The sequence below is a fragment of the Apteryx mantelli genome, chromosome 5, assembly GCF_036417845.1.
Source record: "Apteryx mantelli isolate bAptMan1 chromosome 5, bAptMan1.hap1, whole genome shotgun sequence".
In the NCBI taxonomy this organism is placed as follows: domain Eukaryota; kingdom Metazoa; phylum Chordata; class Aves; order Apterygiformes; family Apterygidae; genus Apteryx; species Apteryx mantelli.
The window spans coordinates 16,919,393-17,050,870 of NC_089982.1; the positions used below are offsets into that span (position 1 = coordinate 16,919,393).

The 131,478-nt window shown below is 42.0% G+C and overlaps 5 protein-coding genes across 7 annotated transcripts in view; 2 read left to right on the forward strand and 3 right to left on the reverse strand.

Annotated features, from left to right (window-relative positions):
* The window catches only part of LOC106491944 (alcohol dehydrogenase 1), a 27,120-nt gene extending 17,919 nt beyond the window's left edge, over positions 1–9,201 (reverse strand). The window contains exons 1-2 of the mRNA XM_013951622.2: positions 9,155–9,201; positions 7,251–7,426 (exon numbers count right to left, since the gene is read on the reverse strand). The gene's annotated coding sequence lies outside the window, so the exon portion shown is untranslated. The remainder of the gene's footprint in view (positions 1–7,250; positions 7,427–9,154) is intronic.
* Positions 9,202–13,686: 4,485 nt separating this feature from the next.
* Positions 13,687–24,267, forward strand: C5H4orf17 (chromosome 5 C4orf17 homolog). Its single transcript, XM_013951514.2, has 8 exons — positions 13,687–13,837; positions 17,609–17,821; positions 18,407–18,474; positions 21,342–21,506; positions 22,057–22,138; positions 22,569–22,740; positions 23,072–23,115; positions 24,044–24,267. The coding sequence occupies exons 1-8, from the start codon at positions 13,687–13,689 to the stop codon at positions 24,265–24,267; spliced, it is 1,119 nt and encodes a 372-aa protein (XP_013806968.2).
* A 4,869-nt stretch (positions 24,268–29,136) lies between these two features.
* On the reverse strand, positions 29,137–43,053 carry TRMT10A (tRNA methyltransferase 10A). 3 transcript variants are annotated; one of them, XM_067297550.1, is made up of 8 exons: positions 42,999–43,053; positions 40,943–41,245; positions 39,765–39,927; positions 37,764–37,835; positions 37,189–37,263; positions 36,022–36,171; positions 34,769–34,874; positions 29,137–30,993 (listed from the first exon to the last, which is right to left on the reverse strand). In XM_067297550.1, exons 2-8 carry the CDS (start codon positions 41,161–41,163, stop codon positions 30,827–30,829), a joined length of 954 nt encoding a protein of 317 aa, XP_067153651.1. In that variant the 5' UTR covers positions 41,164–41,245; positions 42,999–43,053; the 3' UTR covers positions 29,137–30,826. The 3 variants fall into 3 exon arrangements, with proteins under 3 accessions (XP_067153651.1, XP_067153652.1, XP_067153653.1); XM_067297551.1 differs by lacking the exon at positions 42,999–43,053 and adding an exon at positions 42,730–42,750; XM_067297552.1 differs by lacking the exon at positions 36,022–36,171.
* Positions 43,054–48,696: 5,643 nt separating this feature from the next.
* On the forward strand, positions 48,697–78,923 carry MTTP (microsomal triglyceride transfer protein). The gene is made up of 18 exons (XM_013951913.2): positions 48,697–48,837; positions 53,734–53,921; positions 54,513–54,656; positions 56,782–56,889; positions 57,889–58,005; positions 59,207–59,346; positions 60,175–60,325; positions 64,594–64,751; positions 65,630–65,798; positions 66,349–66,456; positions 67,429–67,638; positions 68,698–68,909; positions 69,608–69,705; positions 69,803–69,924; positions 70,654–70,881; positions 75,785–75,909; positions 76,231–76,401; positions 77,338–78,923. The coding sequence occupies exons 1-18, from the start codon at positions 48,777–48,779 to the stop codon at positions 77,504–77,506; spliced, it is 2,679 nt and encodes an 892-aa protein (XP_013807367.2). The 5' UTR covers positions 48,697–48,776; the 3' UTR covers positions 77,507–78,923.
* Positions 78,924–84,320: 5,397 nt separating this feature from the next.
* On the reverse strand, positions 84,321–95,211 carry C5H4orf54 (chromosome 5 C4orf54 homolog). Its single transcript, XM_067297018.1, has 3 exons — positions 91,068–95,211; positions 88,504–88,620; positions 84,321–86,497 (listed from the first exon to the last, which is right to left on the reverse strand). The coding sequence occupies exon 1, from the start codon at positions 95,209–95,211 to the stop codon at positions 91,078–91,080; it is 4,134 nt and encodes a 1,377-aa protein (XP_067153119.1). The 3' UTR covers positions 84,321–86,497; positions 88,504–88,620; positions 91,068–91,077.
* Between the last annotated feature and the right edge of the window lie 36,267 nt (positions 95,212–131,478).

Genomic DNA, 131,478 nt, shown 5'->3' on the forward strand with positions numbered 1-131,478 from the left:
GATGTATCAGTTCTGAAAGTCTGTGGGTTTAGAGCAAGTATTAAAACAATTTGAAGAATTATAGACTAGAAAAACAAACCACAGGAGGAAAATAGTATCTGAGAAGAAGACCAAATCAAGTATGAACCCCTCCCTTTTTTAAGTCCTGTTTTTCATTTTCCTGTTAGGTTTCCTAAAAAACACCCTAGTGACTAAACAAACACAAACAACAAAGCGCAGCTTACATTATTTGAAGTAAGAATGGAGCAAAAGGGAATGAGTATGAATCAACAATTTTATTATTTACTGGCTTCAGGAGTGCTCACAAAACATGAGGTACTGTCATTCCAGAATTCTGCCTTTCCTATTAGCCAGGTTCTTGGAAGGGAGACGGCTGAGCTATACACTTCAAAGACAGTCTCAAGTTTAGTCACCCTTAAATTTGGAAGTCATACTGAAGTTTATCTCTATTTTGCAGAATAACTTAGCTCGAAAACTGCAACTAATTTAAAACTCCCCCGAAGAATAAATGGGTACTTGCCAATAATACAAACCAGTATCAGTAACAGTGCAGTCAAACTATGATCTTCAGTGTGACCATCTAATGAGTTGCATGTTGGATCTACAACATATCCCTAGCAATAACAAGCTCTGTTTACTGGAACTGCCATCTGAAAGAACTCACTTCAGCCAAAAATGAATCAAAGCAGCACTGGAATTCTTTAAACATCTCCCAGCCTATCTCCAAGAACTACGGATTTTAGAAATGCCAACTTCCGGATCTATTTTACAAATATATCAATATGTAAATGTGTTGTTAATTCACGCCAGCCACCGAAGCCTGACCAACATGCAGTAGAATTTTCTCTAGAAGTCCTGAGATGGCACTCGCACTGATGTACCATGCTACTGAATCAAAACAAATTAACCTTCAAGTATGCCATTATCGTTATCAGCATCTCTGTAAGAAAGTGCACCAAAAAACCCGACAGCACCTACGAAACAATACATGTTTACATCATCATCCATCTATTGATTTTCAGCTGACCACACATTTAAATACTTGCTATCTGATTTTTCTCAAAACTGTTGGACAATTAGGGTCGTTAAGCCGCATCAGAAAAATGACTGATGTCAAGTAGGTACAAGTATTTCACAGGTAAGCCAAAGACTGCACCTTAGGGTATTTTCGTTTTCAGTTCCTTGGTACTGGGGCATACAGAGCAAACACAGCCAGTCTCCCAGCCGAAGCTGGCAGCCTACCTGCCCTAGGACTGCCCCAAGCCATCCTCACACGAGCCAGAGGTGCTCTCAGTTGCCTACACCCCCACACAGCGCACCGGTTTGCACAGCAAAAAACACCAATGGGGCCAACTTTTCGTTGAAAGTCCCCAAGACCGGGGTAAATTCAGAGAGGGCCTGGCTTTAGTAGTCAAAAGCCAAAAGATCTCATTTTCTATTTGCCTTTTTTGACATGGAGTTACACAGCAACAATTTCAAACGCAGAATGTTTCTGCGTCTTACGCAGAACCTGGATATTTGAAATGCAACATGCCACAAGCTCTTTCCTTCACTGTAGCTTGTTCCCATTTCCCCAAAGGCAACAACCTTCCTGTTGGGCCTACTTTTAGCCTTACATTATACACTTTTCCACTCAAATCATTTAGCTGCTCTTATGCAGAGTCAAATTTAAAATCAAACACAATTGCTCCATCAGCAAACATAGGGTCAGTGAGCTCATGAGACATGGGACAGGAACCTATTTGGAAACCAAATGAAAGATCAGGGTTAGTACACTAACCTGCAGTACTACAGTGCTTGGGAAATCACCCCAACACAGATGCAGATGAACGCCGCTCAGGCCCCAGACTTCAGAAATTTGGTAATTTGTGGTGTTCCACCATGAATTAGGGAGGCTGCTTCTTGTCGGGAAGGGAAGGAGAAGTCAGGCTTCCTCACAGCACCTTGCTACAACCTCCTGTGGCAGCCGGGCACAGCAGCCTGGCATCCTTCCTGCAGCACTGGCACAACATCAGCGGGTGCAACTGCCTCCTTCCGGGCCGCTGACAGAAAGTTTGCCCAATTCAGCCCCAAGGCTCTAGCAGTCAGCCTTGAGCCAATGCTAAGGGGAAACTGCCCTGAGGGCAAATATCGGCTGATTGACTGAAGCAAGAGGACACTTACCCATAGCAATCTGGGCATCTGTGGGGTTCAGCATCTTGAGCAGACCAGCTGCCTCTTACAAGTTTGCTCCGGTTTGATACTGGGCCACCATCCTCTAGTTCATTCAGTACCATCTGATTGCATTCAACCAGAGTCAGCTTTGACATTTTGGAAACTCTTCACATTTCCTGCTTCTGAAACTTTCTTTTCAGGTTCACCAAACTGTAACTTCATTGTCTTTCTAAGCTTTCAATAGACAGGTATAAAGGTCTCTGAATGTTTTCTGCTTTTCAACAGCTGCGTAGGATTGCTGGAGTTATAGTTCTGGCAGTACCTGAAACTTTACAAGCCTCAGTGATAAAATCACAGCTTCCATAAGCACAGCAATGATGTTTATGGTCAAACACTGTGATCATATTCTTGTAGAGCTTTTGTACAGCTTCTCCATTTAATATTCTGTTCTCCATGTTTGTGGTGGACAGTAAAAGAATTGACTTGAACTGAAACAAGAAAGATTCAACTTATACTTCAGAAAAAGCTACAAGGATAGCAAAAACCTGGACTAGATTGCCTCCATCCTGGAGGTCTGTAAGAACTGGTTCATCAAGCATGCCAGCAACACCTAGGCAGGCAGGATCTTCCCTGGGAACAGCGGGGTGAAGTAGAGAACTTCCCAGCCTGTTTTTCTACAGCTTTGTTAACTTTGCACAGTCAAAGCTGGGATTCAGAGGAGAACCTTTCTTTAAGAAATGCCTGAGAGCACTGCATGTAAATATTTATTACTGTTATCTGAAAGTACTTCCTTGGCTTTTTCCAAAAATGTACAGCAATTCATCTCTGCTTCCGATGCAGGGCTTCAGTGGTCCGCACCTGAAATATGAAAGCATGTCCAAGGAAAATCTTAAGAATAATACAGCCAGTCCTGCAGATTGCTAACAGGGAATAAAAGTGCTTTCTTAAACATGCCACAAGCTGGAACACTAGAGTGCCAACCAATGCTACAACCTGCATACAGCATGTAAATCCAAAGTACAAAACAAAACAACAAAAAAGGCACATTTAGCAACCCCCAAAGCCATGCTGTCCGTAGAGCTCTCTTGGCTTTCCTTTTCATTCCCACCTTGTCTTCTGTGTGTGCAGCACCACACAAGGGGAAGTGGAGGAAGCTCTCTGCCTACCGCTACTATATCTTTGGATCAAAACATCAGGGCAGTGGCAGCGCTGGAGGGGCAGAGATGGGCAAAATTTCTCATGCCTATGAGAAGAGCTAGTGTTACAAGAGGCAAAAGCACATAGGCCTATAAAAGCCTGACTCTGAACAGGGCTCTGCACTGCGCGCAGCCTCATGCAGGTCACTGCTGAGGCAGCTACAGCATTGTGCACCCCTGAGCAAATTTGCTGCTGCTGAGACCTGTCCTCAGCGTTGCTACAGCAAGTGCTCCCTGAGTGCCTTCATGCACCTTTGTCTTCTGCAAAACTACAACTGTAGCTACACCGTGAGACCCTCTTCCTGGGATCAGCCGGCAAAGGAAAACATGCAGAAAATCCAAATGACAGGTTCAGGAAAACAGGGTAGTCCTCATGGCAGGATTATACCTATGAGTCCTGTAACTTCCCACAGTGACACTGCAAATTGTCTTGCAGAAAGAGCATTTGGATACCTACATATCCAGAATCTGAATGCAGTTTGTCAGCTTGGATTATATTCCCTTTACAAAATGAGTAAAAGGACTTTCAATAATAGCAATAAGTTCATATAAGCAAGAAATGCACCCAAGTTTCCTTGCAATACAGACATGCTACTACCACAACATTTATAAACACCATAGATTTATGCTGATGCCTATTCTGTGGCCTGTACTGAGTTGTTTTGATCTAAATCCTCACAATTAGGACAGTTTGAGAAAAGCCCAACTTACAAACACAATTACAACTAATTAGATTTAGCAGCAAAAGTCAAGTGATGTGAACTGGTTTAGAGAATGAACCTTCTTTTAATGCCAAAAGATTGTTCTTCAACATACAAATGAAAAAAAACCCATAATTTGTCACTTAATTCTTTCATAACTGAGTGGTCAAACAGTATGTTCAGTTTCCAGACTTTCAGTTCAGCTTTATTCAGTTACCAAAGAAGAAACCCAGTTACAAAATTACATGGACAAAAATAATGATTAATCTCTTTGCCGTGTTCATTTCATGTGAACATGGAAGGCTGCCAGTAACCTTGTCTTTAAATCCTTTGTGGAAATTTCGTAACAATTTACTTCTCTGAACATCTTGATTAAGGTGAGAGAACATTACAAAACAAAAATGCTGTTTTAATACAAATATTTTTTGCCATCCAGCTTGCTATTTCATTAAAAGTGCATAAAATGGGGTGCCTTCATGCACTTCAGAACACTGCTATTCCTTGAAAACAGGCAGCTGCCTACTCCCAGCGAGAAATGAAATGACAGGAGGCGTGGAGCCATGCCACCGCCTGAGCTGCTGCAATGAGCACTGGCCACTTCAAACAAGAAAGACACCATCCCTGCCTTTCTTAAAATGCAAATGTTGTTGTTAGGTATCAATAAGATAAATAGGTGGAAACAAAAAGAATTTGAAGAAGCAAAGCAACTTACTGATTTTAGCAAGAAATCAGGACTGAGAGAAGCAGCACTTAACCATAAATGAATGTTCCTACTTGTAAATAATCGTATCTGACATTCCTGACCATACTAAATTCACCCCTAAAGAGAGTCCTCCCCATGATAAATTCATGAAATTCAGCCATGAGGAAGAAGGCTCCCAATCCACAGTAAGAACTGATAGTATCTGCCTTGCAGTGTCTTCATCCGGCAGTTCATGAAGGGATCCAGATCTTAGGTTTTACAGCAGCCCTTCCCCTCATTCCCCAAAGATATCTGAACACAGAAAGATCACAGACTTTTCTCAAATTGGCTTTTATCCATCATTCCCATTTGTTTTGTCACTATTTACATACAGTTGCTATTTGTTGATCCAGGCTGTTCCGCCCTGTGCTTGTAATTTGATTTTAGTTAGCAAAAACCATGAATGTGATCTAAGACCGAGATGGTATTTCCTTTGCCTGAAGAACATTTGACCCTAAGTTATCTTTTTATTTCTAGAAATAAACATGATCCTGAATGCAAAAGAACAGCACCAATCTGCCTGCTTGTGAGGGAAGGTTGTCAAGAAGTGCCCAGGAGCTCCACTCGTCATGCTTCTTCCTGTAGCAGTATACAGTTGGAACTGGGAATTATAGGAATGAGGACAACAGAGCAGATAGATCACGGTTTTACTTTACTGCAGATAGAGGTCATAATCCTCAGAACTGCACAGAAAATTTTCACCAGACTGCTACAGGACTGAAGATAAAGCTTCTCACTTAATAGCCTGTTTTGGGGTTTTTTTTGGGTTTTTTTGGTAATCATGTCATTGTTTCCAATCAAAAGTTTGTTGCCACTTTGGAACATATCTTGTCTGCCATCAACTTTGACCAGAGGTCTCTCAAAAACATCCCCCAAAACCAGTCACCCCTCCTCCCTGAGAACCATTTTTAAAAGAAACATTAATATTTTGAAACCAAAGCTAATTTTTGGAATCACCCACCAACCCAGACCTCTTTCAATTATCTTTCACCAAGATACTTATCAAAAAGTGCCAAAGTATTTCCAATTGGCCTTTAAGGTCAAGATTTCATCTGCTGTTTGATCCCAAGTTGAAACAAATTCATAACGCTCTGCTATATCTGCCCCTATCTTTCTCAAGAACAAATGTGCCTTTAAAATGTATTTATCTAGCTCACTTACACAGTTTTACACAAAAGAATTAGCTGTTTTCTTATACAGAAGAGCTTTGCACGAATCCTTGGATTTGATATTCTGCACATGTAAATCCCCAAATTATTTCTGAATTTTCCCTAGGTATTCACCTAGCTTACATGTCAAATTGTGTTTGCTTTCCATGAGACTTGGGCCTTTGAAAAAGGGACTTCAGGTTTAACTCAGACTGGAAAGTGGTCCAAGGTAAAGGCAGCATAAGTAACTGATACTTAAAGGTAAGTAAAAATGATTTTCAAGAGCAACTTAAAATCCTCAGTTATGTCTGAACTGGTTGACCCAGGTGCAAACTGACCTCCTGTCTCTGGCCAGGCACACTACCTACCTCCCAAGCCAACAACAACGCAAGACTGGCACACTTCAGTGCATACACCAGGCACCCCAATTTCTCAGGTTTTGCAAGCAGGAAAGTTGTTGGGAGCAATAGCAAGCTCCATGCAAGTCCTCAAGTGGAGAATGGATGGAGCATGCAGTAAAGCATATCTGAGATTTGCTTTAGACACAACCACTGGGAAGCAAGATAGTCATTTTCAATTTTCAGTTGTGGAGGGCAACCGCAAAGCCCATAGACCTTGGCTCACCACTTCTAAAAATAAGCATTCTACTGGATGAAATACAGATCAGTTCTGGGGAAAGCAAATCTCACAGGATACATAATTTTGGCAGCTAGGACTACTGCCCTTCACCTGCCTCTATCAGTTCTTTCTCTTCTTTGAGACACATCATCTCTTTAACATTTAACACATGAATTGTTGTTCTGCAGCATCAGCAGTAGCCATCTTAGTCGTGCTTAGATGCAATTTCCTAGCTATGAATGCACTCCTTTGCTTCGTAAAAAAGAAAAAAAGAAAAAAGTTACCCCAGATGGCCCCCTTCATCAAGTGATCCCTTTTACCAAGCTTAAAACAGGTTAGGCTCCTTGAACTGTATCTCAGTAGAATGTTGTTCCAGAACCTCACTTTTGTTTGCTGTATTTGGACAAAGAAGATACTGCACTACCTGAGATTTTAATGGCAATTCCCTTTCAACAAGTTCAGCTGGCTATTTGCTTAAGTTGCTTTTATAGCAACTACTCGTAAATCCCAAGCAATCACATAAAAAGGTGCAGTACTTTTATGTTCACTACATAAGGTTTACAGTTACACCCTATTCTGTAGGCAGAAAGCCATAGCCCACAGGAAACCATTTTGTTGTCAGGGTTTACTTGACTATCATGTAGGGAGTTGATGGAAAATTAACTGAACAGCAATTATGAAAGATGTCTACCTTGCAGTCCATTCCACATCATTTGAAATTCTTGAATTGTTCCTTCCAACAAAGTCACATGCAGCAACGATGCAGGTATCTTCAGTTAACTGACTCTCTTGTGCTCTCCCCCCATCCACAGACAGGATTCATGAGGCAGCAGATCCACAGTTTCATGCTAGCCTTGTTGGCTTTATCTAAACAGAATCAATAGAAGTGCTTTCAACAACATGTCCCTGGGTACTGGCACTTTGCCTCTGTGCATGTGACAACTCAGAATCAGCCCATGCTTCATGCTCCCTCTGTGCCTTCATGGCAACAGCCTCTCCTGTACACAGGCCTTACAGTGAAGCAGGTGATATCAGGCAATTTTGGGCTGCAGGAGAAAAAGCCACCAGGCTTCAGAGAATGCTGCTGGGGGCAGCCCCTTTCTCAGAGGTTCTGCTATCAATCTCCTTCTCTTCTTGCAAAGCTTCAGTAGCATCTTAGCCTGTTATCCTACAAGTTCTCCAAACACTTATCAAAATGATTAATACAAGAGTCATTCCAGGAACTCTTTTTCCCCTCCAAATGTAAAGAAAACCCAGTTTTCTTTTATTTTTTGCTTTTCTCCCATTTCTTGTGAACAACGCCACACATACCCACTCCTGATGAGCTGCAAAAAGAGCGAGAGTGTGTGCGCCCCCTTTTCTGGCTAAAGACCTTAAAATCATGATGAGAAACCTAAATCTAATTTGTTGTTGACCTCAGAGCCAAAGCTCTGGCCAGTATTTTCTTATCCTCCTCTCTGTCCCCAAGATGGCTTGCAAAGTCAACAAAACAAAACAAAAAAACTAAATGTGTAGCAGTCACTTGTGGGTACAATATCCTGAAATGGCTGTGCCTGGAGACCACCAGCCTATGGAGTACTGTGGCCAGTGATGGGACCAAAACCACTGATGCTGGTCCACCCTCATAGGGAGGGAAAAGTAATTTCTGACAGCTGCACTTTCTGCAATATAAGCAGTGGTAAGAAATTAAAAGCCTCAGGACCCAAGACACACTCACAAAATATCCTGTGACTTGGTGTCTAAGTCTATGCAGCATCATTTGTAATTCTGGAGGATTTCTAAGGAGACCTGAAAAGTGTACTGGAGTTGCAAATTAAATGTAGCAGGAATCTTATTTTTGTCAGCAAAGTACCATTGGAGACATTTCCGGTAATAACCAGTGGCCGCTTAGCAATGTATCAATCCCTTTCCTAGATTTTCTTTCTGTTACTAGATTTCAAATGCTAATCCCATGACTGTATTTAACTGCCTAACTGGTCAATGCCTGAAAATTCATTTTTATACTTACTCATCTAATCCCATTAATCCAGATGACAACAATTTCACTTCCTGAAAATGAACAGGGCAACTATGTAGTACTTGTACTCTGGAAAAAATTATTACGAAAATATTGGCCAAGAGTGTAAATTTTCTTGAACACACAAACCCAAGTCAGGTGATTTTAAAGTCCTCTGTACAGTCATTTTTTGTATCCTCATACAAATGTTAATTCTCTGCATAAGTTCATTATTTCTGATCATTAATACTCTTCTCATATTAAAGAGACAAAATGCTAAGAATGTAAAATATGAACTGGATGCAAGCACTCAAATTTTTCCCTCTGCTAATGACAGGCAAAGTGTATTGGCGTGTTGCTATGCTTACAGCTGCGTACAGCTAAAAGATGTCATAAAAGATGCAAAGAACACAGGAGATTCTGGAATTTCCATATTTCCCTCCACCCACAAGACATCTGTCTGCGTGTTATAAAGTTGTTCAGCGCTGCGAACAACCAGGGCCACTGTTTGCTCAGTCAAACCCTTACCCTAGAAAAGACGGGAATGCTTAGCACAGAGGGAAGTTCACCTGCTGTAGTTGGAAAAAGACGCCACTGACCTGGCATTCTGCTAAAAAGGACGTCCTTTGCAGCACTGCTTGTCAGGTAGTTCAACGTTTCTTTTTGTTACTCCAAATTTTAAAAGTTTTCCAGGTATAGATTGGTAACTGGTAAAAATGCAACCAACGACATAAGTTGTAGAGACATGGATATCAACCATTTTTTCTTAAGAGTCCATTAATACAATCAGATATAAGAGTATTCTAAATAACTACTATACACTTCTTTCTTAAGGAAATGGGAAGTCTTCAAGTGTCATTTTGTGTGTGATCAACATTCTGGGTGTGATTTTATCTACAAAATAAAAGTAACAGCATGGGCTGGTACTACAGTTTTATAGGCATCCAATTCTTTGTGATAACACTGCATTTAATTTTAGTAATTTAAATATTAACACAGTGTCATGAATACTAATTTGGCAGGGTAACACCCCTGGATCCCAAGAACATATTGTGTCAGCAACACTGATACTGTGAGGTTTCTAAATAACTGATGAGATTTCAGACTTAGGTTTGACAAGACAATTAAGAGTGCCACAGAAATTCTACTAAGCAATTTAGTAAAGAAGAAAACCCTCCCACATTTTTAAACACCTGTAAACAGACATAGTTAGTCCTTTAAAAGCAACATACATAGAAACATAAGTAGAATTACGTTGAAAATCAGAAGCTCCAGAAAAATACGGTATCTTCTGTTTCTACAAGTTATTTACACACTATTTTTAGCAAGCATTTAATCTTAAGGACAATACATTTTATGGCAAGTATTACACATTTAAAAAAAGAAACTACAGGGCTTTTGGAAAAGCTCGTCTCCCAGTTAAAATACTTTTTGGAATCAAAGTTCAATCTAAGCACTATAGCCAATACCAAGAGAGATGTATTTTTATTTTTTGTTTCAGGAGATACAGGTATTTTAAATTCTTATTACATACTGGTAGGCAAAACTAGGCATCCCACCATTATAAAGAATTTCTAAAAAATGGAAGATCTATTTCTAATCAGTTATGATGTTTTATTTTTTTACTTCTAATCAACTTTTCTGCTGATATATTTTGGTATTTGATTGTGTTTAGAGTGGTTGAAAGCCAGGATAAAATACTGTGATAGTACAGGCATAAGAGTTTAATGGCACAAAAGCATTCTTGTTCCAGACTTTAAAGCAGCCTTTGGATAGACGGATGTCTGATGGACAACAATCCCAACAAAATGTTTTGATGAACATGCAATTAACATAGAAATTGGTCCAAAAGGAAAGCATGTTCTTTACTGAAATCACAACAAGACAGTAGCTACAGATGAAGGCCTTACCTAACATTTGTAGTGAATAAGACAGGTTAGCTCATGTTAAACTAGGACTGACTCACTGGTGCTGCATGTTGTTTGTAATTCACATCCTTGAAAACAAAGAAAAAGGAAGAATTTCCTTTCTTACAAGATGGAATCAGAAATCATTTAATCCTTTATCATTCTGTGTGAACCAGTTAAGCATTACTAAATATGGTGAAAAATAAACAAAAAACTAAAGCTCAGTGCAATGACATAGGTGCATTGTAGGATTCAGGATCAAAACGCTTCTTAATACACAAATCATTAAATTCGTTTGCTACTTAAAATTCTCTATGCTGATTAATGCATCGTACTACAGCTTTTCTGCAATTCTATCATTTCTATCCTTTAAAACTTCTTTCATACATTAATAGAGAAAAACACAAACCTATAAAATAACGTATACATCACAACTGAAGACAGTGTTAATTGCCAAGGGCAACTACTTCACACCTGACTTCACGGTATATATAGTAACTCTAGGGAAAGTCTTTCTTTTAAATTAGTGTTCAGGTTTATTATTTTCCCCAAAACAAAACTCTGACCTCAAATTTCACATTATAAAAATCAGGAGCAAGTCAGTAGAGTTCTAGCACTATAAAACTAGGTAGAGAGGTGAAAATTGACTTTATGAATGAGTTTATGAACATTCAAGTGTCAGAGAAAAATTAGAGAAGTGTTAGAGAAAATAACTGGATGCACTCTTGATTAGTATGGAAGAGTACAGGAAGAAATAACTACATCTGTTTTGGCCACACTGAAATCAGGTTATCTGGCAAAATGCCTGGTCTTTTTGATTCACTTCAAGAATAATTTGTATAAGGCAACAGTTTGCAAGACTAACACCAAGGCACTCGCAATTTGCCAGTATTGCTGCATGTGATCAAAATGCCAATTAGAAGGTAATGCAGATCATAGTTAGGAAAGAATATTTGCTTAAGTCACCTGCCTTTCCTTCTCTTTCTTTTTTATTTTCATCCTTTATTCATTAGTCATGCACAAAATGTGACAATTCACAAGGGACAAACACTGACCTTGCCTTGGCTGGTTTTTCATGGCATACGATGAACTTAACGCCAGACCTTCAACTCTGGAATTTACGTTGTTTTCAGATGAGCAAGCCTCATATTTGTTGACCTTCTGTACACATTGCAAAATCTGTCAGTTCATTCGAGTTTTCCCCTGAGACAGAAAAAGTTATGGAATAAAAATGTAACTTTGCAAGTAATTAAGAGCTGCTTGAAAAATTGTCCTGTCTTTTTTCCCAACCCTGTCTTCTCTGCATATACCTTAAAACATACCAAAAGCCACACATTGCCTACTGACCCCAACAGATAGCTGTTGAATTTCTCCATTCTCAGCCTACCTAGCCTCCCCAGTCAGGAGCTCTTACAGGTGACTTTCTTATGGGGAAAGAGTTCTCCACAACTGCTTGTGAGGTAATATCTGAAACACAGTTTGATCCTCATCTCTTTCAGGGAAGAGGAGAGAGGGAGAGAATGGAAGAAAGCAATTTTGAGTTAGCTCTGCTAACTCAAAGAAAAGCCTGAAGGGTCTGTGCCATGAGGAGACATATTAGCCTAAGTGTAATTATGCTACCCCTTGTTATGCTGGTATAGCTTCTTATGCAGACGCATTTCTTCCAGAATAGAAGTGTCAGTGCTGGGAGCTGTACAATTAAAACTGCAGTTTTTAACTGTGCTGTTATTTTTCAGGAACAAGGCCTATCTGAGATTATAGAACAACTGAATATGGCATAAAAAGCACAGCTTAAGGTGTCATGGTAACTGCTGAGCAGTGGATATTGGAGGCTGCTTTACACTTTATTTATTTATATGTTATACACTGAGCCATGAGAATACCAAGCTCAGGTATGTCAGAAGGAAAACAAGATTTTCCTGTTCTGATTAAATAGACTTTGGTGTGATTTAACAATAAAAGTAGCCTCTTTGTAATGTATTTCCACGCGCTCTGGCTCAACTTGAACTGAAGTCAACAAGCTGTGGCTAAGACCCAAATATAAAATGGCAACAGCAACAATCTCCTTTGTCTACAGTGTTCATTGTAATTATTTAAAACAAAAGCAAAAATACATTTAATGTTGCATGGTCCACAATTTTTTTTTTAGTGGATTGTCAGGAAAGACATAAATGACAGAAAGCTATTTAATCTAGGTTTGTGTCTATCCCCTATAATGCTTTTATGAGATAAGACTTGATGTTCTGACTATTTATCATTTTAATCTAGGAAACATGGTTAAAAACTGTCCTTTGGGAGGCACATACACGAAGCCAGCAATGGCCAGGGCAGAACTCTGAGGGACATATCACATTACCTGTAATTCATTAGTGTCACTGACCACCAGGGCATGGTAGAGAAATGAACTCAAAGGAACTTGATTCTAGACCACTGTGAGGTAGATTAGATAAACCTTCTGCATGACATTTGCAAGGTGTCTTCAATAACCTACCACTGTCGGGATGTTCCCAACCTTAGAGGTTATTGTTCTGAGTAGCCTAACCAAGGTGTCAGAGACAAGGAACACTGTGAACACTAGTGACTTCTACTGCACTGAAGGAAAAAAAGTCAAGTTAATGGTAATAATAGCTAGTAGTCTATCATTCAACCTCTAAAAGCAAAATCTAGAACAGATTCCAAGTATTAAGAGACATAGGACTGCCTTGCTGCATACACAGGCCTTAGTAAAGACAGAAATCAAAAAGGCCTGGACATTTCCTTTGCTTTCATTACTAGTCCCTTCACTTCTCTTCACAAGTCAGAAAGCAATCTATCCCTGTATTTTAATATGCTCTATTAGTACACAAAGGTGTCTCATTTATGCATGGCAATGAGCAGTTGAGCTCCTGAACAAAACTACATGGAAGTAAGAGCAGCTGGAGGACTGACAGCTGAAAAGTGACCACAGGCAGTATTAGATGACTGAGGTAACTACTTAGGAGTGAAGCAGTAGGTAGCTTGCTTCCACCCTCCTATGCTTAGAGCTTCTCCAAAATGTGTTTGGAAGAGGTAAAAACATATAAAGCACTAACAAGAAAAACAGTAGTTGAAATTTCTGCTACCTTTCTGTCTGTGTCAATTCATGGTCTTTATTTCAATTCCAGGATTTGGCCTCACTTGATGAGCTGGAGGGCCAACCTGTTCTCCCAAACGACACTCTGCAAGAGAATAAAAAAGGTTACACAATGAATATCAATTTCAAGTCACGGCCTGAACCTCAGTTCAACCACAACATGCTGCAGAACAATCTGCGTTACCCTCCTTCTAGAAGCTCAGATGGGACATACTTCTTGTCTAGGCATGTTCCCCATCCTAGGATGGTCTGTCACATACGAGGTAAGAGTTGGTCATGGACCACATAGCTAGCCTGGAAAACTGCCCTGGCAAGCATGAAGAAAAACGTGATTGTAATGTGATTTTGTTCTAAAAATCACCCACCCTTCCTGCTTCCACTATCTTGCTAAGAGAAGCATTTCACCAGCGTGCACAAACTCAGTAGGAAATCCCACATTTGGAACTATGACTAGTCACGACTGAAATACTGAGACCCTTCAGGGACAATAAGGATATGCAGCGTTCCTGGTGTGGTCATTTGCATGCTAGTGAAGTATTCATTGCACAGACAGGAGCGAAGGACATCTTACTCAGAATAAAACATTGAAAAAGTTCTATTAAAACACACTTCACTACAAATTTGTTGCTCACATCTTAGAACATACAATCCAGTATGCACGCACAAAGTCATTACCTTCATTTCAAGCCACTAAGCATCTTTACTTGTCCTCAATAATGAAAAATCTCAGACTGACACTGTAAAGGTCAGCAGCACTAAATTCTTTACAAGGTACAACTGAAACCATTTCACAAAAAGAACTGTCTGGAAATTCTTTTAAGCTAAATTAATTTATTTCTCTTTCCTTTTGTACTCACAAGTGTACCAAGAGTGCCAGAAATTTTACCTAGAGAGACAGTCTTTCACTTTTTTTTTTTTTTTACCTATATAATCCTCATACCTTTCAAGGAGCAACCTAGTACACAATGCAGCATGTAGTAATGCTAACCTGCTGTTCTACAAACACTGTGCTGCTCTGCTGCATGATAGATCTGGCTGTGATTACAATTCTTACACCTGAAAGAAATACAGAGAAAAGCAGTGTACCAAGTGCATGAGCAAGAGAAGAAACAGCACTTTTAAAGATTGGCTTTTGTTTCAGAAGCAACTTTGTAGACTCTACTAACTCACTAACTCATTAATCTCACTAAAGTAATGTTCAGCTGTAATTACTTTCTGCTTAGTATGTATCTTACATCAGATACTTGTTAGAACTAAGGTTCTGAAAAAAATCATCTATTACTTAATAAAACTGCTTCCTATTTTAAAATCAGTTTGACTGACTTTAATGATAAAAATAAAGTGTTCTGTTTCAATTCCTATTACTGTATCTGAGCAAGGAGGATTCCAGTACTTCTAATGCATCTACAGACTCACTCAATTTCAGTTTTTGGGTTCAACTTTCTCCTCCTAGTTCATTACACTGGAATGAACCGCGTACCTACAATCTCTCTGAACATGAAGGGTATAAACTGGCCTACCAGTGGGTAGGGTTTAAGAAGGAAAAAGTCAACACTGATTTTTCAATACAAAGCTGTGGTGATGTTGCAGGAACCATCTTTTTAATGGTGAGGCTCATAAATCTGAGCTTAGTTTGTGAGATACAATAAACATGAAAGCCAGGAAAACTCTAAATCTGCAAGTCTCCAGTCCAACATGTACTTCTACTTTTTGCAGATGCACAGTCAGTGTCTTCAGGAGGCAGTTTTTCAACTTAATTGATGTGTGTTGGACTGCAATAAACTGATGCTAGGAACTACGAGGACACACATGTAAGGAGGGCCAACTAAGGAGTTATTTTTAGATATATTAGGAAGGAAAGACATTCTGCCAATTGCATAGGCCCACTAATAAAATACAGCATGAAATTGCTAAGACTGGTGCAGGAAAAAGGTGTAGATATATATTTGGAAGAGAAGAAGATATATATTTGGAAAGAGAAAAAATTGTCTCACAGTAAATTATTTTCCAGTTTCTCAGTAGATTTGTTAGTCCCAAAGACATCTTGCCAGAGCTTAATGTTGTAAAAATGAACAAACCTGGTAATTTGCATGCAGGAATGTTAAAGAATTAGTTGAAGCCAGTAATGTTATTTGTAAAAGTTCCTAGCACAACTTTTTAAGTCCTTGAAGAGCAGAGAAGTCTGAGGAAATTGAAAAAGTTCTGGCAGAGCCAAGAGTCATGAAGAACAGGCAGGATTCACTAAGGCAGCTAAAGGTTGTTAGCCTGCCAGCAGCCCAGAGACAAATTGGTGGAACTGTTGATAAGGATTCAGCTGATAAAGTGTGAAAAGATCAGAGTATAAGCAAGTTAGTGTGTCTGGATTCTTGGAAAACAGGTCCTGTAAAAATAGAACATAAAAGTTTGGTTTAACTCTTTGAAAATATAAATTTAATGAAAAGGTAACAGCATACTTGTAGGATGCTTAAACCTCTGTAATATGTTTAATGGAGTTGTATTCAAACTTCTTATTTTAAAAAATGGTATTATAAAGTGTTAGACAACATTTAAATGCAATGTTATACATCTAGTAACAAAAGAACGCAAGCCACAATAAGGGAGAACAGAAATACTTTCAAAAGCACTTGTCCGAAAAGGACTAGAGGTTCTTAATGGAAAAGCAGCATGAATTCTTTGTGCAACAGACCACCATAAGGTAATGTAAACCCAGGATGGTGAGTGGGGTAATGAGATGAGAAAGGAAATTAATTTTATTTCTGCATATAGCATTGTAAAATTTGATACACGAATACTAGGTACAACTCTATCATCTTCCCTTTTAAAGAATGCTCTAAAATTGGAGATGATACAAAAGAAACAATCCAGGACCTGGACAAGATAGATACCTTGGAATGAATGAGCTCAACCTGTTGGGAGAGGAGGGGAGAGAGCTCACAGTGTGGAGAGAGGCATACAAATACTTTCCGAGTAGCCTGAACAGACTGTTTACTGGTCTTTCTTGCCCTAAAACACAATGAATTTGCACAAAAACCACACAGTTCACACAGGTGAACAAAACAAATTCTCTAATGGCATCTGAAAAACAATCCATTAACTTCTGCTGCTCTCATCTAAGATAACAGGCTTTTTAAGACAGGCACAAGAATGACACTTAACTTCTAATTATCACTGCTAAATAAGGGTGCTTCACCATACCTGGCCATTCTCCAGGTTTTATCTGGAACATCATCACTGTTCAAGTAAGAGGTTGATTACTGTCCACTATAACAGAACGATGACTGCTTATGCCCCTCTGCTATCTATTAAAATATGCTTTCTTTATTCACTGTTTAAATACCTCCCTCTGCTTGTTGTGCTATCAGACTGGCTTTGGTTAAATAATCAGAGAAATGGGTGTTCAAAAGGTGTTATGCGGTAACAGTTCAGAGCCTTCTAACAGATTATTCCAGTACACCCAGTTTGGCCACTGTGCGCCATGCATTTGGGATTTTGGTCTCAGTATGACTCAGGAACCTGCGGATGCAGAACAAGCCTCACTAGATGGTCAAAAGGAAAAAGCACAGGGTAGTTTTTTCAAATACTTGAGAAAAATAAAAATTCCAGCTGACTACACATGTGAAGTGGTGGATACAGAACTCATCTATGTCTCTCTCTCTAATTCTGGCTCCAAAGGGGAATTCTCAAAAGACAGAAGGTAACCTCTTCTCATATACGCTACCAGTTCTGCTCCCATCATGCTTCTGGTATGAGCAGCACAGATTGTGATTGATCAACCATGGACCTAATGCAATGACTAAATCATACTGGATTTGCAAATTTTATCACAATTGGGTAGTACTTTTCCTGCTAGGATTCTCAGATTCTTGAAATTCCCTTTGACTCATTCCATAAGCTCTTTATTTTTATACACAAATTTATGTTTTATGTTTGTTTTCCATTCATCCACCACAGACTCCCTTTTGAGGGAGTACAAAGTTACTATGCATGCTAGCTTATCGTAGTAAAGACTTGTTTCCATTTGTTTTTTTGCACAGGGATAAACAATGCTCCTATCTGTGTTGTAAGAGACACAGGCAGATTTTTAAGAGAACACATATCTGCTGGCAAAACAGAAGTCCTGGAGCACAAAGCTGATCAACAACATGTGCTAACTGGGAACACCACAAGCAATGCATCTGCCAACAACTACCTTCCAAGGCTCGAGGCTTGCATGAGAAAGGGGTTAGGCTCTTCACGGTCCAGGACACGTGAGTAGGGGGGCACCGAACTGCTGCTTTATGCAGCAGCAGAAAAGGAACCTCAGCTGCTGAAGGTGGAACCAGATCTCAGTCAGGGCACTGTCTCACCACAGCTCAGGTCCACATGAAGTGAACCTAGGGCAATGAATCTATGTTAAAAAGGCAAGCATTTCTTCTCTTCTGTGTTAGCCACCACATTTAATAGATTTCTTTTCTCCTTGCTGATTACACTTGTAACTTTATATGTTTTAAAGATCACATACTCACTAGACATCTAATATTTTGTCACAATTATCAGCAATTATTGCACCTGTGAGCAGCATTCTGCAGTAGTAGTTACATAGTGCTGTAAATGTACATTCATGAGACACATTTTTCAGGATTTTCTTAACTTTGTTAGGCATCCCAGCTTAGAATTGCATTAATTTGCTGTGCAAAGTAATAAAAGCAAATAAAAAGGGAAGGAAATACACCCTCTTACAGATTTCTAAAACATGGCTAATGTATTTTAATTAAAAATGGCACCCTGGACATAATGTATCTTATGGCCTTTATTTTTCAACTTGTGAAAACAATTTGCCTGTTGACTTCCAGAACACGGGGAAGGAGGACTTGGAGACATCCCTAAAGGGATTCCAAATACCCCTACTTCACTTAAAAAGGTAAGTAAAAAAAACTGGCATACAATTTTTTATTTTAGCACTCTCTTTCACACTTCTGAAAACTGTAATCTGAATCGACTGGTTCAGGCTGATAAGGAGGACAATACAGACCCAAAAAGAGGGATGTGAGGATCCAAAATGTATTGGTATCCAAATGGATACCTCCATTTTGGAGATATCCAAAATGTAAGAACACTAGAGCTGGGGATGGCTATGGTATTAAGTAGGGTGATAACCAAGTTATAAATGTGTTGCTTTCAGCTGAGTCTGTATCTTTACATCAACAGTTGTGACTAAGAGTCTGAGCACATGCTGTACTAACAGCAGAAGACACTGCTCAAATGTTCTGTGTTAAACTGAAAAGGAGGGATCCTTGAACATGAACCTTCTTTGTTCCCAGATGCAAAATACTGGGTAGTCATAAGACTATCCTGCACCCAGCTTTCTTTTAAACCTATGAAATAAACTTCTTAAGAATGACATTAATCCTCCTACTTACCTGCACAGCACAACAGCCATGAAGATGCCTCTGTTAACCCTGTATTTGCACCACACCTGCAGAGCCTGGGTGAATTTCCTGCTTCTTTTACAGTGAATTGCAAGGTTTGAGGAGGATGTATGTGAAATGTGCGACAGCGAGCTTCAAGGAAAGAAAACACACTTGTATAGAAGATGAAAAATATGTCCCCTTTCTGACTGCAATATGATATTAAAGATGTTGTTTTGCCTGAAGAAAATATGATAGCTTAAGCTTATAGAGTGGATATAAATCAGGGTAGTCAGCAGTTACAAGTTAGCTTGCTAGTTACATTACAGTTTGCAAGCACAGCAGATGAAATAGTTAAAGCCAGCTCATCAAAAAAACCCCAATTACTACCTACTTGCCAGAACAGTCTTAGGCACTGCTGTTACATGTTGTCCCTTTATTTGGTTTAGTTTGGGAAAGTTTTCTACTGACATCATACACCAATATATTCATGTACAATCTGACTGTTGCCTTGCTGTCTCTGATAGATTACTTCAGTAAAAGGCCAAAAAGAATATTTGCATCAGAAGGTACACATGCTGCTGTTACCTTTTTTTTCGTCTTCTTTTTTCAACAAAGCAGCAAGCTACTATCTGACAAAAGATCAGAATTTATCTCTTTAGAATTTTAACTTTTCTTGGTGGGATAAGTATCTGTGTAAAAACTAATTGTCAGTACACTACCCTCAAGCCAATGGAGAAAACAAACACCCCAATACAACTCTGGGAGAGAGTTTAGAAAAGGCAAGCTGAGAAGGAGAAACTTGGAAACGCTTCTTTCTAGGTTTCACAGGGAGCCATATGCTCTTCCATGCAAAAGTCACTGCTTAATTACTGCTGGGGAAGTGCAGGGGGAAGAGGGAAACATTCAAAGCTTCTTGATGCTGAATAACATAATCTAAACTTGGAACAGCATGGCAATTGGTTATGAAACTACCAGTGAAAAATAAACAGCAGAAATACAAAGCATACACAGATCACTGATATCATGCCAGGGAATTGCAATTTCACTGTGCTTTGCTAGTAAGAAAAATCATTAAACTCGATGAAGATGAGAATAAAATTCACTTAGTCTCAAACTGGTGAGGAAAAACCTATCACACTATATACAAAAAACAAGTACAGGAAAAACCTGTACTCTCCCCTTTCAACACAGAGATTCTTTAGATTATTTGCCAATAACAGTTTTACTTTTGCTGACAGTGTCTTGTAGAAGAAGCAAGTAGGGATTCAGATCCAACTTTGCAGCTGTGTTTATAAATTCCAGTAAAAGATTCTCTTTGTCATAACTCCCTAGTCTCAAGATGCAGCTTATCTAATTACTCATTTCCTCTACAGTGACAATGCAATAGCTGAGCAATAAGTTACTATTCCATTACAAATACAGTATCGTAACGAGGACTGCACATGCTTTCAAAAAAGTCCATTTAAGCGTTGCTGTATTGCTACTGGACATGAGAGGGCACTGCTAAGATGTTTTGCTGTAGAGGCCCTGAAAGTAAGGATTAACTTTCCTTGGAACTTTCCTCTTTTTAACTGCTTTCTTCTCTCTCACTGTTGTTCATAGGTTCCTGAGCTGGGTATAGTAAAGGCCATGCTTTATCTTTACTATTCAGTTATATATACAGAATACAGCTCTTCAAACTCTGTCTATTGTATTGTATTGTATTTTGGCTGCAAAATAACCATATGTAATGGCCAGATACTGTTTTATAGCCACACTCAGTAAACTACCGTTGTTAATAACTCCACTAGTTGCCTTTCACTTTTCCTCTAGGTTTCCCCACCGCATTTACAAACAAAACCCGCTGAGCACTTTATGATTCCAGTGCTTTTCACAGACTTGTAAGCCTGCTCACAGAGAAGTGAAGAGTCACTCAGCAGCACACTACAAATTCATGACTAAAAAGCAAACAGAATCTAGAGGCCCACATTCAATCCCTTCCTCAGCCAGTTTCCATTAGTTGTTACACTGCGTCACTTTCTTTCTTATACCAAAATGCAAATCTCTCCAAAACACAGAGCTGTTCCAAAAAGACATTTCAAAGCAAAACATGGTGGACTGTTCCACATATTTTCTTTGCCAATAAAGGGAAAAATCCAACATTATGGATTATGAATATCTGGTATTGTTCTTGGTGACTACGTATTAGAGGCCGTAACAACCTGCGCATTTCCTATTTGTAGCTGTATTCAATAGAACCTCTAACAGTTTTAGACGTGTTTTCTGCTTCACAGCCTTGCTGGGGACCAGTGTTAGTCATCTATTTCACATTGCCTTTAACTGCTGTTTAAATGGAGTCAAGCTATTTCTTTATACATTGTTTTCTGCTTTGGAAAAGCTTTTGAAAAAACGATTCCAAACCTCTACACCACCTGCAACTAGCCAGGAAATCCACGCTGCTTCTCTCACCCAGCCTTCCTCTCCATTCATCAACTTGCATCACGATCCTCACATCCAAGAGGACACGAATTATGTCCCAAGCTACCTGGATCAGGGAATAAAGGTAAAACATGAGTGCTGTAGTATATGATTTCCTGTGTTGTTGCGCATTTTTATTTCTCTTGAGGAGGATGTTGAATCACTGGAGGTTATTTGTCAGATTTTTATCCCCAGTGTGAATTCTATCAACTTAAATTTTTATTCAGCATTTACTTTGAGTTGCTCTCACATAACTGGAACTTGCTATTAGAAATCATTGACAGAGCAGTGCAAATAGCACATGGGCTGAAATGTGTCCTCTAGAAAACAGCCTGCATATATTATGTATCTTATCAAGAGGCTTTATATATACTAACCACTGCTTACGGTTTCCTTCCGATGTCTCTTAAGTGCTCTCTGTACATGGTACTCTCCCAGCATCACCTTTTGCTGACTGGTGTCCTTAGCTCACAGAGCTGCATACCACAGCTAAACTGATGGTACACTCTCTAGACAATTTGCACAGCTGTAAAACTGCACGCTCACAAAGCTAGAGCTAAACTGAAAAACACAAAATAACCATGTTGCCAATCAGCATCTCTTCCCTCATTGTAACTATCCTGTACATCTTCTAGGTGCTGGAGAAACTCTGCAAAATTTTACGGACAGATTCTCTTGCAGAGATCCAAGGATGGCTCTCAAGGGCAAGTATAAAAGGTAATGCATGCAAACGCACACAAGTTTTGAAAGAACTACCCTCTCATATATTTGTGTAAAACCGTGAAATTCTCACAGACGTGAATTGAATGGGATTGCTGAGATGGAAAGAACAGGATCCAATGAAGTGCACTTGGCCCGAGTGTGGTTGTGCTGAACAGGAAGGTGACAGTGTATAGAAAATAGTCATTCAGACTTCAGCTCGCTCAGATTTGGTGCTGGGTGGAAAAGTATGCACTCCCAGCAGAGCTCCAGGCTGTCATGGGCTGGGGGAAGGCAGAAAGCAAATGGAACACATCTCTCTTACCTCCTTAAGGCCTTTGAAAACCCCAGGCTGAGGCTCAGATAAGGAAACTCCAGAATTTGCTCCTAAACATCCAGATTGGCAAGTGGGAACTTTTATAAAATGTCTGCTGCCTTCAAATTTCAGAGAAAAACTTCGTGTCCAATCTGATTCACTCAGAACTGACTGGCAAAGACTTGCTGAATTATCAGCCACGTGCAATGAATGAAAATACAGCAGAGAACATGAATATCCAGAGTCCGAAAAAGCCTCATCCTCCTCTTTGGGGAGATGCTGAAGAAGAAATGAATCAGTCCAGGTAAAGCCTGCAGTGAGGTTGCTAGGATTAGGGATGAGATAAAGCTCATAACCAGAAATACATTTTCACATTTATTTGAAAAAGAAAAAAAATTTTTTTTGAATTTCTGTTTTCTTCTCCTGTGAACCTCACGAAAAACGCAACTTTGTGACGGAAATTTGTCATGCACAGCTTGAATCAAAAGTGCCCCTAACTACAGATGATCCCACACTCTTTTAGCATTAGGGGCACTTGAAAACCCTTTAAAAAGTAACTCCTGTATATTGCAATGTACATGTAATACACAGTTTACACTATTTATAAAGTTAGACTTTCTCCCTTTTTTATTCAGGCCTTCAACTACAGAATCAGAAGCAAGTCAAAGCAAGAAACGGGGTAAGTGATGGAAATTATGAATGTTAAGACACCTTGTGTCTAGGATGCCACTCACTGAACTGTGTAGGGACTATGAATGTCTAGCAGCTCTAACTTTTATCTTCGCAGCAGGCCCAGAATTCAGTGACAACATGAAAAATGAAATGAAATTAAAAATGGAGGTCAAGTTCTCTAAGAGCTAGATATCCAAAACTTTCCATTATTGTGGACACTGAATTGGTTTCTCTTGATAAAAAATTCACATAAATCTTCTTTTAACTGGTGTAACTCAGAAATAAAGCAAGGTGAGGAACATGGACAGCTGCTTCTGCCTCTTGCTAGAACAAACCATAGCAGCAAGAAGTACTGATTATCACCTCTTCCTCCACTAAGACCTCCTGCTATAAATCGTACACAGGCTGAAACTCCTTCTGCCAATGCTTTGCAATTTGCCATCATCTAAACATATCTCCTCAGACTAAGCCAGGCTTTCTCACTCAGACTTTTTCAGCTACCAAAGCCCACCTTTGCATCCTTTACCCAGCCAATGCAAGCCAACAATACCAGCACTCCCAAGAAACACTCCTATCACCTCTTTGTATCCCTTCTGAAACACATCGGGATAACACAAGTCAGTCACAGAGTATGTCATAACTTTAACAAAGCCATTCATGCTGGTTTAAAAGCTACCAGTATTAATATTATTTGTAACCATACTGGAAGAGCAGGGAAGAGTAAGCTTATGTAAGAACAAGAAGATAAATCAAAAGAAGAAAACTCTAAAGCAGCAATCCTTCCTTTTCCAAGTGGCATCCAGAGGGACTTACTTGCTAAGGAGTACAAGTGCTTCTACATTCCCAGTTGTGTATGGAACAAAATCAAATCAGTCTAACAAAATCTTAAGCCTAGACTGATAATATAGAGTTTTCTTTTCCAAAATCTTTTCCAGAAAGGGAGAAAGAATGTCTTTTGTTCTCAAGGCTGAGAAACAGAAGTTCAGCACATGCAGATCCACTGTCCCCAGGGAGGCCCTGCAGTCAACAAAGCACTACAGAAACAAGAACTGCTCCTGCCTTCACACTTCATCAGAAGTCTCGTCTGCGCAGCAGCAAGCCACCCCCAACACGCATGCATCCCCTTTCTAGGGAAGGCCCCTCTGTTCACAGCCACTGAAGCAGCTCCAATGCCACCTTCACATAAAGAAAAGTATACTCTTTAGCACTTGTAATATATTTACAAATACTTGGTCAGGCTCTCTTTCAAAATAAAATAATCTTATGCTTACTATATTTAGTCTTCCAGTGATTCAACCAAACCATGCTGCATAGGTACCTGTGAAGAGAGCTGAATGAAAAGAGGGACAGAGACAACACTTTGGCATCAGATTCACATTTCTGCATAACTCAGATAGCTCGTGTGCAGACTTGACTCTACAGTCACAGACATACCAGGGTAAGAGGAGGGGCATACACATCATTTGCAGAGAGGCATGTCAAGCCCTAGGCATCAGAAAAAAGAAAAAGAGAGAGAGACTGACTTTTCAAAACCTGGTCTGCACAGTGACTGTCGATGTCCGCCTCACAGCAAGCTATTATTTGCTTCCATATTTCTTGTTATTAGTGGAGAAGCATTACAAGGTTTAGCATCCATGGGGGAAGAAAAAACAAACAAACACTAAAACCACCATACAAACCACAAGCCACTAAAATACAGACCAGCAACAACAGAAATTTATCTGGACCTTATCCAGGTCTTGCAAATAAACCGTGAAAGCAGAAGAAACAGTTTTATCTGTTTAAAACGCACCTCTGTCAATTTATTCTCACAAAACCAAAGATGTGATAAATTGACCACCTTTTCATTTATTTCCCAGAGCAAGATTATTCAATGAAGATAGGCTCATTCAAAACATCTGTCCATTTGGGGGAGAAGGAGAGAAATTCTGTTAGTACTGTATTAAGGAAGGAGAAGCTTAGCTCAGAGCACACTGCAGCGTACTCTTCCAAGGGTCCCTACCTTCACTCCAAAATCATTTCCACTTATTACAACTACCACAACCATTCTCACTTCCCTCTGCAGGGCAGGAGTGACAATTTAAGACCTGGGTGACAGTCTCAGGTTTCTCTTGGTGCTGACATAGCACTGCATGCGCCCAACCTTGTTAGAGGCTGGTGGGCACAAACTAACCTGTAGCAACAGATTAGTGAAAAGAGTATTTGTGGCTGGCCAACAGAAAGCTGGTCACGCAGAACCAGCCATTCCTCATGTATACTTGCCAACTCATGTATATAAAATAATGCAAGTGAGTATCAATTTCCCATATAGGTAATTTGTATAGCTGTGCAAGAGTACTAGCCTGCAGGCTGTTGCAAATGGGACTGGAGAATCAAAGTGAGGGGAGCTGACAAACATTGCACTGCTACAAGATGCACCCCCTTCGTTTTAACAATATTTTGAAATTTCCCTTGTGTCTTAAGAGTAAACACTACCAAGTGAGCTGGAAAGCACACAGTAGCAAAATCAAACAATAGGGTGGAGCGACCATGGATTAACCAAGCTGTGGTAATGACTGTGTGTGTGTTTTGGGGCCATATTCAGATTGCCTTAATCCCACATAAATATCTGTTGTGAGCGTTTCTTATCAGTTGTTTCTCAGCATTGTGCTGTGTTAGCTAAGCCTGAAAAACTTAATAATGTCTCTGAGGCCTTAGAGACTCATTACTGAACAGAACCAAAAGGAGAGTAAGTGTTAAAACAGCCTTTCAACAGCATGGTTACATTTCCTCCATGAAGGTGACAGGCTACTGAGCAAACACGTTAGAGCCAGAAGTGGGAGAGTTTGCAAGGAGAGTTACAGTCAATTGCATCTCAGTCATTTCCTTTCCCCAAGCATCTGTTACTGCATTTGCTGCAAGTCCCAAAACAAGGCTCCCCGAAGAGCACTTCCCCCTTCAAGCTGAAGAAGCAAGAGAAGCTGAAGCAGATCCTTACAAACATGTCAGGGTAAAGCAGCGATGGAGATTCTCATAAGACTATTCTGGTGAGGCAGCTGCATTTCTTTGTCCTGTAATAAAATTAGATGGCCCATCTTCTGAACTATCACTTGTCCCTACCACCAACAGCTGGGAGTCTGCAGTCTTTAGGATGTCTGCTGTTATTGAGAAGGTTCAGATAGTCAACTAATTTAAACAGTCATGCACCCATGTCAAGTATTTCTAAATGCTTCATGAAGTGCTCAGGTTGCAATCCACCATTCCCCTGCAAGAATTTATATTCTATCCCTCTTCAGAGAGGTTACCCTGTTACTGGAGGTCTGGCCTATTCAATAAATACGTAAAATCTCTGCAATGTGCAGTAAACACAAATGACTAAGAGTTAGACATATTACCATAATTACTAAATATGGGCAAGTTTTCAGAGCTTTCAGGGAAAAAGAGGAGCCAAGCTCAGCTAGCTGTGTAGCAATTTAAAACAATTTCAGTAAGTAGTTAAGAAAAAGGATAAAAACTGTAGGAATAACAGAGTATTGACAACTCTGCTATAACTTATTCACTATAGGTAAGTAAAATACTATTTTCATTCTATCTGATGACAAAAGGAAGCCAGAAGAAACACTAATACTTAAAGTATCCTCAAAAGAAAACAAATCATGTCACGCACCTACAATGCACAATTCAGTCAGGGTTGAATCATCTTCCCCAACCCCTGTCACCAGTTTTATGTTAAACTACAGACAAAGAAATATAATAGAAGCATTTCCTGCATCAAAATAAGAATAAATTAAAAATACTGAAAGGAGAATACAAAATGTACAGTAAAACAACAGGAGATGATTCACGTCATACATGGACTCTGCTTTACAGCAACTGCAATGTGACCTAAATCGCAAACTTAAACTAATGCAAAGTTTTAATTATTTCATATCCTTAGCTACAGAAAATGTTATCCTACACAACCATATTTAATTTCTGCTCCATTAAGCAGTCAGTTACTTAACAACCAGTTCACTGCATTCAAACTAGACCTAGTACTTGCCTCTTACTGTGGATTTACTTCCCTCTGACCCAGGACACTAGTAGTACCCAGGACTTCTCACAGATTCCACAATACATTCAGATTTTTGGTTACTCAGCTATTTTCAAACAGTTGGCCACTGCTGCAGAGATAGGAGCTACCAGCTGTGAAGTCTGTGCCCTTCTTCAGAGGCAGCCAGGGGCATTCAGGGGAAAAAAAGGAGCACAGTGTGCACACCAGAGTGAAATACAGCACAACGCCAATACCACTTGGGATGCTTTTCCCAGGATTGTCAGCAAACGGCCATCCTACCACCCTCAGGAACATACCTCCACTTTTATGCTGCAGTAAGACACTGGAAACACATGAAGAGTACCTTCCTGGTCTGTCATGATGGACTGTGAAGTTCTGGCAGGGTCTGGTGGTCTTCCTGCTTTAGTGCTGTAATCAAATGTTAGTTGATAATTTTGTCCTAGATATGGAAAAAAATCCTGTTCAGTCTATCATGTCACAAGCAGTACAAGCCCTCTTGCTTTTACAAGCTATCCTCCTGGACTCTTTCGCAAACTGGTTTCAGTTTCTTGCACTTGATCTAATGCTGGGGTCATTTTCATGTGCCCCAGCTTATCCAACTATTTTCATCAATAACTTTACATTATCAGAACGGCTCTTGGGTTTTTTTGAACTGTCACTTCTCCTTGAGGACTTCTGCATAGCTCCAGCCTGATACCTGAAAGCAAATTACAACTCTACTGTAGCATAATAACGTTTAGTGCTGGTGATTCCACCCATGAACAGCCAAGTATTTAAACCTTGAAAAAATGGTTAGAAATTTGATCAGTACGAGTCCAGGTCAACCAAGAACAGGTCTTTCCTGTAAGAGACTGCAGGACCGACAATTGCATCACATTGAAACATCAGTCTACACTAACTTAATGCTCCATCCATTTCACTAGCTAACACATCCTGAGAACAGGATCCTGTAGAGAGTTCATGACAACATACATGAACTTCAGCCTACCATGACCTGATTAGGTTAGCATGAACAGAGAAAAGGTAAGCAGCAGCAGCAACATAAATTACTGACTAAAGGCTCCAATGAGGGAAACACTAACACCAGATGATTTAGACATGTGATGTGTATGAACAAGCAACTGTGAGTGATGAAGTACTGTGACCTCCCAGAGTTACACTAGGAGCCTTCCAAGAGCAGCATACCAGTCTGTTTTTTTCCTTCTCTTGAATTTTTTCTTGATTTGAGGTTAAATGTGTCAGAAGACAGTAAGTGGGAGCCAAGAGATGCTCCCGATCAGTAGTTATCTTGCCTTGCAGAAGTCACTTGAGTCCTGCTGACTTCAGAACTCAGTGGGAACTGCTGCTTCTTGCACAGGTCTCTCACAGTGCCACAGCTCCCACCTGCTTTGTGCCATTAACAATTTGCCTGCATGCTGTCTTTGCTCATAGGTACCACAGGCTACTGGCTCCTAGATTAACTATGATACAGGACCTCTGCTAACACACAGCTATTCGAGCTGCAGGTACTTGTTCACTTAAAATCATTGGTATATATCTAGTTTAACCAGTCATGATACTGAAGCTGGCTAGCAGTAACTCAGGTAGCAATCACTCAACCACTTGCAGTCATTCATACATACTGTAAACTAAAGCAAAAACAGGAATCCATTTCAAATTTATCCAAAGAAAGTTAAACCTGAAACTGGTAGCCCATCAGAGCTTGATTTAAAAATGTGTGTGTGCATGTGCATGTGTGTGTGGGGGGGTTAATCTATCTCATTTCACCAGTGACTATGCAAGAAAGGTTGTGTTTTAAGCTATAACACACTTTCTTCACATGACAAGAATGTTCTGTCAACAAAACAGTTCCATAAGACTCCTTTGGACTCTATCTAAATGTCTCCAAAAGTCCCCAATTTGTTTATGTGACCTTCTGTTACACTCTCAAGCCTGTGGAAATGAGGTGCATGTAAGAAATACTCAGAAAAAACAAACAAACAAAAAAACTTATAGTGGTTGAAGATTCGTAGATCAGGTTTAATAGGTGCTATGTGCATGAACGGCATGTAATACCTCAGCTGTAAAGGTGTAACTCTTTGCAATTTAACTGCTTTACACATTTATTATCAGAGAATCAGTATAATAAATGGTTGGTATACTTGCACTAGTTTTTTTTGTTGTTGTTAAAGAAATAAAAACAGCTGCACTTTTGTGCCAAAGGTGACCTAGTTTCTGCAACAAAAGCAATCACACTCTTGCATAGCCTAACGAAAAACTCATCCGCATTCCATGCTTTTAACAGATGAAACTTTTTAACAGTTGTTTAAAAAGCATAGGAGGCAGCACGCACTGAGTATATAAAGTCACAACTAGTTTGTTGCCAACCCTTTACAGACCATGCAAATACCCATAGGAATCCCACTTCTGTTTTCAGTTTGAAAGCAGCAATAACAGAGGGAGGATTAGAAATGGATACAAGCCATATATGGATACATATTTATAGCACCCTCTTGATTCCAGCGAAGAAGAGATGAACAGTTATCATGATTTGGTTTTATACTCTTCAGCCAACCTGTGTGAAAGCTGCTTCATTCAACTTAGATTCAGTGCATGCTTGTTCACAATCCAAAACATTTACTGCAGCTGCCTGGTTGGTCCCTACAGAAGAAAGGCATGGGACAGGCTCACAGGTGTGAAATAAAGTCACACCTCCCAAGATGCCCATTTCATTACTTTGCAAAAGCACTGAAGTCCGTTAAAAAATAAGTTGGATCAGAGCTTCCAGTCAAGACTGAAAAAGAGATTAGTTTTTTGGGTTTTTTTTTTTAAGGAAAAAATATTTGACCGACAATGCAATTAATATAACATTGTGGTATACAGGTATACTACAACTGAAGAATAAGTGACTTGCAAGTCACTGGTATTCTTGAGCTGTCTTCTGGTATTGTTTTGAGATTGCAGGATAAGTTTTGCTAAGAGTGTAATAGATAATCAAAAGTAATTGAGCCACCTCAACATAACAAGCACTGTGTGCCAACCAAGCCACAAAATTTGCACATGCGCAGATACTCATCGCAATTGAAGTATAGAGAATTTCATTCATATTTCATCTAGTGACCCCAACCAGCTGAACACAGAAGTATAAATCAGTCAGTATGGCTCAGCTGATAAAGGCAGCGCAGTTGCTTGTGATTGTCTTTTGAGACCCTCAGGAAAAGTAGAAAATTTGGGGTTTTTTTCCCTTTGAGTGATCATACACATTTTGCAACAGGCACTACTGGTACAGGATTTGAGGTCACATGAACTCTTACTGTACACTGCTTTTAAGAAACATTAGAGTGGAAATGGGCAAGAATGCACGCATAAAACAATAATTACTAATGCTTTCAGGTAATACACTCAACTTCACATGTATAACAAAACTTAAAACAAAAATAAATAAAATGGCTTCCTTGGGAAACAAAATCATTTCTGCCATTAATTTATTTTTTAAGAAGCTACTAATATGGAAGTTTCAGGGTAAAAATAGCATTTATCTTTACCCTTTCTGTCCAGCAACAGTTCTGGGTCAGCTATGTAGCTACTGAGCATTGAGACAATTCAGTATCACAAGGGCAGCAGATGGTCTTCAGGGTTTAGCTACTTTGTGTTCCAATTTTATCCCGTGAACGGCATGTTCATTTTTCCCATCTCATCCTGAAGCCTAGTTGCTGTCCAAGTCATTGTCTCCATCTTCTTTTTCAGACAGAACATGTCTGGATGCATCATTGGTTTCTCCCAAAGGAACAGCCCCTTTCCGCTGTGGCAAGACACTGAAAAAAGCCTCCTTCCAGTCTCTCTTCTCCAGGTATGCAAGGATGATCTCAAACACTGCAACATCAAGAAAGATCATCAGCTCTTCTACCAGGAGACAACTGAACTGGTGATAGGCACACACACCCAAATCCATCTTTACAGGGGTTTATACGCATTTGGTTTTGGCATCTTCAGAGTAAAACCTACAGGCGGAAGACGACAAAGCAATTCTGCTACCACCGCAGTCTAAAGCCAAGCGCTTTGAGTCTTCAATTGTAAAACAGGCTCTCTATTCTCCTGATTACTCCAGTATCCTTTTCTGCCGCTGCTCCAGTTTGAATTCACTCCTCTTTCGTACAAGTTGGCACTTGTGAGACCTGGAGTACTAGGAGGGACTTTTATACTGGCACTAATGCTTTCCTATGTTTGACAGGAATACCACTCTGGATGCGCTTTAACAATGACTTTGTTAATGACAATGACTCTGTCATATGGAGAACATATGGACAGCCCAAAGCCTTCCTAAAGTTTACTGTATCCTCGTTGTCATCTTTCTCTTTCATTTCCATCTGATGAAATCTGAGCTTATGGCAAAAATTCTTGTTATTAGTCTCCCAATTTTGAGATGCTTTCCCTCAGCACTACCGAATTTCTTGTTGTTTCCATTATACTAATTATCAGGTCACCCTTACTCCTGTTTCATCTCAAAATTTTCTCTGACTGACAATACCTCCAAACTGCATTACATACAAATTTCAACAGCATATTCCTATTTAGAAAAATCTCAGTTGTCCAATATTTTAGAAGTCATAGTGATGTTGAGGAGTACCAAAATTCTCAACATGACTGTGCCCCAGCAGGAGTGGTAAAGGCAGGAGGAGGCCCTGTGGCTGGTGAGTAAACCAGACTAGCATGAAAAATTTGGGACACAGAGGAGGTTCCTCAAGCTTGAGACTACAAGAATAGTGCTAACAGGGCTGGAGAACGCCGACTTCAAAGAATGCACCCACTGCAAGCGTTCTTAATGCCAAGCAAGAGCATATGAGAGAGGATCAAAGGAGCTGTGGTGGAAAAAACCCTTACAGAAAGCCAGGCAAGCATTCAGAAAGGGAGGAGGTGCATGGATCTCTTACTCACTGAGAGTCAAATTACAGAAAAAAGTGTCACATTTACTAGAGGTTTCCTGGACCCAGGTTTACTGGACAGCCAGCTGCTATCCATGACAATGATTTAGAATAGCTGTCCATTTTACTATGTTATTCGTCTGAGAAGTACAGTGAAGTTATGATCTCCCCAGAGACTATATTAATACCATTGGAAGTTACTGCAGAAAGCGTATGTGGCAAAAATAGTGGTTTAAGAAAAAGAAGAGTACAGTGAGTATGCATCTTCTCCTTTGTTTTGGAACTTTCTTTATCTGCATAGTGAAAAACAGAACTGATAGAAACAGAACAGCTTGGACATGACAAGACAGACATCTACAATGCACTACAACAGCAACAAAAATATTAAGCAAGGATAGAAAAAGGCAATGGAAACAGTTACTAGACTTCACTGCATACTGGAGTAGAACAATATGGTCTAATAACATACATTACAAAGTATTACCCTTAGGTTACAAATCTGAACAGAAGGAATCAAACTCCCTCAGCTACACTTGCAATTGTGTTTTGCATACAGTGTTTAATATAGACCTTAAATCTTGAAGTTTTAAAATTTCAGATCAAGTCAAAAAAAAAAAAAACAAAAAAACCACACTTATTACAAAGCCTGCCAGTTCTCTAACATCAAATATAACACACATACGTGTGTTCCTCATGACATTTCAACACGGCAATTTCAGAGTTCAGGCACTGAACTAACTGCCTGAGGAAATTTATGAAGACTTGTTCCCAAAGGGGTGGTGGTGGAGACTATTTCACGTTTAACGACGCTGTCTATCTCCCACCACCAGAGGGCACCACTTAAAGTGAGTCAAAGACTGACAAGGCAGTTAAGAAAGAATTTCTTCTATGGGACTTTCCAAATTCACACCTCTCAAAAATAGTCCCAAAGGAACCCAGTAGATCTCTCAGTCTTGTCTGCTGAGCCACATATTGTACTTTGCAAGCTTTAAGTTCTGGACTGAGCGTGGGAGCCCAAAAACCAGAATAACCAAATTACAGCAGAAGAGGTGAGCAATTATACAGTGTTACACAAAGTAGCAAGGTGGATGCATTCACAGCAAACTTCAAAAATCTTAGTAGAAATATCCTTCACTCCTACACAAGAATTTATAATATGAAGTTTGAGTGACAGCTTGATTCTATCTACCTTACTCATGTCAAGTAGTATCTTCCCTGAAAACAGTCCTTTTTGATTTAGGTTGTATGTTACTAGGGTTACAAGGTATGTCAGAGCCTTAATTGTAGGTGCTACAGTTACCTTAATTGAGCTGCTACCTCAACTTTTTGCAATTTTTTAAATTTTCCTGCCTGAAATCCTTAAGCAAAACATTGCTAAAGTACAAAATTTACCTTAAAAAAAAAAAAAAAACAACACAAAACCCCACACAGTTTGTGTTAAGAACCTTTCAGCTGCAGTTTGAAAATGTTTTAGAAAGGTGGTGGTGGGGGGGGGGGGAAATCAATCTCTCACAGAATAAAATCGCAGCAACTAAATTGCAGTGATATTAGGTGCCTAAATATCTCTAAAAATCTGGCACAAGAAACATGGACAAGATCATAAAGCAAACAAATGAAAGTCTCAATGTAAGTGATCCAATCTATATCCAGAGCGTAGACTTCTAGATAACAGCCTCCAAAATGTTGCCACTAGAGGTCAGTATAAGATTATTGCAGAAAAGCACTAACAGAAAGCTACAGCTTTTATAACTTTTGATGAATAATACATAAAATATATATAAAGCAACATTTAAAGATCACATTCCAGAAAGTTGAAAAACGCTACAAATACAAGGGCTGTGGTAATTTTTAATTCTAATGACATACTAACAGAAAAAACTCCAAGGTATATTCTCTGCTATGCTTAAGTACTCTTTATTATCTTACAAATGCACACCTCTTCCACCAACGGAATCTTAAGAACATAAAGTTATTGTCAAGAGATGTGTTCAATCATAAAACAAACCTGAAACATAAAGCAGGATAAGAGAAAAGAACCTGAAGAAGTGCAAAATAAAGACTAGCACACTATCAAAGAAATTCCTATAAAGGTCTGAGCAGCACTGACCTTGCATGTACTTTTGTTTAATGACACTGAAAGATACCAAATAGTAAAAGTGAACAATTAAAAGCATGCGTACGTGTTGAGAATTCAAGAATAGGTTAAGCATAACTGTATACTTTAATCAGAACCACGAAACCAGGTAAAAATGCAGTAATAAAAGCTCAGCAAATGGAGTGTTGCTGATACCAAATGAAGTTAAATCTAGAGTTACCCAAGAAGTTACTGCCTAACAAGTCTATCAGAAGAGGTGAAAACATGTATTCATCCACATATATTTATCCTCCAATGGGACAAAATACATGAGATCGTTTCCAGATTTTATTTACTTACCCATTAAGCCTGGAAACAAGGCCAGGATGGCAAGAAAGCCAAAAATTACTCACGGGAGAAGTCAACAGAATAGGGTTTGCACTTCTAAGTGACTAAGATGCTTCCTCAGCTACCTTAATATTTATTCATATACAAAATATTTAAAGGTCAGGGTAAATACTTTATTCCAGAAGCAACTGAATTCAAAAAACACTAAAATATTAAAATAAGGTATCTGCACTGTAACGCACATTTTGAGGGTTTAATGTTTAATACTGCAAGTAATAATGTCATTCTGTGATTTAAGACTTACCATGATTGACTGCTAACACTTTCCGACTGTTCATTTTCACAAAGTTTCCAAGAGGGAGTTGTGCATGACCAATTCCTAGCTCTACTGCTTTTTTGTAAGTAATTCCCTGTAGGAAAGACACAAAAACAACTCGACTGAGAATCACCATTTCGAACCAGCCTATACAGATTACCAGAAGTATTGTTTTCTGGCCAGAGTCTGGCCAGCATTGCCATGCTCTTGCTTTAAAAAAAAAAAAAAAAAAAAAAAAAAAAGTTATATTTACTAGATAAGATAGTACATGCTTCAAGGGTTACCTTAGGAAAACTTACTGCCTTAAATACATGTCACGCTGTGATGTATGGTCAAAATTATCATAACTGCAAAACCTGCTTATGCAACTGCAACTCTCGAATGTGTCAGCCATAGCCCATTTTAAAGATGACTTTGTGCTTAAATACAAGATTACTCAGATTGTAGTAACTAGGTATTTTTTGAGAGGAAGAATAAAGTTTTGGTTTTAATCTAGCAACTCCTGTGCCAAGATGGGATAAAGTGTTTTAGGAAGCGAGTAAACACTTCATACTATGACGACTATCTAAAAGACCTGCTTTAGCTCCCTCCCAGTCTTCAATTGTGGACTAACTGCTGCAGCATCATTTGGTAAGGCTTAAGATTCATCCCTTTTTTTAGCATCACACCAAAATATTAAATAGGTCACTAGAAATTATGCAGGAGTGTCTTTAAAAACAAGCAGTAACAGTATTCCCTATGCCACTCCAAGCCCACACAGCATGATCCCATGTCCAGGTATGGAACCAGACCCCTGAAGCACGTGTGTTACTTAGCCAAGTCCTCCTGACAGGCAAACTTGTTAAAAAAGGACATTCAAGATTCAAGTACTGTTCTTCATCTATATTTGGGCATGTGCACATACAAGCATACACACAACTGCATGCGCAGAAACCAAAGCCTTCTGTCTGAAAATATGGCCCTTGGTAAGCTGAGCAGTGCTACTAATTCCATTCCTATATTTAAAATGAAAAGATAAAATGCTAAAAAGCCTCAGCATGTCTGCACTCTGGAACACAAGCCATAGCTACCACCACACACTTTTTGGTTTCTTCAAAACTTTTTTGAATTAAGTCTTCTTTTTTGAAAGTTTTATTATTTTTGTTAGTTTACACATGTACAACATTAATGTCAAACAAGATGCTCACCCTCCCCCCCCCCAAAAAAAAAAAAAGCTGCAAAGAACTGCGGCCACCGTTTACCTTGTGGTGATTGTGATCCACCAGACCTCCAATCACGTAGGCTTTCTTCTCATCAAGCTCACCGAGAACATCCGGGGAATCTGAGGTGAGATATACTAGGTCTTCTTTCTTTATTAGCTCACTATAGTGCTCTGTTTTAATTTGGATATCCTCCAAAACACAAGGTAGTTAAAAGAAGTTACGTTCAACTAATGAATTGTTGGGCAAGCCATATGTTTCACAGACCCGAGATGGAACCAGCAAATATAAAGCTAGCAGTAGGCAGTTCATTCTATGCCCCTCATTCTTTTTTTTTTTTTCCTCCCCCCCTCCACAGTGCAGACTGCCTTCTGCATAAACAATCCACAGTCCCTACCACAGATCTCCAAAGCACTGACTTGCAAAAATTATCAGGAAACTTTCTGAAAGCCCAGAAGAGCTTCAGAAAACCTTAAGTTCTTGTGATTCTTTTTAGAAATTACCACATGTTCTCTAGGGATCCCAGTCATTTTCAAGTCCTCCTTTCTAAAAAGGAAACCACAAGTATATGCTTAGTTAACATTATTTGTTTGATGAGAGGTTTGTGCTATACTTCTGAAAAGCAGTCATCACACAAGGCCTGCTGACAGTAAAGCTAATCTTTAAATGAAGAGCACTTTACGTAGATAAAATTGTTGGAACATTGGTTTGTTTGAACAAAGAGTCACAAGAAAAAAAACATGAATTTGACAAAGACAAGCTCATTTGCTACAGAACACTTCTGTGTTGAGAGGCAACACAATGGAAAGAAAAAGCACACAAGTGAATTGCACCAGGACTTCAAAGTAGTACTTTTTCCAAGAAAAAAGAGCACCGTCAAGACAGGCAACTGCTGAAACTACCTGATGAATCGTCTTGCCTAGGCTATCAGAGAATGGTATCTATTCAATAAAAACAGGTGTGTAGAGAGAGTTCCAAAACCAAAAATCAAACATAGACTCAAGCCAAGCAGTCCTTAGCTTAGTCAAATTAAATTATTTAAGAGCATAAAGAGTCACACTTCTTTCTAATACGCTATTGTTCTGATGTCTTGGGGGGGGGGAGGGGAAAAAATCAAAAAAAGCACAGGTCCTTCACAACAAACAACCTAGTTAACAATGATAATCTTTTTTCCTCCCTCTTTTTACAGAAATAGGGTCAATTATTCACCTTCCAGTTCACCCATCCTTTGTCATTTTCATTCATGTTGTTCTTCAACTGTCCCCCATGGCTGGTCAAGTAAAACTTAGAAAAGAACAAATAGAAGGTACATAATATTGAAATGTTAATATGCCAGTCTGCTTCCTTTCTGTACAAGTCTATTTTCTACCCTTAGCTATTAGCTAAAACTCTTAAATTATTATTTAGCTTAAGAAAATCGTACTAAGACCATACTCATATAGCTAGTGACACATTTAAAAGACAAGTATGCACATATGCAGTTCCTCTTTTGTTACTCTGTCATAGATAAAACTTAGTATCAACAAAGTGTTTTAGTGGCATGCCTGTATATGGTGCTCTTTATCTGCATGCACACACTTTCTCACATGTATGTTGATTTGTATGATACATGGGTTAAAAATTAATCTATTAGTATAGAAGCACTATTTATTTTATTAAAGTGTGTTTAAATAAATTGTTTTGTGTGCCTACTACAGTGGTCACCAGTTTGGGTCACTGCTACCCTTCTCATATGCTTTGTACATGAGACACAGTTTGTTTGACATGAGTTTGTTCAAGCATACCTGCACAGGATGAAATGCTTTGCGGTTTTCTGCATAACATCTCTGAATTTGCTTGTGAAGCTTCTTAACATCCTGTATACAACACAATTTGTTTTTACATATTCCTTCAGACAGACCACCACAAAATGCTTTACCATGAGCCAGTCAGAAGCTAAAGAGAAAAAAAGGAAGCTTTTAACTGGCAAAAATGACTACTGAGAGAGAGAAAGAGCACGCACATCAGTCCCAAAGAAAAAAGAGCCACTGTGAAGGGATTATGCTGACACAGATACATACAAATCTTCCACAAAACATGTATTTAGACCCTTTTATGCATGTACTTGATTTGCATTATTCTAGAAAACAAACAAAAAAAAATCATTGAGATTTAATTATACATAATGATATACTCAAAATTCATCTGAGGAATCAAGCAGATTTTTCACTCTGCAACTACACTCAGTCTTTCACCCACAATAAAGCCTTGGGACTGTACAGTATGTAGTTAAGAAAATTAAATATGCATAACTAACCTGAAGAACCCCAAAACAATGTAAATAATTTAGTGGCTGGTTCCAGCATTTTGACCTGAAAATTTGGACAACAGGTAACTAGCACCATGTAAAATGCAACAGACAACTGTTAGTCAGTTATCCTTTATGTAAGGTACCTTAAACACCTTTAGCCTCAGTGTTCCACAAGGAAGGTCTTCTTATAACTGACTCCCATTTAAAAAAATGAAACATCATTTTGTTGCTTTTATTCATGTAGTAATTTTCAAATGTTTGGATATCTCCAAGTTTTAAAGGATTTCAAGTGAAGAACAAAACTTTATCACTACAATATTTCAACCCAAGTTTTTAGAGAAGCTAGAAAAAGTGTCTAATTAACCATCCCTAGTGGCCACAAACATCTGCACTTATGACATTTCAGCCTTGCTCAATACCTGCAGCAAAGGCACCAGGTTTTATACCAGGCCAAATGGCGGCTCTGGCTGACCAGGGAAGGAAACATGTTTTACAAAGGATGAAGCTTAGCAGGAAATGTCCAGGCAGCATCTCTGAAACGTACCAAGGGGCTGCTCTGATCTCTTCTGTGGCAGTGCTGAGGAGCCCTCAGGGAACCAGGTTCCAACCTAGCAACTGAAGCCTCCCCAAAATCTCGTGGTCAGTGGCACTCAGCTGCATTAGTGCTATACATGCTTTGCATTACACTCAACAAGCAGCTAGATGGGCTTTGCAAAAGCTTGAATTCGAGCAGTCTTCCAGGGCAGATGAAAGCCCTGGCAGCAGTAGAACATCTCAGGGTAACAGGGAGGGGAAAGGTCTGCCTCAAACACTGAAGGCTGCAGTCTTACAGGAGGTTGCAGATTAACATCCTTTTGTTTTAGTGTTAAAAGTTGTTTTGATCTCAAAATGCCACAATAAGAACCTTCACCAGTCATCAGGTATCACACTGATCCTTCTCATATTTACTTATCCTTTCAACATCACATCAGTTCTTTCAACCATTCTAAAATTTGAGAGGCTGAATTGCTCGTCTTCCTGTCCCAACTACCTCTGGTGTGACGGAGACAAAGCTCAGTATCCTCACAGTGCTAAAAATTTTAATTTCCACAGATCATCACTAACACTGCTGGGAGCCTCAGGTCCACTTCAAATGAGAAAGTAACTAAATGTGGCATTTGCAGCCCCTCTAGCAAAATCATTTTGAGGCAGAACTGTGTGCAACTTCAAGGTGAGCATGAGGCACAAACTATTTCTCTATTTCCGTCTCTGGAATTAAACCAACTTACCACAGATCCATGAAGGCAAACAAGATCTTTGGCAAGCTTATACAAAGGTATATTCCAAACCCTGGAAAATTCAGCAGTTAATTTAAGGTCTAGGAGTCACCACATTTTGAAACATGCTAACTATCCACCGACGGCTGCTCTAAAATATTTCTGCTCTCATATCACACCAACATTGACATTAGATGTCAATTCAACATCTGTATCAGATGGAAAAAAAATTCTTTTACCTTTAGCACCATCAAGTCATCAAAGCTGCAGTCCACAATGAGACGAAGTGTACTAGGAACCACTTCCTTTCGCATACGCTTTCTGTCATTCCCTTCATTATTGGAGTCCAATTTTGACTGACGCTCTAATTTTCTCTTCTGGCGTTTTTCTTTTCGTTTCTGCCTAATAAAAAATATAAATATGTATATATATGCTGAGTAAACAGATGAAAATATACTTTTATGATTAAGATGGCTGTCTCAAGACCATGGTAGTTTATACTTGTCTCTGTTGCTTGAAGTTGTGCTAGGCTAACACCAGCACAAAACAGGTACCTCATCTTTATTTGCAAAGTACTGGACATACCTACAGAGACAGATACCTGACATAAATCCAAGTGAAGTCAATGGAGTAAGTTTCATGGATTTAGGAGTGCTCTGTCAGGTCATATATCAGGAATAACCAAAAATACTACCAAAATTGCAGTAACGGAACAGCTTCTGTTCCAATGAACGGACCATTTCAAGAGATTTCTGAAGCAACTGTTTATTTCTTCTTCCCCTCTACCTCCCAATGGCAGCAGACAGTCCAGGAACAAGTTCCAGAGATAGCTTAAGAAGCTCTCTATTAACAGCCACTGTCTTGGGAGGGAACATTTTGTGTTCAGCAAGATTAGGATAAATCAAGATCAGCCCATTTGCAGTTACGCTTTCTCTCAACAAGACAATACGGAAATCCGCCACCTTCCACAAAACAACATTTCAGTAGATCACAAGTCAATGTGATCATTTATGGCACAATATTCTACATGTCAGAAGGAAACTTTTATTCAGTGTTTGTATGATTCACCAAATCTGACAGCCAATAGGGGAACAGCCAGTTCAGAAAGGAATAAGGCCACGTTATTTCTCCCTCTGGACAAACATGTCAAAAATACTTGAGCAAGTTAGACTCCTTCCTGGTATCCTCTTCAAGAGAGGGAACATGTCTGGTATGAAGAGAGGATGCTTACCTTTGTAGTTTCTTGATGCTCAGATGGAGCAGCCTGTGACTATTGCTTTAAACCTGGTGTGGGAGAAAACTAGTTCAACTGCCTTGGTTTGCTAAAGCAATCTACATGCAAATTCTGCTCACATATTATTATTATTAGCATTAAATACTACACATGATCCTAGAAAAGCCATATTTCAAACCATACCTGCGTAGATCTTTCTGTTCTTCCCACTGTTTCTGCTTCAACAGTTTCTTCCTTTGCCTCTTGGACATGGGTTCAAGACATTGTGCCTTGCCTGAGCCTGCCTCCTGTCTCTCTACTTGACCATCATTTGATTTCACCTTTCCTTCCACATCAGGAACCTCTGCAGGCACGGTATTTTCTGTTGGCACCTCTGGGCTTTCTGTTGGCATTTCTGAAGACATTCACTTTTGGTTGGCTTTACTGACTTGTTTCTCAATGCGTGGTAAATATTTCATAAAAAGCAAGCTTCTTCTCCCACCAATTCTGTAAGAAACAAAACAGTAGTTATTAGAAGGTATTACAAGAAGTTCAGTTGGAATAAGTATCACTCTACACCTACCACAAACCTGAACAAAGCAAAAGTTATAAACAAGAGACAGGTTTTTCGCTTAAAGTTTGGTTAGTGTCCCTGAAAACAGTAACTCGCACAGCACATGAAAAAAGATAGCTTGTATTTAGAACATGTCTAAAATTCAGCCTGCTATTCAGCTCTAACTATTCAACAGTTTTTAATTAAAAACTTTGTGAAAACACAAGATATTCCAAGCTGAAATATAATGAAACCCTGCTGGATTTTTTGCAACCCTTAGGGGCAGCTCAAAATGATCCCAAAATGGTGCATGCATGTGAAGAGGATGCAGCAAAAGGGAATTTTGAAGTTGCATCTGAGATACTGACTTTTAAATAATAAGCCTTATCATTGTGAACCTAAGCTATTTACTGCAGACTTTCCAAAGCTGGCATTTTCAAAAGGACATGAACTTTATCATATTAAAGAATAGCAAGTAAGAGTTCATTCCTCGAGCTTTCCAATACTGTAACTTTGTTATTTAAAAGCATCATCTTTGTTTTCCTCCTACCTCGCACATCACTACATAATAAGCACACACAAGTAAGGAAGCATAACAGATTAAATATAAGAGAAAACACAGCAGTACTCTGCATATGCGAGATATAAGTACACAAAGAAAGAGGAAAAAAAAATTAAAAGGTAACTTGTGAGGTAATTATGACAGTGTGTTAGAGAACTATAATTTTAAACAGACTAAAGCCATTTCAGCAGAAGACAATGTGCGAGCAAGCTGTGCCCCTTCAAAATTTATTTTTATTTCTTATCCTTGAAATAACCAAAGGTGCATTGTCAGTAGACAGTTGTTCAGTAGACAAAAAGCCTGCACTGAACAAAAACACAGCAAGCTGGGGGAAGAACAGACTGAACTGTTACTCAGCAAAAATGTTCCATGTCCAAATTACAATTGCTCCCTCTCCTTTTCAAAGACAACTATTATTATTTCATATTCATAACTCCCTTGTCCTCAACAAAGTTTTATAATTTTCTAAAGATACCTATCTACCTGGAGAACACTGCATCTACAAAGCTAATACACACACACACACACAAAACCCTCTTGCTTTTTTAGCAACACAACAGCCAAACATATACTTAAACCAGAAAACCAAGAGACTTTCAGAGAATTAACACCAATTTTCCTGTTTCTGCGCCTCAACACACAAGGCCTCAGAAATCAACATACACGTGCCAAAAGGCACAGCCCCGCGTGGCACGGGCACATCTACAACCACCGCAACGCACACACCCCGCAGATACTGCTTGCTGCTGACTTCTACACGTGTCTGTACATACATACACACACGCATATTTTATATATATATATATATATAAATACAAACACGCACACACATGTAAATGCGCACGCACACATTTTTGGCCCGTGCCCCCAAACTACCTCGGAACCCGACGGGAGCGGCCACCGCCGCCCAGCCGCGGCCCGGGAGAGCCGCGACATCCCCAGGCGGCAGTCCCAGCCGCACGAGCACCACAAAGGAGGGAAGCACTCCCCAAGTCGCTCGGAGGCAGCCATGTTCCCCTCCCTCCGAGGGAAACCCAATCCCGAGACCACGCACCGACCTCTCCTCCTCCCCCCCCCCCCCTACCCCGCCGCTCCCCAGCTGCGGCGGCGCGGCGCCAACGGACGCGGGGCGACCGTTAACGTACCCCCGCGCCGCCCCACAACGAGGGCCCGACAGGAAGGGAGGGAGGGAGGGGGCGGGGCGCGCGCAGGCGGCCGGCGCAGGCGCGCCTCGCGCTGCCGGCCCGGACTTCAAGTCCCGGCGAGCCGCGAGCGGCCGTTAGCGCCAACGGTCGCGCTGAGGGGAAGCCTCGCGCCGCGCAGGTGCTCACTGGCGGGTGGCGGCGGCCCGCGGCCCGCGCAGCAAATCGTGCAGTTCCTAAACGGCCTTTTAACAGCTTCACCCGTCTGCCTCGTGCGGGTGCAAGAGGAAAAACGAAGCTTCAAGAGTCCTGTGCCATTCTTTTTGTGCTGAAAGAATTTTTCTTTGTATTCTTTAGATTTTAGAACAGGAAGACAACACTCACTTAGCTGCGCAAGAAGAAGATACAACGATTACTAGGTGCTACATCACCTCTTTTTTGGTGATGTCTTTACAGTTAAAAAAAATTCTAGCCATACCAAATACACTTCAAGATCAGTTGTCAGCTCTGTGTGTATATATATATATAATTTTTTTTTTTTTTTGCTTCAGCACCATTGTTTACAATAGACACAAACTGAATTTAGCTGCCAGATGCGCTTCTGCAGCTTTTTGTTTTCACTGCTGTAGCAGAAAAGCAGGTGAGGGCAGCCACGGTGCTGTGGTCAGGCTGCGGGCTCTGCCCTTGCAGGCGCACACACGTGAGCCAATTCTTTGAAATCCGCATGAGTAAATGGTCGCAGGCTCAGAGGATAAGCTAATGACCCCGCTGAGAATAATAGTAATAACTGTGTTCCCTCTCTTATGGCTGTGGTGGCTCCACAGGATTAAGAGGAGTGAAAAGTAAGAAAACCTTATTTTTATCTGATGGTTTTGATGACATTACTGAGTTCATGCAGAGGCCAAAGGAGTATTTTTAAATAGTCGCATTCCTCAGAGCAGAATTTGAGTTCCAAAGAACCACAAGCAATTCCATATTCATTTTGCCCCCTAAAAAGGAGGTATGTGGCTTCGCATTTCATGTTTTAAAAGGCCACTGTTGATTAGTTCTTTAAAATTTAGTGACAATACCCAACTAATGGTGACCTTTTTTCCTCTTCAGACAACCTGCGGAAAGAATGCAGGTACAGGTACAGGCATTTATTCTGGAGACCAGGATTATAATATATGAGAAAAATATATTTTGGGCAAACTAAATATGTAGATAATCTGTTCATCTCTGGTTAATGAGGCACATGAAGTTAACAAACATATCAGTGTGTGCTACCATAATATCCTTTTCATGTGCACCAGTGTTTATCTCAAGTTTCATTGGTTCCAGATATACACAGTCTTTCAATTTTAGTGCTGGTTTCAGATTTACCACTGCTATATATGTGTATATATATGCTATATATGTGTGTATATATATATATATATCACACACGCTTGGTATATTCAGGTAGGCTGAGCTACAGTTTCACAAAACTGTATGGTGTCTCCAGAGTAAGAAACTGACCTTTAACTGCTGTTCATGTTTAATATTTGGTTTAATACTTGATTTCATTTGTAATTCTTATTTGCCTCACTACTTTAAAAATAACTAGATTTGCATTTGCTTTTGCTAGCATCTATTTAAAACCTCACTCATGTTACTATTAATATCTAGATTTACATACCAGAATCACACAAGTCCAAGTGCATTACCATCCCAATAAAGAATCCTTCATTTTCATTTGGTCATTAAAAGGCTGCAGACCAGTTACTGATATAAGCCCATTTGCTTGTTTTCTATTTTTAAAAGAAAAAGGACACCTAACAAATTCACACAATATTCTGGTGTGCTTTTTCTCAGAAAGAAGAAGCTGCTCAGATGTTTTGATTTACAAATTTGTTTTTCTCATTTTGCAGTTTCCAAAGTGGCAGTATTGCTAATCCAGATCCTTACATCCTTGAACAGCAATACAGAGCAATGCAATGTTTTCTGTGCTAAAGTCTGCCAAAGTGCCAAGTGATGACAAGGCAAAATGAAGACCTGAACAGTTGCAAATACTTAGAAAGAACCATCTAATTGAATTTAATTATTTGATATAGTCATATTATGATGTTTCAAGATGCTTATTCAAATAGTAGTTTCCTGGAGCGTTTTAAAGCATTTGCAAAAACAGCATTTCAGGGCAAGTGGCAGAATATGGAGAGAGGAAAAAGATACTCAGTGGAGGCTCAGGCTGGTAAACAGAAATCACTCTTGGTGGGTCAGATCTGATTGCAGAGCTCCTGCAGCGCACCACACGGAGAACGTAACTGGCGGGCACAAGACATGGCAATGCAAACCCAGAGCACACGGCTTTGCCTCCCGAGGTGGCATGCTCACCAGCATCCCCGCCACAGCAGCCTGGCCTGCACACCTGAACTGTTACCACCACCCAGGAGGGTGGGCAAAGGAGCAAGGGTGAAAAAATGCCTTTTTCTGTCAGTGCTGGGTAGACTGGGCCCCACACACCAGTAAGGAAGAGGAAGATTAGGACGTGAATTGCCTGAGGAACGCACCTTCGGAGAGTGGTTGGCCATGCATATCCCTCCCTCTGTCTCCCATGGCAGAAACATGGATGTCTTAGGAACATCATCATCTGAAACAGAGAGAGCTGGGGCATTTGGCACTAGCTGAAGGGAGAAGATGGATTTAGGTACTTTGGTGGATATAGCTGAATGTTTGCATTGAAAGCCAAAAGCTTCACTCTGTCGTTTGTGAAGAGAGGACAAAAGCATTTCATTAACCTCAGAAGATGTGAGGAAATCTCATTAGTTTTATTAGGTCACATAAAGATATGAGCTTTATTGTTTGGACTCTGGAAACTGTGCAGCAACAGTAATACTTTGACCCTAGAACATATGCCAGCATGGCGTGAGGTGTACGTTAGGGTTTGATCCTGCAGCCTCCGAGTGTAGTGGACTTTGGTGGGTGCAAAACTTTTTTCACTAGTTAACACTGACTTGAAGGATGTTACTGCTGATTTACTCTGGGCATAACTGAGATGAGGTTCAGGGCCCATGTTTTCAAGTAAGTTTTAGGAGTATAGTCTACCTGAATATACCAGGTGTGCGTGATATATATACATATATTTATATATATATGCACATGAAAATGTATGTGCTTTATTTCTCTACACATATGTGATGGCTATATCCTTAGGTGCTGTATCTGGCATAACTAAGGCAATTCCTTTGGTGTCCAAAGGAATACAACAACTGAGGATCTGGCCTCTAATATACTAGAGCCTGAGAGGCATTTTTAAACTTGATTTGAGGGAAGAAACACATTTCCTGAGAGTGTCCCAAGAGTGTAAGAACAGAACGATTACTATTCTCCAGATTTCAGGCCAACATCAACTCCTCCCAGTGAATGAAGGGTAAACTTTGCATTTCCAGAGCAGAATCTGTACCTGTATTCTCTTTCTAGCTAGAAGAGTTATTTTGGCACAGTGATGGTGTACTCAGTTTTTCAAAAAAGTACAGAACGCCTGAAAAGTTTGTTTCTCAAGTGCTACAGAATGCAACAAAAGGATCAGCTACAGTCCAGAAACAGACACATATACACATAGATTTCCTAACGCTTACCATGCAAGAAAATAGCACACAGAAAATATAACAAAGCTTAGGACTATTACATGACACAAAGTGTCTGACACACTTTGCTCCAAAGAATGCTCTATTTAAATCTGTATCACAAAAATGATTTGTATCACAAGAGTCAAATTCTTAAGTTAAAGTTAAGTTAAATCTATTGAAATATTATTTCCTACCCTGGGGTTGCCAAAAAGTAATTAGAGGCAGAATTTGATCCTAAATGTCAAAATAAAGTGAGAGAGATTTTGTCACCAAGAGAAAATCTCTGATGTAAGGAACTGCAATATAAAAAAATACGTTCTCCTGATAACATAAGACGTATATGGTTTTCTCCTGAAGACTGGGGAAAAGACTTGACTTCTGGAGTCAGGGATGTACTTAAATCACCAGGGAAATCCTGAAACTTGTGATGTCCTTAGGGACTTGGGGGAAGGACTCATATCGATATCCATCTGGTCCATACATGCTCTGGGGCTCAATTTAGGTACCTTCTGTGGTGTCCATATAAGGCTCTGCCTCAAATCCCTTGAATTCAGGAGTGTAAATAATAACAACAAATCAGGGAGAAACAGCAGCAGCTCAGAGGGCTTTTTCTATTAGTCTCTCCCTGCCTCCTTCCTCTACGCACACACACAGCTCCCAGGGGACTTTCACAAGACGTGGAGAGATAAGTGCAAAAGAGGGAAACGATAATGGACCTGTTGTTTCCTACTGCTTGGCGACATCTTAGATCCACTACTTTCAGCTTCTCTTTTAACATAATGCAATAGCAGAGGCATTTATACCATTAAAGGTGAAGGCCATTCTCACCTTATGATGTTCCTTTATTAATACAGAATATTATGGTGGTAGAAATGTCCTATTGCTAGCAGTTAAGTACTGGGGCAGCACTGGTTTCGTTGGGATATTTGTAGCTAGCAGGCAGCCAAACGTTCTAAAGCTGTAATAAGACAAGACAAGTAACGCTCCAGCGTATGGTGGGGAAATTATTCTATGACTGGGAGTTATTTACAGAATACATCTTGGGGGGGAAACAATTCTCTCTTGTTAAAACAACCTCTCAGAGTGGAAAGAAAGTTTGGTAACTGCTCACAGGTATCGCTCTGTATAAATAGGAAGGGACCCTTCTGCCCTGAAGAACTAGGCAGGTTTCGTTTGCCGGGGGAGAGGATGACCCCTCCACGACTTTGACACGCTGGATATACTAAGCAACACGTGGGGCTCCGTCTCCTGCCACACCAGGATCTGAGGGACAAGGGTTTGCTTATCAGCCCTCTGGCAGTGAAGCTCGGCACCCTATAGCATGAGACTTGCTCTCAAGGGAAATGAGGAAGCACGTGGGTTAGTCAGAAGGGGGCTTATCAGGAGATGCAGTAAAGCGAACTTGAGAAACAGGAAAAATATGGGTAATAAGGAGAACAACAATCTGATGGTTTGCGGGACTGCCTTCCCAAAGGCCATAGTGCCAGGCTTGTTCCTAGACCTAACAAAGCAATTAGTCTTCAGTGGGGTGGGACAGAATGGCTGGTTGAATTCATCTTTTCTGCCTCCAACCTCTAATTATGTAATATAGGGGCTGGGGCTGCTAAAAAAGAGAATTTTGTTGGAAAAATACAATATAGCTGTAACTGACATTGTGCCTGAGTCTTTGTAACATAGTATCACCAATATTTTGACAGCATTGATAAATGACAGTGTACTGCTTCTAGAAAGACCCTTAAAACCTGTCCGTTTCTAGGATTACTCACAGAGTTGGTACAAAATAGTGTAGAGCAGTGGGCAGAATCTGGCCCCTTGACACAACAGACCCATACTAACTTTCCTTAAAACTGCGGAGGAGTGGAAGGAGCTCCTGCTGACTCTGCCAGGATCAGAGATTGGCTCCCCCTGCTCAGAAGTTATGGCTACATCAGTTTAGCATTCAAAACCGAAAGCTGAGGTGAACAATAAAATGGGTAAAACCCACCAGCTACTTTAGTTCTTAATAATTAACTGGAAGTCCTTCAATGAACTTAGTACCTGAGAGTGGAATTTGGAATCTGACCTTTACTACATCTAGATAAACACAGGGGCAGATTCGGCGGCTCTCTCTGCAAGCTTCACTCCAGTCTGAGCGGTTCACTTCTCCAAGGCTTTAACATTTAATGCTGCGGTCAGGAGCACAGGCGAGTTGAGCATGATTCTTCTCACAGTGCTTTTCCTCTGCATCATTTCCACGTATTCAGCCTCGGTTAAAGGTAGGTCTGTGCTGGGCTTGGTTTATCGTTTAACAAAGGACTCAGCGAAGGCATAATCAGTGCCTGTATACTGGTGTATATTTTGCCTCAGAAATGAACATCTTTACTCAGGCACTCTTGAGTAATGCAAAATGCATTTAGTAATTACAGTGGTCTAAGCGCTTGTAAGGTTCTTGCCAGCACAGGGGATGGAAGAGACAATATTTTCAGGTGCACAGGACCAGCGGTATGAGCCAGGAAATGGGGGATCTTGACCTTGCTGAGTCAGGCCAGGCAGTGGGGGCAGTGACTTGAAAGACGGTATTCACATGCTTAAAAGTTAAACACCCATAGAAGTGCTCTGGTGGATCAGAGCCAGAAAGGGCTCAAGGCTCTGCAGGTTTCATCTTCTGTGCAGTTGACTCAGCTACCACTGACGTCCGTAACAAGCATCCCATTAATTTCACAGGGAGCTTGGTCTGCAATAAGTCATGAAAACCTAGATGTCTACACAAGCTCTTGGAGCAAGGGCTTTACTCAGGTGTCCTGCACAAAGGCCAAGGGTACAAAATCTGGGGACTGCCCACTCTAGCAGTGCCAGCGTGTGAAGGTCTCTTTCAGTAGTGGTGCTGTGTGTACAGTTTGGCATTAAATTTACAGGACTTTTAGGACAACTCGATAGCTATTTAATACGCAAGTCCTCTAAGACCCTCACTGTAACAGCAGTCTGTGCTCTGACAGCAGCAGTCATATGACATTAGCCAACACTTATTCTTCTGGCTGAATGAAAATGTCCTCAACAAGGAGGGAAGGGGAGCAGGGCAGCAGCCGGTCCTGGGTTAAGCGGTCGAGAAGGCTGTGGAGGTACTCCCATAGGTGCCTCTTCCTGCTCCCTGCAGGGGACCCGGGACACTGTGTGTCTGTGTAAGCAGAGAGCAGCAACCTTCCTCCCTACGTCCTTACCCCTTATGACAGGAGTTATAAAGCACAGGAGCTTGCAGGCAGTTCCTCTACCAGTGAGTGCATTTCACAACGCTGCCAAGTAACATTTATGGCTAGATACTGACAGGCCAAATTTCTGGCGTCTGCTCTTCCCGGCTTCTCCATAATGTTATTAAGCAAAGCTCTTTCTTGATGTGAAGGAATATTTGGCACTTTACATCCCCGGGTGTACTGTGCAAACATTTTCTGATTAATTAATCCTTCGATCAGCTCTGCAAGGTCTCCTTCTCTTGTGCAAAGGGGAAAATTGAGACCGAGAGCTAAGTAACTGGCCCAAGGCCAATTAGTACCTCAATGATAGAGCTAGGATTAGGATTAGAGCCTTGCCTTTCAGTCCACCAGGCCATGCTGCCTTTCAAAAATACTACATGAATATTCTTTACTTTTACATCAGCTAGATCAGCACACATGAAACTTTCCTACTGCAGTTTCTTTTGAAAAATATTTTCAAATAAATGGATGGTTTTGGTTTTTAAAGTTATCCAGTATCAGAAGAACTGGCAAATATGATTTATGGACATAGAGCCAGCTCGTAGTTGGAGATTCACATGCTCTGCATGCCACATGTATTAATAAAAGGCACAGGGCTTGACAGCTGTCTCTGCTCCTACAGTGTAACCTTCTGTATTATACAGTATCACGACTTAATTATAGAATTGGCATGTTACCCTTAATGACAGACACTTAACATTACCAGTCAAACTATGTGTTATGCACTCCACCTTGAAAGCTACACAGTCCACACAGGCACTTCTGACCCCAAGACAGTATGACAGAATGCAGTCTTTACGTCCGCTTCTGCTCCCTTCTCAGTCAGTGGGAAGTCTGCCACCAGCCAAAATGGAAACGGCGATAAGAGTTTCAAGGATCCCAGCGCTATGTGGAATACAAAGGAAAGAGCTTCTAAAGACGGCTTTTTTTTTTTTTAAAGGTTTCTATCAGAAAGGTATAGGAATATTTCTTCTTAAATGGTACCATTTTTTTTGCCTCATCCCTGCTCTTTCTCTTATCGTGATCCACCACTGGGTCACCCTTTACCCTGAGTGATACCAGGCTTGCAGCTAAACATGTCTTCTGCCCTGGCTCCCCCAGCATTTTCCGCATATGGAAAGGGGAAAACTTTCAGACCGTAATACTCTTCTGTCTCCCCCAAATACTTTGCAATTACTCATCTCTTCCATGGCACTCACAAAAAGCTGCCTGCCTGCATCATTTGCTCATCTATTTCCCTCAGGAGTGAACAGTTCTTTTGTATATGGAGAGAAGCAAATGTTGAAAGGGAATAAAATGGAAGGAACTGTTGCAAAAAGAAAAAAAACAAAAAACTATGGGCTGAACTGTGGGAAAAGAAGAGGATGGGGTAAGGTGCCTTCAACTGAAAAGAGAGAGGGAGCTAAACCACAGACATCCACCATAACTAATAAGACATATGTCTCAGCACTCGGATCATTTTACTTGGACGTGCTTTCCCCCCCCCTCTTATCTTTAGAGGGGACTGTGTCATCCTCCGCATTTAGAAAGCACCTAGAGGGCTGCACTTGCAAAATCTCAGCTGATACCAAATCATTAGCGCTGCCACTTCTACGGCAAAGGAAGGACATTTCAAACCAGGAAACAACCTTCTCAGAGTTATTCCAAGGAATCACGGGTCTTCCTGAAAGGCACTGCCAGCCTCTGGGCAGGCACTGAGCACCCTCTGCTCTCAACAGCAATGTAGTTCCAAATGTGATGGAAGTGAGGGAAATGGGTGAAGCAAAGGGACTAGGAAATTCATGGTAAACCTGGAGGAAGGGTTTTACACTTCTAGGTGATTTTTTTTTTAAAGTAGACACAAAAATAAGAGAAAACCAAAACAGCCCCATGCCAGCATAAACACTTTAGCATCCCTGCAAAAAAATCAACAGTCATAAGTTTGAGCTCTCACATGCAAACAGGCTGCTTCCCCAGGCATTACCAAACTGGCCGGGCCAGATCTTCAACTGGCGTAAATCGTAAATTGGATTAGTTCTGTGTAGCTTTGCCAATTTACACAAGCTGCAGACGAGACTTTGGGGGGGGGGGTTTGCCTTTTTGCTTAGAGAATGAAGCTGATCTTAGTGTGGTGCTATGACATCTGAGCGAAAAGGGGAAAGAAGCAAACAAAACCTTAGAAAACGTGGTTTTGGACTCTCTGAGCACTTCAGAAGAAATCTGTCCCACCATGATGGAATTACAGGGTGTGCCTAATCAGGATTTAAAATCTGACTGTGCAATAAACAAGTACTTCGTTCTTCCTCTTTACTAATGCAGTGAATTTAAATTTATTTAGCAGAGTCAAATAAAGCACTGAGGAACACGAGATATACCAAGATAGCCTGCTGATTCTCTGCAAGGGACTTTGAACACACCGATTACATTACAGCATGTTTAAGAATCTGTCTGAGATGTTTTGGCAGATTTTTTTCTTTTTTTTTTTCCTGTACTTGTCATAAGTCTGAGATGCATCTCCCTGAGGACAGCACTCTGCTTTTCTTGGTTTAACTTCGCGTACAGTTTTAATTTCTGCTCTGCACCTACTGAACTCCATGAAGAAATTCCCATGGTTTCAGTGGTGCAGCACTAGGGTCTGAGAGGCTAGGGCTGTGATACTGACAGATCGCACCTAAGGTCACTGTATGTGTATTTACTTTGCGGATGTAACAGCACTTTGTGTACCGCCAGGTTCTCCTCCCTTCCCTCTACAAACTGAGTTCATCAGATTTTCTTGTGTGGAAGAGACCTTTGTAGCCAACCACACCAAAGGAGGAAAGCCCTCGAAAACAGTGAAAAGGAATGTCATGTATATCCTTTGTAACAAAATATTTAAAGAGTATTCAAGAAGAAATTGATTTTCCTTAGTCACATTAAAAAAAAATGCAGTGACATTTTTCTTAATGCAGTTTAAAGCTCAAATGATACAGCCTCTCCTACATGCCAGAATGAATGCAAACACCATGAAGGCTCTTAGGGGCAGGTCTAATTCCTACACCTGAGGCTATGTAGAGACCTGTGACACTGGTCTTATGGTGGTACACATTTCCCACAGAACTGTGCCTGAGAGAAAGAAAAGATAGGGAAAGATGTGGGCATAGGGCACTCTAAGTAGTTTTATAAAGGAAACAAACCCATACATTCTATACTACAGATTGCATTTACACAAGCAACACTGAAACTGAATTCCTTGGGAATAGCCTATCCGATTTGTTGTTAATGCAGATGGAAATATCACCATAAAAATTAGGTATGCATGTTGGAAAGCTGGATTTATGCTAGGAATTGGTGTTTTATATCCCTTAAAATACACCAGCATAAATCTAACAATGAAGGTATGGTTACAGGGACATTTATTTAATTTGAAGAACAAGAGCTTAATTATTTGATCTAAAAAATATTTTCCCAATGTCTTCATTACATTCACGGCAAGGCTCTCAATAGAAAAATTCCCAATAAATGTGCAAAAGTTGCAGAGAACAATTTCTATTGGCCCCAACAAAAAATGTCAGTACATTTCAAATTGATAATTGTGCATGTAAATTGCATGATTCCTTATAGTATTTTAATTTGCAAACCACTTTGGATTAATTTCTAATGTTACAATATCTAGTATAAAGAAAGTGACTCCTTTTTGTATTTAAGTGCAATGTTAGAACAAAAAATTTTATGGACGTTCTTACCTTAGATTAATGTCAATTTAATCACAAAAAAATAGCTGCAATACAGCCCCAGTGGGACAGCACCTGTAAGCAAGGGTAGAAGGATCAGTCCCATATGTCTTTTGTTGACAATTACAGTTTTAATTTTTCTAAAGGTGATTTTTAGAGAAAATGAGAGATTATGGGGGTTGGTAATTTCTAAAATACTGACAAGTGTGTTTTTCATCCTGCTCTTTCCAAACAGGGCACACCACTGGACCAAGCTTAAATAATGACAAGATATATAAATTTGCTTACTCATCTGAAGTGTTTATTGATCAGGTTAAAGCATCACTACGGGATAGTGCAGGCTACCGGATTTCTTCTGGTGTGGATGTCAACCTCTTATGGAGAAATCCCGACAATGATGATGACCAGTTGATCAAAATTACGGTAATCAATGCCATCATAAAACTTCAAACATGCCCAAGTCTTTATGCATTTATCTAATTGCTTAACCAACTACATAAACAGATAGTTCTTGAAGAATGTGTTTTCAAAAGATGAGCTAAGTCTTTTATTCTTCCACAGTCTCATCAACTACAAACAGTTTCTTCAGTTAGCTGTCTCCTATAAAACGACTTTTACAAAAATGTACCCAACGTCATAAGCCAGAAATTCAAAATATCTCCTATATTTTGAAATTGCTTCATACAGCTTCCAGAGCTTCAAAGAAATGTTGTGCAAGCACCTACGGGATGGGTAGTAGACCGCCTGAAGTTCTTGATTGTCAGCTCTCACTTGAGCATCATGACACGTGCTAAGTATGAATGGGTTTTGGTGCTTACCTTTAAGCTGAGTATTTCCCCAGTGGTGACTCTTGGTTTCTCTTGAAAACGTAGACATAGACATCACGGAAAACTAATGATCAGAACCATAAATGAAGAAAGAAAAGATTTATTAGGTGGTTTAGTCTATCCAGCCTTCCCCAGTCCAATGCTAGACTGCTCTCTACATGAATTTTCTCTGCTTTTACTTTGCTAGATAAGAGATGTCCAACTTGAAAATGTAAATGAACGCCCGGATACTAAAAGCATCTTCAAAGGAAAAAGCACAGAGAAGATCATTGGGAAAGAATATCTGGAAGCTTTACGCAGGCCCATAGTTCTTCAGTTAACCCGTGGAAAAGTAAGACCCCGTCTTTTAAAATTCACATACATTCCCTGAGGAAACCTGAGACAAATCTTTCCTTACAGGCTTGGAGAATTTAACAATTCACTGTCCACTTAGTTTTCTTAATACAATATAATCTTTCTACCTAAGATACAGTAGTTTGGAACAGACTGTAATATTCCTGCACAAGGGGCTCCTCCAGCCCAGGCCCTTATGCTTTGAGAACACCATACAGTATGAAGTAAACAGTTAACATATTGACCACAAATATATGTGTGTATATATATATATATATATACATTGGTGCTGTGTAAGGCTTTTGCTGTTGACTTCAGTGAGGCCAGGATTTTATCCAAGGTCTAAAGGCAGAAAAGGAGATACAGTTTATTATGAGGGAGACTATACCAAGCCTGTCAAGAACAGTGTTAATAACTTTAAACCTACAGCAACCGTTTTAGCGTGACTGCTTTACCCACCTCTCTGGCTTGCTTATTTACCTGAATGTCACCTGCCGTTTCAATGGTTCCAAATTAATGAGCTTGATGCTGAAAGAGCTACAGCCTTTCGTCTTGTTCCTCTACTGGCAAACTGTCTCCAAAAATCAGAAGAAAAGGATCTGTGAGCAAGCGTGCCTTGGTTTTGCCTGTCCTCGCTGACAGGCTGATTTTACACCCTGCCCTGAGAGAGGACCGAAGCATAGTCTCCCGCCCTTGGAGCACCCATGTCCAGTTGTAGCTCTCCAAGTCCCAGCCTCGCTCAGAAAGGCAATGAAGTAAATTCATCTCTCCCTTTTTCTGTGGAGCGGCTCGCTTGCCCCCTTGCATTCAGCCTACCCCTCTGGCCAGGGAGCAGCAAGGCTGGAGCCGCGGCTGCTCCTGCCTCCTCTCCATGCTCGTTTACCCCCTCGTTGTTTGTGGCGGAGAGCATTAGGCCGACAGCCCTGCTCTCCCAGCCACAGCCCAAGCAATGCTCGGCAGGTAGGACATGGGCAGGGGGCAGTGTGAAAGGAGGAAGGTTGAAGGTCACACTCCCTTTTACTCTTCTGTGGAGCCGAGTGAGGGCTGTGACACCTTATCCCAACAGGATCTTTACCTACTGCTGTAAATAGGCATTGAGCACATATCCTGGCCACCAGCTCAGCCTAGTGAGTTGCAGCTGCTATCAGGCCCGCTCAGTAACTTTCAGACTCAGCCCTGTCATCAGTTTTACACAACATAAAAAGCAACAGAACAGCACTGGCTCCCAACTGTACACATCCCTAAACAAGGCTTGAATTATCCGAAGAACACAGTTGAAATACATCTGCTCCCAGTATGCTGCAAATACACTGGTGGAGGCAGTTCACATGCCAAGACTGAGATGTAGTATTAAAAAGTCAGGCTTTTTCCCGTGCAGTAGGTTCTGAGCACTGCTTTTCTGATTTCTCTGTGGTGTGATACTTTCATCTTTGGCACAGTGATCTCCCCTTCCAGGGTTGCCCTGAGATAACACACTGATAGTGTTTACAGTTCCTGAAAAAAATGCACTTTTAAAGGACCTTGAATGCAAAGTGGAGGTGCAAAGTCTTTTGTTACCAGAGGAGAGGCTCAAGCACAACAGTTGATCCATGTAGTTCAAAGGTTGTGATGTATGTGACACATCATTTGAGTCACTCTAACCATGATTTAGTTATGATTCATTCTGCTTTTTTGTAACCTGTGATTAAAGTGCAACAGATATATGCATGAGGGGAGGAAGGAGGCAAGACCTACCATGGGATGTAAAGCCAGAGCATTTCAATTCACATCTTGAAAAGGAACATTTCTGTGGGGGTTTTGTAGAAAAATTAGTCACTTGCGATATTATATTTAGTTTCCCATTTTCCTTCTAAATTCTCTCTAATTAGCATTCAGGAAAGATGCTCACAGAACTCAGACTCTATTTAGGTACAGCTGAAGTCTGAAACATCTTTGTACTGTTAGTTATCAGCCAGGCCCTGCAGCCTCTGGAGTTTGCTTAAATAAGGATAACTGGTCCAAAGTTCAGCTTCCCAATCAGAAAAAGTAAAGAGAGTTTTTACAGAGGGGATCCTCACTTTTTCTTTCTTGTTTAACCAGATTTAACGGGGCAGTTTTCTTATATACTTGTTTTATTCCTACAGGTAAAAAACTTCTACTCGTATCAAAATGAACCTGCTCTTGTTCAAAATCTTAAGAGAGGTCTGGCTAGCCTCTTCCAGCTCCAGCTGCACTCTGGTGCTGCCCGTGAGGTATGGCGCTATAGCTGGCAAGACACTGGTTATCAGAGAAATGTGCAGAGCCCAGTCTGCTCTAAAAGGCATGTCTGTGGCTCCCATTGACTTCAGAAGGAAGCGTAACCCTTTGATCAGATTTGAAGTTGGGGACGTAAAGTTAATCTTCTGAATATTTGGTGACATAAGTCATGTTGCTGCAGTTAACTTAAAAAAATTGGTGAAATCCATTTGATTTAAAATACCCTTATCAATTTAACAGAATTTGGTAATAAACCAAATTAAACCAGAGCACTGCAAAAGAGGTTATAATACTGTGGTTTGAAGCTGGTTGGTTCACAAGGCATTTTAAATCATTATTTGAAATTACTGTTAAAATTATTATTATTTATTATTTTTATTATTTTATTGTCTATTGTATTTATTATTTATTTATTTAAATTATTTTAAACCAAATAAAAAGTATCCACACAAACTTAGCAATGGTTTAGCTGCATCCATTTAACCTGCATTATACAGTTAAATTTTTGCATCTGCCAACATAAGTAAAGCTCTAATTTAACTCAAATTCCTAAGTATAGTGCCACCTGCCAGGTATTTCCTAACTTTTTTGTTTAAACAAACTGTTACTTTCCCTCATAGCCATCTAATGAAAAATACCTCTGCCTATCCAAAACAGGAAGTTAGAAACACTGATATAAGGAAAAATAAAACAGCAGTCTCTCTTTACCTTCAAAACTGGTAAAAGAGCTCAAACTGAAACCATGCAGCATCTCCTGTACATGATGCCATCAGTGGAGAAAATGGTTGGTCTCTGGAGGGTGTTCCAAGGTCCAAGAGATATATTTAAGGAACTGTCCATAGTGGCATAAGAGTCATGCAACGGTCTGCGGTTTCAAGTCCTAGAAGTCTGTCTTTGAGCAAAGAAAGGGAGAGAAAAACAAACAGGAAAACACACATTAGAATAAACCAGAAATGGGTGACACTCAGATACTAATCTTACTCTTTTTTTCCAAGGTGGATGTATCTGGAGAATGCAATGTTACTTACCAGGTTCGGCAAGACCAAGTAACTAAAATTAAAGCCCTGGACTCCTGTGAAATAGAAAAGACAGGATTTACCAGCCCCAATCAGGTACCATTTATTTAACAGAATAAAATCTGTTTTGTCTATTTAAAATACATCCTTATCAGCTATTACTCATTTTCTCAAAAGCTCTTTCTTGCATTACAGCAAACAAATTCTACGGATACATTTGTAGGGTTACGAGTACAATCCTGCATGTAGCACCCACAGGGAGTACAGGGAAAAGATTCTCCTCTTGTGTAAACCACCCTGACTCAGCTGACATTCAGGGCAGCACACCAATTCACATCATTTTTAGATCCATAATATAATTTAGTTTCTAGGCAAATTGGCAGCATTTTTCTCCTGGCTGTACTGTAGTTTTAATCAATGTGAGACTTCTTTTTCTTTGATGGTAAATGTTATATATGGTCACAGTCCTAGTGACAATTGTAACCCTTTTCTCGACTGCTAAGTAGCAGTATTTAGCATGCTCAATAAATGTTGGCAAGATCCTGACCTGGGAGCTCGAAGAAATAGTTTGCTTGCCTAAGGCAGACATGTAAAGTAGGAGATGGGCTGCAGAGGTAACTGAAGCCCTACTCCTGCCTTAATGGTCCCTCACTACTAGTAACTGCCCTTCTAAGTGGTTACTGCTGAGCGCAAGCTGGAGAAGTGCCAAAGGCACTGGGATTCTCCCTGGCAGACACTTGCCTTTCTCAGCTCAGAGAAGTGCAAAGGTAGTATATGGTCTGTTAATAAACCAGCTTAACACAATGACTGCGTTCCTAATTTTCACACTTGCCACAAAGAATTCAACTTGTTTACAGACAAATCAGTACAAACAGATCAAATCTGATGGTTGGTTCACTTTCCAGGTATGCACGAGAATAAATCTGATCCATTAGAGATTTCCTTGCAAAAGCTTCTCATCTTATTTTCAAGTTTATTTTCAACTAAACGTATCACTGGGCATTTTCTCAGCTACAGCCTGTTCCATAACTTCCCCCGTGCCTTTTCTTCTGTGAAGTAATGAATTTGAAACACATGGTGCAGAAGTGACTAGATTATTGTTGTAGAAGAAATTCATGAGAACTCAGGAGATCCTGGTCTGCAGGCTTAGGCTGAGATGTTGTCAACTCACATGCACTTTCCTCCTTTGGTTTTATTTCATTATGAGTTTTGCTCCGATTTGGAACTGTAGAATCTGGTCCTATTCTGTCATTTACTAATCAGCCCTTTTTTTGGTTTATTTTTAAATTATTTTCAGATTTTAGATGTCAGCACAAAAGCCACGTCTGCCACAATTTATGTGCTGGAAGACAGTTTCATCAAATCTATTAAGGCAGAAGAGAATTATGCTTTGTTTCTGAATTCCCGACGAAAAACAGATGCCAAAGTAGTTTCAAAGTAAGTTGGGCAATTTGACTGTCATCGATGGCAGCAGTGGTTCAACTCAGGTTACATGTGTACATGTAACCATCACAGCTTCATGGTCTAACACTGTAAACTCTCAAGGTAGGATTTAGATCTATTTTGTATCCATATGGCACCTAGCCCAACTTTGATTAAAGGTCCTACCATACTGCAAATAATAACTAATGGCATTCATAAATAATGAAATGAAAATAGCTGGAACTGGTCAAACCATTTTAAGCAATACATTATTTCTGTAGGTGCTTTGCTTCTGCACCCTCTCATTTATTAAGAAACACTTCAGATTTCTGCATTTCTAATATGTGACAGTTCAGAGGTATAGGAAGCAAAATCTGATATGTACAAAGGAAACAACAATGAAACCTAGGTCTGTGTCTGAAACACTGGAAGTCTGGAGATGCTCACATCAGGAAAATGATTCAGGCACTTCTTTAGTATTATGATACAGATAGAGCTGGTGGGGAAAAAAAAGTACATTCAAAATCTCACTTTCTAAATCTTCTTATAAAGAAGTATTTGAAACATTTCAGAATGTATATGGTTACAGAAGGCTGTTTAACATGTGCTATAGACCCAAACTCTAGAAAGTCTACTATTTAGGTATTTCATGTCATTTCTCTCTAGCAATAATTCTGCAGGTACTAGATACTTCTATTATGTTAAAAAAGCCTCTGCTAATTCTTTGTTCTGTATTTTTGGTCGGTAGAGGGGGTTTTTTTGTTTGTTTGTTTTGCTTCCTCTCCTCATGATTTCTGCATTTCTTCAAAATGCATGAGCTCTAACAATGTTTTCAATGCACAGGCAGAGACTGGAACTGAAGTCAATACAAGCCGGTCCAGGACTCATCGCTGCAAAGCAAGCTGCTGGTGTCATCAAGACTTTGGACTCTAGTTACGTAGCAGTGCCGCTAGTAGCCGAGGCTGTCCAAGCCGAATGCAAAAAGTGTCCTTCAGTAAGTAAATGCATTGTTACAACTTCATGGACGCCAGGTTGGTTAACTGAGCAGAACGTGTGAAAAGGAAGTTTCTGTTCCAGCAGTCCACTAGGAGATGTCTAACACAAAACACAGGCACTGCCCCAGACTCTGGAGCCCTGTAGTGATGCAACGGTGCCCTGCCAGGCAAGGGTTTTTTAAGATCTGCATCTAGAATTACCTAACTTTTTGCTCTCTTTGAATGACACAGCACAGTGTTTCTCAAACCTCTAGAAAATACAACAGCCTGTTGTATTATCTCATCTCTGTCAACCCTGAGTTGGCCAGAGTTTATTTCTTCCAGGTAACAGAGTGGCAAATGGCTATGAGGATGGGTTGCCAGTGTTTATACATGATTCTCTGTCATGGAGGAACTGAACTGCTCCTAGAAATTAAAGGTAGTTATCCAATCCTTACACATCTGTGGGCAATATATATAGCCTGTTCTCACTGCCTGACCTTGGAGGATGTCTTTTATTTTAATGACTTTAGAGGTATTTTATAAAGATAAAATGGAGCTTTAGTATTCTTGGCAAGCCCAGTACTCTTTATCTCTCCTGTGTCCCAATAAAAATCACCTTGCTACTTTATATTTAAAACATTTAAAGACTACCAAAAATTTAGTATTGTTAAAAAACTACTTTTAAAGTGTATCATCTTTTGTTTTGCTGATAATATGTGTCATAAACACTAATATAAATTGCTACAGTGATTGTTAGCAAATATTTTTAATGCTCTTACCATTGTGGAATGAATTTAGCAGTGAATGGGAACATTAATTTAAAGATTATTCTCAATCATTTTTTAATAAGCAAGACAAGGCTTCTATTCAGCACATGTAATGTTAAACCTCCAGAGATATTCCTTATGAGTACAAATACCTTACTATATTGGAACTTACAATAGTTATTTGGAAGTAACATCACACTGTAATAAATTAGCTTGTCTAATGCTTGTAGAGCTGCAGAGAAGATAAAAAAAAATATGTTGGGGAAAATGAAATAGAAATGATGCTGCATGCGTGCTGAAGCAGCTCTGAGCAGGGAACATCAAGGGATCTTAAACAGGGCAGGGACAGGTGCTCTGCCCCAGACTCTGCCCGTCGGGGTTTGTGCTGACCAATTTGTCATTTGGAACAGAGTTTGTCCTAATAGTTGTAGAGATAATTTCCAGACCAAGATAACAAACATAGGGTATATTTCCAGAGCACTGCCTGGGGACTGAGGTATGTCATTATAAACCTAATGGAACGATGAGAATGAAGTCCTACTTTCTCACTGTATTTTACAGTAACTGCTATGAAAAGATGGGGTCTATAAACAGAACACTGTATCCAAAGCAGCAACATAACATTTGGTACTTATATATCATAGTATACATTAATGCCATGCTGACATGGCATGCCCTACAGTTCTATGTTTTCAAAACCCTTTATGAATTGTAACAAATCTTATCTATACCTTTATGAATTTGGTGAAATAACCATTACTATCCCCATTTCACAGATGGCAGCACTAACATCTGTGAGATTATGGCCAACATTTACATTCAAATTTAGGCCTAGATGTCTCTGTTTAAAAAGCATCATAAAGCATTCTCTTTTCAGAAGAGCCGAGCTCATGGTTCCTACTGAAATGGATGCTTGTCCCTTCTGAAATCAAGTTTTTTGTGCTACTTTGTCTTGTACAGCCAACATTTGAAAAATTTGGCTTGGGGTTGTATGTGCTTAGGGCCGCAGAGCAAGTCAGGCACTAGTTGAGAAGAGAAGCTGCATCTCAGTTCAAGTATCTAACATAGCAAGCAGCATCTGCATTGGGAGTGTTCCCTTATCTGCCTGACACGATTTTTAATAACAGTAGGCAGACAATCAGTGATGAGGGACTAAATGCAAACCCAGGTGTTGGTCATGTCCATTTTGATGGAGCAGAGACGCATGCTGATTGCCCACAACCAGCTCAGGCTGGAACGCGTACAGCTGCGTTTCCCAGTGCTGTGCCGGAGATTGCAGACCCTGTGCAGGGCACACGGGCCAGCTCAGGGGCAGTGCTGCAGAAACACACCTAGTAATCCACATAGCTGTACCATATGGGCCTACTGGTTGTGTTCACATTACCTGAGAGACCTTTGGGTAGGCTGCTAAGGCAGCCGTCAGGCACCTACATTCAAAATGAAGTCCAGCTCGATTCAGCACCTCTTGGTTTGGCTTGAATTTTCCCAGAGTGCCCAGAAGTGCTCTGGTCTGATCAGAGGACACCACCTTCCTGTCTGAGCTTGGCTGAATTCCCAGGTGGGAGTGTATCCATCTGTGCCTGAACCCCTGGGGCATTCAATCCAAACTGCCTGACGTATACATCAAGAGAATGGCACCCCTCACTGTGGATACTGGTTTTTAAAGTCATGACCACTGCTCCTTGTAATGGTTGGATGGTTAGAGCACCCCCAAAAGAAGATGACTTGGACTCCGCTCTCTCTTTTGCTTGAGGTTGCTCCAGTTCACGTCTCCCACCTTGCTAGTCACAAGGCTATGGGCTAAGCTGACTGAGAGCAGTCCTTAGAGCTGGGCTCCGCACAGCAAAAAATACAGGATTAATGAGGTTGGAGATTCTTTGCTGGGCTGTGGCGCAACTTCAACAGGGGGAAGAGAAAGTGCCCCATATGTTTATCCAATTTCAGGTTATAATAGCCACACTGACCTTGGTGCTAAGCTCTAATCACCAGTTGATGTTAACAGACCCATCATTGCCTCAGCTCATGAATTCCTCCCGTAGCTGGTTATTAATCCCCAGGAAATATCCTGTGTCTCAATCAATGTTGTCTAATTATTGTTTGTTACAGTTGATGGAAGTTGCACTCTGTACTGCTGAATGATACTTCTGTTCACCGGCAGGTTCAAGTGTTATTGCCTAATACAAAACCCATGAAGGGGGGAAGTATTTTAGTAAAGGTCAAATGGGTGTTAGTGTTATTTCCCACTTAGGAAAACTGCAGTAAACACTGCTGCAAAGAACAGCTGAGTTTTCACCAAGGAATGTTCTTGATAATTCGAGATAACAGAGGCAAAGGCAAAGGAGAGAGGAAAGGTCAAAATACCTGCACCAGTTTCTTATGGGAGTGTATGTGGAAGGACAAAGCTCTCTCAAACTTCAGCTTCCAAGTGTGGAACACAGGCTTCTAAACTATTGCTAAGGAGAAAGTTTGGAAAGTTACTTGAGGAAGGATTAGAAATATGCTGAAGAGAACAGACTGTCTAGAACTCCTCATGGCTCACTGCGTACAGACATTCCCAGCTCCTCGGAAACCGGAAGAAACTTTCCCGTCGGACAGTTTATTCCATTAGCATGTCCTCTAGTTTTTCTCAGAAGCATCAGTCACAGCTGCACACTCCTGATCCCAATGTTTCTCTAAGGATTTTTAGCCAATATGTCCCATTTATTTCTCGTAACTTTTACGTGGTGCCCCACCAGCAGGATGCAATGTGCAGCACGCACAACTGTCTGAGTGGTCTCCAAACAAGCCGGCTCCAGTACTAGAGGCTGCACCACTGTTTTAGTTGGGAGAGGCTAGAGGTCTGTCCACAGCACCTACAAACCCAGTCATATTGGCCTGGTACCAGCTGGCTCTTCAGAACTAGGTCAAAAATGTAGCATGTGGAATAAACATAGCAACAACCAGAAGTATGAAGAAGCCAGTACCTGTTCTAATACCTTTTTCACTTATCATATTATAACGTAACCACAAATCCCTCCCCATCTTATGCAGCTTGATGAATAAGAAATGTGAGTTACTTACAGGACATTTAGTCCTGTTCCACACAAACCACTTATAAAATTACCACCTTCTAAGAAAATGTGATTAATTTGTGAATTGGGAATTGTGCATCTCCCACCTTAAAAAACTGATTTAGTAGAAAATGAGAACAGAAGATAAACACTGCATTCACCAGAAAGCACAGTACATTTGCAAGAGAAAAGAATTTACCTTATTCCAGTTACATACTAAGCAATCAGGTTTCGCACTAAAGTGTTGGAAAAGACACAGCTGTGCCTGCACTATAGAAAGGTTTCAGAGGTAGTTGTGCTGGGATATCATAAACAAATTAAGTAAAATTTAGCTATGGGATCATCAATATATGAAATTTCAGCTAATGTGAGCAGTATCTGGCCCATATATCTGCATTTAGTTGAGTCTGATTTTTGAGAACTGAAACCACTCTTTGAGAGATTGATACCATATGATTTATTTTGCAGCTTTCTGAACACTGGCAGAGCATCAAAAAACATTTGCATCCTGAAAACCTTTCCAAAGCTGAAGCAACAAGAAGCTTTTTGTCCCTCATTCAGAACCTCAGAAAAGCTACAAAAGAGGAGATACTGCAGATTCTTAGAAGTGAAAATAACGAACTCCTGTAAGTCATCATGAACAAACTCTCAAAAGGTTCAGTTATTTAAAACCGCAGAAGGGCAAAATGCATGTAAACAGATTCAGTTATAGTGGCTAGCTATGCAAAACCAATCTTCAGTACTTTACAGGAAAAAGACTTTTCCAGCAAAGCTGTGTTTGCTTTTGTAATAAAATATATTTGCAATATACTGTTTAGCCACTAAGAACATAGCTACAGTGCAGGGCAAACATGCCTTATAGTTTACCCCACGGTTCTGGTCCTGACTGCTTGTCCTGAAACACTCTATAATTTGTTCTTGACTTGCCCATCGGTTTCCTTCAAGTGGAAATACAGTGGAGAAGGGAATGGTTCATGTGTGGATGTTGTCCTAACACTGGGGTTTGGTTATGACCATCATGTGCACCTAGACTTGGGAGCTGGAAAGCTTTCCTGAGTCCCACCATACACACAGTCTGAATCTTTCAAACAAATTATAGCAGCTGTTAACAACAGAGATAAAGCTGTAACTCAGTTTGGGTAGAAGCCTGTTTTTCTCTGGACACAATTGTTTCTGTAGAAAGAAAACACTTTCCCATTTACAATCCTATCCTTTAAATTTTAAAATGCTCTGGATAGTTCTGTTTTCTAATGCTTTTTTGTCCTATATTTGCATAAATTCAAATGTTACTATCCACAGATATCAATACTTTCTGGAGTCTATCTGCTATTTTGAGATGGAAGATTTCAGGGACACAGTTTTTGCCAACAAGAGTAATAAATTCTGTCTCTTACCTGCAGTGAACAGACCTGTCAACACTTCTTTCTTCCTATATCCAGAATAGTCTTTTCAGTATTTTCTAGCTCATTACAATGATATGTTCATTTCCACTTCTTCTTTATAGTCCACAGTTAGTGGATGCCATAACATCTGCCCAGACCCCAGCATCTCTGGAGGCCATGCTGGAGTTTCTAGACTTCAAGAATATAAAAAGTGCTATCCTGCAGGAGCGGTTCCTGTATGCCTGTGGATTTGCTTCTCACCCCAATGAAATGCTCCTGAAAGCTTTAACTGTAAGTCAAAAGACAGAAGAGAAATACAACGGAGTCACTACTCTTGAGCATCATCTATGTCAAAGGGGGAGGGAAGAGGAACACTGTCATGGGGTTTCCAACATTCCTTTCCCTTCCCCTTCCAGGGTTTCCTTTAAGTGCGCCAGTAGCTTATCGCCTGGAAATAACAAAAATTCATTAAGCATTCGTATACAAAGTCTATTTATTTAGTAAAATGTCACCAACACCTTCTTCTTGGAAAACATTGTTCTGAGTGTTAACATAACAATTTAAGGAGCGAAAGCCTTATCAGAGTCCTGTCACCATTTAATATTCTTTCTTTTGAAAACAGCTTCAAAATGAATTGTGCTATTTGAGACACAATGTAATGCAAGGGAAAAATGGCACTGAGCTAACGTGTAATGAAAGAGCAGTGCTCTGCACCCAGCTGGAGATGATCACTGCCTTTGCATTCCACTGATGTTCATAGGAACTGAGGGCGTTCAGTCCACTGCAGAATATGGTTCATCGTTTTTAGACAGGGAAACTAACTGTTGCTTTTAAATAACAGACTAAGTTCCAGGGTGAGATCGCAAGCGAAGAAATCAGAGAAACTGTTGTCATTGTCATGGGAGCACTCATCAGAAAGCTCTGTGAGAGAGAAGGCTGCAAACTTCCAGTAAGTATTTGGTTTTCACTGCTAGCCAAATTCTGATCTGGGACACAGGAATGATCTCTTTTGATGCTACTGGGAGATCATATGGGACACTGGCAGCATTTTCTCTTCTGCTGTAAAGTAAGACCATAAACTGCCATGTTTAATAGATGGAGGATTTTCTATTTTAAATGCTGATATCTATTTTGTCAATTTTAGTATTTAATCTGATCTCTCTCTCCATTCTTGTGGATTTCTCCTGAATTGCCCTTGTTTAACACAACTTTTTCTCACTGCCCAGTCTGTCAGCAGGAGCAGTGCTTGCACTCGCTTGTCGAAAAGCTTAGCGTGTCCTCAGAGAAACACTGGAGGAGTCAGGATCTATATAACACCTGAATTCACCTTAGATTATCTCAGCTCTGTGAAAGAAAGTCATTGGTCCAAATACTGAACTCTGCCCCAAACATGATCATGCCCCAAACATGATTACAGACTGAGTGGCATGTTGAGGACATGCTGGGGATATAGGACGAGGGTGATCAGATAAAGCATTGCTGCCTGTTGGATCTGTGGGCATTCGGGATTGCAGCACACTGTTGAAAAAGCACAGAGCACCTGAACGGCCCTTAGAAATCCTTTTTTCCTTTCCCTGTTAGTTGCCAGGCACTCTTAAAATGGTGTATTATGAAACACTGAGGAAGACATGCCTTGCCATTTTTTTTAATTGTCCCTGCTGGCCCTTTGAGTGGAACCTGTGAAGTCCCTGAATCAGGACAGGAACAGCTACTGAGTGATAAATCCAGGTGCCACTGGGACTATAGGTTATAGCTTAAAGGAAGCTGTCAACATACAGTTCACAAATGACACATTTGCTAACCCTGCACAATAACACTTTAGACCAAAAAGTGCTAGAAACCAACCCTGCAACTCCTACTTCTGGAGGACGGTAAGGTGGGTTTATGATCACCTCTTCAACATGCTGTCGATTTTCTTCAGGCTGTTGTGGAAGCCAAGAAGCTGATTCTAGGTAGACTGGAGAGAGCTAAGAAAGGTGACAACGTGAAGATGTATCTGCTGGCACTGAAGAATGCACGTCTCCCTGAAGCGATCCCACTGCTTCTGAAGTATGCTGAGTCAGAAGGGCCCATCAGCAACATCGCTGCCACTGCCCTGCAGAGATACGATGTTTCTTTTCTCACCAAAGAGGTAAGAAAATATACTGCCCAGGAAAAGAAGTGCAAGAGACCATATTAAAAAACAAATATAAATGAACAAAATTCTTCTGTCAGTCCTCACTTTTTAAATATGCTCTACCTATGTTTTCTCCTCCAGGAAATTTTTATACACACTTCAATTCTAGCCAGAAAACTCTATATAGTCTTGCTTTCCAAACCCCAGCTTCCAGTCTGCCAGTGCTACTCAGCCTTTGGCTCCAGAGTTATACGGAGCCATTAGAGGTGGCAGGTTGTTGTGGAGCAGGTTATAGTGCTCTTCACATGAGCGCACCTCCTCTATGATGTATGGGAGACATTAGAAACAGCGGACATGGGGACCTGCATAACCTCTGCTCTTGTGCTTTCACATAGCCATGGAGAATGTATGAAAACAAGAGAAGGGTAAAATAGCTGCATCTTACCTTCCAGCCTCAAAGGGTGAGAGAAGACATACAACATAGCAGGGACGTGAGGTGCTGCCTGTGCTGCATCACCCTGCGTCCTGTTGCCCACCTGCTGCTGATAGCCTTGACTAGGCTTGTCATGGTGCTGCTTTGCAATGCGAATGCCTGAGGCAGCTGACAAGCTATTCTGTCACTGTGACTTTATTTGTAACAAAGATGTGTCATAAACATCTCGCCTTCTCAGGGATGTGGGGCTGCCACAGGTAATATCCAGTAAGTGAAAATTGCAAGATTTAAGATACCTCTCCCCTGAAGAGTCAAGGAAATCTCTCTCTTGATCTTATCTCTGACACAGTATTTGAATCTCTTAGTGCTCTTCTTTATTTACAGCCCCACTGTCAAAAACAGGCTGTACTTGGATTGTGGTTGAGAGAATGTAACAGATGCCTCACTTGCCTGTGTAGTCACTGCCCTATACATGTCTAACAAATTTCATGAGGACCACAAAAAACAGTGTGCTAAAAATATATCCTAATATCCTAGCAGCAGCTATGGACCTAGCTTAAGCTAATATAAATGAGATTCTAAGCTGGACTTTGCCCAGTTATCTACATGAGCATTGAATGCATAACCTGCTTCCTGACCAGGTGAAGAAAACAATGAACAGGATATACCACCAGAGTCGTAAAGTCCACGAAAAGACAGTGAGAACTGCTGCAGCTGCTATCATCTTAAACAGTAACCCATCCTACATGGAAGTGAAAAACATCCTGCTCTCCATTGGTGAACTGCCTCTGGAAATGAACAAGTACATGCTCTCCATAATTCAAGATATCCTTCGCTTTGAAATGCCTGCAAGGTATGTTAAGTACAGTGTAAAGAAATACAACTCTTTCTCACTGCTTTGCATATTAATGCAATATCAGAGAAACTCAAAGAGTGCACAGTTTCCAAATAATTACTACTGTAAAATCTAAAGAGCGCACAAGAGGGTGCCAGATTTTTGTGCCACTTTCAGGTACTGATATTTTAGAATAAATCTGTACATTTCAATGATGTTCTTTTAACAGCTGGTCATATTTTCAGAGCTACAGATGAGAATTAGGCATCTAACTTCCACTACTATTAGGTGTCTAGCTGTCTTTCACGCAGAAGGAAATTTCTTCACTAGGTTTTAATTCTCTCTGTCCAATGGGGCCCTTGCTTTATATTTTCAAAGAACAGTGAACAAGAAAAATTTTAACGCCACAACACTAGAATGGAACCAATCAAAATACCTCTCCTTCTGAACAACATTAATTTTCAAGTAAGACCTTTACTGGCTTTCCTTTCTATCTGTGACTGTCGGGAGTAGCTGGAATTGGAGAAGACATTCTGGGGCAGGGCAGCTTTAGAGGCACAAATTTAATTTCTTTAATGGAAAAATGTGAGCCTCTTTTTCAAAGAGCCTCTCTCCTGCTGGGAAATTCACCCACTTTCAAATCTGATGTTTCTACAAAACAGTAATACATTTGTTACCATAACTTTTTTTTTTTTTTTTTTTTTGAAATACTACAGCAAAACAGTTCGTCAAGTTCTGAAGGACATGCGCGCTCATAACTATGAACGCTTCTCCAGGACGGGCTCTTCCTCTGCCTACTCCGGCTATATGACACGTATGTAACCAGGAAACCGCCTTTTAACCCTATCTATACTCCTGAACCTTTGATTAAATCACTAGTTTGGTCACAGGTACCTTCTTTCTTTTTTAAGGTGGTCCTGACATATCATCCACATACAGCCTTGACATCCTCTATTCAGGCTCTGGCATTTTAAGGAGAAGTAACCTGAACATCTATATTTTCAATAAAAATGCTCAGCTTCATGCCAGCCAGGTAACTGCCGTGCTCTACATAAAAACTAAGCCAGTATGGGGACCTCTTCTTACAACCTTTCAAGTAAATTCAGCTGATGCCAAAGAGCATGAGGATTGCTGCACTGGGCACAGAACAGGCCAATAATAGGAAAAAAACACAAACAAAACAGAACAGCAGACAACGAGGGACATGTATGCCTTAACAAAAAGAGATGGGTGTTTTGTCCTCTACAATACATCCAAGTTCTGTTTCTGGTTAAATTTACACTGTTTATCTTATGTATTCAGTAAAAACTTCAGAATTTTATAAAATCAAAGCAGCTGTTTCAGATATAACACAGAATAGAAATACAAGGATTACCTCAAACCTAAGAATCAAAGAGGTTTTAATGACATGCTTCTGTTTTGGCCTTTTCTTAATATTGTCAAGTTGGAAAGCACCTTCAATATTAGAATCCTGCTTAATTTCTGCAGGATAAATGTGTACAGTGGGGCATCTAGCTGTTCTAACTAACATCTAAGCTGTTTCTAGCTGTTCTAACTCCCTTAAGTCTTAACCAAATATTTTTTCATCCTCAGTTAAGTAAATAAGAGTTAGGCTCTCAGATATATATATATATATATATGTATATATAGCCTATCTATATATAAACCTGTTTTTTATATATATATAAACCCGTTTAGAGTTGCTAATAGCCTGGGTTAAGCAGAGTTTTTTCACGGATTTTGTGTCACTGTTGCCTCTTAGGTGGTGATTGAAGCTCAAGGCCTGGAGACGATAATAGCTGCAACTCCCGATGAAGGCGAGGAAAACCTGGACTCCTTTGCTGGCATGTCAGCCATTCTGTTCGATGTCCAGCTCAGGCCAGTTACATTTTTCCAAGGGTACGGTGATTTAATGTCTAAAATGCTCTCAGCAACTGGAGATCCCATTAACGTGGTGAAAGGACTTATCCTCCTGACGGATTACTCACAGGTACTAATAGCATACTTTTGGCTTCTTTTTCTGTCTTTTAAATACATACGCACCCTCCCTCCATACTGTGATGTTAGGGCATCTCGTCTTCTCTTTCCAGTGTGAATAAACCTGATCAATGTTACACAGGCTTTTCTTACTATGGGAGCAATAGGAAAGTCACAAGTATGAAACAAGAGGATGAAATTAGATGAAAAGCAATCTAGGACAGAGGCAAGAATTCACATCATTCCAGAAAACAAAGTAACTCTGTGAAGAATAAAACCAAATCAGACTAAGTTTCCTGCTGAAAACTCCTACTGCTGTCAGCTATTACCTCCACTCCCCCAGTTCCTCAGCCATCCACAGTTCCTTGTAAGACAGCAATATCCCATGTAACCATGGCAGTTTTAACCTTTAGAAGCTGTCCAAAGATCTTACATCCACTGAAGCTGTACCTGTCGTGTCAAATGTTCAGCTAAATTAGCCAGGCTTAGGTGAACCATGTGATCTTCGGGCTCATTTCACAAGCATCGCTAACTGTTTAAAATGTACCGTGCATGTTCAGGGACTATTTTCAAGGGATAACAGACACAGGCCACTAAATGAGCTTGTACTAGTAGTCTAAAAGGCACTTGTCTTTCTTACTTTTTTTCCCCTCAATCAAATTATCATTAGATATATTCTAAAAAAGGGAATTGTTTATGACTTTTTGTTTGCAATGGAGAAAGATTTTTACCATCTTTTACAGTCCAGAGTTATTGAATCTCAGATACTCAAACTTTCTGAGAAAAGTAACCTTCATGAAGAAGGTGCAAGAGCTGCAATTTCAGATGCTTATAGCCATATGAAAACAGGAATTAAAATGGAGATTACATTTTTTTTATGTGACTGTCACCCCAAATGGTCTGTTCATGTTATACTTAAATATAGACTCATATACAAATATAACTGACTACATAATATATTATCAGAGGACTAAAAAGCTAGACATCTTTCCCAAAGTGCAGAGCCAGTATTTGGTTTGATATTTTGGTTCTGCCCAAACAGGGATCTCCTCAGAATTTTGAGATTTAGCAGCAGCACTCAGCTCATAAAACATCAGCAGGTCCAAACTGGAATAGTCAAAGAATTGCTTGACTTCTGGATAGTTATTGGCAATATGGTTCACGTGCAAAATTGAAGAGAGGGCCTGGGAGATGAATCCTGTTGACTCCCTTTTAATTCTTGACAAAAAAAAACCACCAAAAACATAAATGAGAGAATCCAGGCAGACTAAAATTACATGAAAACAGCACCTGCATACAAAGGCTGCCTATAACCTGAACTCATGCTATGGTCAGCCAAGAGGGCTTCCCACGCAGCGCGCAAATTAGCAAGCAAAAGCTCACTCCAGCAACGGCTTATTTCTTGCACACAGATCAGGGAAAAAACTTTGCCATGACCTATTTAATAAACAGACTGGGGAGATGAGAAAGATGATCATGTCCTCTAGCTCCGAGCATACAGGCACGGCGTTTTCAGAACTAAATATTTCCAACTGTTGTGCACACACCAAGCTCCATAAATATTCTGGCCGAATCAGCTGGCCAGGCACTCCAAGGGCTCTGCCAGCCAGCAGATTCCCAACTCCTCGCCTTTGGAGAGCCTAATAAAAGGCCAGGGCACACCAGTGCTGGGACTGCGTGCCATTTTTAACAATATCAGGGTGTATCACTTTCGGTCAGACGCTGACTCTCTGGAAGCTTTGTCAGCACAGTGATTAGATGGGATCCCACTCTGCTTTCCCTCTAGGGTCACCACTAGCACGTTTGCTGCCTAAGCTCTCTGGAAACCAAGCAGTGGACACCTATCTGGTGTTCACAACAAAAAAGGCACTTGTTCTTACCTCCAGCTCCACAAAGACAAAAATTGTTTAAAGCAATGCTGAACACAGCTTCAGGCTGAGCTGCTTTTCAAACACATCTGCTTAAGAGTAGTTTTACATCTAAGCTCTAGGTCAGCAACAACATCGAAATGGTTTGGGCCCTTACACATAATCCAGTTAAGCTTCATTAGAAGTGTTTTCACCTGTAAGATCCTTGAACTGTGATTACAACAGTACTGTACCAAAAAACACTGTTAGAATGGAAGTGTGGGGGATAACACTGGAAGTGAAGAAAACCTGTGTAAAACAGCCATAATCCAGCTTCTTGCAAGCTGAGTACTACCTGCACTTTCCCTGGCCAGCATGGAGAAGGCTTGCCCAGAACATAAATTCCTTTACAAATTCATACTGTAGACAACTCAGACAAACATGGCTTTATTTTCTTTCAAAGATGTAAAACTGTATGGATAACTGTATGGATGTAAAACTGTGCTCATTCCTCTACACTGAGACCTTGATACCAAAACTCAGTGTGCCATAGCTGAGTGCAGTGTGATTTCAGAACAGGCAAAAAAACATACAAAAGAAACATGTAGTACAGTTGAGATCAAATACTAAAAGGATGACTTGGAGGCCAAAACTGGAACTTAAAAATGGGGCAGTTGAATTGTCAGAAAAGGAGAACTTCTGGAACACTTGGTTTGTAATTATTCCAGCAGTACAGCCTGATTTTGAGGAAAGTCATTTTAAAAATGTTTTAAAAGTTCTGCTTCCCTATGGATTTGTACAAGGGTAATTTTGCATAGAAAGACCAAAACTGAATTATACTTAAAGTGCCATCAAATCTACCAGATAAAAAATGCGTGGAAAACAGCTTCCTTTCATTAACTTTACAGCTGCAGTAATCACAATAGGAACATTTCAGAGAGGTTGCTTCCAATTTGATAGTATCTCGTTTAAAGCTTACACTCCCGCCTGCTACCTGTAACATATTCTCTCACATAACTCCACAACTGAAATCATCAGAGTGTATTTTACAGCCATTGCCACCTCTCACAGTGTTGCTTCAGCACGAAGAGTAACAGTCCAGAAAGTGTAATTCCCCTTCTAAAATAAACAGCTCTTATAAAACTGTTTTTGAAACTTCTAAGTCACCTGCATTAAAGTTCAGGGGTGTTAATATTTCTTCTAGGCAACACACCTGTCAGAAACACAGAGAAATTAAATACTTATTAATAGGTCAGAGAAACCACTTGAAAGCCAGATCCCACTGGAAGATAGCCAGCTACGGAAGAAGTGCCTTTTTCAGCAGTCTTTCTGTTACATTACAGTAGCACTGCCAGTACCGTACAAGGAGAAACTTTTTTTTTTATTGAAACATGCCACATTTCAGCATTTTGAACAGTAACAAGCTACAGATCCTGATCTTTCAGATCCCATTTTCCATTGCAAATGACACACAAAGCTTAAAATAGGAAGGGAAAGGAAAATACTCCTGAGAAGGCTGGGTCCCTGTGCTTTACACCTCCCATCAGCCTGGGCTGGATTTGCACACGAGTCAAAGGACAGGATTCAGCTCTAAATAAGGAAATAGATGAGCTGGTAAAACACAAGACAAGTGCTCGTTAGATTCTGTGCCAGTTTCAGTGACAAACCTGACTTAATGCTAAGTAGTCTTTAAAACTTTAAATTGTGCAGCCCTTGCAAACCAATCCTATTCTAATATTCTTAGGTGCAAATTGACAATACATCTAAAAATATCTGCTCCTCTGGTTGTGTGTACATGGCTCTGCCAAAATATATACTGTTACCTACTCACCCATTAAGAATTACTGACCAGTTCAGTCCCAATTAAAAGTAAAGTAAAATAAAGTAAAATAAGCTTTGTCTCCACATCTAAATAGACCAATAAGGATTACTTAACTAATTTGGAAAGTAATCCTTGCCCCATTGCAATCAACAGAAAAACTCTCTGATTTCAGAAGGACCACAAGTACAAGCTATAATTTTTACTTGGACAGAAATAAGAAATTAGAACACAATACGACCATGCTTGCTGGAGGCGTGCTGGATTTATAAGCTACAGCCAGCCCACTGCATTCTTAGGTTAAACCTCAAGCCCACTTCAGCAGCAACTGACTGCCAAGTTGGCTCTACCAAAGAGATCGTTTCAGACCTTAAAAGGTGAAGTAACCATATACAGCCACCATAATTCTCAAACTCTTTGACCACAGCAGGAAAACTTTAAGGCTCTGAATACAGCCTCACCAAATGTTACCTCCTGCTACAGTGACTTGAAAGACTGCCTGCGTCTGCTTGCTTCTTTCTTAAAACTTAGGACAGCATTAGTGGGAAACATGGGGCTACTGAACAGCTTGGAAGGGACAAAGAGAGATTTTCACAACACCTGTACATAAGAAAAAGGGAGGAAATTAAGTATTCACACATTCTGCAAACACCTGCAGCATTACAGGTGCTGAGGACACCACAGGCTCAGAAGCCTCGGGGGTGAGGGAGAAAACCACCTGGGAGAGAGGAAGAAGTGTCCTTGTATGCAAGAGATGTGGTCAAAATGAACTTTTCCCAAATCAAGGCTTCTTTTAAAACAGTGAATTTATCTGCTAGTTCAAAAGGAAGCTAGACAACTATATAAAGTGAGTTAGATTGCCAAGCTGAGTGAACTTTAAAATCTTGGCTGACTGTCAAAACTTAAAAGTAATGAACTGCTGTGACCTTGAACTATTATCACTTCCGAAACTGACTCCATGCAATGCATTTGCAATCCCGCTGTAGAGGTTTCAAGAAGCCATAAGCATGCTTGCTGCTGGTGGAAAGTGCATTAAATGCAAATTACCAACAGCAATTAATGTGCATTGGCCTATGCACGACCACTGAAGATGTAACTTTTGCCAGTACGGTGGGTTCTGAGCAGCTTCACTGTGCACAACTGCTTGCAGCACTTTGAGATGATGAGACATGGTCCAACGGGAAGTAAGGAAATCAACACGGTTTCCAGTCATTTACTGGTGCGTTACCTGCGCTTTCTTATGGTTGCAGGTCATTCAGCTGCAGTCTGGGCTGAGGGCCAGTGTGGAGTTCCAAGGTGGCCTGTCCATTGACATCTCAGGAGGAATGGAGTTCAGCCTTTGGTACAGGGAATCCAAAACCAACGTTAAGAATCGGTGAGATACCTGCAGTGCATGCTATAGCTTTAGAGAGTTCAGGCTCCTAAGCCCTGGTAAATCCACTTAGAAGACTAAACATAAATAATCTTGCATTTGAGTTAAAATTAAAGGACAGTTACATATATGTGAGAACATTAGTAGTTTTCTTTTCCACGTGGGTAACACCAGTTCCCACTGATCTCATCTGGGTTTATACACCCTTACCTGAAAAATAGGGTCCTTGGAAGGCAGTTTTTAGCTGTGGATGCTAGGACTATTTGCAGTTTAATTTCCTTTTTCTTGATCTGTTTTAATTGTAATTTCTGAATTTATTTGTAGGGGAGCCATGTTCATTGCTGGTAACATTGTGGTGGATTCCTTCTTTGTAAAGGCTGGTATGGAAACCACTTTGGAAATAGAAACAACATTGGACTTCATCTCCACAGTGCAGTTTTCACAGTACCCATTTTTAGTCTGCATGCAGATGGACAGAGTTGAATCTCCATTCAGGTAAGAACTAAGGGTACACAATTTATAAGTGAGGCTACACAATTTATAAGGAGTTCTTTCAGCCAGCTGGTGAATCTGGAATGTTTGGTGTTCACAGCCATGAGAGATTAACAACAGAGGCCAAATTTCAGTCTAATACAAGCTGGTGCAGTGTAGGCTGTTCCATGCACCAACATCTCTGCTAACCCATTCCTCCCTGTCCCTCAGCCCTGAGACTGAGAAAGGACCTTAGAGAAGATCACTAAACATGCTCTGAATTTGCACTTTTGTCAGATTTTCTAATCTGGTTTTACAAATAAACTAACTGAAGTTGCAGGACTGCTCCCCTAATGCACAATCAATTCTGAAGATGACCTGAAGCTTTGCACAATAGTTCTCTGTTACAGTATTGAGAGAATAACTGCACAGCCATAAACTAGCTGAATTTGAAAGATTTCTTCATGATCTGCTATTTACTAGTGTTGATAAAAGTACCTGGCATGCTAAGCTCTTGATGCAATTGTGATGCCCTATCACATTTTATTAAGGCATCAACTCTCCTGAAATCTAAACAACTGGACTATAAGGTAAAAGATGCTTTTCAATGGCCAAAGAATAGTAACTGCATTGCCATGTGAGAAGACTGGCTTACTACTCCCTCCTAATCCCTATTTGCTAAGAGCTGAGGATGATAACATTTGCAGTGCCAGATTTCCATTCAGTCTTTTTTGATCCAAAAGATGGTAAGCCTGAGCGGATTTAAGGAACTCAAGGGTCTCCAGCAAATCCTAAGAAAAGCGTATCTGTTATTCTGCGGATATTAAAACACGTTCTGATTATACCTACATGTTAGGTAACCTAGTATGTATGTGAAGTGTTTTATCTCTAGATTCACCCACAGGGTATAGATTTTGCACAAATTTGCTAATGCCAGATAACTACATTGTATCTTTACAGGCGATACGTGACTAAATATGAAAGTCTACCATCTGGCAGACGGTATACCTCAAGGAAAGCAAAAGTGGAACTGTTGCCAGGTTCTGAGTATCCTCTCCATCAAGAAAACTCCAACATGTGCAGGAAGGTTTTCAGCACCGAGTCTGATTCCTCCAGCAACTGGTTTTGAAATGAGCTCTCACTTTCCTGAATCCATAGGCTTGTATGTACCATACTAACTTGGAGCTTGATCTTGCTCTACTGCAGTTAATGGGAAATTTGCCATTGATTTCAACAGGCCAGGATCAAACTCTTAGCGCGTGCACAGTGTTTACATATTTACCTATATTTAAGACTTTTGTAAAAAAGCTAAAGCAAATAAAGACCAATCTGGTAGCATTCCATGCACTCCCCCAAGGGCGGTGCTAGTTATTTTTACTTTTTTTGTGCCAAAAGCAAAAATAAGCCCTCATTTTTTTTTCTTCGGCAAGGGAATACAGAAGTCCATGCTTTTGACATGCAGTAAGAACAATTATGATGTATAAAGAATGATTATTTATGAATATGTTTTAAAGCATTTAGGTGTTTTAGGCCTATGACCAATCCTCATTCAAATACTCAAATATAAATTAACATCTAAATGGGACCATGAATTCCTGCTTACTCAGTATTGCCTGTTTACAAAAAAGTAGTCTTATTTTACAAGATTTTTAAAGGATTTTTGCCTTTTTTAAACAGTCAGAGCTTGATTATTATTATTATTTATCATTTTTTTGTATTAACTGCTCTAGTTAGACACATTTGATTGAAAATGTAGGGTAACATTTTCACTTAGCACTTCCAAGTACTTACGGTTGCCTTAATTCTGTTCCCGTTGAAATCAATGGTATAATTTCTGTGGCTATTACCAAGAGCAGACTTCAGCCAACGCTGATTGCTCTTCAAAGTTGCCTTCAGAAAATTCTTGTCACTGTGTGTAATCAAGGCAAGTCTATTTCAAAACACTGCCCACTAAGGCAATTCTGAACTATAATGAACATAAAGGTCCTGAAAGAAACCATTTTAAATGCACAGTCTAGCAAAGCCTGTGCAGGAAGAGAACATTCTCTCCTAGGTAAGTTAGGCTCATATTTCAATGCAAACAAGTAATCATTACTCATACAAGTCATCCAATTAAAATGAATTATATACATACCTTGTAGTGACTCCACAGGAACTGTGAAAAAAATACACATTTTATATTTATGACAGCATCACAGATTAAGAAAAAATATATCTCATCGCAACCCATTGGATCTCCCACATGATCCTTTGATTCAGTTTTTATAGGACAAGGTGTGTGAGTGCTTGTGAAAGTAAAAGCCAGGAACAATTGTTTTACAAAAAAATAAAATCAGGCAGGAAAAGCTTGTAGAGTGTCACGAAAAAATTTTAAGAATAAAAAAATCCCAAATACTTTCATGTTGTAAAAAAGCAAAAGTGCCCAACCTGCGGAAATCAAACTATCAACAGGACGAAACAGTGTGCTTGTTGTCTTTCCTGAGAATGCTGACACCCTTCTAGTCAGAGCATAAAAAATAAAGCAGGCAAAAATATAGTATGAAAAATTATTTTGTTTTTGGTCTTTTTTTTTGTCTGTTACCTTCTGGGTTGGGATAGCCCCTTGTTGGTGAAGGAATGGTATTGACGGGGGTAGCAGGAACTATTTAATTCCCCCCCTTGCAATCAATAAGGTAAGTTAGACACCTACTTGTTTTAGGCTCCCCCTCTCTAGTGAAGGGAGAGGCATTTCCAGAGGATGCACAGATCGCAGATGAGATGAATTGTGTTCTGGAGATGTCTGTCCAATTTCTCTGCCTAGAGCAATGGTACAACCTGTGCACCCACCCTCTGTGTCGACAGCGACGGGAGATGAGTTTAGGCCAAAGTGATTCCACCACTGACGGCAGTGACAGCATCCTGCAAGATAACTTTGCCGGCACTGCTAGCAAACCAGCTGCTGATCCTCAGTAGCCTTAAACGCTCTCTTCAGTTTCTCTGCTTAAGATTTTATGCAACATCCTACCCCCAAAATTTCCTTCTCCTTCTCCAAGGGTCAGCTTCTCCTTCCTCCCTTCCAAACCTCCCCTCCTCTTATCTTCTTGCAACAAGGCTCCCACAAAGCTGTCTCTTCCCCTCAACAGCCATCCTCAAAGTCTGCGCCCTCCATTCTGTAGATGCTGTTTGATACTTGTACAACTGTATTAGGAACAGAAACTGTTTAAAGACAAGCTTTTAAAAATTATTATTACTATTTGCTATTTGCATCATATAAAAAAACAACTAAACATAAGATCAGACCTAAGTATTCACAGTTTAAATACAAAAGATGGACAAATGGTGGCACAAAGGAAGAGCTATTGTCAATATGTTACAGGTAGAGAATTAAGGTATCAACAGATTAAGACGTCAGCCCCCCATCACAGTTTGCATAGACAGTCTGCCAGGCTTACCTATAATGACTTCACAACCCAAAACCAGAATAAAAATGTAGGAAGCTTGTTCCAGGGCTCTGATTCGTATCTATATTATTTGTCTTATATCACAATTCTAACTGTAAGGCCGCCCGCCTCCCTAAGTTAGCAAATCTGACTACTAAGAATCTTCTCAACACATGCCTGTAAAATGGGGCCCTTTGGCACATAAAAATAATTCAACATCAGCGCTCGCTTTTTAAAAAGGGTAGCATAAAACATTTTCTGATTATGAAAGATAATCTGCTTACTGCCAAGTATTTGGACAACGACACCGTGTGTGCTTTTCTTTCATGTGAACATGCACAGGTTCATTTAACATAAATCAGTCTCCTGGAGACACTGATCTGTGCATTTTATTTTTTAATTACTCATCAAGCACTGGCACAGCTTGTTGAGGAACATCATCTACCCATCTCTATTATTGAAAATAGGTCCTCTGGAACGGCACAATAGGCCTTAAGGGCAATTTTTAGTCTTGCACGACTTTGACAGCACCCCTTGAAATTCAATCAAACAGAGCTTCTGAAGCTGAAGTTACTCCTTCAGAAGTGATAAATGTCCTCATGGATACCTCATGGTATCATAGCAATACACTTGCTTCTGAAGTTATCTGATTCTAACAGCTGGACATAATGGGAATTCCAATAGGGTTTTAGTTCAACAGCTGGGTAATAGAAGGTAACGGCTTACTTACATGGACTCCATAGCTACGGAAACAACAAAACGGACAATCTTCTAAAAATAAGGTGAAATTAATACTTTGCTTGATCCTGCATTAGAAGTAAAAACACACTTAGGATTACAACCAAAGTAAACACTGTGAATGTTTATCAAATCATTTGGGGCTAATGACAAATAAATGATATGCATTTCAATAATGTATGTTATGCATATTTTAAAATAATCAGCAATAGTAGCAATTTAATATTTCATACACCAGGTTTAGAGAAGAAAAATCTTAATTTTACTAACAGAAGCCACAGAAACATCAACATCATAAAAATGCAGCTAAGTCCAAAAAACCAACACATTTGAAAAAGAGATTTGAAAACTTTCCCCTTAAATTTTCAGAGTGCTAATTTTTAAAGAGTACGTTCCATATACTCTTCAAAAGGTACTCAAATTCGAGGATTCAGACTCTTGCTCCACCCCTAGGCATATTCTCGTGCACAGAACACAGCAGAATACAAAGAATCATTGAGTTTGGACAGCAGATCTCTTCCAAGAGAGAGACTCCAGTCCTGTCTTCCACGAAATAATAAATTTAAAGGCTACGGGAAATGTTTGAAAAGGAAGTGCTATGAGCAAGGAAAAGAATGAAGCCTGATTTCCTTTGCTTTCTTGGTTTATGTTGAATTTTCTGCTGCTCCAACTGAAACTCAAACCAATGTCCACTCCAGCCGAGGCCTCTTCACCACTCTGGGTGGATCTTTAACATCTCCCCCCTCGTGTGGATTCTCCACTCCTGGCCATTTTACAAGTCACAACTCCCAATAAAGCATCTTTCATTTTAAGGAGGAGAAGTATATTCCTTTGAAGATACAAACACCTGAGCATATTTGCTCAAATGGTTCAGGAACTGTAACCTATTTACAATGCCATTCATGACTTGCTTTTAATTTTAATAGGCCCATGGAGGCTTTTTAAATTTGAAATCAGATGTCCTATTTTCAAAGGGCTTTTTGGTCATCTTAAAGTCCTTTAAAGGGATCTCTTGGCCTTCTTATGGACTAACCTTAAAACCTGTTAATCTAAAATCTTTCAGTAACACTGTATTCATGTTAATAACACCATGTTAAATGGAGAAATACAGGTCATACAATGCTGTTTAGATTTGGACTTAAGTCCTTGATGAGCATTAAGAATTAACCCATCAATGCAGTACTGGTCAACAAATATTGGGACTAAATGTCATTATTTTTGTGACACCTGACCATAAACAACTCCTGATAAAAAGCATAATTCTTTCCTACCAATAACGGATTGGTAGGAACCAGACTTGCATGGGTGTAAATCAGTGTGATCTCAGAAGAGCCCTCGGTCAGGCTGACAGCAGCCTTCTTTTTCATTTGTTAACGTGAACAGGATCATAATTTGAAGTACTTTATTTTTACCAAAATGACCTCAGCATTGGTGAAAAATGCTGGATTAACACATATACAACTTGTAAAATACCTACCCCAGATTTACAACGAATACATGTCACCTATAAAGTCAACTCTAACTTATCGAGAGCATCGGACAGAGAATTCAGAGCGGCCCAGAGAGATTACAGTGCAAAAGGAACGGAAGTACTTAAATATGGATAGACACCTTTTAGGAGCTACAAACGCATATAATGAATGTTGCAATGCCCGTGTGCCTTAGAATACAGCACGATTTGTTAAAAATAGTAAAATACACAGAAATCCCAATTGAGCAAGGTTTTTAGGTACATTTTCAACTTGAAACATGTGCCTAGTCCAGGGGAGGTTGATGGAAAGCAGGGTAGTTACAGACTGCACCTGGATGCCGCATTTTACAGCGTCGGGTTCTGACTTGGTATTTAGATGACAGGAACCTCAAAAATAAAACAGCTGAATACAGTAGGTAGATACAGGTGGGGTTTGTCAAGCAAATTGTTCTCAATAGTGACAACCCCAGATGATAGCAAGTATAAAATAGATTTTTCCACCAAAACATACCATATTACCTGTTTTTATCCTGGATAGCTTGCTTACTACTGACATCAGGGAATTATCTACTAATTCTGCATTCTTCCCACTCCTCCTGAAAAAAAAAAAAAGCAGTATTTCTACCTTTTGGTCTCATCATTCTCACCAGTGATGTTTTAAAGACTATGTATAGAGCCTAATCCTATTAATCCTTTAAAATCCCTGAAACATTTCACTTGATTCTTCAGATTAATATAAAGTCCAAAGATTAATATTGTCCAAAGCTCCTCCATTTGTGTTTCTGAGGATTCTTGTAGTGCAAGGTGCACTGCTGTTGGCTAGAAGACCATGCTCCTTAGGAAAAGGTTAGAGTTCACTTCTCGATGCAATCTATTTTTGACCTCTCTTAAGCAAAGGTTTCAGTTTAAAGGATTTATGTACTGTGAGAGACTAATGGGCAGTGATGGGGGGAGCTCATTAGAGGGTTCCACTGAAATTAGGCTCCAGGCTCCAGTAACTCTTCTTAGAGAAAAGCAACAGAGCAGTTACCAAAATTCCCTGTTGATAACCCCAGCTACATCTGCAATTTCAGACTTTCTTCTGGGGTCAGGGCTTCTCTCCGGTCTAAATACCCACAATTACTTTATTCCTTTGATCTTCTTTTGGTCATTCTTTGCTATCCTGGGCTTTTCCAGCATGCTCCTGCTGAGAAGAGCCTGTAGCTCCACTCTCCTCAGTTCTTTTCTCCCTCTTCTCAATTGTTTCTGTCAGCATCTACTCCTGCTTATCTTGTAAGAGTCGAGAGTTTGCCATTAATCCATTTATATTTTGGCATAAATGTCACTAACCATATGTTGGCAGTTAAGTCTATTCTAAATGCAATGCTAAGATACAAACTTCAAAGAATACAGTAAGAGAGTATTTCAAACACCAACCTACTGCTTTATCATTAAACTTGTGGAGGAAGGCAGTGTTGCCATGTCTTGGAATGCCATTGCAAATCTGTAGTAGACGTTTTACTTCAAATTTTATTCGTTGCAGGTAAATAATGTGGTAAAAATCCATTTTCCTTTAAGTTCTAGGGCATGTGGTTAAAAGGAAGACGATTAAAATTTACTTCTGGATACTGAAAATTGGGAAGAGAGAAAGTTCTTAAATGCAAAAACTGCTCTTACAATTTTCAAGTCCATTTTGTAATTTTTGGTGTTTGACTTGTGATTTTTTTAACATTTGGACTTGACTTAACATCAGAAAGCTATTCAACTTCCACTGAGATAAATGAACACATTAAAGCAGCGAAAGACTTTTCCTAGCAATAATTCAAGCAATTCTGCTATCCTCCTGGAAAGTGATCCCATTTTGGGTCGTATCACAATATTAAACAATGAAAATAACAAAGAGAATGACCAGAAAAAAATTATTCACTTCACCAGTCGCTCTATCCAGAGAGATTACAGCAGACAAAGACACAGTTCGTTTGATATCCAAAACCATATGCCAGTCAAAGCTAGTCCATTAAAGCCGAAGAGTTCTATTTAATTTAATTTTAATCTGGAAAAAAAAATCAAGGAGAAAAGTAGAGTCAAATGAAGCAATGCCCTCAACTTCCCTTTGTCCTGAAGTTACAGAATAAGTAGAGTGACATCAGGTCAGAAACAGAATTATACTGTGACAAACTCAGGGAGATTTTAAATGTGGATTTTGGGGTTTGCTATGCAGTGAAATCTTTTCTTCTGCATGTTCAACCAAATAATGCTACTGTTATTACTTGTTCTGCGTAAGAGCAAACGTAATTTCACAAAAATATGATCACGCAGGAAACCACACGCTCATCTGCAGTGTGTCTTTTACTGAAAAATACATTTTATTTGTCATAACATTCAAAAAAACATAATACAAATGCTTACTCATTCAGTTACAAACGTTGGTATTCAGTGGTTTCAAACAGTCTCTTTTCACCTGATCCTCATCTAATTAAGTGTTCTTGATGTGCAACACACCGTTAGTGCAATTCTGCTGTCCTTAAACTCCAAGCTCACGGCATTCTGTAACGGCATCAACTTCAGACTTCAGCTAGGAACTTGCCACAGCGTTGGTTATGTTGAAAGCAGCTCAAAGAGTCATTTTTTTCGCCAGTCATATCTCTTCTTTTTTTCCACAGGCAACAACCCCGTTCTCCACACAATGCTTTCGCAGCATTTTACCCTTTGCCATATAACCCACTGCTCTCGCATCAAACATACCACCCACATTCTCCTAACAATCGTTATCCGTACTTCACATTTGCACTTTTAAATATCTTTATGCTGATAACCCACTCCCTTACAAAAGGAAAAAGAAAAAGAAAGAAAAAAGAAAAAACACAAAAACACAAAAAGAAGGGGAAGAAAGGATCACCTTCAACACAAGCATTTTTAAAGTACTGTATGTGTTCTCAGGTAGCCACAAGTTAACGGTAATTTATAAGAATGAGGAATGACACTTTGGCCATCAACACAAGATAGTAAAGCCATCTCTGAATGCAGACAGGAAAAAACACACAACCCATAAATACATCTTAAATCTTTCACCAAGTGAGTTAAATATAGGATTAATTTTAACCAAATGAAACCGACCCCCCTGCAAAAGCCCAGAACAAGACTCATACATCACCCCAGTCCTGCTGACATTTTTAAACAGATCCTGGTGTAAAACCTGCTGAAGTCAGTGGCCAGCTAGTGCAGCCCCTGACTCACAGCCCCAGGGCTGAGGCGGCACCTGAGTGGCGTGCAGGATTTGCCCTGCTTTATGCACAGGGTGAATTTCAACTGTAACGTACTGTGACTGCACCGTGAAACATATAATACTAGCAGCTTGTGAACCCCAGCAGAGGGCTTGATTCCAGTCCAAGATATGTGGTTACACATCACCCCATTAGCTTGAGAAATTCACCACTGGGTATACGCGGAGGAGCACCATATTACTGGATTTGCCTAGCAGCCTTCTGTGGCAACATCTGCTGCGTGTGTCCTGTTAGACTCGAGCCCAGCGGTCCGGTTTGACACGCGTAACATTAAGAACCCAGGACTCGATTCTGCAAGGCACTGAAGCTCCGCACCGAGTTCAGCAAAGCACTCAACCAGTGGACAAAAAATAACTAATGGTTGCACTGAGGCCAACAGGAATCTGCTCGGATGTTTGAAGTTAAAGGTATGCCTCAAGGTCTGCGAAGCTCAGCACCTTGCAAAACTGACCCTTTTATGCAAACATGAAGTCTGTTTAATAATAGACAAGATTAAGCAAACATTAGAATTGACACATTCTGCTGAAGAAATCCCCCCTGAGAAAATAAATAGCTGTTGGTATTGCCTCATGTCATTGCTTTCATCTCTACAGGCAGTTAAAAAAAACTACAAAATTTTCCTTCATCAAATATCTGTTGCAATACAGGACATCTGTTTCCTATACATTTTTTCCTTTCAAGTACACCGGGTGAAACTGTAAACCCTGAGTCTGTGTGTGCAAACCTATATCTTGTAAACTACAATGTGAAACTTAGCTCCGAGCACCGATATTGGAAAAGATACAGCACTAATATTTTTAAACACAGATGCTAGTATTATAATGTACGTACCATACACATTTATGTCTCTATGGAAAATCTACTCGGGTACCTGCACTGTCCTGCAGTTGGAAGTACTGTTTTGTTTAACACTGGTACTCTATTCTTAGCATATATAGGCTTATCGGTCATAAACAGAGAAGAAGCATTTGTTTTCTTTAGGAGGCATTTAGTCAGAATCCTGGCAGAAAATTAAAGCCTATAACTGCAGACAGTTCGATCGAAGAGCACAGGGATTACGTTTACACACTATATGTTCTAAATGGGCACTTCAAGGTCTTTAGGGTTCGAATATTATTTTTTCATTTGATTTTCACAACGATGAAAATAAATGAGAAGACACATGCTAAATCACTCACTATCTGTATACTTGCAGTGCATTTCATCCTGAAGGCAATTTCAGTTTGTGCCTGTAAACAAATAAATGCCATTGAAATAAAATCTCATACACATATTTAAAGACAGTTGTAGCTGATTTTTCTTCATCTTATATGTTACTCAAGGAAATGAAAACCTGTGGTTTTCTTTAAGAATAGAACCCTCTGAAACTTCTTTAGCAACAGGTTATTTTTCTCCTCAGACTGTGTGAAAAAACATCCTTAAAACTAGTTGACATAAACCTTAATATTATTCAGTAGAAATTTTGGTTCCAATTACTTTAACACGATTTTCCCCTTTGTTATACAAGTCTCTGGGAAAGGCCTGCTTTATGCTTAGATTTTTGGCTCTTTTGCAGAACTGGCCAGTTGAATGCGATCTGAAAACACACTGTTCCTGTGATTTCAACATGAGAAACAAGCAGGTGGCCAGCTCCTCCGGAGGCTTTAACAAGCATGGCTCTCCTGGTATTTTCCAGCTGAAGGAGCCGGACAACCATAAACTTCTCAAATTGCTGTCCACTAAAAAGGAGCTAAAATGTTACAGCAAGACAGAAAATCACACAAAAAATAAATTTACTGGACAGAGTTACACAGTAGCTTCTAAACTGTTTCCAAAATTAACGGCCAGCTTGCACTCAAAGATATTTCCCATTGCGTCAAAGGGGGGCTTTCCTAAGTAAAATTACAGCAGTAAGCTGAATTTCTCATATGATGAAGAACCACTTAACGTCGGATGAAAAATCTACATGTAAAACAACCGCAATGCTTACAATAAAACACATCAAGTCTAAAAAGCAATGTTTAAAATTATGCAAGTGCAGAACTACCAGGAGAGGCAAAACCTTGAGAACACGTGCAAGAAAATCTTGTGCGTGGGCAAACTCTTAAGTACTGACTTTTGTTTTTTGTACTTGTTTTTTGAATTGTCATCCCGTTAATTCAAGAAAGCTTTACAATAAATAATTTAGGCTTGATCTGACATTTATCAGCTTCGCCAAATACTTTACTGAACTGAATGAAAATTCTGGGCCAGGAACACACTAACATAGTTTAGTTTCACCATCATGGTAATAATTCTCTTTTACTGAAACAAACTAATTGCTAGCAACAAAATCATCGGTTTAAGCGCAGTTGGACATATGGACAAATACCACTGCATTTTGACTAATCTTATTTTATATTTTCCTATTCAAAAGGGAAATATTTTCCTCAGCAAATACAGATAGTGTGGATGTAGACCTCAGAAAAAACTGTCAAACAATGGCTAAAAGAAAATAACTACATATTGGTGCAACTGTAACATTAAAAATTTCCTCTTGAATGGGAATCACTGGGAGCACGTTTTTCAATAGCGTTGAAATTGAAGAAAGAAAAGACTGCAGTCTTAAAGAAAAATAAATGCTGTCCTCTCCTTTAGAACTAGGGTCTAAAAATATTACATTCAACTTCTGGCTTTCCACTATTTAAACACTGTCATAATTAAGGCAACTTGTGATGTCCAACACATTACAAAGGAGCAAATGGAAAATGAAAACAATGAAACATGTTTCCTGATATTTACACAATCAGTTTTGAATCACGCCAAAAAAGAAACACTAAGGATAATCTAAACACTACAGATCTCTATGTTTGCAATTCAAAGTGCAGAGCTACAGAATACAAAATAGAAATCTGATCTCACTGTCACTGAAATCTATGGGATGACCCTCATTTACTTCAATAGGAGAAAGTTGAGCGCCTTATTTTTTTTAAAGAGTTGTATGACTGCCTTAGATAACCGTAACAAATTCCAAGGACCTGTAAGAAGCTGTATTTTGATCCAGACCTGAACACTGCTACGTTTACACAGTTTTGCAAACAGCTGCAGTGGTACTACTACCACTAGCCACAAGCACGGTGGCAACATAAAAATCTGCAGTTTGGTTTCAGTATAAAAACAACTTTGCAGAAAGTAATAAAGTAATTTAGTGTGGTTTGCATAATTAAATTTATGCATACTCCAGAAATAGGGATTTAGGAGAAAACAAGAAACTTACACACTTGCTTTGTATGAAGCAAAAAATGAGAAAACTGTAGAAGCGGTTTTTAGGATGATTATTTAGAGTTATCAAGTGTATTCCACATTAAAGGAGGGCGATTCATCTTCCTTAATCCTGTAAAAAAACCAAACATCTATCATTAATAACAAGTAAATTCTCAGAGTACTGACAGAAAATATTCAAGCAACTGTTACTACTCCAGAGAAGTGTGTAGTATCTCCTTCATTATCTCAGCATTCTTGCTACTAATTTCCTAAAATACTGCCAACATCAAACAAGAACATCCCAACTTTTTTTAACAGACTAAGTGGGAGGTGGCTTTTTTCTTCCAGCAGAGTTATTCGTAGTTGCTCGAGGTATAAAACATGCACCCCCTTACGGCCCTACCGACCCCCACAGGGTGGTGGTCCCCGAGACTGCCACGCACACAGGCAGCAACATGAGAACACGATCAGTCAAGGATTTACCGTCACCCCCTGTAAAACCTGTGGCTCAGTGATTGCTCAGGAAAGTGTCTCTACCAAGAAGAGCAATTAATCTCATGCTTAACTATTTGAACATTTCCTAAGTAGCCATGAATTTAAGCTCAAGCTCATGCTTAATTTCATTCTTAGACCAATTTACTAGACCAAATACTAGAGCCATTTTAATTCTTGGAATATTCCCATGTTCCCCACTAAAACTGGACCCCCACTTTACTAAATTGGCAGTGAAGGCTTCAGCGTAAGTAAATCCTACATGCAGTATATGTCAGTGTAAGTTTACTCCTTGGCTTAATAATGTACATTTACAGTCTACTGAATAGCTCACAATTAAAGAAAGCTAAAGTTTAAAGATATTAATATCCATGATGATATATGCTTTAAAAAAAGCACTCATATACCCTATCTGTATGCAAATACTTTTTAAAGGCAGACATATGTTGCCTGGCAGGAGACAGGTAGAAACACTTGAAATTAGTAAGTATATTTGTATTCTCCGATGACAGAAATACTCCTATTTGGTTTAGGCTACTCTGACTATAAAGGTAAACATCATGTGTGTTCTTGCAACTATAACGTGTCTTCAGTTTAGGCACATGTTAAACAGAGCAAGGAAAAATAGTACCCTTTTAATATCTGTAGTACAATTTGGTATAGTCTTGTGTGCTACCTTCTCATTCATATATCTAAAATAAGGCATAAGCTCCCAAGAGTATAAAGTGGAAACAGATACACAAGTTAAAAATATATTTTCAGTCATTCATTCCAGGAATGAACTCCATGAGGGCAGACCACTACAGGTCAGCGCTGTCTAGATTTGGATCCAGACAGACATGGCAAGTATGCTAAAACTGAAAATAAGCATTACTTTTTTTTTCATATTAAGGAAAGAGGGCAGCAGGGAAATCCAGGTAAGAACTATGTTGCCAAACACTCACAAACTGTTTTTCTTCAGAAGAGGAAGAGGGGGAAGAGATATCACAGCTTGTTTCTCAGAGACAAATATGTATTCTGTAACGCTTGGTGTATATCAAGAACTTAAGAATTGTTCAGAACAGGCATATTTCACCTTGGATTTTGCCAGAGTCCAAATCTACGGGATCCATTTTATCCCACTGATTACATGGAAAAGAACATTTGCCACAGAAACAAGGACTGCAACAGCGACAGATATCTGGAGGGTCAGGTGCTAACACCACCAAAAGCATCACATCAACGACAAAGATTAAAGTGAGTTATATCACATTGGTTTCCAAAAGGTGGCAGTGACCAAGATGGATCAGTCCTTGACACAGTGACACAATTTGTGAATGAAGATGTGAAAAAGAAGGAAAAAATAGAGTAAAGAAGAGAGGGAGAGATGATGTGCAGTAGGAAAAGAAACAGAGTGAGGAAAAAAGCTCAAGAGCACTCATTCAGCATATTTTGGATGGTAAAAAATGGGATTCTAAAAAAGACAGTATTTATTCATGCTGCTCAAAATCCATGGTTAGGTGATGAAATCTGGCAGTTCTTTTAATCCATTTTAGGATCTGCACAGGATTACGGCATTCAAAAACCTTCTCTGATGTGAAATCAACTGGAACGTAGAATCTTCTACCGTTTACCCGGAAACTTGCATGAGATGCAAAAACCATTGATTACGCTGCTGTCTTTGATGGGGGGAAACAAGCATCCCAAACAAGCAACCAACCAACCAACTACAAAGAGAAGGACAAAAGACGTAAGAAAATAAGGGAAACAAAAAAAAGCAGAAAATAAGAGCAAGGAAGAGAAATGTTTCCATATAGAGATATGAAAGTTATGTAGACAAAGGAAAAGGTGGAATAGGTACGGTGACAGAAAGGGGTAATGGGAAAGAAAAACAGATACAGCAAGGCTGTAAGATGTGATTCTAGTCTGGCGTATACCATATTTTCTAAATATGTGAATAACCAAAGTCTGACGCTAAGCTATAAGCTACCATAAGAAATACAAGCTAATATAGAAACACAGGCACTGGATGTTACACCTTTTCGAAAATAACTAGTGTCTAGACTGAAACCTAACAGATCACTGATGGCTTGCAGCGACACTCACCCGCGGCCGCTCAGCGGTGCTCCACCACGAAGCGCACCGTGGTGCCGTCGAAGGAGGGCGGCGCGACGAGGCGCGGCCCCGCGGCCGCCGAGCTGATGCTGACGAGCGGCTTGGCCTCGGGCGCCCCGCGCCGCGCCGGCGGCGGCCCCTTGCCCGTGGCCACGTAGTAGGGGCCCTCCGCGAAGGCCGCCGCCGCCGCCGCCGCCGCCGCCTCCGCCGCCGCCGCCGCCGCCGCCGGGCTGCCGGCCTCGGCCGCGGCGCCGGCCTCGCTGCCCGCGTGGGAGAGCGGGCGCGGCAGGGCGCCGGCCGGCAGCACGGCGGCCGTGGGCAGGAAGCCCGGGTACAGCATGTACGTGGCGCCGTAGGCGCCGGCGTTGAGCGCTAAGGGCGAGAGGGGCAGCGGCACGGCGGGCGGCTGCGGCACGGGCACCTCCACGTACTGCCCGGTCTCGGGGTCGAAGAGCCGCCGCTTGAGGGGCTGCTGCACCGGCGTGTCCACCAGGTAGTACTGCCCCGTGCTCACGTCCAGCAGCACCTTGCGCTGCGTCTGCGGGAAGGGCTCGGCCGCCGCCGCCGCCGCCGCCACGGAGGGCGAGAAGCAGAGCAGCGGCGGCGGCGCGCCGGGCAGCGCCGCGAGCGGCAGCGGCTGCGGGTAGACGGCGGCCGGCGGCACCTCGGCGGGCTGCGCGGCGGCGGCGGCGGCGGCGGCGGCGGCCTCCTCCTCGGCGCCCCGCCACTCGGCGGCGGGCAGCGCGGGCGGCGGCCCGGGGCTGGCGGCGCCGCCCTGGCGCGGGGCGGCGCTGAAGGGCTGCGGGCTGCACAGCGCCGCCGCCGCCGCCGCCGCCGACACTTGGCTGGGCCGGACGCCGCCGCCCGCCGCCGCCGGCCCCGGGGGCGGCTCCGCGGGCGCCTTCAGCGGCAGGGCCAGGTAGTTGCCGCAGTCCGGGCCCTTCTCCGCCTCGCCGCCGCCCGCCGGCAGCTTGAGCGGCCGCGGCCCCGCCGGGCCCTTGAGGCCGCCGTCGGCCGCCGCCTTGCCCGGCGCGGGGCCGCCGCCGCCCGCCGCCTTGTGCGGGGCGGCGCGGGGGCCGGCGGCGGCGGACGGCTCGGCGCGGGGCGGCGGCGGGGCGCGCTGCCGCAGCCGGGCCAGGCTCTCGAAGGCGGCCGCCTTGGCCGACACCTTGTCCGCGCCCGCCGGGTTGGAGGCGCGGCGCGGCAGGCGCTCGGCGCCCTTGGCCGACCGCTCCTCCGCCTTGGGCGGCTCCGCGGCGGCGGTGGGGGGCGGCCGGGGGGCGGCGCCGCGCTCCTCGCTGGCGATGAGGGAAAGGACGTGGCTGTCGGTGATGGGCAGCGGGTCGCTCTTGCGCTTCCACTCGCGCTTGTTGAAGCTGTAGAGCTCCTCCATGCTGCGCACCGCCGCCGTCAGCTTCTCCAGCGCGTTTTGCACCGGCGCCGCCTTGCTCTCGTCCCGCGGCTCCTCCTCGCCGCCGCCGCCCGCCGCCGCCGCTTTGCCCTTCTCGGCGGGCGGCGGCGGCGGTGGCTGCGGCGGCGGCTGGTGCCGCCAGGGCGCGGCGGATTTGGAGACGATCTTCAGCACAGCCGGCTGCCGCGGGTCGCTCTTGTTGGGGGCGATGGTGGCCACGGGCAGCCGCCCGGAGGTGCGGTGCACCAGGATGGTGCCTTCCGGCGGGCAGGCGAGCACCCTGCCCGCCGCCGCTTTGGCCCCCGTCTCGGCGGCCTTGGTGCTGCTGCTGCTGCTGACGGCCTTGCAGGTGATGACCACAGGGGACAGCGGCCGGGGGATGCCGGCGATCACCAGCTGCCGGGGCTTCTGCTCGGAGCCGCCCTGGTCGGAGGCGACGCTGCCCTTGTCGCTGCTGTTATCCCCCGAGTCGTAGCTGTAGGAGCTCTTGAGGAGCTTCCGCACGTCCCTCACCTGGTGGATGGGCCCCTGGGCTTTGTGCTTGCCGTCCCTCACGTCGCGCACCAGGAACTGCGGCACCTTGTCGGCGCCGTCGCCCTTGAGCGGCTTCTGCTGCGGGCCCCGGCCCTCGTCCGGCGGCCGCGGCAGGGCGGCGGGGGCGAGCTGCGGCGTGAGCAGCTGGGCGATGCTGAACGGCGGGTCCCTGGGCTGCTGCACGCTGCCCAGGCTGATCTTGATCTCGGGGGCTTTGGGCTTTATGGCGGCGGCGGAGGCGGCGGCCGTGGAGCACTTGGTCGCCTGCTTGCCGGGCTCCTTCTCCTTGGCGCCGTGCTGGATGGTGGGCACGAACAGCCGGGACATCCTGGTGGACTTGCCGGCCGAGATCTCGCCCAGGTCGGCCCTCCAGTCATGTCGGGAGGGGAGTTTCAGCTTCCCCACGGGCGCCCTCTCCTCCTTCTTCTCCGCCTCCCTCTCCTTCCAGGACCTGAAGGCGCTGTTCTGGCTGCGGAGGAAGGTGGCCCTGATGGCCTCCGAGGCGCCCCTCTTCACCTCGCACGCCTCCTCCGGCAGGGCTCTGTCGAGGCTGCGGCTCCCCTCGCGGGGCGTCGACGCCTTGGAGGCCGGCGACCTGCTGCCGCCCGCCTCGCCCGCCTCCTCGGCCGTCAGCACGGTGTAGTCGGAGCTGCCCTCCGAGTGCCGGGAGCTCTGCCGCTGCACGCCGCCCTCCCGCGGCCTCTCGCGGCCGCCGCCGCCGCCGCCGCCGCCGCCGGGCTCCGGCTCCCGGCTGCCGCACAAGGCGCCCGACAGACCCCTGTACGATGTGTCCGTGATCTCGCCCCGCTCCATCTTGAACTCGTGCTCCAGCTGCATCTTCTTGGAGATGACGTTTTTGAGGAGGCTGGAGGCGAATTTGGACTTCTTGCTGGCCCCCTCCGGCGTTTCCGCCGCTCTGCCGCCGTCGTGGCCCGGCGGCTCCCGGCGGGGCGGCTCGGCGCCGCCGCCCGCCGCCTCGGAGGGCCGCGCGGCCCGGGCGGCAGCGCCGCTCGCCTCCCCGCCGACATGGAGCCTCTCCAGCAGGGTCACCACGCGGGAGCCCGCCGCCAGCGGCGGCGCCTCGACGTGCGCGATCTCCCCGTCGAGCTTGCTGACCACGAACTCGAGGGCTTTCGTCTGCGACTTGTTGGAGCGGACGCAGAGCTGCCCGCCGCCGGGGCCGCGCAGCAGGCTCTGCTCGGCTTTCGGCCCCAAGCTGCTGCATTTGAGGTCCAAGTAAGTGGACCAGCGGTTGATGCCCAGCGCATTGTCCGACAGGGAGGCGGAAGAGGCTCGGGAGCCGAAGCTGAGGGTATCGAAGTAGGGGTAAGCCAGGCTGCGGAAAGCCCTGGCAGTCAGGTTTCGCACTTCTTTGTCGGCATCATCGAGCTCGCTGACGGCGCTGGAGGCGCCGCTCGAGTATTCCCCCACTTCCTTTGCCTTTATGGCTCCACACCTGGTTTGCAGACGCGCGGGGACCGCAATAAATTTTTTTGCATGGTCATGGATCGCGTCTTGTTTTAAACTTGAATTGCGTTCAGGAGCTGTGGAGACACGGAGGCTCATGTCGCCTTCATGCTTGGCAGCATAAATAATGTTTTGCTTTTCGTGCACGTTGCTAGACTCATTTATAGCCCTGGAAGTCGGTTTGATTGATAGGAGAATCTGGCCTGCAGGATTCTCACTCGTGTCGCTGGGGTGCTTGGACTGACTTTCTTCCGAGCTGGCGCATTTGTCCGTGCCGGGGGTATCGTTTTCGGAATTAATGCTGACGATCTCCGTGCTGCTGGTATTATCGATACTGTCCGTCTGATTATTGGGGTCGCTGGTGGTCGTGCTCAGGTAGCAGCTATTGTCCTCCTCCGTCTGCGTGTCCCCGAGGGTCTCGTCGCTCCCGAAGGAGGCGTAGTCCACGAAGGAGTAGATCACGTTGTTGTCCTCAAAGTCCCAGCGGGCGGCCAGCCCCGCGTCGAAGTCCATGTCGTGGTCCACCTCGCTGAGCTGGATCTCGTGCGTGCTGATATAATGCGCCTCGTCGCGGGCGCCGCGGGCGCGGGGCGCGCCGCCGGGGCACCCCCCGCGGGGGCTCCCGGGGCAGGCAGCCTTGCACTCCGCCTCGTCGTCGTCGTCGCTCTCGTACCCGAAGGAGGAAGAGGAGGTTTTGCCCTCCGTTGACGCCGGGTCGCCCATTTTGGGAAAGCTGCCTGCCTTGTTCACCGGAGAAGGACACGAGGAGGAGGAAGACTCCGGGCAGCCCCCCGCCTCCAGCTGCCCGGCGGGGGGCCCGGACGGGGGCCCGGCGCCCCCCGGCGCCTCGCCGGAGCCGGCGCCGCATCCCGCCGCCGCCGCCGCCGCGCCCGGGGAAGGAGGACGATCCCGCCGCCGGCCCCTGCAGTCCGAGGATGCTGGGCTCGCAGCCCTGCCCGGCGGCGCACCGCCATCCCCGCTCCCGCCGGCTCCGCTCCTAGCTCCGAGACCGGCCGCCTGCCCCGCGCTCCCGGCCGGAGCCAGCGCGGGGGGCTGGCGGGGCGGATCGCAAATCTCCGCGCAAGCCGCCGCCGCCGCCGCCGCCGCCTCTTCCTCCGCGGCGGCTGCCTGCGGGCTCGGGCCCCGATCCGCCGCCGCGCCCCCGGGGCCGGCGCTGGGGACCGAGGGCGGCTCGCCGGGCGCGTCCATGCTGGGCCCGTCGGGGCGCGGCAGTGGCCCGAGGGGGCGGGCGGCGGCGGGGCCGGGCCGGGCCGCGCTGCGGGGGCGGCGGGCCGCCCACCCCTCCCCTCCCCTCCGCTCCGCTCCGCTCCGCTCCGCTCCCCTCCTCCGCCCTGCCCTGCCCGGCCCGGCCCGGCCCGGCCCGGCCCTGCCCTGCCCTGCCCCGCCTGGGGGCCGAGCGCCGCCGCGGGGCGGCTGCCAGCCCGCCGGCTCCCGCCCGGGGCAGGCATCGCCGCCGGGGGGCGGAGGGGCCGGGCCGGGAGCGGCTCCCCCCGCATCGCAGCCGCCTGCGGGGCAGCTCGCCGAGGCAGTTGAGCCGGTCGCGCTTCGGGGGCTTTCGGGGGCTCCTGGGCCGGGCCCGGGTCGCTCCGCGTTTTTTCCGAGATCGGCGTCACTTGGCCGGTCCAGGCTGCTAACTATACATAGAGCTGACGTCACTTGTGCCGGCTTAATAAAGTCCTATTTTAAACGATTGTGTCTGACGGGAATAAAGGCGCTCGGCCGTCGCTTGCAAGAGGAGTGCCGCCCCCGCCGGCAGAAATGCTGCCGCTCGGCTTCCCGGTGCGGGCTGCTCACGCCGGGAGCCGGGGTACCGGCGTGGGAGTGGGAGCCCTGCGCCCTCCCGGGCCAGGGCTAAGCACGCAGAGCCGCAAACACCAGGTGCACCCCTGCCCCACGCGTAGCATTGCCTGAACGCCTTTTCCGTCTCCAAACAGCCGCGGAGCTGCGGGGCGCTCTCTGTCCCCCGGGGCTGCAGCCCGGCGAGCACCGGGCAGCGGCGGAGCAGCCGCGAGAGGAGAGCCGCGGCGGCAGCTCGCCCCGCCCCGCCCCCCCCCGCTCCGCGCCCCCGCTGCCCCGGGAGGCAAACGAAACCCCCAAGCGGCGGGGCCCTGCTCCTTCCCAGCCGAGCGAAAGCCCGGCTGGCCAAGGGATCCGAGCTGTCTTTTTCCAAGAAATGCTGCTTTAGACATAGCCAGCACCTAAGACCTATTGACAGGCATTTCTTTGGCACGCCTGACCTTGGTGCCCGAGAGCTTCCCCGCGCCGTCCCCGAGACGACGCACGCGCGCCCGCCTGCCCGCAGACGGCGCAGCGGCCGCGGAGGGAGAAGGCGAGCCGTGCAGCCCCGGGGAGGCGAGAGGAGGGAGGCACGCAACGGCGCGGAGCAGCCCTCCGCTGCGCAAGGCAGGCAGCACGGCCCCATCCCGCAGCGTACAGACGCGAATAAGCCATCGCACGCTCGGGCCAGCAGCCCGGCGACATTGGTTTGGGGAGGGTTAGAGATCCCCCCCCCCCCCCCCCGGCGCAGGGGCAGCAGCAACTGCACTAGATCCTCAAACACGCTCCTTCCCAACTGCGTGGGATGCAGCGGGCTAGTACATTTTAAATCCTGAGCGTTCAGTGCACCTAGGCAATCTTAGGAGCACTGGCAGTGCAGCATCCCTGCCACTCCTCCATCAGATACCTGCCCTCAGACAAGGTCTGCACCCCCACTCTCACCTTCTCCACCCTCTGACCCCCCAGACCAGGGTCTCATATGCCAACCTCTCAGACCTTTCCCTTGCAGAAAAGGACAGCAGTGGGAATACTTTGTTTTCATGTAGTAGGCGCACACAATAAATCAGCTCATTGCTCGTGAAACCAGCGCAATTAAAACCTTTTTTAAAACGTTGTAACGGTTATTCGTATCCTCCTGCCAGGATCCCCAGCCAAGATCCCCCCTGAACCTAGGATCCCAGCTGGACTCCTTGTTTATCTATCTCTGTGGCCTATTTCCCAGTTATGGTCCAAAGATGTTTCTCCCCCTATTTTCCTTTGGTGATATTTTGAACTGAATCTTCTCAGTTTTACAAGACCAGCTGATGATTTTCACAACCGAGGCTAACACCATAACAGAGCACCTCATACGTGTATGTTTATGACATACCTCTATCTCCACCACGGGGAATTTATGCAACTGATTCCAAAATATACAGACATTAAACCCTACACCTCCTTCAGCCCCGCTTGTTCATTAGGCATTTTGATCAGCACATTCCCCATGGCACTGACTGTTCCTAGGATCTAGGCAGCCACCCGAATCGGAACAGCCATTGAAAAAAGTGAATCTGTAGCACCCAGCCTAAGTGCTCTAATTACTGTATGTGTATTGGAGGAGGGGGGGAAAAAAACAACAAAGAGAAGGATTTCCTCCTCTTTTTCTGTGTCAGAGAAGTGTGCCCTGACTTAGTGCCAACCCCTAAGAGATGCTTTGCTGCGAGTCTGGCCCGGAGCAAAGCGTAAAATTCCACGGGGGTTTAGGCTTAATTCCTTCTCCTCGGTCTCTCCTCTTAGCTACCTTAGCGTCGGCTCGTGTAGATACTACTCCGGAGGCGCCTAATAACGCTCATGCATCGTGTTCAAAGCTTGGGCGCACAGCTCGACGCCAGGGAGGCCCCCGGCCTGCAGCCCCGCGGGGGAAGCTGCCGCCGCGGCAGGGCTGAACCTCACCCTGAGCCCCAGCCTACAACTGACCTTACCCAAACGCTTTCTCCTCAGCTCATTCCAGTGACAAGCGGCAGAGCATGGGCTCTGTTCACGCTCATATTGAGAGTTTCTTCCTGAATGTGAATGGACCTGAGTGGAGAAAGCAGTAACTTTTTATTTGTATGAGCTGCTCAATCGGGATTTTAAACAAAGGTAATTCATATGTCCCATAGCACCACGGTAAATAGACACAGATGATTCGAAGCTCAATCTCACAACAGGCAAGAATGCTATTAGCTGACTCAAGAGCCCCAAAATAATTAGTTCTTGCATATGCTTTACAGTGACCAAGATGTGAGAAATCTTCAAGACACCGATTACCTTGGTCTTCTGGTTTGCTCCATTTATTATTTGTTTCATAGATTACCAGCATAAAAAGAAAATAACCTTTCTTCTGGAAAGTTTTCTAGTCCAAACATTTGCTGAGAAAGAAACAAGCCAAATATCTGAGTTGTAGAAGAGTTAATACAGGCTATAAATTCTATATATGTGTCTGAAGATCAAAGTTCTTCAATAACTTTGTTTATAAAGCTGAGCTTTTTTTTAAAAAAAAAGTTTTCTTTGTTTATTAATGTTGCCAGACAAACCTTACATCAGGCAAAAGTAAAGTGATGGACCAGTATTTGTTCCCAACCAAAAGTAAATAGGAAAAATGTGGCTCCATCATACATTCTTGCAAATAGCAATTTCTCACTTTGCTCTTGCAAAATATCTTAGCTGACCAGATCAATGTGATTTTACTTAATAAGGCTGGATATCAGTAATCAATACTTGTCATTCTTATGCTCCTAATAATATTAAGTTGAGGCAGTCATTAACACTGATCAGTCTTCTGTGTTTTCACCTTTAGACTTACTAAGCCTATCAGTTTCTAAAGTTTCTGGATCCAAATCTGTCATGAAGTGCTACTGAAACTGCCCTGACAACCATACAACACCTGTACATTGAATGACTTTCATAACGTAAATAACAGGTACTCTGCTTTTAAGCTCTTACTGTTAAAAATGCCAACACACTATACTCAACCACATCCTGCCATTTGCTCATATAAGCTTAGATCAGGCAGGTAAAGGTCAGGGAAAAAAATTCAGACAGGCTAAATTATCTGTGCACCTTAAAACACATCACTCAAGGAAGCAGGATTTAGAAGAGACTTAAGAAGAGGGACTTCAAGGCACAATAAATACCATAAGGACAAGCCTAGGGAAACTCTAGTTACCCTCTGCGCAGGAGTTTGTGCAGGAGGCGGCACAGGCGTTTTGGTCAGTATACTGACACGCAAACAGAGAAGTGTACAGCTGGGGGTGGAGTGGCAGAAAGATTTAGTTGCGCATTCCCTGACTAGGAAAAGGGAAAACGATAATTGGTTTAGGGAGTCTCTTTTCAATAATAATCTGAATACTGCTAGATTTGATTTCTCAGTAATTTTTTGATAACACTGTGCACTGTCAAAATGAGCTTTGTAGCACACATCATCTTTCTTGTCTTTAAGTCAAAATAAATAAATATATGGATATAGTTTAGATGTGTGTGACAAGGAAAAAAAGAAAATCAAAAAGAGCATCCTGATTTGCCTTCAGGAATAGTGACCAAGAAAGAGGAAGAAAAAGCCACTTTGGGAAAGGAGAACAGGAATTCTGGTTTGGTAATAAGCACTGAAGTCCAGCACCCAATACAAATCTCTGAGTGCCAGCAGATATATTAAAAGAAAACACAGTAACCAAAGATGCAAGTGGGTATGGAATCTTTCTAAGCCAACTAGTTAAAAAAAAAAAAAAAAAAAGGATTTTCAGAGATTGCATTAAAATAGTGTTTCTTCTAGGATTTAGCAAGGGCTTGACTGTGGAAGTACTGCACTCCAAGTAAAAGTCAACATCTGTAGGAATGAACCCCTTCCCTTACTCAGAAGACTACACAAGCTGAGAGGATCTTTCCTTTTCCCTTCCGAGACAGGGAGCTTTAGGGACCTCTTCTACTCAACCAACCCCCAGATTTAAACCATAGACGGGCTTGTTCCTGGCAGTCCTCTCCATTTTACTGCAAGTCAGACTCTCTTCTAAGGAACAAGATGCTAGAGCTGGATGGATTTCAAGGCCCTAACCCGAGTGTTTGAGCTCGCAGGATTGAAGGGCCCTAGCGTGGCCCGTTTCCTTCCAGGCTGAGAAAGGATCGCGTTCTGGCAGCTGCCCTACGCTCTGTAATGTGTGCCCGTGTAACTGAGCCCCTGTTAGAACTGGTGGCTGAAGCGCTTGTTAAATGCCCAAAAAAAAAAAAAAAAAAAAAAAAGCAAGGCTCCTTCTCACCCTAGCTATAAGCAGCTCACTCTGGATGCCTTACAAGGTCTGCAGAAGATGCATATATTTTTAAAACAGAACCTCCTCCTCACTACCCATCCTTCTCTTCCAGACCCCAAAATCTCATGCCAAAACAAACAAGCACAAATGTAATCCCAGAACAAGCTTAGATTTCCCAGGTATTTTTCAATTGTGCTACAAATGCAGTCTAAATACCAGTCCATATGTTTGTTAAGGGAGCCTGCTACCCAGGCAAACTAAATTAAATCCTTGCTGAATTTTATGTGTGTCAGGTTAAACAGGGTCTACACTGTCACTGATAGAATATTTTGGTGGCTGTTAGACCTAGACAGTTATAGTGCATGTGAACTATGGGAACATAAGGAATAAGGTTGTTTATAACCAGTTTATTGCCTTCGCTAACATTTACACTCGTTACTTGATTCATGACAGCAGGCCAGCTGAACTGGGTGAGACCGTTCAGAAACAAAGGTGCTCAGAGAACCGCAGGACTGACGGGGCTCTCCAAAGCCTGTGTGATCTGTCCCCCTGTACCCGACAGCAGACATCCTCGCAGGTGTCTGTCCAGCCTCTTCTGACAGATTTGTACTTGCAGAGGTTTCACAGCTTCGCCAGGCGACCTCATCTGCTACTTGATTATCCATATAATTAGAAAGATTCTCCTCATATCTAATCCGACTCCATGCTGTAAACCCATCATTTCTGCCATGGATGGAAGAAGTGATGATTTCCACTCTCTGTGCTGCAGCTTTTTACATGCTTAAGGGTGACAAGCATATTTACTCCACTCCCACCTTTTCTTCAGGCATAACAGCCCCAATTCACTTAATCGTTACACGTGGAAAGTGCTTGCTAAATCTCTCATCACTCCTCTTTGGACTTCCTGCAAGTCTGGAAGCGTGGTGCAAAGAAGCAAGCGTGGTGCAAAGAAGTGGCTACAATGGCCAAGCTGGAGCGACCCCGGTGCTGGGAAGAGTGGAAGGTGACTTTGCGTCTTGCAGGCAATGTGCCTGCTTATACATCCCAGAGAGCAACATTTCCCATTTTCACCATGGCGTGACAGTGTTGACACTCCTTCAGCTAATGCCCTGCTGCAAGCAGGTTTTCCATTCATTATCCAACTATTAATGAAAATACTGAACAAATGGGACCTGCTGCCCCCCTTAAATTCACTATTAAAACAAATGATGCACTATTCATAACCAATATTCAAGCATGCTCAGAGCAGTTATTTCTCACCTCATAATTTTATCTGTGCAGTGCTTCCCTAGCTTGCTATAAGAAGGGTAAAATGCCATACCAAAGCCAAATGCCATTTCTCCTCTCTCCACAAAGCCTGTTGCCCTATCATAAGAGTAAATTAGATGGGCTCGTCAAGAACAAACCATATCACACCAATTATTTCTCTCTTCATTATCTTTTAAGGGCTTACAAACTGTATATTTATTCCAGTGTTTTTCCAGAAACTGAAATTACGCTGCCTGATCTAAACTTTGCTCCTCTTTCTCCCACTTCTCTCAAGATCAGTCTTCCCTGAGATCCCATCTGCCAGGTCGCTGAGTCTGCTAAGTCTCCTGTCATGTGTGAGTCTTGGGGACTGAGCTTTCAGCAGTGACCCTATTCTTTGTACAGTATTATCGTGCAACTTGAGAACTGCAGATGTATCTGATTATTGGAACTGTGGAAACGATTGCCACAAAACCTGAAACCATGACCTTTGCTTGAGGTGTTTCAGCCAAGCTGAGGGTACGGGAGGGGATGGGACAACAGAATTGATTTATGACCATTCATTAAATTTACATGAAACTGATTATTTATAGAAGTGGACTTGAGCTAAAAGGTTCAGACTCAAAAACAGCCTTCTTCATAATTCAGGATATTTGGACGTGGAAAAACAAGGAATGTTTTCCTGAAGCCAGATGAACGTAACCAGATTAAATCTGCACATTCCTTTAAAAAACCCTATTTTTAGCTTGCTGCTGGCCATGATATGAAAACACTAAGCAGTATCATTGGTTTTCACTTGCTTTAGAATTAGAAAAACAAGCAGCCAAACTGGCATCAGCCCTTTATGTGATCAACTGCATCACAGAGGGGTTTTGCATTCTAGCAACAACTTGTTTACATGTAACAGCTTCTAATGGCATAAAGCGCAAATGCGCATAGGGCGCCCAAGCAGTAAATCGCCAGTGTTGTATCGCGGTGCCGGCACCGGGAAGCGCGGCGGCTGGCGAGCAGCCGGCGCTGGACGGGGATGCTTTGCAACGTTCAGTCGGTACGTCCGGAGGACCCGCCGGGAAGCAAGCCCTGCTTGCTGCGCGCCCCTTCGCGCCGTGGGGGCCTATGTTTGGTCACAGAATCGTGCAGTACGCGGCTCGTGGGCATTGCTTTCCCCCGGCTTAGACCGAAAGCCAGCTAAAGTGCCTTCCACCACATGCTGATGGAAAGGAGGATCAAACGGCTCGCAAGGCAAGGCCCCTTTCAGACTGAAGTTTCTATCTATAGAGCAGTTCAATAAACACCGTGATGAGCTGCATGCAAGCTGCCTGCCCAGAGCTAAGGTCACATGCACACTTCTGTATACGTACGTGTTTCTCCGCTAGCCCATTTCGCTCACAAATTGAACACTTAAATGGGAGAAGCTGGTTACATAATAAGCAGTTAGAGCCCAAAGCAGCTGTTACCTGGCAAACCGCAAGAGGCGACATCCTTTCCCAAATTAAAAGAACTACGGAGAAAAAGAAGAATGAGGTTTTTGAAATTCAGGTGTAAAATCCATTGTAAAGGTCAGGTTTACAAGGAGACCGTCCCAAGATGCTAATGACATGACAGTTTTATGAGGCTGCAAAATGATACCTTGGCTGAAGCTGAGTAATATTAGACCAAGGGATTTATTTAAATTGGACTACATTTTTTTTCTTCATGCTTTGTGCGTGATCCTGCCAAATCTTACCGAGATGAGAAATCCTTACTTGTATAAATACTCCCTCTACATTCAATAGAACAGTTGAGGCAAGAAAAGGTTATTTACCTACTCAAGGCATAATTCTGTAATCTTAAGTTCAAAAATCTTCAAAATGTTTTTCTGCAGTATATGTAACCAAAAGATATTATATAAATATATGTATGTGCATTTTTAATGTCTACACATTGCAAAAACATGTAAAACATCAATTCTTAACAGCTAGTCTCAGAAGCAGAAATAGTAAAGTTGTTGCTACACACACCTTAATATGATTTTAACTTAGACAAACCACATTTCTCCACTGTTGTACAGGAAGACATAATCTGCCCCCAAAGAGTTTAGAGTCAAATATATGCTCTTAACATAAATGCATGCACACATAACCCGTGCAACCTAATTTGGGCACGCTAAGAATAGGCACCTGTGTATGTAACCAGAGCAAAAGTACTTTTCACTCACAACATAAAAAATTATTTAATCTCTTAATACTGTTTCTTCAAAAAGCAGTGTTAATACCAGGTCTGGTTTTTTTTAATTTGTTCTAATTTCTTATGCAATGAGTTAATTCAGTCTCTGAACACTGCAAGCCCCTGAACATATCCTTCCTCAACAAGGCAATTCTTTGCATGCTGAAAAATGATGCAATTCTCATTAAATTGCAATTTCAAGCTTCAGCCTCAAAATATACAATATCAATTGTTCTTCCTCCATGCTAGATCTTGCTTGTATAGCTCTGTATTTTTCCCAATTCCTGTTCTCATTATTGATTTAGGAAAGACGGGGATATTTTAAACATTAAAATTGTCCATTTTCTTTTCTCCAAGAAGTTAGAAATTCTCCGATTAGGTCTACTATTTTTCTTACCGCAGTATTTCTGAAATGCACGTGGCATTTTAGCACTCATGAGCTAAGGGGTTTAGAAGGGCTCTTTGCAGCGAACACGCGGGCCTGATGCTGCGAGGTGTTGAGCGCTTCCTGGGAAGCGATGAGCTCTCTGAAATCCTGGAGATTCAGATCACCAAGCCAAGCAGATATCGACCCAATCTCCCCCTCCGCCACCCTGTGGATCCTCCTTTCTGCAGCATCTGCTATCCCTGTTCTCAAGCAAATCTTCAAGGAGACTCTCAACTAAAAAATAACCTGTAGCATTAATGACATGGGGAATGGCACTGCAGTCTATGGCCTCTTTGGGCACGTACCCAGCTTTCCTGGAAACCACTTTGAAATGCTGATATTCATCCCCTCTCTGGCCCAGCCGTATCTGCATACAGCTTCTCAGCAAAGAGGGTTAATGCGTGAACCCACTGGGGCAACAGCCCCCCTTCATGCAGCCTTGGAGTGAGCGAGGGCCCGCTGCACACGGCTGAGCTCCACAGCGCGTTTTCCATCAGTGAGCATTAGTCCCTAAACTCCTGGGGCAAACTCCATTGCCCAGGGGGGCAATGCTCTTCCTGCAAACAAACTTCTTCTGTTCAGAGGCTTTTGTAGCGGCCAGAAGGCTTCCTACCCCTCTGCTTGCACCAGCAAGCCACAGTCGAGGAATCCAGTGAGGACCCGTCGCGGCCTGCGCTTGCCAACTGTCAGCAGCTGTGGCACAGGCAGGATGGTACTTTCCAGCTCCGACAGGTGTACCCTGCCCTCTAATCTCTAACATTTCAGCACAGGCAGGAGTTTCCAAGTCCTCCCCCTCGCCATGCTCACCTCCCTTCCCCCAGCGGGAGGGGGGATCTTGGCTTCAGAGCCAGGTGGTGCGGCTGCTGGAACGAAATGAAATGAAATGCTGTGCAAGATGCCTGTGCTATTCCAAGATAACCTCTTACCCCTCGACTGGCTCCCTCCCCAGTTTCCCTGCTAAGCTAACTCAGGGTAAGGAGAACAAGCTGGTTTCAAGTAAGGCTTTTCCCTTCAGGAAGGTGTTTTTCCATACAGGGTGATCATTACTACTGAACCACCAAGGTAAGTCGGCATTTACTGCACAAGGCGTATACGCAGTGAATGGATCTGCTGGCTAACTCCCTTAGAGACAAAAAAATGGGTTTCTGTGAAAACTGAGAGAGCTCCAAGTCAAACCCCATGATTGCAAGCACGCCTGCACCCAAATCCCAGGTGCAATTTCTGAACACTGCAGTACTGACCTTGGTAGAGCTATGTTTATTTCTAATATTTCAGAATTGTTAGCTGAGCAAGTCAAGGGAGAAAAATCATTGTAGGTCAGTTCAAAAAGAAAAAAAAATTCAAACCCTGTTTCTTTCAGCTGAAATGATAAAATAATGGAATTTCCTTGTTGTGTCAAACAACAAGATTTGCTTGATCTGACATGTAATGTTTTGCTCTTCACTGGCAAACTTTTAAACCTCATTTACATAAAAGGAAAGGAGATTTATTTGGGGGTAAAGTCACAAGTGACCAATGACACGGGGACGTTAACACAGGACGTGAAGGATCCAGATTGCCTCTGCCCAGTCTGAAGCAGGTATCTGACTAAAGGTTTTCCATCTCTAAGGACAGGAACCTAACCAGCTGGCGTTAGTCACTCCCACGCTCACTCTTTGTCCCTATAGATATTTATAAAAACCAGAACGACTTTCATCAGGGAAATGGAAAGCAACCTAATCCAGAATGGCCTGGTGGCAAGGGCACTCTTTGGGAGGAAGGACACCCAGGTTGAAATCCCTGTTTCAAATCCAGCAGGAAGGATTTGAGGATGGGTGGTCTTCTGTTTTGGGTAAGGCACTAGGGTGAGGGAAATCAGAGAGAAAGACTTTCCCCTCCTGTCTGTGAATTGTGTCCATGTTCCCCTGTGAATCTACATTAAAAAAAAAAAAAAAAAAAAAAGAGAGGGACCCCTCTGTTTTGGAAAATATAAATACTAAATAACTTTTCTCCTCCTCTTTTTCAGTTTAAACTATTTGCTGAATTTGACCCAAATTCATAAATAGGCCTGAAGTGCTCAGTAAATAAATGACCAGCTGGAAATTTTTTTTGGCCACGCTCTAGTAATTGTTTATTTTCCTACACTGTTAGTTTAAGCCTAGATGACACAAAAGATTGCCACCCAGGGACGCTAGCAACAACTAGATTGGTTTGTGACTGCCAGGTAGCACATAGCACAGATACTCGAGCTAGCTTGCAGTCGGCTAGCTGGGATACTGCCAGTTCATCGGCAAAAGCCCAGAGGTTTAGCTGGGCTGTGAGACCTTGCCTCTAGGTATGGTTGGGCGAGCTTGCATATCTCAGCACCGCGCTGCGGTCACTTCCACAACAGCAAGGACTCCTGAGAGCCAAAGCCAGGGCGCTCTGTTGGTCAGAAAGCTCTTGTGAGTCTCTTCATTACAGTCCTTGTGATACGAGAGAGATTAAAAAAAAAAAAAAAAAAAAAAGCCTTAATTCTTCCTCAAAGGCTGTTCCTCACATACCACTCACTCTTTCAGAAGATTTGAAACCTGAAAGCCCATCGGAGCTTCCTTTAAAATGACTTCCCCTATTTTCATTCCTGTTTCCAGGCTCCTACTGGGACCTGGCGTGAATGGAACAAAATGCTTCTAGAATAAGACTATTTCCTAAACGTTCAAATGTTTTCACCAGGTAGGGAACCCTATGATAATCAGGTTCTTACTTCAGACAAGTCACTTTGGTGTTTAAAAGTATGGCATACAAATTTCCCCGCCTGACCACAAAAAAACCTGCCTTACTTCCCATTTACAAGGAAAACAGAATGGAATTTCCAGAGAAACGCCTACCCTGAGACTTTTTTTAGGGTCTCAGAGAGGCCCGCGTGGGATGTACTGGGGCAGCATGGGAAACCCACTACTGCCAGCAAAAAGATCTGCAAGACGGGTAACTTCATCTGTACTGGGATCAGTGATCTCACTGAGTCTACGCACGTAAAGAATGCAAACCAGTTTGTGCTTTGGGGTGTTTCTGTGAATGGTGGCAAACTTGACAGAAATGATTGAGTGGCTTTGTACAGAAAAAAAGCAGTCATATACAAAGCTGGTGTCCGATGCCTCCAGCTACAGTGCAATGACGCATTTAGCTTGAACGAACTCTTGAACCCTCTTTCAACTGCTGATACATGGCAATGGCCTCAAATGCATTCAACTATTGCATATTCATCTCTACACTGGAAAAAGATTAGTCCACGAAAGTCTTATTCTGCAACATCGGCAGTCAGTCAAATTTAGGCCAGCTGACCTTCCAATACAGTTAGTTCTACAGTGTAAACTTCATATATACGTACGTTACAAACAAGCAAGCATAAAACACAGAATAACCATTTTCTGTCACTGGCTAATGAAAGGAAGTACATGTTGATCCTTTTGAACAAATCACTGCTCTCAGCTGAAATCTCCATACATCCTACTGTGAACATGTTGAAAAGGGCTGGCACTTAAGATGATCCGGGCTAAAGTCAAGCGGCACTTGACAATAAAGCTCTAGTTAACATATATCCTGTTTGGGCTACACAGTTGTTTTTAGTGATCAAATATAGCAAAAAGCAGTTACAGTGATACGATGGCAACCCGAGAAGAGCTGTGCAGTGACAGAGACAGCGTAGCCCACAGCACAATACGGGATTGAACAGAACAGACGTGCGACCCCCTCCACTGGCTAATGTAGATGGCCAGCTTCTCACGTTACAGCTCTAGTCCGTCATTTATCAAGATTAACCTAACTAGTCCTGTATGTCTAGGAGAAACCTGGGATTTATCAGTTTCTAAACCAGAGATTCATGTTCTCCCTCTTTACCTAGAAAAGATGGTCATTCAAGGTTACAGCAGAAGTAACCGAAAGATCAGCATGCAAAAACTTTCATGGCAGCTGCCTGAGTCTGTTAAGGCAGGCTTTTCTACCCCAGAGCAGATGGCTTTGAAGCTGGCACCAAAAACAAACGGACAAGACATAGATACACGTACAAAAGCCTTCTCAACCCCCGCGTGCATTGATGCCCTCTGAAGACAAGTCACACTGGGCTCGCACAGAGCGGTCTCCAAATACAAGCGTGGAAGAAGCTTTTTACATTCTCCTTTTCAGCAAGCGAGTTTTGTTCCCAAGCTCTGTTATTCAGGAAAGGATTGGATAACTGAAAATTCAATACTGTCACAGTATGTTGTTGCAAAAGAGACCAAGATACATTTGGCTATTACCAGCCAGCTTTTACCACATTCTGCGCAGCTTTTATTTTTGGATATTAGAAATACTAAAAATAGGGAACAAAATTTGGGAAAAATATGATAAAAATGCACCTATGGAAAAGAGCACTCCAAAAAAGGAAAGCACTGAAAATTCGAGCAATATGTTTTCCTTGGCTGCTTATCAGAAGAAAGATGATAGGATATATGATTTAGTTTGAATACTGTTACTTTGCCTTCAGGGAAGAAAAAAAAAAAAAGAAACACTAGCAATGAAAAAAGTCAGCTGAACAGCTTGCTGCTGTTCCTGAACAGAGGGTTTCCCTGAATATGAATAATCTCTGACAGAATACAGTTACCATTTCCTAAGCACTCAGCTCACCCACCAGAATACTGATTATCTGATCTTCCTTAATACAAGATGTTCCGCCAGTGCTTCACTACTGTAATGGCTTGTCAGCAATGCAGAATGGAATAGCAGACTTGTTAATAAAAATTAACATTTCAAATAATATATGACTGGTTGAGTATGCAGAAGTCTGAAGAATTCATTTGTTGTATGAAAAGGAGAAGGCAATTTCCTTTTAACAGAAAAAAAAAAGTTAGTCTGATCTTTGATTTGCAAAACTACAGAAATAAAACTGGTTCCAAGGTTGTATCTGGGTACAGAAAATTGATCAGCTGCTCCTGCCCTGAATAGAAGGTGAATCTTCTCCCATTTTGACCAGAAGAATGGCTGGCTGTTGACTTTATGGGATAATTCCAGATTTAAACTAGCATGAGAGCCGAATCAAACACTCACTCCATCTGCCGATTAATTTGCAATGCTTCACCAACATTTTCACTGTGCATAAGAAAGAGAATTCTTCCTAACTGGAGGTTATTTGAATTTCCAAACACAAAAGTGGATTTCAGTTTCTAAACAAAACCAAATTTGTATTGATCAAGCAACATTTTAACAGCTCTCCTTAGTCTAATTTTATTTTTTCCAACGTACAGTAATGCAGAAACTCAAAAATACAAGCCCAGAACCGCTGAGGTTTTCCAGGGGACCTGTCAGTCCCAAGGCTAACTGCTGTTCTAGTCAGGCTATTTGGGAGCTGGTTCTGTCTTTGATCAATATAAATTTAGAACATGAAAGTGGGGTAAAAGCGCCATTATTCAAAGGTTAGAATAATGTCGGTAACTCGGAGCAACACCTCAGGTAAGGTGCATGTTAATACGTTGGCTCTAGATTATAAGTTAATCATATTGCCAATTCCAAACATCCAAAAATTCATGAGATTTTTGAAAACAGTGTAGACAGATGCACTGGTTTTCAGCCTCTATTGCTTACTCTCAAATTCTACTATTTAATTATGTGTATTTTTTTTTAATAAAATCTGAGACTGAAAAAAACCCCTACAAAACAATCCAGCACTGATCCTAGTGCAGTCATTGAAAAGTTACAATAGAGCTGTGTGTAAGTTTTTGCTACAGTAGCCATTAAATACAAAGTACAAATACAAAGAATCCCTTGAAAAAAGGCCCCTTTTGGGGAGAGTTTGACTGCAAAATGCTCCCTAAGCAAGTCTCAGCTATGTCAGTTTAAAACCATAGTCATCAGTTTTGTCTCCGAAGTTGGATTTACCTTTCCCCGTCCTATTTAGTGCCCACAGGTGCCCAAGAAGCCAGCCTAATTTCCAGGCTGAATTGTGCAAATGGCAAGCTATTTCAGCGTACTCTAACCCTCAGGACACACGCATGCGATGTGTTTGCACAAAAGCACAGGTACTGCAGGCTGCACAGCCCTGCGGCATTCCCCACGACCGAGGCTTCGTCACGGTGACTGGGAGCAAAGCGTGGAAACCTCACTGCCACCGCTACTGAAGGATGAAGAGCTTGAGCTAGACATGTGGTAGAGCCATCAGGAAGGATGTCAAAATTGGGTAGTAAAATCCAGTAAGTGTGAAGTTCATGTGACCTTTCTATATGGAAAATGAGCTCTCCACAGAGTGCTCTCTTAGAGCTGCCAACAGGAGGAAATATCCAGTACAATATCTTCACTGCTCTCACTTTAGTATTGGGAGCAGAGCAGAGCCTGTGCTTTCCTAATCTTTCATTACATCAGACAAGTAGCACTAATAACAACCAGGCAGAATATTCTGACCTTCATTGGACATTCACAGAGCTGTAGCCAAAAGAAATTAACTTTATCAGCATCCTGAGAAAATTCACTTTATACACTTGAAGGAGGTCTAGACCAAGATACCTGATTGCATACTTTCAGGATTTAATTTGAAACATCTCCTCGGACCAAGGACAAGAATGGAATTTGAGAGGAATTCTACAGTCAGACTAAAGGAACTAAACAAAAACCCTGGATCCAAATAGCTCCGAGTTTTGTGATGCCTGAAATGCAGATCTGATACAAAACAACACTCAGGATTTTCTGTTCCTTTTTGTCAATGTGCGCTACAGTTTATTAACGTGAATGGCAGCACATGCAACTTGTGTAGCATCTCTGCGCATCAGACGAGCAATTGGCAAGAGCTGGCCCACCTCTGAAGCCGGGCGCCTGAGCCGTTTTTGGCAGAGCAGGTGCTCTGTTACTGCTATTGCTCCCTGTCCGTACTACGGTCCATGCCAAAGGCTCCAATCGGGACAGGCCTCTGGTCACTCCAGGTGCTGTAAAATCGGAGTCCAAATTTCATAGAAGAGCTCCAGCAAAAGCTTTGAGGGGCTGAAACAGGCTGTGATGAAAAGGAAGCGATCAGAAGAAACCTGGTACACATCCCACTAGACTATAGGCACAAAACAGGTAGTTCTGGGGACATGTCATTTTTAATTTGGCTTTAGTCAATCTGACCCAGCTTCTCCCTTTGTAATTTTTGATTAAGCCTGTTAAAAAAAAAAAAAAGAAAGAAAGCAGCACAGTGTTGCTTAAACCAGTCAAAATGAAACAAGCGTTTTCTGCTGGTTTGAGCAGCAGACTGCAATAGCCTACACTGGGTTCAGGCAAGACGCAACTTTCTCTGACTCTGAAGTTACCTGTACATTTCTATGATCAAGAATTTCACCCAGAAAAACCCCTCTGCATCTATAGATAGTAGCAGGTCCTGTTCCAGTGTGAACACCAGCATTATCTCCTGCATTAGCAAAGGGTAGTTTGGACACCTGGCTCCTAGAAGAGCCCCCTAACAGAGGCTCTTTAAGAACTGAACAAGGATATTGCAGCTCCCAGTCATGAAAAAGGGAATCTGTGGCTATAGACTATACAGTGGCTGCAAAGTCACAGTCTGTATTGGAGGAAATGTTCGTATAAATGTTTTATCTTGACTGGAGACTCTCAGAATCCCCTCAGGAGCCTTAGGCAGCAACACAGAGAAACGTCTCTTTCTTTCCTCAGCTCTTCCTGTTGGCCCTGCAGCTCCCTTTACACCCTCGGCAGGGGGGCGATTAGCACAGCTGACAATCTTGGTTCTGGATTTAGGCAAGGATTACGAACTGGTCTTGCCCTACCACCTTGACGTGACCAGGCTGCACTTGGGCCCTTTGCATGTTTTGCTTGCTCCAGCCATAACTCTTCAGTGACACTTAAGAGGAACAGATGAAACTTTTCCATGGTTTCAGCAAGGAGGGTTCAGTGAGGCTTCAGTAACCTTAATCAACTGATAGCTATCCTTTTGCTGTGCTGTTCCTAAATTAGGTTTCTTGGCGTGGTTGCCTTAAAACTTTCCATATGGTAAAAAGCAACAGTTAGCACCATTTTCTTACAGAGTAGAATCGACCTCTGCCCGAAAGCTTGGCTACCCCTGAAGAACAGTGAGGCAAAGTGAGGCTCATTTTTGTTTCTGCTGGACAAAGATCGCAACTGTTTTATTCAAACTTTAAACTGGTCTGCTACCCCTATGGGAATGCCCAGAGAAATTTTGATTATTGCTGACTTCTACAACACCTTCTTGTCTGCCAGCTGTAACCTATTAGTTATGTTCAATTTAGATATGTTTTTCAAAGAAACGTGTTTGCAACGATACATGTGGTAACAACACTTACTCAATCAGCTAATACTGCATAGTTACAGTAGTGCTCCGAGACACGGCCTGCGTGGGACACACTGTACGCACCCTGGAGGGTCACATGCTAAATGGTAACACAGGGGATCTGCTTAGATGGACCTGAAGGGGCAGACTGGCATCTAACAGCATATGGGACAGAAGAGACAGCTGTTGTGCCCAAATTTTAGCAGCAGTAATTCAGGGCAGGAAGAGCGGGTTTGAAGCTCCCAGGGTTTAAGTCAACCATATTGAAATAATCTGCACAAGGGAAGATCAGGGATAGCAGAAGTGTAATCAGGGTCTAGATAGGTCACAGTCATTCAAGGCAGAAGATATTTGGGCATTTTAAGGAGAGAGAAACCCTTGCCAGCCATGCCTTGCTGCCGTAAGTGGCAAAGGGGAACAGAGCTGAGTTGCAGCTGTTTTGTTTCAGCACAGGAGCACAGGGGGCATGTACAGCTCTTGGGGGCCATTTGAGAGGCTCTGGCTCTGCACGCGTGAACAGTGTGGGTAGCTAGAGAGATACACAAGGACACCCAGAACATACCCACTCTGTGTGCAATACAGTACAGGATGAGAGACCCCCAGATCCTTATGCATACGTACACATCAATATGTTGCAGTGCAGCAGTACTAGCACAGATCCCAGAAGGAAGGACGGTGTTAGACTGTCATGCGTAACTAGGCCAGCATCTCTGCCAGGGCATTTACCTCCAGCGCAGCGCTTCAGTGTCATGACTGCATTGCTTCTGATTCCAGAGCCAGCTCATCTGATGTTAACTTCAGTATCTCGACACCCTGCTCCCTTCCACATGTGCTCTTCATTCAGAGAAAACCCAGAATTTACTGTTTATGCAAACAGACAGGAACAGGCACACAAACACACAAAGTTAATGCAGCCTTTCTTCCTACAACCTGGGAAACCATGCCACATCCTTAGGAAAGGGACTAGAAGCTGAGTCATGAACTCATAGTACCGGTATATTTATTAATGTCCCTTATGCTGTTAAATGAGCCGGCCTAGTCAAGTAACTGCTACTATAACAATATTTAGTGCCTATTGTATAGCACTGTTAACACCCAAGGGCATTTAGAAGTATTAAGTTTCTACAACTCTGATGTACACATATTTATAATAATGTATATGGCTGCATGTTGTAAATAACTTTCCAAGATGGGGAAACTGAGGCAGTAAGAGTCAAAGACTTGATTACGGCTGCAAAGCCACTGGCAATTTGGAGAATAATATAACATACACAACTTCTTTGAAAGTAGCAGGAGAGCTTAGCTTTTTTTTTTTTTTTTTTTAAACAGCTTGCCTGTTTTTTAATGAATAAAGCTTAAATGGGTCTTTGTATAGAAATATCCTTTTCAATGCTCTGTGGAAATAGAAGATTATGGATGCGACCACACTTTATTCATTCCCTTTACAGACCACAGAGTGGCAAAGATTGCTTGGTGCTTGACTTCTACACAGTGAAATGATAAACTGAAACATTAGGTCCTCTGCACTCAGGTGGGTAGAACTGTATAAGGTCTGCAAGTCCTTGAGCGAACAGAAAGCAGAACCTCAGATACATAGGCTGTATTTGTTCCCTACAGGAAGGGCACAGGATGGGAAAGAAAATAAACACTCCAATCCTACAACAACAACAAAAAAATAACTTTTCAGTAGGTCCCATAAAAGGCAAGGTTTTCATGTATTCCAAGTCTCTAGAACCTAAAATGGACCTATGTCATTTCCAGGCACGCTGACGATTCACACTGTAAATAAACTTCAGAAGGCAGCAGGTGCTGGAGTTGTCAGAGGACTGAGTACAATTGTTTTCTAGTGAAGAGAGTAATTTGAAAAGTATTTGTGCCATCTTGCCAAAAACACAAACTGTGCCATACTTATTTTTAGATCCAGATATCCCTCAGGGAAGAAACTACACCAGTTATGTCACACATAAATCAGAACTACCTGCCGGTTCTATTGCAGAATTTACTCAACAAAACAGTACTTTTTAAATGGCTCTCCGCCCAAACCAGACATTGCACTGGGTGTTGCCACTTGGCAAGCTATGTTGCACTAAGAACAAGTATCCAAACTTTCTTTGATTTGCATGACAAAACATCTGCTTTCTCAGGGATCAAAACGCTAACTGTGATAGAGGTGTAGGGCGGGCAACAGAGAAAGCTGGAGCAAATGCTGCCTCTTTTGCAGAGTTCAGCAAATTTACATGAAACAGATTTGCCTTCCCAAACTATCTCCTGCCTTTAGGTGCCACATTAGCCTCAGATACAGATGCCTGGCAGCAATGTGGGGCCACAGCTTACGGAATGGCCCTGCCGCTAGAGCCCTCCCACAGAAATGGCAGGACTGCAGCCCTCTCATCCTCAGCCTGTTCATATCCACCTCTGTAGTCTTCCCGAGCAGTGCTCCTTGCCAGAGGGTGATTTTTTTACATTCCTCCCGTTGGGGAAATGGTGCTGCGCAGAAGGGAATGGGATTCATGCACTGAACTCAAGCTATCAGAGCATAAAATGCAGGGCCGGGCCATATTGGGGATTTAGGTGGATGAAAGCTCAATCTCACGACAATTGTGGCAGTTCTGGGTAGTCACACAGTAACCAGGTAGCTGGGAGGCTCTCATAACCTCTGTAGTAGATTAGCCACTAGAGGGGCACAAAGATCTATACTGGCCTCATCTGAATTATGCTTGGTTGTTTTTAAGGTTATTTTTTCTGTCATACTTTTTTTTTTTTTAATTTGAGATATTTGCAGATGAACAACTTCCTTTGCAAAGAACAAGAAGCTACTTGCCAGTGTCACCTTGCCGTACTACCAGTTCTGGAATCGATGCGTCTGTGCTGTCGGCTTCCAGAAACTCGTAGAGAGGCCAGCGTTTCCTTTAACACTGCTATCACTGTCCGTATGAGCTTCGGAGGGGCAGTAAACCCACCACCATAGTGCTCCGATCACAGAAGTGGGAGTATGTGCAGAATCCCCCCCACCTTTGAAGCAGAAAACACAGTTAATCCATCCTTTAAAAGGTGACAATCATTCTACAACTGCTTTACACTAAAGACCTCTTCCTCCATTCTGCTTTCAGTGCCGAATTGTACTGAGCTCTTTCTACGCCAGCTGCTGAGCTCCTGTTCTTCACCAAACTAACATTTGATTAAATGTTGTCACATTATTCGTCACTGGATTCTGCACATCCCTGCTGTTCCACGCATCTGCACTTAATAGGCCAAATCTCCCTTCAAGTGTCACAATCCCAGTAAAGGTAACTGGATTTGTGAGGAACGATGGAGTAGGAGTCATAACCAAAAATCCATTTCTTCTTATCAGCAACCAAACTTGTACTGCAAGAGTCTTAGAAAAGGATGTGTGAATATATGCATATTAGGGGAAAAAACAGAGAAGGATTTTGTGGAGAGAAAAAAGTTTCTGCAAGACTTCTTCAATGCTATTTTCTTATTCTTCTTGTGTCATATGCCACAGAACAATAATGGTTATCTGTTGTCCTCACATTTCCTTTCTTGACAGGCTGTTTGACCCTCCACTCTTTCCAAAAATAATCATAATATTAGTCACACAGTGCAATGCTCTGCAATCATGCTTTCACTATTCTCACTGTGTATTACTGTTTTTCCACATCCTCCTCACTATTTGGAAAATAAGGTCTGCCAGTCCAGTGTGAACAAGCACTAGTTAACTCAGTAAGGTAGTACAGTTTACTAATTTGGAATACATAACATTTGGAATGCTTAACCAAAAGATTAGATGCAAAAGCACACGTACCAGTGGGCAACTTTAAGAATTCAAAGTTCCGGTTTAACTCAAATGCTACTGGGGATTAAGAGTTAAGAGCTCTGATGTCGTTTTGTCTTCATGTTCCCCCCAATTTTTATCATCATGTTTGCTTGTCATGGATATCTAATGGGATAATTATGGTGCAATTACTGCACTGATGGAAATCCTTTTGAAAACCTCACACAAGAGTCCTTAATGGCTGCACAGCCACTGGGCAACACTCTTATAGATGGAGGTTGGACTAGATCATCTCCAGAGGTCCCTTCTAATCGCAATTTTCTGATGACTTTGTAACATGTACTTTTATATGCCAATGCTTAATATTACCCTTCCATACATCAGTTAGTCTGCGCAGAAATAATTCCATACGGCAGATAGGGTTTGGAGGCTGGAATTCCTCTGCTAGATCACCCTCTCCAAGCCTGCAGAGAGCTGCCTGTGCCTCACTAGGCTGAGCTCCGAGGAAAGGTGATACACTGCACCCTAAATATCACACAAGCTCCACGTGGTTGAGCGGCAGTAGTATCTTGTAGAGTGAATGCACAGATCTGGCAGCTATCAAGCTGAAATAATCCTCAGCGAGAGTTATTTCTCAAAACTCAGAGCCTTACTTTCTCCTTCGGGGGGAGAGGAGGGTAAGGTTTCTGGACTCCACTGAGGCGGTGCTGTGTGTTACTAGGCCCATCTACAAGGAATTCACACGCAGAAAATTCTTTAAAGTGAATGTATTCTCCGGGTAATGAATGCTGAGCCAGGATCTCCGCCAGCTTGTTAGCTCCTCCATCTTACATTCCTCATCTTCATCCACTGTCTCTCCCATGCCATAGCTATCAGTGACCTCTGGACTATGTTTCTGATGGAGCCTGGGTACCTCTGGCCTCCTCATGTTTCAGAAATCCTTCACCCTTTCACTCCTGCCCTCAGGGACTATAAAACAAACGAGATAAGCCATTCACAACTTGGCTATTGAGGAAAACAATAGGGTTGTTTCCATCTGTTAAGGGTGACCATTCCTCTCAGATCTCTTCTTCTACAGCACCATACAGAGAAAGTGATGCATACTGCTCTCACTTCCCGTTAAACAAATGCTATCCCTGTCCTGCTTTCCAAATATGCAAGCAATAAAGCACTGCATAGTCCCGGTGTTCTCCAAGGGACAGTCTATTCAGATACATAAACTCTCTAAAAATAACAAATAATCATGTTCCAAATACCTACCAGCCTTCTACCTGCCTAGTTCCGAGGTAGCACTTTAAGGGAAGTCTGTACGTCTCTACCTACCCCAAACAGCTTCCGCATTGACTCTTCATGTCAGCGTTTTCCTCCCTGCAAACCCCTTCTGTCACTCCACATTCCTGTTGTATACACTTACATATACATACCCACAAAGGGACTTTTTTGTAAAACAAAATTTTCTAATCTATGAATTTGCAGTAGGGGCTGGGTTCCTCTATCACAGATTGCATTCTGCTCCAAAGATACATAGTATTAAGATTAAACAACTATATTGTTTTAATTAAGTCAATAAAAAGCATGTTTCCTACTACCCTCCTACAAAAGGTAATACTAATCCCTACTCCAAAACAGAAACAAAACCATCTGATTGTCTTAATGTATAAGTTGTTTTAAGAACCCAAAGATTGACATGTGTTTCAATTTCACATTTTGTTTTTATCCTCAATGACATTATCCTTGAGAAGGAGCAGCTGTTTATACCATGACCCACAAATACTGAAAGCTATTTATATATAGTCTGGGCGAAGTACTTGCTAGGACTAATACTCTGAGTTGTCTTTCTTACTATCTGACTCTAACCTCTCAACTCAAGGTTCTTCCTTCTCCAATCATTCCTTGTTTAGTACTTTATATAGCTCCTATCTACCCCTTAACTACTCTCTCACTAGCTTGTCTGACTCCTGTCTATTTGCTTGCAAGTATGTCATTGCACGTCCTATGCTGGAAAAAAAAAAAACAACCAAGCTTTCTCTTGACCTCATATGCACCTCCAACCTGTTTCCATGCTCCAAACCCTGCCAAGGGAGCTGGCACACTGCTTCAGTATCCTGGCGTTGCTCTGCTCTGCCTTCGCTCTGCTGGCTTTAGGGAAACATCTCCAGAGAACCATTTCTCCCCTCACCCCAAAAAGCTTCAGTTACTCAAAGGCTCATTCCCCCTCTAGCGATATCTAAAAAGCCCAAATCAATCTGAGTGTGTGTGTGAATACACACACACATTTTTCTACCTGACAGTTTCTGATTAGATCTATTTTATTTTAAAATCATGAGGAACAAAATACTTTTCTCATATTTAGTGGGAAAAAAGCATGCTATTGCCCACACTTTTTTTTCCCCCTTCTCTACTGCTTCAGATGAAAGCAGTAAAACCATTTTAAATACAGGAAAAGAGTGAGCTAATAAGTTAGAAAAGTAAGAAAAAGGACTGTAATATGGAAGAGAAAAACTCCCAAATGCTAAAATTTTTTTTTTTTAACCTTTCTTACTATATGGCATTACAATTTCAATTTTGTTAAAAGGAAAAATAAACAAACAAGTATTTTTTTTCCCCCTCAAAGAAAAAACAGCTCTACAAAAGAGCCCCTAAAAGCAAAGGACATTCTCAGCTTTTGTCCCTATTATTTGGCTGTGAATTTATTAAGGTCCTTACTGTGACTTCATCCTTTTCTTTCCAAGCTTCTGCAGTTTTAAGTGCTAATATATACTAATACTGTAGCCTCTTTACAGATTCTTTAGGTACGACAGGGTTTTACAGTCAGTCTCCATGTCTTCCTTTGCCTCCCGGGTAATCCCACCGTTTTCTGCCCTTGCCTTAATTCTGACTTCCTCTTATGCTGCTAGTATCTTCTGTGTGATACAGAGACACTTAGAGGCCTCAGTTTTGCTCTTTTATGCTGTGCATCCGCACGTAGCAATGAGAACATCTCAGTCTCAGTGGCTTCTAGCTGAAGGCCTGGATCCTGCTGACAGCTCAAAATGTGGTTCATTTTTATGACAGGAAGCAGCACCATCTGTAATCCAGTGAGGTTACAGATGTTTGCAGGATCTTCACTATGCATGAGCCCTCATGGTAAGCAATAAAACTAGTGGAAAAAGTATTTGGAAGAAAATATTTTCATATGAACAAAATGTCTCCCCCTTTTTCAGATGGAGGAAAAATTTGATTTTTAAAGTGAATAATAGCTAAAAATCTTACCATTTTTTAAATCAAAAGATTAACTGTAATATAAAATTGTGACCAAACTGAAAGGTCTTTTTGGTTCCAGTTCCTTCTTCTCTTCCTCTCCAAACACGTATACCTTCAGCCAGCTGTGCTCAGCAGGGCTATGGGAAAGAGAAACCCTTGGGATAGCTTTGTAGCTGGGATGGGACCTGTCTGTACTGCTAACCTGCCATACGGCTCTTGGACACTTTACTGGGGAGCAAGGAAAACCAAGAGGCTCTTCTGAGCCCTGCTGATCAAGGGAAGAATGAAGACACTGTCGCACTGGCACTCACTAGCTGTTTTTCCTTGACGCCACCTTGAAATGCCTGTCAGGTACTTTCTTCTAAGAAAAAAATACGTGGAAAGACAAGACAATAATCACATTCTTCCCTTCTCTGTAAAGCTGGTGCTGGGAGCTATGGCTTGTGCTACTTTAGATGAATGATTTACACTGGCTTGACTCAAAACGCATGCTTTATATTGACTTCAGGAATGGTGTACGTGCACAGCCTAGTGCAAACAGGGTTCCTCACACTTTATTAAAAAGACAAACTAGAAATCCTTAGCTAATCCACAAGACATCACAAGACACGAATGTGTCTCCCAGAACCTCTAGTTCTTTCTAATCACTTTCCATGGCTCAAAGCAATACAGCTCAGAGGCCTGGATGCTAAGTCAAGAATAGGTTTAACTGAAGTTAGGTCTACGAGATCTGCAGCATCTCTTATCTTCTCTTCCTGTTCACAAGATATCAGGATGAGGCAAGATTGCTGCAACAGAGCAATTACACAAAGAGCACAACTGCTTGTTGAGAACCTGTCTACTTTTCTTTCCTTGTTAAAAGAAACAAACAAACAAACAAAAAAAAAATCAGACGATGTGATGAGAAAAACTGGGCAGCTCTGTGGCTGTCGGACAAAGCTCTGCCAAGAGAGATGATTCCATTTTCCACACCTTTGGCTTCAGATATCATGTGCTGTCTGCAGCTGTAGAAACTAAACTCTGATCTCTAAATTCAGGTGAGAAGCCACCTTAACTGCTCATCTGGACAGCTGCAAGACTATCCCAAGTGGAAGCGAGGGGGTTCAGAGCAATTACTTAGTAGATCAGCCTTTAAGCAGAGCCTGGAAGAGTTTCAGACCTCTTTCACACTCTCCACAGAAATTACAAACTGTCATCGCTATCTCTACTCTCTATCCGCTCCCTTGACAGTTATTCCATATAAATATAATAAATTGATTTTCAGGATGACCCAGAAATTACTAAGTGTCTTCATTTGGGTGTACAGAATTTGCTATTCTGATTAAACAACAAAAAAGGAGGGGGCTCAGAATGCAGAAATTAAAGCACTAAACTTGCCCACACAGATGTCTCAGTGCAAAAACAAATGGTTGATTTACACCTGCAGTTTTGGATCCTGCTTCATTATCTAAGCACCAGAAGAAATTTTAGCTTTTTCAATAAATAATAAGCTTCACTAAAAATAGCATCAGTTCCTCTGTTGCATTATGCAATTGCTCAACTAACAGAACCAACCAACCAAACTTCGTGATATCAAAGGAAAGGGTTTCTGATTTTTAGTTAATTACAAAAAAAAAAGAAAAAATCAAGTAGCTGAATTGTCATGCTTGACAGCTTTGATGTTGAAACTTTCTCCAAAATAAAACGAGTGTTCAATATGCACCTCCCTTGGGAACATTCCTGGAACTCTGAAGCAGAACCCTAAATAATTTCTTTTCCTCCAACCCTGTTACGTTTCACACATTTTTTCCTATGTGGAGGCTCCTAAAACATCTCAAGCATTTCCAAATAGCTATTCCATGTCCCACATTTACAATGAAAAAAGTTGTTTTATCAAAAACGAGCCAAAATAAAACGAGAAGCTCAGCCCACATGTAACGAGCACCTAACTGTTGTTTAATGGTTCCTTCCTATATTACTAATTGCTCCACACCTTGAGTTTACCGGGTGTGAAAAACAGCGGCCTAGCTGTTTTTGTAGCTAAAAACAGGTACACAAGAAAAGACACAACAAAAAACAAACAACCAAACAGAAATTCACCACCACCACCACCAAGCCAGTAACGGTGCAATCCCCAAGTCTGACTCTGACTCGCTTTGCTGCTCGGCTGCAGGGGCATGTTTGGCAAAGCAGTTGCAGACAAATCAGAATTCCTCAGCCCACACTCTATACTATCTGGATGTGAGCCAGTTTTGGCCTGAAAACTAAATATCTGTGTTAGCAGGCCACTGTGCATTTTCACTCTGGCCAGCTCAGAGCAAGTAACGTAACATAACGTCTTCATCTCAGTTTCCCTGCCTGAAACAGAGAAATAATGCAGGCTTCTATGGAATTCATTCACATTTTTACAGTGCTATGGTTTCCTGGATTGTAAAGGTGCTATATGATTATCCCACCTTATAGTCTGAGTCTACCATAGCAAGGTGCAAAACAATGCTGTAGTGAAGGAAGCAGATTTGCCCCAAGTTTATCCCAACTTTCTTCAATGTAAATTCAGGCACAAAGTCCCAAGGTGGAAGTTCAGTCGTGGAAGAAGTCACGGTGTCAGAAAGCAGCCAAAAGCCTCCATTCCACCAGAGACCTACCTGCTAAATCATATTTACACCATACTTGGACATAGCAGTGACAAGTGTGATCTAGTCTAGCTGTATTTATACCACAGCAACCACTGCAGTATCTGAGGAGTGTGATATAAATACAGACAGTGTGATGGCCAGGGAAGCCCAAAGAGTGGGCAAGAAGGGCGAGTGGCCAAAGCAGCTGAGTGACATGCTGATTCAGTGCATCTCCTTCAGCTGTCCTCAATGGGGGGTTGCCATGGAGCTGCGCTCAGAAAGCTTAAAAGAGCTGACCTTTCCACCATCACGCTGAGGGCATTTATTTTTTTCCCTTTAGACCCTGTTTCTCACACTTGGTTTGAGCCTACAAGGTCCTTAATTTGTTTTTGAGTATCTGACCATAACGTTTTGCCCTATTGCATAAAGTATAATGCGTAACAAATTCCTTTATAGTAGTGATTTGGCTCATGCCTGCCAGCCTGCAGTACTCAGCAAAGGAGTTGTTTTGCAAATGGGGAAGTATCGTGCAAAGATAAACTGCCTTGCCCCAGCTGGCCGGGGGCTGTGCTAGAAATAGAACAGAGGTGCAGGTTCTCACCTAAAAATCTAGCCACAGGGCTTTTAAGAAGAGAGCTCAAACCATATCCCCACTTAAACGGGGGGGAAAATGATCAAAGGAAAATGGAAATGATTGATTAAGGAAAACTCCTGGATATCCATCTTTCAGTCACATGCTTAGTTTCTTCCCAAAACACACTAAAGGCAAGTATTTTTAGCTAACTCTGAACAGGGCCTTTCAAAAGTGAAATCAGCGACTATTCAAAATCTGAACTTTGGATGCTGACTTCCTTCTCTCTCTACAAATTACAACTGTGTATTCCCAAACATTGAATGCAACCTTTGAAATAAAATATAAGCAGGAAGGAATCCCTTATATAAAGGCAATAAACTAAACTGCAGCTCTGATTTTCCAGCTTTCCTTTGAACAGATATGGAATAATATGGAATTCATAAGAAATCCCCTCCCAGTAAGATACTTTTAATTAGCCCTATGGAACTGCAGGGCTCTCTAGACACGTTCACTGTAACGAGCTGAGTTACCTCCGTTACTGAACTCTGCAGACACCTACTGTAGGAGAGCAGGTGCCTGAATGAGGCTGCTGTTAGTCAGACCAATTTAGAATAACACCACCGTCCTATCTGACCTACTTGGTTTTGCAGGCACGTAGCAGGCGTAGGAGAGCTTCTTTCCATCTGGTCTAGTAACGCTTGAACAAACTTCCTCATTAGAGAAGGTGGGGCATTTTGTTTGGTTTTTTTTTTTCCACTCTCAGAATATTATCTTTGTTCTTAGCAGTTCTGGAGAAATGTGACGGACTCACCAGAACAGCTACTTGCTGCGATTCCCATGAGAAAAGTTTCTTTTCTGACTCTGTCATTCTGCAGTGAGTTGGACTTCTCAGCAGCACTCTAGCACGGCAGACTAGATATTCTGCAACAGCTTTCAGTCATGTTTTCAAAGCCTTTTATGCAGCCAGAAAGACCAGAATGAATTATTCTTAAGACTAGATTTGGGAGCATGACTTTACCTCCGGCAGTGGAACTCAATGAGTGCATGGGACTGCACTTAAAATGCAAAACCTAGCTATTCTTTAGGGGACTATTATCATTTAGTCGAATGATAGAATTTAGGTGACTTCTGCTCCTAGAAAATGAACATTAAATACGGTTAGTGCCAAAAAGCATTATAATTTCTACTCATCGCTTTGTCTACATGGTCATTCATTCAGATACATTCTAATTACACTTTTCCAATCTCCACAGATGTTTATATGCAGAAACATGTTTTTCAAATGGGGTTCTTGACTGAGTGGGGTTATGAAAGTGATTTTTCTTCTAGTTATTTCTGCAAAAATATTACTATAACAAACCATCCTATAAATTACAGGATCACATTATATGTGATTATTTTATAGCAAAGTTGAGAAGTTTCAGATGAAAGGAGTTGCTTTTCTGCTTGCAACTTAACATAGTGCTTTTGGTTAGATGCTCAGTGGCTTTGGTTCCCTACAACAGACACAGCTATTCAACTTATGAGTGGGAACACTCTCAGAAACCCAGAAGAATGGGACATGGACACTACCAATCCTGTTTCTTGTGAAAGGTGTTTTTCAAGCCGCGCCTTCTGGCTTGATTCATGTAACAGTCTGGGTAAGAACCCTCTCCCTGTTAATTTGGTTCTCAGCGCTATTTAGCAGTAGATCAACAAGGTAGGTCAAATCAAGCCTATCTTTACGTGAGACCCTTGCTTCTCAGTGTATAAATACGGTAGCTTCTGGGAAGGGCTCTCCGACAGATACCTTCTCAGCCTTTTTTTCCCCTAAGTGAATAAGGTACCAGTTTGCTTTACCTCTGTTTGATTTCAGTGCATGCTCACTGATGTTCTGCAAGTACAGGACATCTTTCCAAAATATCTCAGTCATCTTCTGCTGTTTTGCAGTAGGCTTCAAAGGCAATTTTCACAGAGACTGCTGTGGACAGTACTTCTTCTCCCTGCCCCTAAAAACTGCATTAAGCAAGATCTGTTTAGCAGCCTGGAAACACATGGATTCCCTGGAGCCTTCGTTTTGATCAAGAGGGACCTTCTGCAGCTTATATTTTCCTTGCAGTTTTCTTTGGGTACGTTCCTGTCGCTAAGGAGCTGCTCTGTATCAGCTTGAAAGATCTGACAGTACTCACTGCAACAAGAACGTGCAAGTTCCTCTTTGATAAGATTTCCTCTTTCTTTCTCTGCTACTGTCACTCGCTTGTGGCCTACATACTTGCCCTTGGACAACTATTCTTTAACGTATTTCATTTCTATATATTTCTAATGTTAAAGAACACTAGAAATTAAGAGCAGAACAGAAATAAAAGGTGTTTTCTGGTGTCAGGCAGTTTAACTTGCAAGGATAGCTAATACTCCCTGTAAGTCAGCTCTGAAGTGAACCTTACAGTACAGTACTTAACTGCATGCTGGGAGCACAGGGCAGCCAGTCAAGTCTTGCTCCCCATGGTGCAAAGCAACACAAAAACACAAGCAAAATACATTGCTCCTAACTCCAAAGAGCAGTTTGCACCTTGAATGCCAAACAAGTAAAAACCGATAGCTGTTTTTCAAAGCGCTAACAGGGGCTGCCACTGCCTTCTTGTAACCATGATAGCAGACAAAGAACCAAAGTGACATTTTCCTTCTTGGCATTAACTAAACTGCCCACCCCTATCTGACTCCCCAGGCTTCTTTCTGGAGATGCTGAAAGTGCAATCCCTATTTGTATGCTAGTGAGACATCTCCAAGGTATGTTGGATTTGCAACTCTCCTTTGACGAACGTGATTATGAACACGTATCTGTTGTTAAAATGTTTTTTTTTTTTTATCACCTGCAAAATAAGCCACAGATTAAATGCTGTCCAGCTTCTAAAGGGCCATATCCAGACTGGATTGCTATAAATTCTTTGTCTGCAGCTTTGCCAGGAACACTCTGACATGACTGGCAACCTATACAGAAGTCAAAATAATTATCACCATCTGAGGCAAATAAACATTTTGCTCTGTTCTAAGATCTCTACACATTTTTTACTCGGAGCGTTTTTTTCAGGGGACTTTTCATTTACAGAGCCTCAGTTTATTCAAGCCAACCTCAGACTGCTATTAAACCTACAGTAAAACTACTGTGAATTTCAGTACTATTTCTTAAACAGTGGTATTTCCTAAACAAAGGAACTTGATTTTAGCAGTTTAAAAATAGGTTAAATCTCATGAATACTTTTTATTACTGTACCACTTCCTTCGCTGGAGCTGGTGCTTTGCAGGCTTCCATTAGTGTTGTGGCAGGTAGGAAGAGCTGACAAGTGCCTTGTGAACGCCGAAAGGGATTAGCTCGTAGAAACAGCTGGGTTCTGCTCCCAGCTGTGGTACAGGCTGCTTGACCTCACCAAACCACTCACTTCATCCGGGCTTCTGTTTACTCATCTCCAAAAGGAGCATAATTTTGAACCAGGCCACCAGCATGAAAACTGATAGCTCTCTGACACTGGTACAGCATATGAAACCTTTAGATGGAAAGCTTATTGGTCTGTCGAGTAAAACAGAGCAAGCAGCAGCAGCTGAAGTACTAAGGGCCACTGCAGCTCTAGAGCTATTTTGCTTCTGTGTATGTTTGTTGCTTATATTAGAGTGTGACATATTTGGCTCTCAGAAATGTAAGAACACTTACTATTAGCAGGATCCTATGGTCCCTACAGAAATACTGTAGGGAAATAATATGTTTAGTATGTGAAGTTATGACACTATTTGTAGTAGCTTATACATGCACAGTATATAATTTTTACAACAGTTCATAAAACACTTGCTTTGCCACATTTACTTTGGCCAGCACTGGCTGAAGTGACAATCTGGTTTTGCATGGCTGCAAAGATCTGGGTTGTTATGGACAAAAATGTAGTTTACATAACTATAATTTTCAGGACAGAAATGCTCTTTTCCCCTTTTCATATGAACGGACCTCTTAATAGATTACCATCCAAGGTTTTGGGTTCATATTCCACCTTTTCGCAAACATGATGTTGGACTGTCAAGTGCTTTTAAAGCCAAGCAAGCAGTTCATTAAATTTTAAAATTCATAAAAACAATGATGTTGAGAACTAGCATCTTGTGAACTTCTTGTCTCAAATTTAGGGTTTTCTGGGAGCATTCCCCCCCCCCAATTTCCTCTGCAAGTATCCCACATAAAATTTAAAAAATGGAGAAGTGCCAAGAAATAAAGGTAACCAACAAGAGCTCCCAAATTCCAATTCTAGGTATTCTGTCTTAAAATGTATCAAAGATGTGGGAAGAAAGAAACGTCTCCTACTGAATATATATATGCAAAATTAATCTCTGAGTCTGAAGAGGAGATTCTTAATTTCCTGAAATCAACTTAGGCCATAATATGGCCCCCATGCTTCTAAGAGTTTCCTCAATTTTCTTCATTGCATCAGTTCTCTGTCTCAAATCTCAACTTCCTTAATTCTTCCTCTTCAAACAGACCAAAATCCTCACTGCTTTATTCTTGGGTCATAGGCAAATTCTCCATTCAATTATGATTTATATTTCAGTCATCTGCATTGCTGGGTACAACTGCCTTTCAATCAGTTTTGCCTATCTCCAATGAAATTAGATGAGTGGCTATACTTGGAGCAAATCCACAGTGCTGACAAGGTTTGAGCTATACAAACTTTGCAACAGATAAACACAAGTAAACCCCAACCTGCTGCAAGCTCATGTAACCAAAGCACACAATCACCACCACCGCAAATATACCAAGCAATACTGGGCAGTCCTTGCACAGCCAATTGTCTTCAGTTTAGCCAAGAGAGAATCATTTTTTTGCTGCAAAGTGAAACCATTGCATTAAAGTTGCATTTTCTCCACTTCGAAACAGAGCTAGTCCACTGTGCTGAAGTCATGTTGGCAAGGACACATCAAAACCAAACTCCCCGGACCCTTGCTACCTTACTTGCATATGTCAATCAGTTTGAGATTTTTAACATTTGAGTTATGTTTATCTGAACTGGTTTTCAAGGTCTAATTATAACATTTGAAGCAGGGTGAGATTGCTGCTATGAAAGTCGCAATATAAATAAAGGACTTGACGGGCTGACTGATATGTTGGCACAGGCCAAACATGTATGTCACGTGGAATCCAAGTGCAGCTGTTGTAGTCCATGTTACAATAAATAGCTATGGGGAAGCTGCATGGTCACATAATATTTTTTAATACCACTGTGCTAACTTGACCGACTGTATTTGTGTTGCAAAAAAATGGTGTATCTGCAGTTTAAATGCAGAAAAGCAATACTATTAGCAGAGCAAACCTGGTGCGTTTAAAAGGACCTGGATGAGAACATGGATGACGCCTCTCCCACCCTGCCCTCCATTCACACAATCCTCCAAAGAAATCCTCCTCTAAACACATCTGCCCACTCAGCAAAATCAACAGTGCCCTCGCATTTTTTGTTTCTTTTAGCAGGAGCTTTATACTGGCAGGGAAGGCTGTATATAACAAAGGTAGGTGTACTTCCCGCCTCCTCCCTTCACAGGAGGAATCAACAGCGACTGCCAAGCAACAGCCGTGCAATCATCATGCCGCACAATACTTGCAGAGGAACGTCTCAGGTAAGACTGTGTTCCTAGAGAGGATCTCTATTTATAACCTGGACCCCGACAGGTGACGAGTCTTGGGTGTTAATGTGACAAAGTATTGGTTTTTAGAGTAGCTGAAATGTCTCAACACAAAATGGAAGATGAAACCGCCACTGGCTTGTAAATGATCATTCATGTCATTTGCTGGTAAGAGAAGAAGCAATCAATATTGAGAATTTGCAGTGCATTGAACAATAGTTCAACTGATTAAGGTCCATGAAATCTTAATAATGAAGCATCTGTACCCTTTCTAAGATTAGGCTCTTATTCTTTTTAGAAAAAATTGTCCTGTCATGGGGCATATGTAGCTTTAAATTAGCAACTGGCAATGAACTGAGCTTTTGACAAGGCTCTGGAAAATGCCTGGCATCCATAATTCCAGCAAGATGACTTCTGGGTTTCTATTACACAGATGTGAGCAGCATATTAACCCATGTTTCCCCAGCAAGGAAAAAGCTTTACAATTACAAAAATTGCCCTCAGAAAGTAACTTACATCCCCTTTTTGACCCAGATTCTCAATATCCTGCAAGAACATGCAATATGCAAGAAAAGCACCATAGGCTGCAAAATTATGCAACATTCAAATGTTTTTGGAGCTACTGACATAACATAATTCTATTTGGCTAAAATAACTTTCTCCACTACTTAGCTTTCAGTGTTACTCATGCAGTTTGTCCCTGCATCCATGTACAGTCACATAGAGGAATGGGGCTATGAAGTTTGATAGTATATGCATACATTTTGCATCTTATTTGAACCTAAACTTTGAAGCTTGAAAAGCTAAAAAATGGCAAATTTCAAAAAGAACTGAAAACAAGAAAAAGAGAAGAAAAAATTATGTAAATGAGCTGCAGAATAAGATCACACAAGACATTGAATTTCATAAACAGGCACCTAAAACTATTTCAGCTTTCTTCCTATAACTTACTCTCTAGTTTAAACAGTTTCATTCTGTATTTTAAGACACTTTTATCTAAACCTAAAAGCGTATGTTGTATCCCTATCAATCTTGTCTTTCTCCTGCAGTATTTTTCTCTCCAATAAAGTGCTTGAAATTAACACCCCACTTTGTATGCCTTCTCATGAGCTCAATTTTGAGTGCTTTGAATTCAACGTATACAGGATCTAATCCGTTTGTTTAGTGGCTGACAACACTGGAGATGATGTTTGGAGACTTTGGGAATAAGACACATTATGTATCTGCTCCAGAGTCAACAGATATTGCAGAACACTGGCATTTGCTTAGCTATGCACTGGATGTGCCCCTTGTTTCAGAGTTTCTTTCCAGCGGATTGGTAGACCTGAAGACCACCACAAAACCTTACAGCACCTGTAACGTGGAAGCTCCTGTACTTACACCAAGACAGTTGGGTGTAGTTAGTGGAGTTGATACTGCAATAGCAATATCTCTGGGACGTGAACGAAGACATCAATAATTGCTAGTTCTAAAAATGTCAAATAGGCATTTAGTCCCACATGTGCTCTGAACCTAAGCCTGTGGTCAGATGGGGGCTGTAACTCACTACAGAGGTGGACCTGGGACCCTGGGCTCTGCTGCAGGACTGAGTTATGGGTAGGCTTAACAAGCAAGTGTGAGTAGAGCAGGACTCCCTGGTGGGATTCCAGGTCTGAAGATGTTCAGTTCTCTAATCCTAACACTACCCCCTACCCCAAATCACTACAGCACAGACCCAGATTACAGGGAGTCCAGAGCCTCCTCCTCTCTGGATCTTTAATTACTAGGTAGTCATAGTGCACAGATTGCCAGCTGGGCATGACACAGACCTTGGCCTGGATTGCCGGCAGGTCACTTGGCCACCACGTGGCCCACAAAAAGAGCTGCCTGACTCCAGCCACTTCCCTCACGCTGGTCTTTGGCAACAGAGACCTCTCTCATCGACAAGCCCATGCATGCCGCAACTACTAGCCACCCAAACTAACAAGGTGATTTTCTCATTTAGACATAATTCCTAGATATTCAGGTTTGTTTCTTGAGATTATTTTGCCGCTGGGTTGGATAGAAAAAGCATTTGTAGTGCATACCATCTATTTAGAGAGAAGAACGTTGCTCTAACGTGGACACTTTTTTAAAAGAGACTTTGGCCATTTCTGAGGAGACCTGAAAAAATGCACTAAATGCTTCAAATACAGGTGTGTATTAAATAGTGGACTGAGAAAGTTCCTAGAAAGTTTTCCTTGTAAAACTGAAACTGGGAACATGTAATCTTCATGTCATTATCTACATTATTAAATCCGTGGAAACCAAACCACGTGCCATAACACAGCTGTTCTAACCAGAGGCATTTAATCTCTCATTACCATCTCAAAATATACATGATCCAGCTCTTGGAAGTGTACACAGTGAGCAAAGATTAGAAAAAAAATTAGCAAGAATCAAGGGCAACTTTCTGATCTGATTTCCATGTCCCTGTTAAAGTTCACAGACCTGAAAAAATCCTGCTTTTCTTTCTTCTAAAGGGAAATTGGACTTTCTGGAACTGAACAAACAAGAGGAGTAAGTTTTATGTGGTTAGGCATGCTAACTATATTTGGTCCCAGAAGTCACATCTTTAAGAGTCTGGAGAATGCAAGGTTTTTTTCTAAGGGCAGAGTTAAGAGACTCAGAAGGCTGAATTATTAAATAAGTATCTCTTGGATCCCATATGTAGCGATTTTTGTGCAACATGGCTGTGGCCATCCTACTTTGGAGGAAAGCATATAAAGATTTGGGAGGACTTGGCTATTATATAACTTGCTGCACATAGGTGGGAATGTAGTCCTAGTTTAAGTCTGGAGTCTAGGGAATAAGCCTTACAGTGACATGACTACGATGAGCTTGGGCTACAGAGGCACTGGCCAGTGCAAATTGTAGGAGGAAATGAGGGAGAAAAAACCCTTTCTTTTGCCAAACTTCTCTTCAAGCCCATTTTCACTAAGAACCTTGGTAATTT

What these genes read in the sequence shown, in the direction of transcription:
- C5H4orf54 (XM_067297018.1), bottom strand. Translation starts at nt 95,211, where the DNA reads ATGGGCGACCCGGCGTCAACGGAGGGCAAAACCTCCTCTTCCTCCTTC.
- MTTP (XM_013951913.2), top strand. Translation starts at nt 48,777, where the DNA reads ATGATTCTTCTCACAGTGCTTTTCCTCTGCATCATTTCCACGTATTCA. An exon ending in CGCTTTGAAATGCCTGCAAG is followed by an intron (nt 68,910 to 69,607) that starts GTATGTTAAGTA and finishes GAAATACTACAG; the next exon opens with CAAAACAGTTCGTCAAGTTC. An exon ending in CTCAGCTTCATGCCAGCCAG is followed by an intron (nt 69,925 to 70,653) that starts GTAACTGCCGTG and finishes GTTGCCTCTTAG; the next exon opens with GTGGTGATTGAAGCTCAAGG.
- C5H4orf17 (XM_013951514.2), top strand. Translation starts at nt 13,687, where the DNA reads ATGAATATCAATTTCAAGTCACGGCCTGAACCTCAGTTCAACCACAAC. An exon ending in GATGGTCTGTCACATACGAG is followed by an intron (nt 13,838 to 17,608) that starts GTAAGAGTTGGT and finishes TTTTTTGCACAG; the next exon opens with GGATAAACAATGCTCCTATC. An exon ending in GAAGAAATGAATCAGTCCAG is followed by an intron (nt 22,741 to 23,071) that starts GTAAAGCCTGCA and finishes TTTTTTATTCAG; the next exon opens with GCCTTCAACTACAGAATCAG.
- TRMT10A (XM_067297550.1), bottom strand. Translation starts at nt 41,163, where the DNA reads ATGTCTTCAGAAATGCCAACAGAAAGCCCAGAGGTGCCAACAGAAAAT. An exon ending in AAGGATGGGTGAACTGGAAG is followed by an intron (nt 36,172 to 37,188) that starts GTGAATAATTGA and finishes TGTGTTTTGGAG; the next exon opens with GATATCCAAATTAAAACAGA. An exon ending in AGTGTTAGCAGTCAATCATG is followed by an intron (nt 30,994 to 34,768) that starts GTAAGTCTTAAA and finishes TTGATGTTGCAG; the next exon opens with TGTTTGAGATCATCCTTGCA.